We start from the raw sequence: 144179 nt of genomic DNA, 5'->3' as shown, positions 1-144179 counted from the left end.
CTGTGTGTGTGTGTGTGTGTGTGTGTGTGTGTGTGTGTGTGTGTGTGTGTGTGTGTGTGTGTGTGTGTGTGTGTGTGTGTGTGTGTGTGTGTGTGTGTGTGTGTGTGTGTGTGTGTGTGTGCGTGCATGTGTGCGTGCGTGCGTGCGTGCGTGTGTGCACGCGTATGGGTTTATGTGTGACCGACCAATATCTTTGATGAGGGGCCAGGAGCTGATCTACGCTGCCATGACCATCAATGGGGCTCTGGCAAAGACGTCACCTACCGCTTAACCTCTTGCCTGGTCACCAACGGTCATCGGTAGGGAGAACAGACTTAGGTAGATTTAGTCTGATTTGTTCAAGCTTCAACATAGTATATGTTTGTGTGTCAGATAATCCCTATTTTAACTGCCATTGGTAATAGAACAGTGACTATGTGTGGCAAACAGGCTTGATAGTGATGTCTCTGAATGGAGAGAGACCTGGCACTCAGCATTACAATTTTATTTCACACTTTTATTTTTTATTATTGAATTGAATGATATCATTCAATAGGATCACCAGGATCAGCGAACTCCTACTGTATATGGGACACCACCCAGGAAGGTATGACCACTCTGACATGTTTGCCAAGGTAGCCCCATTGCCACCAGACAAATTGTTGATTGGCACAGTATCTGAAAGGTGCATATTGTTATATTAGCAGAATACTTTTCTATGGTATTATGTAAAGGGTTGTTAATTCTACATGGACATTTTAATACATTTGAAAGTTATCAAAACACTTAGTTTAGAATAAATACAGCAATTGCATTCTTCTTGTATTTCTCTGCAGGCTATTGACCTATTCAACACTTCCTCTGGTATCGCACCATACCTCAATGACCTGTAGTCATTGAACTCAACCTGCAGGAGGTTTTGCTGTGGTTGAGTGAGGGGGAAACAGCTGTGGGCAAGGTTCTGAAAGATCGGTGTGTCTTAGGGGTGGCAAGGAATTACCCAAGAAACACCCACGTCAAACCACACCCCCCCAAGCCAACTCACATTTAGCTTCTGTCGTGGTCGCCAGCATTTCTTGACGAGCTAGCCAAAAAATGTGGCCAAATCAGAGGGTGCAGTTCTCATTTAGGTGTACCAGGATGGCAAAATTATTATGTTGTACGGATCAGTAAATTACGTGACTCAAGCTTGTGTATAGACCACAGTTACTCATATTGTCGTCTTGTGCAGTGCCTAACTATTTGACAATAGTCTCACATGCAATGAATCAAGTGGTGAATTATTTATTTTGTTCCATTTGAAAACCTTGGTTTGTCTTTTTCCTGAAATGTTAGGCCTTTCTTTCTGAGAATAAGGAGGAACTTCGCACTCTAGTTGTGTTCAGGCTCTCTCAATCTCAGCAGAAGTGAAACAATTGCCATGGCAACAGGCAGGCAAGTCTGAAGGAAAAATAACACAGGGACCTCAACAAAATGTCTGCTTCATTGTCCTGATATTTCTTATTATAAATATGATTATTTCTGTACCAATTTTCAGTGATGCCAGCATACAGTGCATTCGGAGGATATTCAGACCCTTTGAGTTTTTCCACATTTTGCTATATTAAAGTCTGATTCGAAAAGGATTATATATTTTTTCTCACCAATGTACACACAATACCACAAAGCAAAAACAGGGTATTACATTTTTTTTCAATTGAAATAAAAATAACAACATAAATACCTTATTTAAGTAATAATTCAGACCCTTTGCAATGAGTCTCAAAATTGAGCTCAGGTGCATCCTGTTTCCATTGATCATCCTTGAGATGGTTCTTCAAATAGATTGTAGTCCACCTGTGGTAAATGTAATTGATTGGACATGATCTGGAAAGGCACACACCTGTCTATATAAGGTCCCACAGTTGACAGTGCATGTCAGAGCAAAAACCAAGCCATGAGGTCGAGGGAATTTTCCATTGAGCTCCGAGACAGGATGGTGTCAAGGCACAGATTTGGGGAAGGGTACCAAAACATTCTTAAATGTGAACCCGATGGTCAGTCTGACAGAGCTCCAGAGTTCTTCTATGGAGATGGGAGAACCTTCCAGAAGGACAACCATCTCTACATCACTCCACCAATCAGGCCTTTTTGGTAGAGTGGCAGGACGGAAGCCACTCCTCAGTAAAAGGCACATGACAGCCCGCTTGGAGTTTGCCAAAAGGCACCTAAAGCACTCTCAGACCATGACAAAACAAGATTCTCTGGTCTGATGAAACCATAATTGAACTCTTTGGCCTGAATGCCAAGGATCACATATAGTGGAAACCTGACACCATCCTAACGGTGAAGCGTGTTTGTTGCAGCATCATGCTGTGGGGATGTTTTTCAGTGGCAGGGACTGGGAGACTAGTCAGGATTGAGGGAAAGATGAACGGAGCAAAGTACAGAGAGATCCTTGATGAAAACCTGCTCCAGAGCGCTCAAGTCCTCAGACTTGAGTGGCATCAGGACAATCCTCTGAATATCCTTGAATGTCCCAGCCAGAACCCGGACTTGAACCCGATCAAACATCTCTGCAGAGACCTGAAAATAGCTGTGCAGCGACGCTCCCTATCCAATTTGACAAATCTTGAGAGGATCTGCAGAGAAGAATGGGAGAAACTCCCCAAATACAGCTGTGCCAAGCTTGTAGCATCATATCCAAGAAGACTCGAGGCTGTAATCACTGCCAAAGGTGCTTCAACAAAGTACTGAGTAAAGGGTCTGAATACTTATGTAAATATAGTATTTCCGTTTTTTTTCTTTTAATAAAATAGCAGATTTCTAAAAACTAGTTTTTGCTTTGTTATTATGGGTTATTGTGTGTAGATTGATGAAAAAACAACAATTTAATACATTTTAGATTAAGGCTGTAACGTAACAAAATGTGGAAAAACGGGTCTGAATACTGTTCGAATACACTGTATTTTCAATCCTTTGTGCATTTATCCCTTCAACAAACCATGTAATTGATAAACCCATACTGTTCGAATACACTGTATTTTCAATCCTTTGTGCATTTATCCCTTCAACAAACCATGTAATTGATAAACCCAAACATGATTATACGACACTATATAAAAAAAATCATATATTTCAAACCTGTTTATTTTACTCTTAAAAGCAGGACATCAAGACAATAATGCCAAAGTAACCTCTCAGCACAACCCTGACCCCGCTCCAAAAACATTGTGTTCTTTAAAAACAACAGCATTTTGTTTTCCTCCTCACTGTGGTGATTAATCATTTGTCCAATTAGAGAAGCAACTGAGGCACTGTCCTTGTGCATCTCCTCCATCATGTTAGGCCATTGTTTACAAGCATAATTTCCACTGTTTTTATACCAGAGAAACAGGAAGAAGCAAGGCAAAACAGACAGAGAGGAACCAAGAGGGGAAGAGGATGATTTCTGGGCCTGTAGCGTGCCAGTGAGGTTTTAAAGTTGGATGCAGAAGTAAGTAATGCAATGGGCCCAGACTTCTTGGCTTTGTGGCATGAAGCATAGACAACACTTAGCCCTATGCGGTTTTGGTTGCAATAACAGGCTCTTCCCCTTGACAACAGAGCCGGTAGAACGTTCCCTTTTCTCATGTCTGCAGTCCCTCCTCAGAACAGTATATGGGAGAAGAGAGATGTTGTTTTCAATTAAGGTACATTTCCTTATCTTCACTCTTCAGAAATAGATCCTTTGCAGAGATGTGTTTCAATTGCCATGTTTGTGTTTGGAGGACATGCAGTGCTGTTCCGTACAGTACATAGCCTACCATCTGTCTGCCTTTCATGCCAGGGAACAGCTCTGCTCATTTTAACGTACATAACATAATTAGTTCATATGGAAGCTTCAATAGATACCAAACAGATGTACAGTGCTGCAGATGGTACTGGGCTTAAATAGGGTATGGTTAGTGAAACAGCATATTTGTTGGACATGAAAAGCAGACTTCAGTGCATTATGAGTAACATTGCTGTCCCGGGATACCACCCCCCTCTTGCGCAAGCGCCACATCTGTTTCTATGGGCACAAGCACTGTTCATGACACAAACTGTTCACACCCTGCTTATTTCCTGCAATTCTACAAATGTTGTCATTGGGTGCAGAGAAAATGTTGCAGTTTAAAAACACCTTTTCTCGAAATTCTCTACATTTTGCCTTGTGTAATGTGTGTTCGTGTGATATTTGAGTGACTTGAACGTTACGACAAATATACATTACTATATGGGCTAAAAAACCTAGCTAAGGAAAGTTAGATGACATGGGCTAGTTGATCTGGTTGTTTCTGACAAGTTATAAATAGCTCTGTGGTATGCAATGACTGACATGATGAGGAAAACTGAAGATGCAGTATCCAATTTCAAAAGGGCACCTTGTGCATTCTACAATTACAACTTTCAAGAGTAAATTGAAAGCCGGACAGAGGTTAAATTTTTTTAATAAATGGTCTCGCCACACAGTTTGAGAACCACTGGACTAGAGTAAGGGACATAAATAACATCCTGACCTGTGCCCTTGTCTGCGTGTTTATCTGTCTTCCCAGGAGACAGAGGGACAGACAATAGACATCATTCACCGCTGCTGTCAATGTCAATATCCTAATTTGCTATTATTTACGGATTACTACCAGCGAGATAGTGGTAAGCCACCATACTTAGCCAGAGACTGACCTGGAAAGCTCTCTCTCTCTCTTTACTCAGTCCCTCGCCATCTCTCCTTTCTCTCTCTCTCTTTACTATGTCCCACTCTCTTTTTTTAAATATTTTTATATTTATATTTTTATTTTACCTTTATTTATCCAGGAGAGTCAATTAAGAAAAAAATATTATTTACAACGATGGCCTGTTTCTCCCTCACCTCTCTCTTGCTCCCTCCCTCTTCCGCTCTCTGTATTTCTAATCTGTTCTCATGTCATCTCAATCCCCTCCCAATCCCTAATGTCAATCGTCTCATTGCTCACACACAGAGACACACACGACACCCCTCCTACGACCTTGACACCACATGAAGGCAGTGTCACTCTCTTTTAGAACATTTAATAGGTATTAACACCCCTTTGCCTTGAGTTTTAATGGCACAGTATCAATCAGACTGATGTCTATGGTTTAGTAATCATGATCAGACCCTCTCTGTGACATCTGAGACCTGACAGGTACATCCCCATCTTCAAACAATGACTGTTATTTTGTGATTAAATTACGATGCTTAGTGGGCACGGGTCCAGGGATTATTTAATAAAAGGTCATATATGTTGAGCTAAGCTTTTTGTCAAGAGGATCACAAGATTGTGTCCTGAAAGGCCCAAGTGTGGGGAGTCCTTTCGTATTCTTTCTTTCCCTTTCCTCAATGTCAAACCATGACCAAGGCCACGCTGAAGTTGAAGATGAAGATGTATATACAATTTCAATGACAGTGATTATAGTGTAGGAGGCTTATCTACTAGGAATTCTGTTTATTTCCATGCTCTGCGATGAAGCTCCTCTTAGGCCAAGTATTATGGGATTAAACCTTACATGCTCACTTAAAGCATTAGTCACCAAAACACACCAGGCTCCCTTTGAAGAACATCTGATATTCATGCATACAGTGTGTGTTTATATATGTGTGTTCTACATGCATGTCTCTACTTTTTTTTTTTACATTTCATTTTCAGACAAGTGTGAAATTTCAAATGTTCATTTTTCAGGTGTTTTTCTTTTTTTCACACATTAATTTTTCACCACTTCCAGGTATATCTGGTCTCCCGTCCAGGGACCACCAACCAGAACTGACCCTGCTTAGCTTCAGAGGCAAACCAGCAGTTGGATGCAGGGCGATACAGTATGTTGCTGGAATGAATGTGTCAAAACTTGCAACTGGAAAAAAGGCAGCAAAAAAAAAGGCCAGGGTAACAACCAAAGACAAGGAAAATTGCAGGAAAGAGGGAGGAGTTTTATGTCATTGTTTCTTTTTTTTTTATCCATTTACAATAATTTGCTCTCGCATTTAAAATGTATTTCTTTGCAATATTTTTGTTTTGCTATCAATACTTTTGGGTTTATGTTTTGCTTTCAATATCATTATTTTTGTTTGCAATACTAATAATTTTGTCCTCAGCTTCAGAAATGTTGCTTGATATTAATGGCACAAAAAATAACTAACTAAGTACCATACCACCACCATGCCTGGCCGTTGGTACAAGGTTCTTACTGTGGAATGCAGTGTTTGGTTTCACCAGGCATAATGGGACCCATGTGGTCCAAGACGTTATACTCTGACCATAGAACATTCTTCCAAAAGTCTTGATGATCATCCAGGTGCCTCCAGGTGCTTTTGGCAAACTTCAGTCAACTTTAAAAAATATCCAGGCATCCTCTACTGACGGGATGAGGTCAATATCCTTCCAGGATACCCCGGCCAGGTCGATTAGAAAGGCCTGCTCGCTGAAGTGTTTCAGGGAGCGTTTTACAGTGATGAGAGGAGGTCGTTTGACCGCTGACCCATTACGGATGCAGGCAATGAGGCAGTGATCGCTGAGATCTTGGTTGAAGACAGCAGAGGTGTATTTAGAGGGGAAGTTGGTTAGGATGATATCTATGAGGGTGCCCGTGTTTAAGGCTTTGGGGAGGTACCTGGTAGGTTAATTGATAATTTGTGTGAGATTGAGGGCATCAAGTTTAGATTGTAGGATGGCTGGGGTGTTAAGCATGTTCCAGTTTAGGTCGCCTAGCAGCACGAGCGCTGAAGATAGATGGGGGGCAATCAGTTCACATATGGTGTCCAGAGCACAGCTGGGGGCAGAGGGTGGTCTATAGCAGGCGGCAACGGTGAGAGACTTGTTTTTAGAGAGGTGAATTTTTAAAAGTAGAAGTTCAAATTGTTTGGGTACAGACCTGGATAGTAGGACAGAACTCTGCAGGCTATCTTTGCAGTAGATTGCAACACCGCCCCCTTTGGCAGTTCTATCTTGTCTGAAAATGTTGTAGTTTGGAATTAAAATGTCTGAATTTTTGGTGGTCTTCCTAAGCCAGGATTCAGACACAGCTAGAACATCCGGGTTGGCAGAGTGTGCTAAAGCAGTGAATAGAACAAACTTAGGGAGGAGGCTTCTAATGTTAACATGCATGAAACCAAGGCTATTACGGTTACAGAAGTCGTCAAAAGAGAGCGCCTGGGGAATAGGAGTGGAGCTAGGCACTGCAGGGCCTGGATTCACCTCTACATCGCCAGAGGAACATAGGAGGAGTAGAATAAGGGTGCGGCTAAAAGCAATAAGAATTGGTCGTCTAGAACGTCTGGAACAGAGAGTAAAAGGAGGTTTCTGGGGGCGATAAAATAGCATCAAGGTATAATGTACAGACAAAGGTAAGGTAGGATGTGAATACAGTGGAGGTAAACCTAGGTATTGAGTGATGAAGAGAGAGATATTGTCTCTAGAAACATCATTGAAACCAGGAGATGTCATTGCATGTGTGGGTGGTGGAACTAATAGGTTGGATAAGGTATAGTGAGCAGGACTAGAGGCTCTACAGTGAAATAAGCCAATAAACACTAACCAGAACAGCAATGGACAAGACATATTGACATTAAGGAGAGGCATGCTTAGTCGAGTGATCAAAAGGGTCCAGTGAGTGGAGAGGTTGGTTGAGGGTCACGGCGATTTAGACAGCTAGCCAGGCCATCGGTAGCAAGCTAGCATAGGATGGAGGTATGTTGTTAGCCACCTCTTGCGTTCGGTCAGTAGATTAGTGGGGTTCCGTGTGGTAGAGGGGATTAATCCAAATCACACAACAACAACAAAAATAAGAACAATAGATATAGATAGAGGCCCGAGAAGAAAACATAATAATAATAAAAATAAATAAATTGTCCGATTGTCTATTCAGATAGCAGCCGGTAAGACAGCTAACGGTTAGCGGGCCGCAGATGGGCGTTCAGGTAACGTCGCGACGGAGGAGCCAGCCGGATCTCCTTCAGGTAGATAACGTCAGCAGTCCAGTTGTGAAGGCCCGGTGGGGCTCCGCGTAGGCAGTAAAACGGGTCCGGATAGGTGACTGCAGCCCAGGAGTGAATGATGGAACTCAGGAGTGATTGACGGAGCTGGCTAGCACCGGAATAATTGATGTTTGCTCCGGAATCGACGAAAGCCGATTGTCACACGGAGAGCAGCTAGCTAGCTGTGAGATCCGGGTATGAATGTCCAGAGAGCAGTTGAAATCCAGGGACAGAAAAATTGGTCCGGTATGTTCCATTCCGAGCCGCGCTGCGCCGTACAAAACTGGCGATAGATTTTCGATAGATTTTCGAGCTAAAGGATAGCTGATGACCACAAACCGTGGTTAGCTGAATACTAACGATTTGCCAGTAAAGAAGCTAACTAGCTTCTGATTAGCTTCTGGATTAGCTTCTGGGCTAGCTCCTGGCTAGCGTCTGGCTAGTTTCCGGCTAGCTTCTTGGAGTTTCTGGCTAGCTTCTTGGAGGATTACAGATCTGAGGTAAATAATACTTTTTTATAAATATAAATTGGTGAGGCGGGTTGCAGGAGAGTGTTTTGAAGATGAGTTGATGGAAAATAAAAATAAAATGTATGTGAAAAAAGTTGTAAATATATATATATACAGGACACGACAAGACGAGGACAAAAGACGTCTGAACTGCTATGCGATCTTGGAGTTGTACAACAATTGAGATGTTGTGGCAGGACTTGAAACGAACAGCACATGCATGAAAACCCACAAATGTCGCTGAGTAAAAGCAGTTCGGCATGCAAGAGTGGGCCAAAATTCCTCTGCAGCGATGAGAGAGACTGATCAACAACTACAGAATGCATTTGGATGCAGTCATTGCAGCTCAAGGTGGCACAACCAGTTATTGAGTGTAAGGTGGCAATTACTTTTTCACACAGGGGAATTGGGTATTGCACAACTTTGTTAAATAAATAAATAAAATAATTATATATTTGCGTGTAAATTCAGGTTCCCTTTATCTAATAGTAGGTTTTGGTTGAAGATCTGATAACATTCAGTATCAAAAACATGCAAAAATACAGAAAATCAGAAATGGGGCAAATATGGGTCTCCATTTTATGTGTGTACTGTACGTGTTATTAATAATGTTTGTGTGTGCATTTGTAGCTGTGTGTGTTTATGTATTTGTGTGTACATGCTCTCTTTGAAGTGAGTCACAAGTTTGATAGTCGGGGAACAGGCTGGCCAGCTGTGAAGGGAAGATTCAGACAGCAAGCGTCTGCATGTGAGAGACAAAGAGGATTACATCGTCACCATGTGACTGCCCTCAGACAGACCTCTAACAATAGACAGACCTCTAGGACCAAGCTGGTAAACATAGGCAACAACCCATGCATGGAAAATCACTGGAGAACATCCCTCCCTACACTACCTCCATAGTCAGATAAGGGTTAAGTCACGACAAGAAGTGTTAAGTGGTGTTCATCTTTTTGTTATTCACCAATGTTTGCGGGTCTGATGAACCCACAACATTATCGGGTTTTTAAAACAATACAGCCATAACAATTTACGTAAAAAATACTCAATACTTAGATGTTGACTTATATCAATTACAAACAATTATAGACAGCATACATGGTTTTCATCACTATTAATGTTCATTGCTTTGAACTGAACAAATTGGAAAGACAACTTTGACATGGTATTTTATGGAAATGATAAATGAGCCACATTGAACACAAATTAAGGCCGGTCTGCACACCACACGAGGGACAGAGTTTTACTGTATACTGTAAATGTATTTCTTGCACTTGATGCATGTGTACGGTGTTTTCCTGTTCAGCTTGGGTCCACACACATTGCAGCACTTCTTCTTGTTGCTACTGGCTGCAATCTAGAACGATGAAAACATTTTGTTCAGAAATTTTACTAACATCTCACTCAAATATATACTGTAGTTATAGCTCCCGAGTGGCGCTGCAGTCTATGGCACTGCATCTCAGTGCTAGAGATGTCACTACAGACACCCTGGTTCAAATCCAGGCTTTATCACAACTGGCTGAGATTGGGAGTTACATAGAGAGGTGCCCAGTGTTGTCTGGTGTAGGCCATCATTGTGCCATCCTGATTCCAGGCACTCTCGGCGGCCAACGTGCGAAAGTTCACCGCGTAGTCTGCCACACTGCGGGAGTTTTGACGTGAGTCAAGCAGTTTGCTGGCCGCCTTTCTCCCAGATACAGGAGTCTCAAAAACTTTTCTCACCTCTGCCATGAATTCCTCCAAATGCCATTAAATTTCAGATTGTTGTTCCCAAACTGCTGCAGCCCAGAAGAGCGCCCTTCCTGACATTAGCGTAGTTATATAAGCTATCTTCGACCGGGCTATAGAAAACAAAGATGGCTGAAGCTCAAGAATAAGCGAGCACTGAAAAAGAAAGCCCCGGCAGGTACCAGGATTCCCCGAATATCGCTCTGGAGGAGGTAAGCGGGGTTCACGGGGAGTAGGAATAGGCTGTACAAGCTCTCCACAGGTAGGGAAACAATTACTGGGTGATTGGGGTTTTTCAGAGGTGGCAGACAGTCTCTGAGCTAACTCCCTAACTTGCTCCATAATAGCCTTTAACCCATGGTCGTGACGTTCCTTCAAGGAACTGAGCCCTTCCAAAAGGCCCTGTAGCAACTCCTGAAGTCTCACAATGGTGTCTCCCTGCTGGGAGAGCTGGTCCAAATCTGCTGGGTATGTCATGGCCAGTTCTGGCCAGTTCTATCATAGCACACTATCATGACACAAGGCAAGACCCAGATGCAGACACAGGAGGCAGATGGTTGGAGTCATGCAATAGGTCGGGAGACAGACAGGTTATTGGTGCTATGTTGAAACAGCAGGACCAGGGAGGAGGAAGACATAGTGAAGGCACACAGCAAAAAGTTTTGTTTCATTTTTTCTTGTTTTCAAGTGACGCAGTCCAGACGTATAATGGAGTTTTTGTTTGGTTAGAGCACAAGGCTGCAGTACAGAAATCTATGAAACAGTTCAAGATAAGATTCAGACAGGATGGACATTTGCATCTTGGGCTGCACCACTTCCTGTGCCCCTTTCCTCCCTCTGCTCTGTTTCTTTTCTTGTGTTCTTCATTTGAAATCAAATGCAGCTAAGAAGTCGTGGAATTGAAGAACTAATGGAATGGAAAATGGAGAAAAAAAAGCCTAAAATAAAATGTATTTGAAGCCTGCTGTCTGTCATTACTGAATTCACACTGCATGCACATCCCATATTCAAGAACCTGTCATATAAGCACCTTGTTACAGAACCTACAGCATGAAGCTTATTCATATAAACACCCTTGGCAGTTAAGTAAATAGTGGACTTGAACAATGTAGGCTATTACACAGCTACAGTATAAGGCTGATATGAAACAACACAAAGCAATCTTGTCAGGTGATCCAGATTCCAAATACAGCTTTAGGACTGTTCCCACCATTTTGTTTGTGTTTGTTCCCATTTCATATTCTGCAGCTACTTTAGATGCAAGTTCAGTTGCAGTCGCAGTCACAGTCACAAACATCGGTACCAAACACTGCAGATCCTCTTTCTCAGCCATTTCCCTTTTGCTGAAAGAAAACAGTGGGTCCTGCAGACAGAGTGTATTGTTCTCTTATGGGAAAAGGGCGCTGAAACTCGGGACTGGTCGGACCAGCCTGACAACAGTATTTCCTTTGCAAGAGGCTGTTGCATGCTGGCTAAAAGGCTATGCCAAGGTACCCAGAAGAGGCCACCATGACTGCTGCCCATCTAAGGAAACAATAAAGAAAGGCTCTTTTGATTCAATTCTGAAGATGAAGAAATGACATGTAGCCTTGAACCGGCTGCTCAATGTTATACAAGAAATGAGTCATTGTTATAGAGGGCCCAAAATCACATAATTTCCCGTGATATTGGCCATATGTAAAGAAAAAACTCTTTGCAACCATGGAATGCTTTCCAAGGCCACATTGTCACGACATTCTTTGTTTGCAGAATTGAATTTGCAAAGTGTAGGCCCTACACTGTCTCATTTGGTACACCACGCATCAAGGTAGCACTGTACCTCCAAACATAACTCTGCATGGAATATATACATTATGTCACAAACCACATAGCTACACAAAAGGTAAGTGATATGTCACTCCAAAACCAAAGTTTGTCAGATGATTGCAAAAGTGGTTTAATGCTGGGTAGTATTGTTGTGAAGATCCAGGTATATGTCTCAACCGGAAATGCATGGTATAGGCACAGTCTAAAAATTATAGTGTGCCTTTCTTTTCCATGAATTTGGGACTGAAGCATATAGCTTCACAACAGATGGCATGGGGTTTTTGAAGTAAACTATCACTTTGACATCTACCTTCTGTGGTTCACATATAGAAATGTAGAATGCATAGCATTTGGTGTGACTGGTTTACCCCCAGTGACTGCACCATCGCTACCTGAAAAGTGTGTCCCACAAAGCTCCACCATGCCAACACATAGCCTTGCCATCTGTTTGGGTTTGTTGTCTGTCGGCACTGGATAGCTTACTACATGCACTGAGCTGAACAAACACGCTAGCCAGGCTACTTCAATATTCTTAGTCTCATTTTGTCTGTCATAGTTGAAGTGTACCTATGATGAAAATTACAGGCCTCTCTCATCTTTTTAAGTGGGAGAACTTGCACAATTGGTGGCTGACTAAATACTTTTTTGCCCCACCGTATACCTGTATAACCCTAGCATTTCCATTCTCATTGTTTCCACAGATTGTAAATTAAAGATAAACATTTTTAATAAAAGTACACTGCTCAAAAAAATGAAGGGAACCTGAAGGGAATAACACATCCTAGATCTGAATGAATGAAATATTCTTATTAAATACTTTTTTCTTTACATAGTTGAATGTGCTGACAACAAAATCACACAAAAATGATCAATGGAAATCAAATGTATCAAATTTATCAACCCATGGAGGTCTGGATTTGGAGTCACATTCAATTAAAGTGGAAAACCACAGTACAGGCTGATCCAACTTTGATGTAATGTCCTTAAAACAAGTCAAAATGAGGCTCAGTAGTGTGTGTGGCCTCCACATGCCTGTATGACCTCCCTACAACACCTGGGCATGCTCCTGATGAGGTGGCGGATGGTCTGCTGAGGGATCTCTTCCCAGACCTGGACTAAAGCATCCGCCAACTCCTGGACAGTCTGTGGTGCAACGTGGCGTTGGTGGATGGAGCGAGACATGATGTCAAAGATGTGCTCAATAGGATTCAGGTCTGGGGAACGGGCGGGCCAGTCCATAGCATCAATGCCTTCCTCTTGCAGGAACTGCTGACACACTCCAGCCACATGAGGTCTAGCATTGTCTTGCATTAGGAGGAACCCAGGGCCAACCGCACCAGCATATGGTCTCACAAGGGGTCTGAGGATCTCATCTCGGTACCTAATGGCAGTCAGGCTACCTCTGGCGAGCACATGGAGGGCTCTGCCCCCCCCCCAAAGAAATAGCACCCCACACCATGACTGACCCACTGCCAAACCGGTCATGCTGGAGGATGTTGCAGGCAGCAAAACGTTCTCCACGGCGTCTCCAGACTCTGTCACGTCTGTCACATGTGCTCAGTATGAACCTGCTTTCATCTGTGAAAAGCACAGGGCGCCAGAGGGGAATTTGCCAATCTTGGTGTTCTCTGGCAAATGCCAAACGTCCTGCACGGTGTTGGGCTGTAAGCACAACCCCCACCTGTGGATGTCGGGCCCTCATACCACCCTCATGGAGTCTGTTTCTGACCGTTTGAGCAGACACATGCACATTTGTGGCTTGCTGGAGGTCATTTGCAGGGCTCTGGCTGTGCTCCTCCTGCTCCTCCTTGCACAAAGGCGGAGGTAGCGGTCCTGCTGCTGGGTTGTTGCCTTCCTACGGCCTCCTCCACGTCTCCTGATGTACTGGCCTGTCTCCTGGTAGCGCCTCCATGCTCTGGACACTACGAGAGCTCAGAGCCCAATCCAGCCAGAGAAATATCCGCCATGTTGGAGTCAACAGAAGTTAGAAATAACACTATAAATATTCACTTACCTTTGATGATTTTCATCAGAAGGCACTCCCAGGAATCCCAGTTCGACAATAAATGACTGATTTGTTCCACAAAGTTTCATAAAGTCCATAATTTATGTCCAAATAGCCACTTGTTGTTAGCATGTTCAGCCCAGTAATCCATCTTCATGAGGAGTGAGCACTTCGTCCAGATAAAAACTTGAAAAGTTCCATTACACGTCATAGAAACAAGTCAAACGATGCATGAAATCAATCTTTAGGATGTTTTTAACATAAAACATCAATAATGTTCCAACCAGAGAATTCCTATGTATGAAGAAAAGCAATGGAACGAGAGCTAACTCTGTCGGGAGCGTGCGTCACGAGCATGAGACACTCTGCCAGACCACTGACTCAAACAGGTCTCATGAGCCCCTCCTTTATAGTAGAATCCTCATTCAAGTTTCTAAAGACGGTTGACATCTAGTGGAAGCCGTAGGGAGTGCAACTTGACTCCGTAGGCACTGTGTATTTGGTAGGCCAAGCTTTGAAAAACTACAAACCTCAGATTTCCCACTTCCTGGTTGGATTTTTCTCAGGTTTTCGCCTGCCATATGAGTTTTGTTATACTTCTATCCAATACTAATAATGATATGCATATATTAGCATCTGGGACAGAGTAGGAGGCAGTTCACTCTGGGCACGCTATTCATCCAAAAGTGAAAATGTTGCCCCCTATCCCAAGACCAATTTTGGTCTTTAATGCAGGGCCTTACTTTTTCCCCCTTCCACTTGCCTTTTCCAATTTTGCGGTAACGCTGCAATTAGTTGGTTGAAATTTTGGGTAGAGCAGACATTTCCATATATTTGTGTTAGCTGCATCTGTTAGCTGCATAACTCCATCAGTCCTATTTATAATATAATTTACAAAGTTTATACCTTTTTTTTCAACGTTATTGAAAAAGAAAGTTTTTTTTATCAATCACTATATTTGAGTTTAACCACAATATATGTTGTATTATTTGTTCTGTCTTTCCTGGTTGGTTAACCTGAAATTGCAACCAACTTCTATGGCTTGTTTAAAAAAATAACTATATTTTGGAGATCAATTCATTTTCAAATAATCGAAAGTCAGCAGTTGTAATCTCAATAAAAGGAAAAAGGCCATTCTTGAACATGGGGTGAGACATTCCTACTAATTTGGTAGAGAACCAGTTCGGATTTAAGCATACCTTTTGTATGACTGATGCCTTTAGTGAGAGGTCTAATGCTTTTATATTTGAAATTTCTTCCCCCCCAAAATCATATTCATTATATAAATATGCCCTTTCAATTTTGTCTGGAATAAAATTGAATATTTTTTGCTCATATAATTTAAAAAACAGGTCAGTAGGTGTAGGCAGAACCATAAACACATATGTAATATTTGATATGACTACAGAGTTAATCGGGGCGCTATTTCCACAAATAAACAGGTATTTTCCTTTCCATGGTAGCAAGATGTATCTATTTTTGCAAATTTTCTATTAAAATGTATTGGAGAAAGATTATTTCTTTCTTTATGGATATGTATACCGAGTATGCCCACTTCCCCATCAGACCATTTTTTGGGGAAACTAAACTAACTAGTTTTTTTTTGTGATCTAATCCGTAATATTATCATAATTAGGTTTTTATCCAGAGAGGTTAGAAAAAGTATCTAGATCCTATTTGAGGCTGTGGAGGGATTATAATTATGGATTTAAAAGAAAACATGAATCATCAGCATACAATAACACCTTTGTTTTTATGCCCTGGATTTCAAATCCCTTAATATTATTGTTGGATCTGATTGTAACAGCTAACATTTCGATGGCAATAATAAATAAACTCAGCAACAAAAGAAGCATACTCTCACTGCCAACTGCGTTTATTTTCAGCAAAATTAACATGCGTAAATATTTGTATGAACATAACAAATTCAACAACTAACAAGTTCCACAGACGTGACTAACAGATGTGGGGTAAAATCTGTTGAGAGACCGTTTGTCCTAGACTTGGCACTCCGGTACCGCTTGCCATGCGGTAGTAGAGAGAACAGTCTATGACTGGGGTGGCTGGGGTCTTTGACAACTTTTAGGGCCTTCCTCTGAAACAACCTGGAGTAGAGGTCCTGGATGGCAGGCAGCTTAGCCCCAGTGATGTACTGGGCCGTACACACTACCCTCTGTAGTGCCATGCGTTTGGAGGCCGAGCAATTGCCGTACCAGGCAGTGATGTAACCGGTCAGGATGCTCTCGATGTTGCAGCTGTAGAACCTTTTGAGGATCTCAGGACCCATGCCAAATCTTTTTAGTTTCCTGAGGGGGAATAGGCTTTGTCGTGCCCTCTTCACGATTGTCTTGGTGTGTTTGGACCATTCCAGTTTGTTGGTGATGAGAACACCAAGGAACTTGAAGCTCTCAACCTGCTCCACTACAGCCCCGAGGATGAGAATGGGTGCATACTCGGTCCTCCTTTTCCTGTAGTCCACAATCATCTCTTTAGTCTTGGTTACTTTGAGGGATAGGTTGTTATTCTGACACCCCACAGCCAGGCCTCTGACCTCCTCCCTATAGGCTGTCTCGTTGTTGTCGGTGATCAGGCCTGCCACTGTTGTGTCATCAGCAAACTTAATGATGGTGTTGGAGTCTGGTTTGGCCACGCAGTGTTTTGTGAACAGGGAATACAGGAGGGGACTAAGTACACACCAATGAGGCGCCCCAGTGTTAAGGATCAGCGTGGCAGGTGTGTTGCTGCCTACCCTTACCGTCAGGAAGTCCAGGATCCAGGTGCAGAGGGAGGTGTTTAGTCCCAGAGTCCTTAGCTTAGTGATGAGCTTCGTGGGCACTATGGTGTTGAACGCTGAGCTGTAGTCAATGAACAGCATTTGCAAATAGGTGTTCCTTATGTCCAGGTGTGAAAGGAAAGTGTGGAGTGCAATAGAGATTTCAGCATCTGTGGATCTGTTGGGGTGGTATGCGAATTGGAGTGAATCTAGGGTGTCTGGGAGGATGCTGTGAGGCATGACCAGCCTTTCAAAGCACTTCATGGCTACCGACGTGAGTGCCACGGGGCTGTAATCATTTAGGTAGATTACCTTCACTTCCTTGAAACATGTTGGTATTACAGACTTGGTCAGGGAGAGGTTGAAAATGTCAGTGAAGACACTTGACAGTTGGTAAATGCATTTGTGTACACGTCCTGGTAATCTGTCTGGCCCAGCGTCTTCGTGAATGTTGACCTGTTTAAAGGTTTTGTTCACATTGGCTACCGAGAGCGTTATCACACAGTCATCCAGAACAGCTGGTGCTCTGGTGCATACTTTGTGTACACGTCCTGGTAATCCGTCTGGCCCAGCGTCTTCGTGAATGTTGACCTGTTTAAAGGTTTTGTTCACATTGGCTACAGAGAGTGTTATCACACATTCATCCAGAACAGCTGGTGCTCTAGTACATGCTTTAGTGTTGCTTGCCTGGAAGGCTGGTAGGCTTGTGGTAGGCTGGGCAGCTCACATCTGGGTTTCTAGTTTTCAAGAGTGTTGGAGCCGGTGTAATAGGATTCAATCTTAATCCTGTATTAATGCTTTGCTTGTTTGATGGTTCGTCTGAGGGCATAGCGGGATTTCATATAAGCGTCCGGATCAGTCTCCCGCTACTTGAAAGCGGCAGCTCTTTAGCTCGATGCAGATTTTGCCTGTAATTTTGCCTGTAATCCATGGCTTCTGGTTGGTAAAACTGATTTAAGTTTGCCTGCATTAAACTCCACGGCCTCTAGGAGTGCCACTTCTGGTTGAGCATTTGCTTCTTTGCTTAGGGCCTTATAGAGTTGGTTGAGAGTGCCAGCTTCGTTCTGTGTGGTAAATAGACGGCTACGAATAATATAGATGAGAACTCTCTTGGTAGATAGTGTGCTCTACAGCTGGTCATAAGGTACTCTACCTCAGGCGAGCAATACCTTGAGACTCCTTTAATATTAGACATCGCGCACCAGCTGTTATTGACAAATAGACACCCCCCCTCGTCTTACCAGAGGTAGCGTCTCTGTTCTGTCGGTGCATGGAAAATCCTGCTAGCGCTATATTGTCCATTTCGTCGTTTAGCCACGTCTCAGTGAAACATAGGATGTTGCAGTTTTTGATGTCCCATTGGTAGGATAATCTTAATCTTAGGTCATCAATTCTATTTTCCAATGGTTGCACGTTAGCAAGAAGAACGGATGGCAGTGGGAGTTTACTCGCTCGCCTATGCATTCTCAGAAGGCTGCTCGATTTGCGGCCCCTTTTCCTGCATCTTTTCTTCATGCAAAAGGTATGGATCTGGGCCCGTTCCAGTGAAAGCACGATATCCTTTGCGTCGGAATTGAAAAAGGAAAACGTTTCTTCCAGTCCGCAGTGAGTAATCGCTGTTCTCATGTCCAGAAGTTGTTTTCGGTCATAAGAGACGGTAGCAGCAACATTATGTACACAATAAGTTTTTAAAAAACAAGTTACACAAAACGCAAAAGAACTAACAAAATAGCACAATTGGTTGATAGAATGTAAATCGTCAGCCATGTTCTTCGGCGCCATATTCATTAGTTTGGACATGGACTCTACAAGGTGTATGCTGGCCTATGTCGACTTCAATGCTTCCCACAGTTGTGTGAGGTTGGTTAGATGTCCTTTGGGTGGTGGACCATTTTTGATACACACGGGAAACTGTTGAGCGTGAAAAACTCACACAGCATTGCAGTTCTTGACACACTCAAATATTTTGTCTTGCCCATTCACCCTCTGAATGGCATACATAAACAATCCACGTTTGAATTGTCTCAAGGCTTAAAAATACTTATTTAACCTGTCTCCTCCCCTTCATCTATGGTGATTGAATTTGATTTCACAAGTGACATCAATAAGGGATCATAGATTCACATGTTCAGTCCATGTCATGGAAAGAGCAGGTGTTCCTAATGTTTGTACAATCAGTGTACTGTACATATACCTCACATGTGACCAGTAATAAGACTATGCAATTAGCCTATTCAAATGTTTATCTGACTCCATAAAGATTATTTAGCAATATGCAAGGGACTAAAGTTGAGTTACAGTAATAGGAAATCAAGAAATGTCTGAGAAAGGAATTGTAAATACAAGTGTATTTAATTACATAGTAAAATATATTAAATAACATACAAGGCATGAAGCTTAAGTTACAAAGCATTAAACAGCATTACAAGGCATTATTCTAGGCATGATCAGAGAGGGAGAGAGAGACAAAGAAACCATAGCTTGAGCCATGGCCTATAGCTCATAGGAGAGGAAGAGAGAGTGCAGGTTTTATATTTTATTTTTATTTAACCTTTATTTAACTAGGCAAGTCACCAGTGCAGGTCAGATAGAGACAATGAATCTAAGACCATTTATAACATTTGATTTGAACCATACCCGGCTGGAACATAGAAATACAAAAACCTAGACATACAAACATAGAATGCCCACCCAAATCACACCCTGACCAAAGAAAAATAGAAACAGAATGCCCCCCCCCCCCCAAAAAAAGGTGCAGACTCCGGCCGCAAAACCTGAACCTATAGGGGAAGGTCTGGGTGGGCATTACTCCATGGTGGCGGCTCTGGTGAGGGACGCTCTGGCTCGACCCACTTCGGTAATGCATGTAGAGCAGGAACCCTCACCGCCGACCGCCACTGGACTGATGGTCGAGTCTGGAGTGAGTGGCGCCTCTGGATTGAAGGGCGACTCTGGCAGCTCCGGACAGGAGGGCGACTCTGGCAGCTCCGGACAGGAGGGCGACTCTGGCAGCTCCGGACAGGAGGGCGACTCTGGCAGCTCCGGACAGGAGGGCGACTATGGCAGCTCCGGACAGGAGGGCGACTATGGCAGCTCCGGACAGGAGGGCGACTATGGCAGCTCCGGACAGGAGGGAGACTCTGGCAGCTCCGGACAGGAGGGCGACTCTTGAGAGAGACGGAGACGGAGAGACAGCCTGGTGCGTGGGGCTGCCACAGGGCCCACCAGGCTGGGGGGACCTGACAGAGGCCTGGTGCGTGGAGGAGACACCGGATGAACCGGGCTGTGGGGGAGCACTGGAGCTCTGGTGCGCAGTCTTGGAACCATTCCTCCAGGCTGGATGACCACTTTAGCCCGGCCCCTCCAGAGTGCAGGCACAGGTCGAACCGGCTGTGGGGGAGCACTGGAGATCTGGTGCATACCAATCGCACCTCTCCCTTAGGCTCAATGCCCACATTCACCCGGCATGGGCGGAGCACAGGCATAGGGCGAACTGAACCCTCCCAACACCCCGGAGATACAGGACGCAGAGCCGGCGCAGGATACCCTGGACCGAAACGGCGCACCGGAGACCGAACGCACTGAGCTGGCAGATACCGCCCTGGCTGGATGCCCACTCTCGCATGGCACTTGCGGGGGGCTGGCATATAGCACTCCAGGCTATGAGCGCACACTGGAGACACCGTGCGCTTCATCGCATAACACGGTGCCTGACCAGTATCACGCTGCCTCCGGTAAGCACAGGGAGTTGGCTCAGGTCTCTTGCCTGGCTCCGCCAATCTCCCCGTGTGCACCCCCAAAAAAATGTTGGTGGCTACCTCTCGTGCCTGTTGCGTTGCCTTACCTCATATCGCCGCCACTCAGCTTTAGCTGCCTCCAGTTCTTCTTTGGGGGGACGATATTCCCTAGCCTGTCTCCAGGGTCCCTTGTCGTCCAATATCTCCTCCCATGTCCATAAATCCAACACTCTCTGTTCCCGATTACCCTGCTGCTTGGTCTGTTTGTGGTGGGTAGTTCTGTAATGGCTTTCATCGGAAGAAGAGGAATCGTCAGACCAAAATGCAGCGGGATACGTGTTCATCTTTAATATAAGGAACTGAAGACTGAATACAAAAATAACAAAAAGAAAATCCGAAACAGTCCTGCAAGGTGAAACAAACACTAAACAGAAATACAACTACCCAAAACTAAAAGTGGAAAAACAGGCTACCTAAGTATGATTCCCAATCAGAGACAACGATAGACAGCTGTCCCTGATTGCGAACCATACCCGGCCGAAACATAGAAATACAAAAACCTAGGCATACAAACATAGAATGCCCACCCAAATCACACCCTGACCAAACAAAAATAGAAACATACAAAGCAATCTACGGTCAGGGCGTGACAAATAAAAATATTCTAAAACATGCATCCTGTTTGCGACAAGGCACTGAAGTAATACTAGAACAAATCTGGCAAAGCAATCCACTTTCTTTCCTGAATTTCCTGAATGTTCCTGAATGTTTGGGGCAAATCCAATACAACACATCACTCAGGTGCCACTTTGCATCATGTTATTGGTATGTTACGGGTATGTTAAGGGTATGCTTGTAATCTTTAAAGATTGGGGAGTTTTTCAGGAATAAAAAGAAACGGAAAGGAGCTAAGCACAGGCAAAATCCTAGAGAAAAACCTAGTTCATTCTACATTCCACCAGACACTTTCAGCAGGACAATAACCTTTAACAAGGCCTGATCTACACTGGCGTTGCTTACCATAAGACAGTGAATGCTCCCCAGTGGCCAAGTTACAGTTTTGACTTTAATCTACTTGTAAATCTATGGCAAGACCTGAAAATGGTAGCCTAGAAATGAACAACAACCAATTTGACAGAGCTTGAAGAATTTTGGAAAGCTCTTAGGGACTTACCCAGAAAGACTAAGAGCTGTAATCACTGCCAGGTGCTTCTTCTAAAGGTGCTTCTACTAAATATTGACTCAGGGGTGTGAATACTTATGTAAATTAGACAATTCTTTATTTCATTTTTAATACATTTGCTAAAATGTCCAAAAACGTGTTTTCACTTTGTCATTATGGCATGTTGTGTGTAGATGGGTGCGAAAAACAATTAATTGAATCCATTTGGAATTCAGGCTGTAACACAACAACATGTGAAATAAGTCAAGTTGTATGAGTACTTTCTGAAGTCACTGTACTGCCTGAGCAATTCATGATGCTTTTTAAATCGTTTGATCTTTACACTCTCTGATTCTGTCTTTGATGCTTCTATCTCAGAGAGTCAACAGTCTGAGACCACAATGCAGTTTAATATTAACCTCTGACACTGGAGAAGAAAAAAAAATCCATTCTCAGATATGCGATGACGCCCCAACATTTCCTTTATCCTCGAGTGATATCAGATCAAGTTAGGGACCTACTGTTTCATATCTAAATTTGGCTTGACTTGACGCTGACTGACTATCAAAGTTCCCTTCCTACTCCTCTGTTGTCTGCCAATTTGTAATGGAACACAAGACAAATCTCAATGCAACTCAATCACAGAATGCCAGGCCTCCCGGGTGGCGCAGTGGTTAAGGGTGCTGTACTGCAGCGCCAGCTGTACCTGGTTGGGTTGCCATCAGAGTCCCTGGGTTCGCGCCCAGGCTCTGTCGTAACCGGCCGCGACCGGGAGGTCCGTGTGGCAACGCACAGTTGTCTGGGTTAGGGAGGGCTTGGTCGGTGGGGATGTCCTTGTCTCATTGTGCACTCCTGTGGCGTGCTGGGCACAGTGCGTGCTAACCAAGGTTGCCAGGTGCACGGTGTAGCCTCTGACACATTGGTGCAGCTGTCTTCTGGGTTGTATGCGCACTGTGTTAAGAAGCAGTGTGGCTGGTTGGGTTGTGTATTGGAGGCTTTGTCTCTCCCGAGTCTGTTGTAGCGGTGAGACAAGATAGTAGCTACTACAACAATTGGATACCATAAAATTGGGGGGAAAAAAACCTTTTTTTTTAAATCAGAGAATGTGATTTCTTTAACAAAGTTATTATATTTTTCAAAAAGTGGCAAATAGTCAGCAAATATCATGTGACGTGACTACTTCTGTGTGTGCAAAAGCCTGCCAATAGCCAAGCTCTGTCAAAAGTTTAAGACTGTATTTAATTGCCACTACCAGCTATTGTACATGTGACATCCTTGACGAGTATATTGTGTCTAAACAGAACCGGGTACAATACAGCACCTATCCCCCTATTAGGCAATGTTACAGTACACTGTACCTGGTTTAAGTTTCAGAGATAACTCTGCACAAGTTATGTCTGAATGGAGCAGAAGGCTTCCAAATACACCACAGACACACATAGACACTTCCCTGGTTATATCCTGATGCCGATTAACAACACTTTATTTATATTCACAAATAGTTCCCATAGAGATGTTTGGAAATCTTTGCTGTGATGTGAAATGACACATAGTCATAAGGGGTTATAATAGGAAGTGTCACACATTCCAATGCTGCTATGTGGGTGTGGGACAATAAGACAGTAACAAAATAAACTTAGCATGGTCAGCCAAGCCAGTCGTCAGTCCCTTCAGTCCCTGTCCACCCACCACCTCTCACCCACATAATGATTTAAGAGGGGTCCTTTCCCCTGTCCAGAAGCTGTCCCATGAGGCTTGATTTCCCTTCCATGCTGCTGCTCACGCCCTCACGCCCTACCACCTCCCTCCCTTGCCACCCTACCCAGTCATCTGTTTCAGTTACATGAATAAGAGGTGCCTGTAACACATGCAGGGCAAAGCATTCAGCCCCAGTCCCTCAGCCCCAGAGGAGTGTATGTGTGTGTGTGTGTGTGTGTGTGGGGGGGTGGGGGGTGGAAGTGGGAAGTGGAAATTTACAGTCCCGAGTCAGTATCTGGATAGTTGGTCCACGGCTATGAGGCAGTGCCCAATCTCCACATAGGATTTAATTGTCTTTATCTGAGGGGCGGGCCTCGCTGTCAACTCCACTTCTTGTGAGCTGTGTTGGCATAAAGGCATTCAGTACAGAGGAATGTAGACAGCTGAGAGAGAAGCACACTACACATAGCCACACTATGAAGGAAATGTAAGTCCTTGGAATTACTCAACTGGATTTAGAAAATAGCCGTATCTTAATATTTATGTCAAGTGATTATTAAGGTGTTTTGTTGGATGCTTTTTGTTTCAACTGAATAAGCAATTTCATGTAAGTACTTCAAAACCCTTCAATTAATATAATTGAAATGTCTTTGTTGATGTTTGTGAGTGTGAAAATAGGACTATGGATTGCAATTCTGTTCTTTATGTCTGTTTACCTTTTTACAGGATCTTTCTTTGTGTTTGACTGACTATCAGAGGCTAAGTTGGACATGTTTATAATGCTGTGTTTACAGATAATGACAGTGTAGTGTTTTTAGAAGGGCTTGAGAATATCTGGTCATGGGTTTCTGGGTGGGCCACTTGGCCATTCCAAGGACGGTTTGCCTTAAGTCTTACCCAACGGCAGACAGCATCCCAGCACCCAGCAGGTGAAAGCACAGAGAGAGAGAGAGAGAGAGAGAGAGAGAGAGAGAGAGAGAGAGAGAGAGAGAGAGAGAGAGAGAGAGAGAGAGAGAGAGAGAGAGAGAGAGAGAGGCAGGGATAGAGAGAGAGCCAGGGATAGAGACAGGGATAGAGAGAGGAAGATAAATAGAGTGGGGCGATAGCTGATCCAGTTATGTAATGAGGGTTGCGAGTGGACGGCGGTTCAAGTTGACTTGTCATGTATAACAGAGACAGAGAGAACCTAGAATATTACAGTGCAGAATGAGTCCTGAGCGATGCAGAGGAAAATAAGAGTAGATGGATTGAGTAATGAGGGGCTGTGTTGTTGTAGCTCGAGCATCCTTTTAATAATTGAACAAAATAATAAGCAGTTATTTTACACTGCAAGACAAGTTCCATTTTTTGTTAGACTCCAAAACAGAAGCACATAGTGGTCACTGGTCAATGTTTGCAGCTTTGCATTGCATTTTCATAATGTGGTATTTGTCTGTGAATAACTACAATGTGTGTAGAGTAGTTTTCCGTCTTAAAAGCATCTCTGTTCTGTTTCTCACTCTGCCTGTACAGTTGCTACATGATGTTCCTGTATGGAGTGTTAGTCATGTGACATGGTGAATGAAGATACCTTTTTGAAGATTTATAGCTGTCTTTCAACTGAGAGTAGTTTGGATAGATTGTTCTTTAAACTGGCAATATGTATTGTCCAACTATAAATCAACTTTGAATAATACTGTCACTTTCAGTGGCTAAAAGAGAAACATTTACTCATTGGAGAATAATTTGTTCTCCAGCTTTTCTTCTGTGAATCTATTGGAAACCCAGCACATTGTCAACCGACTCGTAGGCTTTTGTTAGCAACGCAATCCCCAATAACATATTTCCATTGGAGACAGCAAGAGTAAAAGGGAAGCCTTTGATGTTTCTGTTTCTGCCAACTGCATTTCAGTGTGGGACAGCCTCAAAAGGAGAGGAAACCTTACCCTGGTACACCGGTATATCAGCCTCACGATTAATCATAGCAGCTTTCTTCCTTCTTCCTGTTTATTCATTATATTCCAGCAGTAAGTTGTACTATATTCTAGCAATTTGTGTCTTTCTTACCTTCTGCCCTGCCATGGGTTGGGTGTTTTACAGCCCTTTGGCACAGGCAGGGAAACGGCATACCTAAGACGCTAATGACAAATCTTGTCTTTCTTGGAAAGGATGTTTACAATATAAACATTCAGGGAACTTAAGCTGTGGGATCTTCCTGGAACCAAGCCAAGCTTTTGGGAAAACACGGGGATATCTTCTTCTGTAAATGTGGACTACATTAGTCCAACTGCTCTAAACATTAAGCAAATTATTTGAATGTGATTCGGGATATATATCCATGTTGGATATCATGAGTTTGTCAGTGTTATTTAAGATGTTTTTTTTTATTTGTTATGCTCGGTCTGAAAGGCATACAGTATGTCTGTTATGGTGAGTGAATGAGGACCCAAAAGCGAACTAACTTAAACAGAGCTTCTTTAATAACCAAACATAGGTAGGCTCAGATAGACCGGCAGATTCCGACAGGACAGGACAAGGTTACAGCAAACATGACGATAGTCTGGCTCAGGCATGAAACACAAACAAACAAGAATCCGACAAGGACAGGAGCAGAAACAGAGAGAGATATAGGGACCTAATCAGAGGGAAAAAAGGGAACAGGTGGGGAACGGGGTGAATGGGTAGTTAGAGGAGACAAGGGACAGCTGGGGGAAAGCGGGGGAGAAAAGGTAACCTAACACGACCAGCAGAGGGAGACAGGGTGAAGGGAAAGGACAGAGACAAGACAACATGACAGTACCCCCCCACTCACCGAGCGCCTCCTGGCGCACTCGAGGAGGAAACCTGGCGGCCACGGAGGAAATCATCAATCAGCGCACGGTCCAGCACGTCCCGAGAGGGAACCCAACTCCTCTCCTCAGGACCGTACCCCTCCCAGTCAACTAGGTACTGATGACCACGGCCCCGAGGACGCATGTCCAAGATCTTACGGACCCTGTAGATAGGTGCGCCCTCGACAAGGATGGGGGGGGGGGGGGGGGAAGACGAGCGGGGGCGCGAAGAACGGGCTTAACACAGGAGACATGGAAGACCGGGTGGACGCGACGAAGATATCGCGGAAGAAGAAGTCGCACTGCGACAGGATTAATGACCTGAGAGATACGGAATGGACCAATGAACCGCGGGGTCAACTTGCGAGAAGCCGTCTTAAGGGGAAGGTTCTGAGTGGAGAGCCAAACTCTCTGACCGCGACAATACCTAGGGCTCTTAGTTCTACGCTTATTAGCAGCTCTCACAGTCTGCGCCCTATAACGGCAAAGTGCAGACCTGACCCTCTTCCAGGTGCGCTCGCAACGTTGGACAAAAGCCTGAGCGGAGGGGACGCTGGACTCGGCGAACTGAGATGAGAACAACGGAGGCTGGTACCCGAGGCTACTCTGAAAAGGAGATAGCCCGGTCGCAGACGAAGGAAGCGAGTTGTGGGCGTATTCTGCCCAGGGGAGCTGTTCTGACCAAGACGCAGGGTTGCGAAAAGAAAGACTGCGTAAGATGCGACCAATAGTCTGATTGGCCCGTTCTGCTTGACCGTTAGACTGGGGGTGAAAGCCGGAAGAGAGACTGACGGAAGCCCCAATCAAACGGCAAAACTCCCTCCAAAATTGAGACGTGAATTGCGGACCTCTGTCCGAAACGACGTCTGACGGAAGGCCATGAATTCTGAAAACATTCTCGATGATGATTTGTGCCGTCTCTTTAGCAGAAGGAAGCTTAGCAAGGGGAATGAAATGAGCCGCCTTAGAGAACCTATCGACAACCGTAAGAATAACAGTCTTCCCCGCTGACGAAGGCAGTCCGGTGACAAAATCTAAGGCGATGTGAGACCACGGTCGAGAGGGAATAGGAAGCGGCCTGAGACGGCCGGCAGGAGGAGAGTTACCGGACTTAGTCTGCGCGCAGACCGAACAAGCAGCCACGAAACGACGCGTGTCATGCTCCCGGGTGGGCCACCAGAAACGCTGGCGAATGGAAGCAAGCGTACCCCGAACGCCAGGGTGGCCGGCTAACTTGGCAGAGTGAGCCCACTGAAGAACGGCCAGACGAGTAGGAACGGGAACGAAAAGAAGGTTCCTAGGACAAGCGCGCGGCGACGGAGTTTGAGTGAGTGCTTGCTTTACCTGCCTCTCAATTCCCCAGACAGTCAACCCGACAACACGCCCCTCAGGGAGAATCCCCTCGGGGTCAGTGGAGGCTACTGAAGAACTGAAGAGACGAGACAAAGCATCAGGCTTGGTGTTCTTAGAGCCCGGACGATAAGAAATCACGAACTCGAAACGAGCGAAAAACAGCGCCCAACGCGCCTGACGCGCATTAAGTCGTTTGGCAGAACGGATGTACTCAAGGTTCCTATGGTCAGTCCAAACGACAAAAGGAACGGTCGCCCCCTCCAACCACTGTCGCCATTCGCCTAGGGCTAACCGGATGGCGAGCAGTTCGCGGTTACCCACATCATAGTTACGTTCCGACGGCGACAGGCGATGAGAAAAATACGCGCATGGGTGGACCTTGTCGTCAGAGAGGGAGCGCTGAGAAAGGATGGCTCCCACTCCCACCTCTGACGCGTCAACCTCGACAACGAACTGTCTAGAGACGTCAGGTGTAACAAGGATAGGAGCGGATGTAAAACGATTCTTGAGGAGATCAAAAGCTCCCTGGGCGGAAACGGACCACTTAAAGCACGTCTTGACAGAAGTAAGGGCTGTGAGAGGAGCTGCCACCTGACCGAAATTACGGATGAAACGACGATAGAAGTTCGCGAAGCCGAGAAAGCGCTGCAGCTCGACGCGTGACTTAGGGACGGGCCAATCAATGACAGCTTGGACCTTAGCGGGATCCATCTTAATGCCTTCAGCGGAAATAACAGAACCGAGAAATGTGACGGAGGAGGCATGAAAAGTGCACTTCTCAGCCTTCACAAAAAGACAATTCTCTAAAAGGCGCTGGAGGACACGTCGAACGTGCTGAACATGAATCTGGAGTGACGGTGAAAAAATCAGGATATCGTCAAGGTAAACGAAAACAAAGATGTTCAGCATGTCTCTCAGGACATCATTGACTAATGCCTGAAAGACAGCTGGAGCGTTAGCGAGGCCGAAAGGAAGAACCCGGTATTCAAAGTGCCCTAACGGAGTGTTAAACGCCGTCTTCCACTCGTCCCCCTCCCTGATGCGCACGAGATGGTAAGCGTTACGAAGGTCCAACTTAGTGAAAAACCTGGCTCCCTGCAGGATCTCGAAGGCTGAAGACATAAGAGGAAGCGGATAACGATTCTTCACTGTTATGTCATTCAGCCCTCGATAATCTATGCAGGGGCGCAGAGACCCGTCCTTCTTCTTGACAAAAAAAAACCCCGCTCCGGCGGGAGAGGAGGAGGGGACTATGGTACCGGCGTCAAGAGCTACAGACAAATAATCTTCGAGAGCCTTACGTTCGGGAGCCGACAGAGAGTATAGTCTACCCCGGGGGGGGGTGGTTCCCGGAAGGAGATCAATACTACAATCATACGACCGGTGTGGAGGAAGAGAGGTGGCCCTGGACCGACTGAACACCGTGCGCAGATCGTGATATTCCTCCGGCACCCCTGTCAAATCACCAGGCTCCTCCTGTGAAGAAGAGACAGAGGAAACAGGAGGGATAGCAGACATTAAACATTTCACATGACAAGAGACGTTCCAGGAGAGGATAGAATTACTAGACCAATTAATGGAAGGATTATGACAAACTAGCCAGGGATGGCCCAAAACAACAGGTGTAAAAGGTGAACGAAAAATTAAAAAAGAAATGGTTTCACTATGATTACCAGAAACAGTGAGGGTTAAAGGTAGCGTCTCACGCTGAATCCTGGGAAGAGGACTACCATCCAGGGCGAACAAGGCCGTGGGCTCCTTTAACTGTCTGAGAGGAATGTCATGTTCCCGAGCCCAGGTCTCGTCCATAAAACAGCCCTCCGCCCCAGAGTCTATTAAGGCACTGCAGGAAGCTGACGAACCGGTCCAGCGTAGATGGACCGACAAGGTAGTGCAGGATCTTGAAGGAGAGACAGGAGTAGTAGCGCTCACCAGTAGCCCTCCGCTTACTGACGAGCTCTGGCCTTTTACTGGACATGAAGTGACAAAATGACCAGCGGAACCGCAATAGAGACAGAGGCGGTTGGTGATTCTCCGTTCCCTCTCCTCAGTCGAGATGCGGATACCTCCCAGCTGCATGGGCTCAGCACCCGAGCCGGCAGAGGAAGATGGTAGTGATGCGGAGAGGGAGGCGACGGAGAGCGCGAGCTCCTTTCCACGAGCTCGGTGACGAAGATCAACCCGTCGCTCAATGCGAATAGCGAGTTCAATCAAGGAATCCACGCTGGAAGGAACCTCCCGGGAGAGAATCTCATCCTTTACCTCTGCGCGGAAACCCTCCAGAAGACGAGCGAGCAAGGCCGGCTCGTTCCAGCCACTGGAGACAGCAAGAGTGCGAAACTCAATAGAGTAGTCTGTTATGGATCGATTGCCTTGACATAGGGAAGACAGGGCCCTGGAAGCCTCCTCCCCAAAAACAGATCGATCAAAAACCCGTATCATCTCCTCTTTAAAGTCTTGATACTGGTTAGTACACTCAGCCCTTGCCTCCCAGATTGCCGTGCCCCACTCACGAGCCCGTCCAATAAGGAGAGATATGACGTAGGCGACACGAGCAGTGCTCCTGGAGTAAGTGTTGGGCTGGAGAGAAAACACAATATCACACTGGGTGAGGAACGAGCGGCATTCAGTGGGCTCCCCAGAGTAACACGGCGGGTTATTGATTCTGGGCTCCGGAGATTCGAAAGCCCTGGAAGTGGCCGGTGGATCGAGGCGGAGATGGTGAACCTGTTCTGTGAGGTTGGAGACTTGGGTGGCCAGGGTCTCAACGGCATGTCGAGCAGCAGACAATTCCTGCTTGTGTCTGCCTAGCATCGCTCCCTGGATCTCGACGGCTGAGTGGAGAGGATCCGAAGTCGCTGGGTCCATTCTTGGTCGGATTCTTCTGTTATGGTGAGTGAATGAGGACCCAAAAGCGAACTAACTTAAACAGAGCTTCTTTAATAACCAAACATAGGTAGGCTCAGATAGACCGGCAGATTCCGACAGGACAGGACAAGGTTACAGCAAACATGACGATAGTCTGGCTCAGGCATGAAACACAAACAAACAAGAATCCGACAAGGACAGGAGCAGAAACAGAGAGAGATATAGGGACCTAATCAGAGGGAAAAAAGGGAACAGGTGGGGAACGGGGTGAATGGGTAGTTAGAGGAGACAAGGGACAGCTGGGGGAAAGCGGGGGAGAAAAGGTAACCTAACACGACCAGCAGAGGGAGACAGGGTGAAGGGAAAGGACAGAGACAAGACAACATGACAATGTCATGTTCAAAACATTCCCTTAAAGTTTAAAAAATAATACATAATCAAGATGTTATTAAATATGTTATATTATGCGCATAGAAATTATAGTTGTACAGTATAACTGTGCGCAAGTGAGTAATGCCATCAAGAAAAATGATTTTACCATAAGTTATCTAGTCCAACCCAGAGGGATTTTCAATGCAAGATTGAGCACAAAATCCAAAGTGAAGTAATTTAAAGAGGACTGTGCTGAGGAAGTAGCCATACAGTAACTCCTGTTGCAGTTCTTATAGCTGAATAACTGTATCACACCATGGCTGGCTATACAGCACGTGAGACACCCTTATCATGCTAATGCTCCGTCCTATAGTGTTATCCGTCTCAAGTCTCTCTCTCTCTCTCTCTCTCTCTCCCCCTTCTTGCCCTATTCCTGTTCATCTCGCTCTCGCTTTCTCTTTCTCTTGGTAACTCTTTTGCAATTTTTTTTATCTTCCTCCTCTCTTTTTCCTTCTCCTTGTCCTCTCTGCTCTCTACCTCTATAGAATGGCACAGAAAGAGAAGCTACAAAGTCTGAAAGATTTCCACAAGGACACACTGAAGCCTTCGCCAGGGAAGAGCCCAGGCACTCGACCGGAGGATGAGGCAGAGGGCAAGCCCATCCAGAGGGAGAAGTGGGCCAGCAAGTTAGACTTTATCTTGTCCGTGGCCGGAGGCTTTGTCGGTTTAGGAAACGTGTGGCGCTTCCCGTACCTCTGCTATAAGAATGGTGGAGGTTGGCATTCAAATGAACATGGGCCCTTTCTCCATAGAAACAGGTCTTAAAATGTGGGGGGTCAATCAAGCTAGATAAAAAAAATTCAGTAACCTTCAAAGAACTCAACTCGGGGACTGCAATTACAGGATTTTGATTTGTGAAATGGCTGTGGGTAGGCACATACTGTAGACCCTGTAGATTAACTGTCTCGCTTTCTCTCCTCCACCCAGGTGCGTTTCTCATCCCCTACACCATCTTCCTGTTTGGTGGAGGCCTGCCGGTATTCTTCCTGGAGGTGGCTTTGGGCCAGTATACCTCTGAGGGAGGCATCACCTGCTGGGAAAAACTCTGCCCCATCTTCACTGGTGAGTCACCACACTTCCTATTGTCCCAATACCATTCTCCCATATTGCCCTTAGACCAGTCATCATCGGGGAAAGTAGGCAGGGAAAGGACGCGGTGTAAGCCTTCTTGGGCATGGTGTGATGTACTGTAGGTGGTAACGTCAGAGACGGAGTGAGGAATTAGTGAAGAGCCTAAACACTGCAGAGTTTCCATTAGCATTGCTTAGGCTGGGCCTGCTCTGTGCCAAGCCTACTCCGTGCCTGCTTAGTGATGTGTCCCATCGTAGAAAAAAATCTAAAATGAAAATGATGTTGCCAGCCCTTGATCTAGCCTTGAGGTTCTTCACACCCTGCTTTAAAAAAACTAAATCCAGTGACAATACCCAGCCTGTGGTTGGTATTGTTGTTCTGACTGCTCTTGCATAACTCACTAACAGCATCCAGCAGCACTGATTGTGTTGTCTGTCTATGGGTTGCTAGACTCAGTGTACAGACATTGTGTTCTACTGAGGTGTCCCTCGCTGGGTTCCAATAGGTAATTGGACCACACTTACTTCATTAATTAGCCGGCTCTGTGATGTGTAAAATACATTATTCAGAATAGCATGAGGAGTAGCCTAGTCTCAAATCTGGATGTCCCTCAGCCAATTTCTCTATGCTTTTGTCTTCTTGAGGATTTGACTGAAGCACATAAACCTACTGATCTGGGACCAGGCTAATTGAGGATTGCCTCATTTACATTAGAGACTGGACGTCGTCAAACACAAAACATTGAGACTTGCCTATTTTTGGCAGGTAAATACATACATACGTATTTTCAGCCTTGGGTGTGTAAAGGAATGCTGAGTTCTGTGTTACCATTGAGCGGAGAAGTGTGAGCGCTCCGTAAATGACCTATCGATGGGATCTGTGTAGTTCTGATGAACAGACGTTAGCATGATGTTGTTATTGCAGTCCTGGTGTCAAGTTATGGCCCTAAAACGTATCTCCTTATCAGTCAGGGTCCTGCCATAGATTTTCACTGTAATATACTATAGGAAGACCAGTTCTATCATGCAGACCAGTAAGTAGTGAGACAGCTGAACATAACAAAGCAGCAATAGACCCCCTTCAGATGTTTTAACACTCTAGTGAAGGCTCCCAGCCATGAGCTGCTATTCCATGAAGCTGGGAGCGACTGGTAGAAAGAGACAGCTGAAGACAAGGGCTGGGAGTGCAGCCGATCTTTAGCAGCTGTTTATGAGCTTGAATAATCAAGGAGTGCTGAGGCAGCTGCCTGTCTGACTGGCAGGGTGTGTGACTGGCACAAACATGCACGTGTGCGCACGCACATACACCCACAAGTCCGCACACGCTCACACACAGACTACAGAGAGACAGACGCCCACCGGTGGCCTATAGGTGGCTTCCACTCTCCCTCTTAGTAATTTTTTTACACTTTCAGAAGGCCTGCCTCACCCACCACACACACAACCATGGATTAATTTGTCTAACAGTTTGTCTGTGGAATGTGGGGGCTGAGAAGGGAGGAAAGGGGGAAGAGGCAGGAGAGAGGGGGTTACCGGAGGTGACACCAGTCTAATAATAGTTCAGAGGAGTGGAAGAGTACAGGGGATTTCTGTATCTAGGTGGGGACCAATGTCATATCTAAAAATAACATACAAACACTAAGGTCATTATAACTGTAGTTAGTACACTCAAGCCAGGGAAACATCCTCTCTTTGAAATAGGAGTGAGCTGAGTTGTGAACCATCTGTAGATTTGTTTCCATTGGTTATATATAAATCTCCTCAAAAGGCACTAGGTCAGTGTTCACTGAAGTGCTTCAGCTCCAATGTTGGCTTTACAATTTGTCGTTTACAAGGGGATTCAGTGTCACGTACTGTAGCCCCTATGACATTGTTTTGCTAGGGATTACATGTTTTCTCTTCTCTGTAGGTATTGGCTACGCCTCCATTGTGATCGTCTCTCTCCTGAACATCTACTATATAGTGATTCTAGCCTGGGGACTCTACTACCTATTCCAGTGCTTTCAGCCGGAGCTGCCATGGGCCAAATGCAATCAGCCATGGAACACAGCCCGGTGTGTGGAGGACACATTCCGCAAGAACAAGACCCTGATGCTTGCTGCCAACATCACCAACTTCACCTCCCCCGTCACTGAGTTCTGGGAGTGAGTACTCACTGTCCAACAGTTGGAATAACTCTGTTCTGACACACACACAGACAAACACACACAGAGAAAAGCAGAAAAGCCTACACACAAGCATACACAAATCAATACACACACATGCAACCACGTACACACGCACACACGCGCATAAACACACACACATTCTGTCCACATATACAAGGTCAAAAACAAACTCAAATAAAAAAGACAACATGAAAACTACAGATACTGTACCTCTTCCTTGTTTGCTGTAAACATATGTTTGGATTGGCTACATTTCCAGAGCAGAAAGCACACTGAACTTTAATAAACTCCCCGCTTAGTCATGAGGTTCATTCTATCTAAATTGGATCTTTCACTGCACTATATTTGGATCAATGGGTATTATCGTTTTCCTTTCCTTTTAAAAGTATGTGTCCTTTTGGGGAGACACAATCACTTAACTTCAAATCCCAGTTCACTGTAAAATAATGCTTACTTACATTTGGTCCACACAAAATCCAACAGCATAGATTGTATCTACTTTCTACCACATCCATGGGCCAGACACTGATGAGGTAGAATATCCCACCGAAATATAACACATAGAATGAAAATAACACACTGGCATCTCTTAATATTCTCTCAGGGCACAGCACATTCAGGCCCAGGAGGAGCTAGAGCAGAGGGGGGTTTGTGAAAACTTAACCTCACCAGATACATTATTTCTCCACAATCATATCGTCTGTCTATTTGCTTTTCACTGCTATGATGTTACCTCTGTTGGCATGAAACCTTGGTCAGGACCCACAGGAATTATGAGATGTCACACTTGCCCTACTTAAAAACTTATTGATGCACCCATCCCGTTAGCGGGATCATTTTCGTCAACATCCGCTGAATTGCAGAGCGCCAAATTCAAATTAAATTACTACAAATATTTAATTTTCATGAAATCACAAGTGCAATATAGCTAAACACAGCTTAGCTTGTTGTTAATCCACCTGGCATGTCAGATTTCAAAAAAGCTTTTCGGCGAAAGCATACTAAGCGTTTATGTAAGGACATCTCTCTCAGCAGAAAAAACATTACAAACAGCTAGCAGCCAAGTAGATTGGTCACTCAAGTCAGAAAAGCAATAAAATTAATCTTTGATGATCTTCGGATGTTTGCACTCACGAGACTCACAGATACACAATAAATGTTCCCTATGTTCCATAAATATTATTTCATATCCAAAACACCTCCATTTGGTTGGCGCGTTATGTTCAGAAATCCACAGGCTCGAGCGGTCATGGCCGGGCAGAAGAAAATTCCAAATAGTATCCGTAAAGTTTGTAGAAACATGTCAAACGTTTTTTATAATCAATCCTCAGGTTGTTTTTACAATATACAGTGGGGAAAAAAGTATTTAGTCAGCCACCAATTGTGCAAGTTCTCCCACTTAAAAAGATGAGAGAGGCCTGTACTTTTCATCATAGGTACACTTCAACAATGACAGACAAAATGAGGAAAAAAAATCCAGAAAATCACATTGTAGAATTTTTAATGAAGTTATTTGCAAATTATGGTGGAAAATAAGTATTTGGTCACCTACAAACAAGCAAGATTTCTGGCTCTTACAGACCTGTAACTTCTTCTTTAAGAGGCTCCTTTGTCCTCCACTCGTTACCTGTATTAATGGCACCTGTTTGAACTTGTTATCAGTATAAAAGACACCTGTCCACAACCTCAAACAATCACACTCCAAACTCCACTATGGCCAAGACCAAAGAGCTGTCAGAGGACACCAGAAACAAATTGTAGACCTGCACCAGGCTGGGAAGACTGAATCTGCAATAGGTAAGCAGCTTGGTTTGAAGAAATCAACTGTGGGAGCAATTATTAGGAAATGGAAGACATACAAGACCACTGATAATCTCCTTCGATCTGGGGCTCCACGCAAGATCTCAACCCGTGGGGTCAAAATGATCACAAGAACGGTGAGCAAAAATCCCAGAACCACACGGGTGGACCTAGTGAATGACCTGCAGAGAGCTGGGACCAAAGTAACAAAGCCTACCATCAGTAACACACTACGTGCCAGACGTGTCCCCCTGCTTAAGCCAGTACATGTCCAGGCCCATCTGAAGTGGCTTCGTAAGAAGCATTTCAAGGTCCTGGAGTGGCCTAGCCAGTCTCCAAATCTCAACCCCATAGAAAATCTTTGGAGGGAGTTGAAAGTCTGTGTTGCAACAGCCCCAAAACATCACTGCTCTAGAGGAGATCTGCATGGAGGAATGGGCCAAAATACCAGCAACAGTGTGTGAAAACATTGTGAAGACTTACAGAAAATGTTTGACCTCTGTCATTGCCAAAAGAGGGTATATAACAAAGTACTGAGATAAACTTTTGTTCTTGACCAAATACTTATTTTCCACCATCATTTGCAAATAAATTCATTAAAAATCCTACAATGTGATTTTCTGGATTTTTTTTCTCATTTTTTCTGTCATAGTTGAAGTGTACTATGATGAAAATTACAGGCCTCTCTCATCTTTTTAATTGGGAGAACTTGCACAATTGGTGGCTGACTAAATACTTTTTTGCCCCACTGTATAATCGATAATATTTCAACCGGACGATAGCTTCTTCAATAGGAGAGAGAGAGAAAATGTCTGCTCCACTCTGTTGTGCATTCAAAACGCTGCTGGCACCCAGCCATCCAATGACGCAATGTGATCTTTCTCGCTCATTTTTCAAAATAAAAGCATGAAACTATATCTAAAAACTGTTCACAACATGTGGAATCCATAGGAAAAGGAATCTGGTTGATATCCCTTTAAATGGAGCGAAGGCAGGCAATGGAACAGAGAACTTTCAGGAAAAACAGCACTTCCGAGTTAGATTTTCCTCAGGTTGTCGCCTGCAACATCAGTTCTGTTAAACTCACAGACAATATTTTGACAGTTTTGGAAACTTTAGAGTGTTTCCTATCCTAATCGGACAATTATATGCATATTCTAGATTCTGGGCCTGAGAAATAGGCAGTTTCATTTGGGTACTCAACAGGTTAAAAAAACAAACATTGTAGAGCGAGAAACTGTACTATACTGTACTGTACCATGAAGGGGTCTACATAGACTTCCAGTTCCATCAGAGCCTCTCCCCAAAGACCGTAATTGACCTGTATCCTGTCTGTTCCCTCCCTCCTAAGACGCAACGTGCTGAGCATCTCTTCTGGGATCGACGACATCGGCCCCTTAAAGTGGGACCTAGCCCTGTGTCTCCTGGCAGTATGGATTGTCTGTTTTTTCTGCATCTGGAAGGGAGTCAAGTCCACTGGGAAGGTTTGTTGAAGATTGCTGTGGTTGTTATCAGACTTGTTTGCAATCTCTAAAAAGGTACGGTAGAGTAATGTTTTCCATGATATCCAATTGGTAGTTACAATCTTGTCTCATCGCTGCAACTCCCCAGCGGACTCAGGAGAGGCAAAGGTCAAGAGCCATGCATCTTCCGAAACATGACCTGCCAAGCCACACTATAGACACACAGCCAGCTCCACCAATGTGTCCGAGGAAACATAGTCCAACTAACATCAGCTTGCAGGCGCCTGGCCCACCACAAGGAGTTGCTAGAGCACAATGAGCCAAGGAAATCCCCATGGCCAAACCCTTCCCTAACCCGGACGACATTTGGGCCAATTGTGCACCGCCCCATGGGGCTCCCGGTCACAGCCAGCTGTGACCCAGCTTGAGATCAAACCCAAGGCAGTAGTGGCACCTCTGTGCTGCGATGCAGTGACTTAGACCACTGCGCCACTTGGGAGGCCCAGGTGCTGGCTGTTTTCTGCTGTAGCCAACTTGTCGATGTCACTTTGTTGATGATATCAGAAACATTCTGATACCCAGGCATGCTAGTCTGCTTTATTACCACTGTGATTTGTTGGGAGATCTATTTGGCAAATTCTTACAGAAATACCCCTTTGTGGTTTCAGCTCCTTACTTAAACAAAACAGAATTAGCCCCTTTCATTATGTTAAACCGCTGCATATCCAGCATACACTACTGTACAGTGTATTTCCATGCACTCACTTCAGCCGCCCACCCCAACTGAAAATATCCTCACACAATGCAAACTACAGTCAACTTTCTTTGTGGAGTTGTGTTCTTCTGTATATTCCATGCTCCCCTTTCCTATGTGTTTATCAAAAAAACTATTCAAAGCAAGAAACATTCCATTCTGTAAAATGGCCGACTACGCCACCTATTAAAATTCCATGATGAAACCTTGGCTTCAGCTGATGGGCCATCTCTGGAGCCCCCACAGCGGCCATACGCAATAGGCATCCGGACCCAGAATAGTAGAATGCACAAGCTGCAATTTAGACATTTGGATGTGCGTCAGCAGTTTCCCTTGTATTATGTCAGTCATTGCAGACCTCAGAGAGCTATATATGACAGTTCATCAACTGCCCATGTCAACTAAAGTTTTGTTTTAGCCCATTGATTCTGTTAAGAATGGCAAAATGTGTAGAATTGCAGGAAATGAGTTTCAGAACTGCCAAATTGTCTTTCCAACCCAAGGCAAAGTGTGTGTGTGTGTGTGTGTGTGTGTGTTTGTGTCAATGACAGTGCTTGTGCCCATAGAAATACATGTGGCACAGGGGATGTTGCATGGGTTGCAAGGTGGGGTTTGTTACTACACTCATAATTACAATATCAATCCGGATTTTTGCCACCTAGGACATTTGTGTGACCAGACCTTCTCAAATAGTATTTGAGTACCCCTCCATAATTAATTTTTAAAAAACACATCAAATTTGCATTTTGACATTTCACATATCAGAAAACACCTCGCGAGAAACTCACTTTATAATGTTATTTCCTCACTTGTGAAAAGATTGAAAAGATGTTTCATCAGTAATGTTTCCACCGGTGGAATTAGGGTGACCACATCTACAAAGCCCAAATGCGGGACAAGGGAACGATTTTGCAGGACTTTTGCGGAGTAGTGGACAGGATAATTTTTGAGTGGACAGGTTAATGGATTACGTTCAAATGGCGACATAGTTCTGCTGAATGAAGGTTACTGCCCCCCAATAAGTCCCACCGCGAAGCTGGCGCAATTTGGACTAACCCCTTTCAAACATTGTGTTTTGACATACAGACACCTGGGTTGTACCATTGGATTAGTCTATTTCTTCTGAATCAGTGTGATTAACAGGGGCTGAGATAGAGTGGTGTTTGTGAAACAAGTGTGGAACCTGAAAGGACCCGGGGGCCAGGTCTTATTACAAACATTTCTGTAGTATCCAAATGGTTTGAGCTACAAATTATTAAAAGCTATCTATGAAAATCTGAGACTGTCACAAACCACAAATACAAACACTGTATAGCCTAAAAACATGGTTAAAACTATCATTTTCATATCATGGATGGTCAGTCCTTGCATATATAGCATAGTTTATGGATTTTGTATTTCTCCAGCCCCATCCCTCAGCTTTTCACTGAAACTGTGGCGGGGGAAACACATTGTTAATGTTTCAATTAAGAATTTGGTGGAGTTCTCTAAGTGAGCGAACTTCTGAAGTGAAGAACAAAATTATTAGTATTGAAATCAAAAATGATTTTGAAAGCAAAACATAAACCCAAAAGTATTGACAGCAAAACAAAATATTGCAAATAAATAATTTGCAAAGAAATTAATTGTAAATGGATGCAACAAAAATAATGTCTTCAGTGATTTAAAAATATATATAACATAATTAAATAAAACACATCACTCTTTTCTGTTACCTTGGCCTTTGCTTTGGCTGCCTTTTTTCCAGTTGCAACTTTTTGGCCCATTCCAGCAACATAGTACCCTGTATCCCACTGCTGGTTTGCTTTTGAAGCTAAGCAGGGTCAATACTGGTTGGTCCCTGGATGGGAGACCAGACATAGCTGGGAGTGGTGAAAAGAAACACACGGGAAAAATAAATGTCACAAAAAAATGTAATGAGGGGAAACTGTGTGAAAAATGTACATTAGCAACTTCACACATGTCTGAAAACCATGTCTGACTGTGGAAATCCTATAAACCACATGTGTATTTTTGTTGTTGTAAAGGCTGCCCTATGAAGTGGGTAGAAGTTACCCCTAAACTAACCACAGACTGAGGATCAGATATCACCTTTCATCACCTGATTGATGGGGGATAGTAGATCTGTAGTTGGGGGCAACGTCTACCTAAAGCATCCTCTCCAAGATCCATTCCATTACGGAACCTTTACATCAGCGGATGGAACTATCTTTGTCCCATTGCATCATGGAACCTTGACATCAGCTAATATGTCTCTACCTGTCTTTATCTGTTTTTTCCAGGTGGTGTATATCACAGCAACTTTCCCTTTCGTCATGCTCATCGTGCTGCTGGTGCGTGGAGTGACTCTGCCAGGGGCATCCGAAGGGATCAAATTCTATCTCTACCCCAACATGACCCGCCTACAGGACCCAGAGGTAGAAGCCAGAACCCAGAATCCTAATCCCCACCCCTCTACCCATCTTTACTGTCTCCGTACAGTCCCCTCCGCCCACCCCTAATGACCTTATCCCACATCAATGCATATCTGTTTACATACACGTCCATCAAGGGCCTCTTACTGATATCTCTACATCGCAAAGTCATCTAGACTGCGGAAAAGGAACCAGTCCACAGCCTTTGTTAGGTCTTAGGTCTGGTTGAGTTATTAGTGGTGCTATAATTGAGAGAACATGTGTTCACAATGCAAGACCCGCTAGAACTCGCCAATCATCCAGGTTTATGACATAATTCAATTAGCTCCCTCCTCTGGATTGACGTGACTAACTGTGCCTGGCGGACCTGAAAAGTTCAATGGCAATCATTTTGCAACATCATGTGCTTTTGGGATGTTTTTTATTACATTCTCGGCGCCAAAAGCTAAGAGTTACTTTTGTTGGATAAATTAGATTTACAGCATGGCATCCCACGTGTTCTTTTTGATTTCCGATGTTATAACAATAGGCTGTTCAGTTTTGATGGGAATGTTCCTTTTTATTCCCCAAAATTGTATTTGCGATCGCAACATGTTTAATCAAGTAGCTATTTGTCTTAGACTCAGAAGCTTAGTTAGTTTTGCATTCAATTAAACAGAGATAGAAAAAGTAATAATAAAATGCTTTATCACATTAAATGTCAAATCTCATCACATTAGGTTAATCTAACCCAATTATGTCCCAGCAAAGATGAAAAAGGTTGCCAACCAAGTGACCAGAAGTGTATGATGAATGGTGAACTGAACAGACTGGCGTCATGTTTTTGCTGTTGCCGCCTCAGGTGTGGATCGACGCGGGAACCCAGATATTCTTCTCTTACGCCATCTGTCTGGGGGCTATGACGTCACTGGGGAGCTACAACAAGTACAAATACAACTGCTACAGGTGAGTTTCGTTGTCATGGGGATGGGGGACGGCTGTAGTAGTAGTGAGATCAACTCGTGCCAAAGGCGGTTGGTTAAGAAAAAAAATGGGAACTTCGGTTCCGTCTGTGTAAATTAACATCCTCCATGACATATGTGTGACATAGGGACTGTTTGCTGCTGGGAGGCCTGAACAGCGGTACCAGTTTTGTGTCTGGCTTCGCAATATTTTCCGTCCTGGGATTCATGGCACAAGAGCAAGGGGTGGACATTGCCGATGTGGCAGAGTCAGGTACGAGGGTCAAAGGTCAACAGTGAACATAGCAGTGATGGTGGGCACTGCTGAAACGGCAATGAACGACAATGCTGAAATGTAGAGGTATCGGCAACTGCATACTCCTTGAATAAAGGCCTGAAAGAAAGAGACGTGTTGCTTTTTATATGATGTGTTTTCCACAGTGAATTTGGCCCTGGTTGAGTGTTGTGCCATGTGTCTGAGCTACTGATGAACCATGTAAAGCTGGGTTAAATAAAGAGCCACTCTAATCAACCATACTTATAATCACAGCTGTACTCTACCATCCACAGCCACCTGGGCTCAAAGGCACCAGGTGGGCCAATGTTCCACTCTAGGGTTTAAAATCTATTTATAGTATTAGTGTTAAAAAAAAAAATTAAATCATGCCATTCTATATAATTACATTTTATAAGATGTAATGATATAGAATGGCACGATAAAAAAAAAAGAAAGATCAATATTATCAATAGATTAAGTGTGGCAAGTGTGGATTTATTGAATTAGACATTGTCTAGAGGAGTTGCTGTAATGTGCAGTAAGCCAAAATAAGACAATCTTGGGCATTCTTTTCCAATAAAATTGGTAATTGTTATAATTTGTGTTATAACGACCAGTGCTCACCACCAGTGAAATAGTTGTTGAAAACAAATGTGCTAAGTATTGTAACGTAACTGTATGTTAAGTACTTTACTGTAATGAGCTGTGGATCCCTGGACTCTAGCTAGCCCAGCATGATATTATATTCCACGTGGATTTCGAAGGAGATGCATCATCTTTAAGCATGACCGCTCTGTTCAGTTCAGTGTTGCTAAACAACAACCTGGTTTAGAGAGAACCTGTTTCCATGTACTGCTCCTTTAATTATTACGGATAGAGAATTCTATTGTACTGTGGCTGTTATAGCTATGTTTATGTCAATTGGAATGAAAGAAAATAAATGGTAGATCAATGTGTTTTTAAATGCTACAATTCATGCATATTTATTGGAAAATGATTGAAAAAGAACTTAGAAAATAGGTCATATTTGCAAAAAGGTTACACTAAATGTAAATTGTTGTTGATAACAGTAAATAATAATTTTACGAATCTGTGCAAAAGTTCATAGTGTTATTCTGCCTGGATGGACTTGGCAAGATTTAATGATAGTTTATTGAGTTGAGTTTTCTGTCATTTTGTATATGTTCAAGTGCCCTTGAAATCCTGTTGAATTAGCTTTTGAGCAAACCTCTACCTGCTTTGACAATATTTGTTTAGCTTGTAAACTAATGCAGGATGCTAGAGTCACACACAGCATATGATCAGTAGCAGATACCTAATGGATAGTTCCTCCACCTACCAATCCAGTCCTTACATAAGACAAACATAAAGCATACAGAAAGGTTTATCACTTAGTCTCTTCCAGTACTGTAAATGTAACATTACCATTTGAATGTGTTTAGTTTAACGTTTTTACCCTCCTCATACCGTCCAAGCTCAAATTAGATGGGTTGGTTCATTCTCTTCTCTGTCTCTCCCCCCTGCCCTCTCTTCACACCTCTAGGTCCTGGCCTGGCCTTCATTGCTTACCCTAAGGCTGTGTCCATGATGCCCATGCCCACGTTCTGGGCCATCCTATTCTTCATCATGCTTCTGCTACTAGGCCTCGACAGTCAGGTCAGTGCTAAAAGCAATAACTAGTATACATTTCTATTGGTAACAGTACTTGGTACATGTCTCTAGTTTCAATGACCCTGTAACAATATATATCCACACTGTACTTACACTATGTAGTTAGTGTATCTACACTATGCCTATGTAGTTACAATGTAAATATGTAGGTAGTAGGGACACATACACATGAACAAAAATATAAAGGCAACAAGCAACAATTTCAAAGATTTTACTGAGTTACAGTTCATAAAGGGAAAACAGTTGAGAACTCTGGACATTACAGTGAACTTATAATAAGATACAAAATCCAGACAAGAAAAGCAACCCAGGGTGGAAAACAGTTCAACCATGTCAAAACAGTTGTTACATCTTGAAGGCTTGAACGTAAATAGTCAATTGTTTTTGTAGAAGTTTGTGAACCAGTAATAAATTAATTTCTGGGAATAATTGAATTGATAGAACCAAACAGTTTAGTGTCATAGCTTTCTCTTGGGGTGTCCATTTCAGCCCAGACTCCCGAGATGTTGACTAAGACGAACGGAGGCGAGGCCAGGGAGGCATCAGTGGGGTTCTCTCACTATCACATTTCCTGCTTTCAAGTGTAATTTTACTTTCTGCTAACTCGGTCCTCCTCGTGGCCAATGACATCTCAGCCAAACACCAAATACTTATGCTTCAAGTATGGTTATTTCCATTGGCAAGCAGATCAGTGGGAGAGTGAGTGGGCATAATTCTTGACCACACATTTTACGCAGATTAGTGGTGCTGAATACAGTATTGTTTCATGGCTCTTATGTGCATGCCATAGTTATGAGGAGAGGGCTTGTTAAAGGATGTGGAGAGAAAAATGCTGGAGAAAAAAATGCTTAACTAAATAACAAGGTTTACTCCAGATACATTTCCACGACAACAACAGCACTGCCCATCAATTATTCAGCCAATGGCATTATAACTGGATAAGCCCGAAATGGAAAGGGTTTCCGTGAAGAATAGATAGATAGAGAGAGAGCCTGTTGTTTTGCATGAAATAGCCAATTGGCTGGCCCAGCCAGTGTTCCCAAGAGGAGCCTTGCATAAAATGTCTCATTATTGCACAACAGAGACAGCAGTGATTCTTGAGTGGAATCAGTGATTTGAGGAAAAAGAAGTCCATGTATGGAGGCAAACTTAGCCTTTTTGTTCAACTTTCAACAGACCACTGAGAAGTGAAATTGGTCCCACATTTCAGGCATTCTTCCATATCTGGAACTTGTGTACATGCTCATACAGTATGTGCTCGATTGACAGTTTATTAGGTACACCCATCTAGTACCGGGTTGGACTCCACTTTGCCTACAGAACAGAGAACAGCCTGAATTCTTCAGGGCATGGAAACGTTACTCAATTGGTGTCAAGGGACCAAACCTGTGCCAGGAAAACATTCCCCACACCATTACACCACCAGCCTGTACCATTGACACCAGGCAGGATGGGGCCATGGACTCTGGACTCCTCTGCCATCAGCATGATGCAACCAGGATTTGTTGAACCAGGCAATGTTTTTCCACTCCTCAATTGTCCACTGTAGTTGCAGCTTCTTTTTCTAGCTGATGGGAGTGGAACCCGGTGTGGTCGTCTGCTGCAATAGCCCATCCGTGACAAGGACTGATGAGTTGTGCGTTCTTTAAAAATATATATTTTTTTACCTTTATTTAACTAGGCAAGTCAGTTAAGAACAAATACTTATTTACAATGATGGCCTAGGAACAGTGGGTTAAGTGCCTGTTCAGGGGCAGAACAACAGATTTGTACCTTGTCAGGTCGGGGATTTGAACTTGCAACCTTTCAGTTACTAGTCCAACACGCTAACCACTAGGCTACCCTTCCGCAGAGTTGATGTTCTGCACACCACTGTTGTACTGCGCTATTATTTGCCTGTTTTTGTCCCACTTGCACAATTCTAGCAATTCTCATTTGACCTCTCATCAACAAGCTGTTTTCGCCCACAGGACTGCCGCTGACTGGATGTTTTTTGTTTGACGCACCATTGTCAGTAAACCCTAGACACTGTCGTGCGTGAAAAGCCCAGGAGACCGGCCATTTCTGAGATACTGGAACCAGCGTGCCAGGCATCGATGATGATACCATGCTTAAAGTTGCCCATTCTAATGTTCAATCGAACAGTAACTGAATGCCTGTCTGCCTGCTTTATATAGAAAGCCCCAGTCCTGTGACTCACTGTCTGTAGAAGTGATCAATTTTCGTGAACGGGGTGGTGTACCTAATAAACTGGCCAACTGAGTGTAGGCTGTTACTTTATAATGTATTTAGCATTCATGTTTGTGCAATAAGGCCTTAAAGCAATATCAATTATAATGGTAATGGCCATCAGCGTTCTGGTAGGACACTATGGTTAATGGCTTTCTTTATGTCTCCCCAGTTTGTGGAAGTGGAAGGACAGATCACCTCCCTGGTGGATCTGTATCCATCCGTCCTAAGGATTGGTTACCGCCGTGAGATCTTTATAGCTGTGATGTGTTGCATAAGCTATCTTCTGGGACTCACCATGGTAACGAAAGTAAGTACACTAACAGCACTCCAGTGTAACTTTATGCACTACATGTTGTTCTTACCTTACAATTATTGTATTACAACTTTACATACTATAATTTCTGGGACCATTGTAATGAAAGTAAGTTCACCTACAGCAACAGGTCCATAATTATTGTCACCCTTGATAAAGATGAACAAAAACTACTGTATAAAATAAATAATTCAAATACTGAGTTATATTGTATGCTAAAAAAAATGGGCAAATAATATTATTATACACTAATACAATTGCTCAGAGAAAGAGATTTTGTTTACGTAATAAAGCAATTATATTAGTGTCGTTTTCCTAGCAGCTGCTAGATTATTGAAAACAAGGGTGCCAATTATTTTGAACCCTATCTTTTTTTGATTTTTTTGACTTACCTGTTGAACAAAATCTCTTTCTCTGAGCAATTGTATTAGTATAAATTCCTATTATTTTCCAATTTTATTGAGCATACTGTACAATTTAGCTCAATATTTGTATTATTTATTACCATATTTTTTGCTCGTCTTTATCAAGGGTGACAATAATAATGAACCTGACAGTATATAAAAGACCTTGAGATTCTATCATTGTAATTCAGGTTAGCGTACAAAATAGATAACACAGGACTTTTTCCCACATGCTTTGCCGTTGTCACACTTTTGCAACCAACCTGTGTGTTTCGCATCATAAATGGAACAATTTGGAATGTAATTTCCCAGTTAGCAGTTAACTTTACTTCAATGACATCTCATCACCTGTTGAACTCTCCTTTCATTGGCCCAGTGCCCGCATTCTTATGTATCAACCCCTTTTTCCTATCCACGTCCAACCCCATCTCTCTCTGTCTTTCAGGAAACTAACTTTTGCTATCTGCTTTCTTTTCAGGGTGGCATGTATGTGTTTCAGCTCTTTGATTACTATGCAGCCAGTGGTGTGTGCCTTTTGTGGGTTGCATTCTTTGAATGTATTGCCATAGCCTGGATTTATGGTAAGTTTGTACCTTTTTTTGCCAAATAAAGTGTTTAGCCTACATTTAGGAACGAACATTAGGAGTCTGTTTTTAAAGGGGAAAACAGCAACAACGCATGAGTTATGACCTCGCTTGGAGTACACAATATCCTTGCTGTTCCTTTTCACGCTTATCGTAAAACACTTGAATTGGCTTCCACATATGTCCCAGTGTTAAGGTTTTTTTCCGTCGTAAGAGAGGAGGACCAAATGCAGCGTGGTTATCTTGATACATCTTTAATAAAGATAATAACGAACAATACAAAAACACTAAACACACCACATAAATACCCATGTCACACCCTGGCCTGACCAAAATAATAAAGAAAACACAAAATACTAAGGCCAGGGCGTGACAGTTTGGCGTCTGTACCGGTGGCGGGTCTGGCGCGGGACGTGGACCTCACTCCAACACAGTCTTAGTCCGCTTACTCCGCGACCTTAGATTGGAGACCCTTGCCGCCGACCTTGGCCTAGTAACCCAAACAAAGGACCCCACTGGACTGAGGGGCAGCTCCGGACTGAAGGACAGCTCGGGACTGAGGGACAGCTCGGGACTGAGGGGTAGCTCGGGACTGAGGGGTAGCTCGGGACTGAGAGGAAGCTCGGGACTGAGAGGAAGCTCGGGACTGAGAGGAAGCTCAGGCAGGTTGATGGCTCTGGCAGATCCTGGCTGACTGGTGGTTCTGGCAGATTCTGGCTGACTGACGGCTTTGGCAGATCCTGGCTGACTGGCGGATCCTGGCTGAATGGAGGATCCTGGCTGAATGGCGGCTCTGGCGGATCCTGGCAGACTGGCGGCTCTGGCGGATCCTGGCTGACTGGCGGATCCTGGCAGACTGATGGATCTGGCGGATCCTGGCTGACTGACGGCTCTGGCAGATCCTGGTTGACTGGCGGATCCTGGCTGAATGGCGGATCCTGGCTGAATGGCGGTTCTGGCGGATCCTGGCAGACTGGCGGCTCTGGCAGACTGGCGGCTCTGGCGGATCCTGGCTGACTGGCGGATACTGGCAGAATGGCGGATCCTGGCAGACTGGCGGATCCTGGCAGACTGGGGTCTCTGGCGGATCCTGGCAGACTGGCGGCTCTGGCGGATCCTGGCAGACTGGCGGCTCTGGCGGATCCTGACAGCCTTGCGAATCCTGGCAGACTGGCGGATCCTGGCAGACTGGCGGATCCTGGCAGACTGGCGGATCCTGGCAGACTGGCGGATCCTGGCTGACTGGCTGCTCTGGATGCTCCATGCTGACTGGCGGCTCTGGCTGCTCCATGCAGACTGGCGGCTCTGGCGGCTCCATGCAGACTGGCGGCTCTGGCGGACTGGCGGATCCTGGCAGACTGGCGGATCCTGGCTGACTGGCTGCTCTGGATGCTCCATGCTGACTGGCGGCTCTGGCTGCTCCATGCAGACTGGCGGCTCTGGCGGCTCCATGCAGACTGGCGGCTCTGGCGGCTCCATGCAGACTGGCGGCTCTGGCGGCCCCATACAGACTGGCGGCTCTGGCGGCTCCATGCAGACTGGCAGCTCTGGCGGTTCCATGCAGACTGGCAGCTCTGGCGGCTCCATGCAGACTGGCAGCTCTGGCGGCTCCTTGCAGACTGGCAGTTCTGGCGGCTCCTTGCAGACTGGCAGCTCTGGCGGCTCCTTGCAGACTGGCAGCTTATGCGGCTTCTTGCAGACTGGCAGCTCTGGCGGCTCCTTGCAGACTCGCAGCTCTGGCGGCTCCTTGCAGACTGGCAGCTCTGGTGGCTCCTTGCAGACTGGCAGCTCTGGCGGCTCCTTGCAGACTGGCAGCTCCTTGCAGACTGACAGCTCTGGCAGCGCTGAACAGGCGGGAGACTCCGGCAGCGCTGGAGAGGAGGAAGGCTCTGGCAGCGCTGGAGAGGCGGGAGACTCCGGCAGCGCTGGAGAAGAGGAAGGCTCTGGCAGCGCTGGACAGGCGAGGCGCACTGTAGGCGTGGTTCGTGATGCTGGCACTGGTGGTACTGGGTCTAGGACACGCACAGGAAGCCTGGTGCGGGGAGCTGCCACCGGAGGGCTGGTGCGTGGAGGTGGTACTCGATAGACCAGACCGTGCAGGCGCACTGGAGCTCTTGAGCACCGAGCCTGCCCAACCTTACCTGGTTGAATGCTCCCGGTCGCCCTGCCAGTGCCCGCACTGGGCTATGCAGGCGAACCGGGGACACCGTGCGCAAGGTTGGTGCCATGTAAGCTGGCCCAAGGAGACGCACTGGAGACCAGATGCGTAGAGCCAGCTTCATGACACTTGGCTCGATGCCCACTCTAGCCCAGCCGATACGAGGAGCTGGTATGTACCACACCGGGCTATGCACCCGCACTGGAGACACCGTGCACTCCACAGCATAACACGGTGCCTGCCCGGTCTCTCTAGCCCCCCGGTAAGCACAGGAAGTTGGCGCAGGTCTCCTACCTGGCTTTGCCATACTCCCTGTGTGCCACCCCCCCCACCCCCCCAACACATTTTTGGGGCTGACTCTCGGGCTTCCTTGCCAACCGTGTTCCCTCGTATCGCCGGCTCCTCTCTCTGGCTGCCTCTGCTCTCCTAAGTGCCTCCACCTGTTCCCATGGGAGGCGATCTTTTCCAGCCAGGATCTCCTCCCAAGTGTAACAACCCTTGCCGTCCAAAACGTCCTCCCATTTCCATTCCTCCTTGCGCTGCTCCTGCTGCCGCTGCCTGTCACCACGCCGCTTGGTCCTGTTGTAGTTGGGTGATTCTGTTAAGGTTTTCTTCCGTCGTAAGGGAGGAGGACCAAAATGCAGCGTGGTTATCTTGATACATCTTTAATAACGTGAAAAACCGAAACAGCCCTATCTGGTGCAAATAAACACAGAGACAGGAACAATCACCCACGAAACACTCAAAGAATATGGCTGCCTAAGTATGGTTCCCAATCAGAGACAACGATAAACACCTGCCTCTGATTGAGAACCACTCCAGGCAACCATAGACTTTCCTAGACTACTATACTACACCACAATCCCATAACCTAAAAAAAAAACCTAGATAAAACACACCACATAAATACCCATGTCACACCCTGGCCTGACCAAAATAATAAAGAAAACACAAAATACTAAGGCCAGGGCGTGACACCCATTGGTTTCTATGGACTTCTATTGAAGACAAATTAAGAACTATGCCACCTTTATAATGAAGAGGTGAACAGGAACACAGCAACCCACATGCCTTTTCTAGAGGTGTTGTTAGTAGCGATGTCATGGACGTTGCTGTTATTAAGAGAGCAAGCATGCTGGTTTTGTAAATAATTGTTTTGTAACGGTTAACAGTAAACTAAAGAGAGATTGTTCATGCCATATGATTTCATGGAACAACTAATAGGTAGATGAGGGTGTTTATAGAGGTTATGATGGCGTCACACCCGTAGCTCTTCTCATGGTCTAGAGATGGATACTGATTCTGTATATAGTTGATAGTGAGATGTCACCCTGTTTTACCTTGAGAAAATGCACAGGTCTTGTATGATGGTTAACTTTACTGTATAGGAGACTAGGAGTGTGTCTCTAACAACAAGTATGTTCTTCTGTATTGTTGACAGGTGCTGATAATTTCTATGATGCAATTGAAGACATGATTGGCTACCGACCTAACCCGTGGATGAAATGGAGCTGGACATTTATCACTCCCGTCCTCTGTGCGGTGAGTATTCAACAGCCCAACACTGTTACTGTGTGTTCAACAGCCTTCCACTGTTACAAAGTGTTAAACAGCCCAACACTGTTGTGCTGTGGTTTTGAAAACATGAGAAACCTCTTGGATCAGAGTGAAGATGTACTGTGAAATAAGTGATCATGTCCTAAACCATTTTTTTTTTGTTCCCAGGGTTGCTTTATCTTCTCTTTGGTGAAGTACAAGCCCCTGACCTATAACAAGGTGTATGAGTACCCAGACTGGTCTATTGGCCTGGGCTGGTCTCTGGCCCTCGCCTCCATGATCTGCATCCCCATGGTAATGGTCATCAAGATCCTCCAGTCCGACGGACCACTTATAGAGGTACGCAGACACAAAAAAATTATGCTAGATAGCTCCTAGTTGTATGAATACAAAAACTGCCTGAAAGGGAGTGCAGCATTGTGGTAATGGCATGCAGTATGCAATTGCATAACTTGTATTATATTGCACACATGATATAAGCCGTCTACATGATGCAGTATACCATGTAATGTGATTTTATGGCATGGTACAAGGACTTCTACAAAGTGGCTTTTTATCGTTGCATTATTTTCATGTCATGTGGGTCATTTGACATTCTCCTCTACACCCCACAGAGGATTAAGGCAGTGGCGGCCCCAGTAAAGGGAGGTGCGAGTTCTCGCCCCAAAGAGTACAGCATGAAGGGCAGCGAGCTTACCCAGGCTCTGAACCCCAATGGGGACAACATCCTGATCAAGCCCACCCACACCATTGTAGAAACAATGATGTGAGCACTCTCTGTGAGAGGAAATACTGATTGGCGTGCTGTCTACGTTATTATCATTTATTTGCTAACTTTGATAGTGGTAGAACCAGGTTTACATTGTTCTATATATCTGCACTAGGAATATTCTGGTTTGGTTTCTATGATGATGATTAAGAGAGTTTTATATATATATATATATATATATATATATATATATATATATACACACACACTGTATATATTGCTGTTGGGTTGTTTTTTATCTTGGTAATTTTTTATCATATTGTTGTTGTTACCGTTTTTGTTGGCGATGTCAGTTTGGGCAGCATTTTGACATAGAACAACATGTTCTATGTTAACTACCTTTCTGTTGATTGTGGAACATTTTCACTCAACAAAAATACAGTAAACTGAATGTGTAACTAATTGTGTAACATGTTAGGTAGCAAACTATTAAGATAATATCCTTACGTTATTGTGGCAGTATCCTTGTCTGAGGTCATTTGCAATCTGCTATCGACGCCATTTGTTGTGAGATGCAACTGAATGAACCTTCTTTGCGCAAGCGGCGGACGCCAGCCACTCACACCTGCTGGTAGAGTAGCCATCTGTACCACCTAGGCTGAACAAGCGTTGGGCCATTAACCAAAAGGTCGTTGGCTCGAATCCCTGAGCTGACTAAGTGAAAAATCTCTCGGCGTGCCCTTAAGCAAGGCACTTAACTCTAATTGCTCCAGTAAGGCGCTCTGGATAAGACCTAAATGACTCAAATATAAATGTAACATGCTGTGTAGATAAAGTAGTTCATAGGTAAGTCCTTATGGCCAAATACTGCACAAAATGTTCCCGGAAGGATAATGTGTTCCTAGGAGGGAGGTGAGGAAGTGAAGGAGAAAAGAGAAGAAGCATTTTAAGAGTATTTGTACATTGCCTAAGACCGTCACAGTCAGTTACGGTGCATTTATTGAAACCTCTTTTTGCTCTTCATACGTTGAGTTTCACCGATATTTTAGTGATCTGTTACGAAAATTGTCACAAGAACCTGCAGTTTCATTTGCAACATTCATTTCAAAAGAAACACGATATAGCTTCACACCTTTGTGATGTTGTTCATATCTATCCGTTCAAACATGAGCATTATACTCTCACTCACTTGCTATAAATATAAAATATAAAATAAAGGTGGAACATTGCCATGCAACATTCTGTCTCTCTATGACTAAACCTGCGATAGTTGTGAGAACCATAATTTAATTAGAGCCCAAAAAATGTACATTGACAAAATGATTTAAAGAATGTTTTGAAATAATAGTTATTTCTCCAGTGATCTCATTTTAATAGCAGTAACAGTCAGTAAATAACTGTATCAAACAACATTTCCATCAGACTCAATTGTATTTTAGTATTTTACTTGTTTGTGAATCACGTATGCCTTTTTGTATTAACCATTTTATACTGTACAGCATATGAACACTGTCACTGATGACCTATTTCTTCTGAATACAGTCAACAATTCACATTTAATGTTATGACCCTGAATGAAATTTGTAGTGTGCAATTTTCATCAAATAAAATGGCCTTTCCCACTCAAATTATTTCAGTTTTAAAACATATGTAAAAACACTAAACATGATATGAGACCAACATACATTTGAACGTCTAAAGTGAAAGTGAGATTCCTTAACCCAAAGCACGTACATGAACATCCACAGTACGTACAGTGCTTGGTCAACCAAATTCCTTGTCCAGAAAAAAATGTAATACCTGTTGGAAAACCAAGTGTATTTTTTTGTCTAACATCCATCCTCCTTTGAGATGCACCTTGCACCATCTCTTCCTGGATTGAAAATAAACATTTTTTCTTTACATGTCTTGGAGTGAATTATTAATTTGTTCTGTGAGAGCATTTAAGGGCCTACTGCCCTGCTTCTTCCTCATAAAGACAGCTACAGTCAGTATACCCCCCCCCCCCCCCCCCCAAAAAAAAAAATACTATAGTATATTATGGTATACCATAGTATTCACTGTAGTGTTTTTGCGGACTTTACTATAGACTAATGTTTGCAAAAACACTACAGTGAATACTGTAGTATTCACTGTAGAAGTTATAGTTAACTATAGTATAAATATTGTAGTAAAATAAAACTAAAATATACTATTGTAATTAATGTGGTGTTTTTGCAGATTGTAGTACACTGTAATATATACTGTAGTGTCTTTGCTGAATACAGTATACTGTAGTATTTACTGTAGTGTTTTTGCAGAATGCAGTATATTGTGGTATTTACTGTAGTGTTTTTGCTAACATTAATGCAGTATTTACTATTGCTTTTTGTTTTTATTACCTTTGACATAGAAGCGGAGGCTTTCTCCTTGAGGAAACTAAAATAGCACATTTTCCATAACCTGTAGGTAGGTAGGACTGGGAAGAATATCGATAGTTAAAGAGCTTCTGCTCTTTTGAATAACATGTACGGGTCTATACTTACCATGCATACCCACTTATGGGTGGCCAAATTTGGATATGGGCGAGGGGAATGGGCAGGGTTAATGAAATACTGTAGTATTTACAATAGTTAAAAATTGTAGTGTTTTTGGACATTACTGCAGTATTTACTATAGTATTCTACAGTATACTACAAAATTATACAGTAAGTACTACACATGATCGAGGGATAGTGCGTAGTATAGTATTCTACAGTGTACCACAATTTGATAGTAATGTAGTATTATATGGTAAACTGTAATATATTTTCATGTGACTACACACATTCACTTCCAACATGATACAAGGTATTTTCTACATTCATCCTTATTCATAATATACCCAATATTTACATATCGACTGTGACTTAAAACAAGTGCATTAAAATAAGGAGGCTTAAATAACCACACAATAAAAGTGTAGCTTGTGTAATTATCTAAATAATGTTGGTGTGAATAGTAGACTAATACTTAATTTTAGCAATCACAGAGTGAATAAAATACTATTGCCCATAATGCTGACACCCAAATGTGAAAAAACTGTATTCACATACCCAATCAAAATGACAACTCACAGACCACTTACGCCAGGCCACAACAGTAAAATGGACTCATGGGCTATAGGATGTGGCAACTCTGACCATACATTTCTCTCCGAGTTAGTTAAAGCTGCAATATGTAACTTTTGGGGCGACCCAACCAAATTCACATAGAAATGTGTTATAGATATCATTCTCATTGAAAGCAAGTCTAAGAAGCGATAGATCTGTTCTATGTCCACTATTTCTATGCTTCCCGTCCTTAAGTATGGGTTTTCCATCTTTTACTTTTAACAGCTTCAAACAATATTTTTGGTTATGGAAAATATATTTCACAGTGGTTTAGATGGTACAATGACTCAACACTATGCTTGCTTGTTTTGTCACAAACTGAAATTTTACTTCCAACAGATTAGAAACAGAGATGCTGTGCCTCCATTAGATTAATCCATGGAGTGTTAGCCAAAGTGGACATTAAGCGTCACCTTAAAAAGGTATAAGGTGACACCTTGGTATGGCAGACAGAGACATTGAACAGTTGAGAAGCCCCTCTGGTGTTGGGGAAAACTCAGACCCTGTCACCATCGCAGGAACATGTGCGTTTAGTGGAATTTGTTCAGTGCACTATGCACATGTGATGAGTTACCTTGAGTAATCTAATACCTGATTAATAGGAAGGAATATAGTATCACTGCTCATCTTCCCGTCACCTATATTATCAATACTGTTTTGTTGAGCAAGTGCTGCCTCAATGAATCACAATACAACTTGCACTCCACCCCTCAAAATAGCCAATTATAATTATTTGAGCTTGAATCTTCCTTTGCCCCCTTGCTTCGGCCTTACATTGACACAGGGGTGTCAAAGATAGTCTTTTCAATCCGTCCCACAGGTAGTTAGTTAAAAAAAACATACCTAGTAGAAGTGATAACAGACCTATTGTATAGTCTCTTTACTCTATCCAGCTTGCTAAAAGTCATCAAAATGAAATCAAGAATGTCAGGGCGCATCAAAAATGTTGAAATCGATGGATAGAAGACTAACTTTTAACAGCGAGGAAATATAATATAATACATTAGTTTGACAAACCTGCATTGACATTTCTGGTAAATGATCTTAGGTGTCCCTTCTAGGCAGGTGAAAACCATGTTGAGACCTCACCCACAAAGACGTGATGGTCACATCTACAGAGAAGTGAGGGTGGCGGGACTGAGACCATTGTAGATTTATGGCCAGCTTGTTATCTGGGATCAAGAGTGTTAGGGGAGGCTGGCCAAATCTGTCTGGAGCAAGGTCTTTCTTGGTAGAAATATGCATGAAATCATGATTTAACCAAATGTTTCAGGACATGTTCTTTCTGCAAACCTTCCTTTGCTTAATGTCCAAAGGTAGACTGGGCAAAGATAAATGGCTATCATAGAAGAATTCAAGAAAGAAAAAAAAACACTCCATTCCTCAGATCCTTATTTTTCATAACAAGCAGGAAATACATCTCACTAAAGAATCCAATAACATCTTACAAACCAATTTCCTTCAGCCCCCCCCACTACTTAAATAGCTATGCTTGGATGCAGCTGGGGGACAATGTAAACAGAAGAACTGTACAGAAAACAGTGCACTAAGTCACATCTTACATACAAAACCACACATGCAGAATGTCAGTTCAAATAAAAACAATAGAACCAAAAACAGGTATCTGTATCAAATGTATGACAGTTTGAGAGCAACATAAAAACATTCTTAAAACATGGTTCCTCTCGGAGGATTAAAAAGCCGTGAGTTAAGTCCTGAACGGGACAGCATGACTCGCATCTCTTCCCCAGACATTACATGACATGAAACAAATCGTATTTCCACTGAGGCAACTTGGTAAGCAGGCCAGGGCGAGACGTGTTGCGTAAGAGCTTTATAAAAACATCATGTTATGATAAAATAGGAACAGCTCTGGAGAAGGTTCTGTCTGACTGAGCAGGACAGAGACGGCAATTGTTCAGCAGAGAAAAGCTTTACAATTCCCCCTTGTGAACAATGCAAGCTTTCTATGGGTGGGACATTAAATCCTATAGCTACATGTTTATGCTTACTATTATGGGAGGGAGAGACAGCCATAGAAGCTGGGGAAAATACTCTCTAATCAAAGTCCATACCCTATGGAGTGTTGAGGGCTAAAACTCAACAGATACATTAAAATGGGTTCAAATGAAATCATTCATCATCTCAACTGAAAGGTATTTCGTTCCACATTTGTCAGGGGATGTGATTCACTTATGAGGGTTTTTGTAGAGAAACCACTGTACACCTGAGAGTTGATACTGTACACCTGAGAGTTGATACTGTATTGTAAGTACCTCTGGTGTAATGCCTTCTGAAACATGTTTGCATAGGACTAGGGCCACAAGGTTTTTCTAGTCAGGAAAATATATGCTCACAAGATATGCTGATATTGAGGGTAGAATGTTAAAGAGGTGTAGGAGAAAAGTGAGCTCCCGGAACATAATCAGAATACTATGTTCTAATGACAAGGAACACTCCTTTAGAGTGTGAAACACAGCTTTTCAAAACAAAGAATGTGGCATTATCACCATTAGTTGTACAATATATTTAAACATTGAGTGATAAAGCCCGTCAATTCCAGTACATGGATCTGATTTAGGTGACCGACTAGTGCATACAAGCAAAAACGGTGAGTGGTTTGGTTTCAGAAATAGTGAACTTGATTAGGTAAAACCATTGACAAGAACCTTGAAACAAAAACGCTGATGCCAAAAAGTAATGAATGACAAATGCCTGCTCAGTCTACCCAGTAGCTAATAACATGGTGTGAGAAATGTAACAAGAGAAAGAAACCTTCGGCAACAATGAAAGTGTGATAAAAAAAGGCCTTGGTAAGGATTTGTCCTCACGTGACTACCATCAAAATTGGACCCAAATCAATTTTCACAAACACTTTAGACTTTAGGACAGAGTGTGGGGTATCTAAAATAGAAATGTCTGCAATACTTGGCAAGTAACAGTGAACGCCAGCTTAGCATTCTACCTATTTCTGTGGCGCTAACAGTGAGGGGAGCTGGCTGGCCAGGTCGGGCCAGGCTGAAGGGAAGGAAAGGGCAGCCAGCCAAGACATGGCTAAAATAATAGTCCAGCACAGCATGCCTGGACTCCTCCAACACCCACATGTGCGCACGTTCGTGTGTCAAATGTGTGTGTACGTGCAACTCCACCATTCCCCTGCAAGAGGTCACAGAGGGTCACAATTGCACACATTTCACTTTTCTTTTTGTTGAACAAAAACAAAAAACACTGTGGTGGTGCTGTATCCCGAACACACCTTCTCTGAGAGGGAAGTGTGTGTTTGTTTCTCTGGGATTTCTGTAGAGTTGAGCAGGCTGAGTCAGAAGCTGTTACGTAACTACATGTGGTTCTGCCTGAACAGCCCCAGAAGCCTGACTGAGCCTTCTCTGCTCTAGATCACATGAATACACTGACTAACATTGGTCACGGCAAATGTATGTGTGTGGGAGTGTGAATTAGTGACTGAATGTGTGTTTATTCACATACACATGTATTCTCACATCTGAATGTGATTCTGTGTGTATGTACAAGAGATATAACAAAACAAAACCAGTGTGTGAGACGTGCAGTGCCTACATGTCACATGGTATAATGTGTAACACCATTTGAACGTGCTATTATCCATTACCTCCCCCTTGGACCTTTGTCACAGGGCGATACTATTGGTCCTATAATGTAGGAAGCTTAACAGGGAGTCAGAAGGGTCCTCGCAGTCCTGAGGTGGCCCCTTATCTGCCTGTGCCAGGGAGTTTCTGCTGATGACCAGGTCCAAGCTGTCTCCTGCTTCAGTGATGAGAGAAACAGTCAGGAAGCAGTCAAAGTCTCTGGTCCTCGCTCTGTTCACCTGGGACAGGAGCATTCAGTTCAACATAACAAAAACACAAGGTATTAATAGCAAATTAATTCAAAATGTTAGTTGAACAAATATGTGTACCTGCAGAATGCGGTCATAGGGTTTCAACCCGGCCTGGTTGGCAGGACCATCTGGTCGGATCATGTTGACGTAGATGCCTTTCTCTAGGAAGCCATCTGATACACTGAAGCCAAAGTCTCCACAGTCTGGGTCCTTCCTCAGGGTCACCTATAGAACAGACAGTAAGGCACATTCACTTGATCCGTGTAAGTTGCCAAGCTCTCCGTTGGGTCCGGGAACAGTGCGGGGTGTAAATTGACTTAAACTCTGAGCGTAATGGCGCTGACCCCAAAGGCCTAGCTCTCTGTAACCCTCTTAGTGAGCACAACGCCTCCTCCATTGGAAAATAATGGCTTGCTCGGCGCAATGCCATTCTTGCGGAGGTCATGGGAATTGGGCTTTACAGGTCACATATTGCCACAGGCTAAGTGAGTTATGATATGGTTTAGCAATGTAAATTATGCAGATTAGGTATGGAACTGCATCCAATCAAGTTGGCTGTCAGAGGAAATTATACCAATATCAAAAATCATTCAATTACAGGAACTTGGTAGCATCTTAATTGGGGAGGACGGGCTTGGGGTAATGGCTGGAGCGGAATTGATGGACTGGCATCAAATACAGCAAACACATAGTGTCCTTGTGTCTGATGCCATTCCATTCCAGCAATTATCATGAGCCGTCCTCCCCTCAGCAGCCTCCAGTGTTTTCAATCTGCAATTCATGTTTGTTTTTAAGGGCGTGGTTAGATTCAGTTACTAAGTGCTTGTGCCCGTATTCAACCCCACTTCCTAAACCAACAGTACACTGCAGCACAATAGAACAGACTGTACTGTACATGCAGTAGGGTCATGGCAGGTGGCGAGGGGACAATACATTTCACAACACCAGGAGCTAGTGCACTACATTATAATGAGCAGGTTCAGTGTTATGTTGGTTATCTATTATCCCACACACTGCAAGTCCTGACTGGCCTGGCATTCACTGAGTCCAGTTACACTCCAGTGATGGGCAGGGTAGCCTGCAGTTCAGTTAGTGAAGGGTGGCTTCAGTTGGCTTCAGTTCAGTTCAGGGTGGCTTCAGTTCAGTTAGGCTCAGGGTAAGATATTAATTGAACCCAACAGGCATGTTCTCCCTGTGCCATATTATACAACGGGTGGTTCTAATCCTGAAGGCTGATTGGTTAAAACCGCATTCCAGCCGGTGTCTATTCCACAAGTTACCACTAGCTAAATCTATGATGTTAAAATGCCTATTTACTCTGTTCCATCTGACTGCGCAATCCACCGTCTCATCAGCTCAGCCAGGTAATTTATATCTCCACTATAAAAAGCATCTAGACGTTATCTCGCATTTCTTTTAGACTAACATTTCGTTTTCAGCAGCAGAGATTTGTATAAACCTTGCTGTCTGTCTCTCCGACATCTGCAGCGTTGTTTGAATATTCAAATTTGATCTCCAGCTGTCCCATAGTAATGAAAGTGTCGGGAGTCGGGATGAGACAGGCTGCGTTTCTCAGCCAGTTGAAATCATGAATCAGCTGGCATCATATTTATGGATATAAACAAAGAAATATCAATTGAAAAATGAAGTGCAGCTACTTTTCAGTCTTTCCAGCTTCTGTTTAAAGTTAATGTGTTAGCTGTATTGTTGGCTAGCTCCTCTGAACAACTGTGTCCTGACGAGAGAGCACATTTTCTAAGCCAGGCGAAATCGCGCCTCATTACCTCATTGTTATGGACGTATCGAAATAAATGTCACTAGAAAACAGATTAAACAAATGCAGCTACTGTTATAATTCTGGCTGCACTATTTGACGTGATTAAGTTAGCCGTAGTTGGCTAGCTAGAAAGAAAGTGATAAGAATGTTGCCAGCCAGTATGGCAATGGAACATTTAGAACGAACGACTGGGTCGTGTCCATAGATACAGAACAAAAAGCCTGAACGACTGAGTCGCGTCTCTAGCAACCGAACTGATAGAAAGAACAACCAGCCGTCTTGGGGAGCAATCCTAGATGTGTGTCGGGACTATATATGGTGGAAGGATGAAAAAGTATGAATAAATTCATCAAAATAACGTTTATGAAAGTATGTCAATCATTATGTGAATTTGTTGGTAACCAGTATTAGGACAGAGAGTGATAATGCCCTCGAAGCCGGTGTTTGGAGGATATATGTGCACGGTTTTGACTTTGTTTCAGGCTTAACAACACCTGTTACAAACACCAGCTTCAAGGGCATTATCACTTACAGTGCCTTGCGAAAGTATTCGGCCCCCTTGAACTTTGCGACCTTTTGCCACATTTCAGGCTTCAAACATAAAGATATAAAACTGTATTTTTTTGTGAAGAATCAACAACAAGTGGGACACAATCATGAAGTGGAACGACATTTATTGGATATTTCAAACTTTTTTAACAAATCAAAAACTGAAAAATTGGGCGTGCAAAATTATTCAGCCCCCTTAAGTTAATACTTTGTAGCGCCACCTTTTGCTGCGATTACAGCTGTAAGTCGCTTGGGGTATGTCTCTATCAGTTTTGCACATCGAGAGACTGACATTTTTTCCCATTCCTCCTTGCAAAACAGCTCGAGCTCAGTGAGGTTGGATGGAGAGCATTTGTGAACAGCAGTTTTCAGTTCTTTCCACAGATTCTCGATTGGATTCAGGTCTGGACTTTGACTTGGCCATTCTAACACCTGGATATGTTTATTTTTGAACCATTCCATTGTAGATTTTGCTTTATGTTTTGGATCATTGTCTTGTTGGAAGACAAATCTCCATCCCAGTCTCAGGTCTTTTGCAGACTCGATCAGGTTTTCTTCCAGAATGGTCCTTTATTTGGCTCCATCCATCTTCCCATCAATTTTAACCATCTTCCCTGTCCCTGCTGAAGAAAAGCAGGCCCAAACCATGATGCTGCCACCACCATGTTTGACAGTGGGGATGGTGTGTTCAGCTGTGTTGCTTTTAACGCCAAACATAACGTTTTGCATTGTTGCCAAAAAGTTCAATTTTGGTTTCATCTGACCAGAGCACCTTCTTCCACATGTTTGGTGTGTCTCCCAGGTGGCTTGTGGCAAACTTTAAACGACACTTTTTATGGATATCTTTAAGAAATGTCTTTCTTCTTGCCACTCTTCCATAAAGGCCAGATTTGTGCAATATACGACTGATTGTTGTCCTATGGACAGAGTCTCCCACCTCAGCTGTAGATCTCTGCAGTTCATCCAGAGTGATCATGGGCCTCTTGGCTGCATCTCTGATCAGTCTTCTCCTTATCTGAGCTGAAAGTTTAGAGGGACGGCCAGGTCTTGGTAGATTTTCAGTGGTCTGATACTCCTTCCATTTCAATATTATCGCTTGCACAGTGCTCCTTGGGATGTTTAAAGCTTGGGAAATCTTTTTGTATCCAAATCCGGCTTTAAACTTCTTCACAACAGTAACTCGGACCTGCCTGGTGTGTTCCTTGTTCTTCATGATGCTCTCTGCGCTTTTAACGGACCTCTGAGACTATCACAGTGCAGGTGCATTTATACGGAGACTTGATTACACACAGGTGGATTGTAATTTATCATCATTAGTCATTTAGGTCAACATTGGATCATTCAGAGATCCTCACTGAACTTCTGGAGAGAGTTTGCTGCACTGAAAGTAAAGGGGCTGAATAATTTTGCACGCCCAATTTTTCAGTTTTTGATTTGTTAAAAAAGTTTGAAATATCCAATAAATGTCGTTCCACTTCATGATTGTGTCCCACTTGTTGTTGATTCTTCACAAAAAAAAATACAGTTTTATATCTTTATGTTTGAAGCCTGAAATCTGGCAAAAGGTCGCAAAGTTCAAGGGGGCCGAATACTTTCGCAAGGCACTGTAAGTGTAGAGCAGGGTCAGGCTACAGTTCACTGATCAATAGCTTTACAGGGTTGTCTGCATACTCAGTCGATTATATGTTAGCTATTCATGCTATAAGCATGGATTGGATTGGAAATCAACCACATCATTCCCCACGGACCAGGATTGATATCAGTTCGCATTTCAAGTCAGTAAATTCATGAAGTGGACTGAAAATCCAATAATTTGTCAGACCATGAATAGGAACTGAATTGAGATGCCCCCTACCACCCTGCTATGCACCTTCAGCAGTTCCAGGGCTGTAGGGGAAGTGGTCTCCTGGGTCTCTCCTCTCCCTCTGGGGGGTGTGTCCCTGGTCCTGTTGGACCTCTGCAGGTTGCCTTTGGTTTTAGGCTCGTCATGGATGGGACCCCTCTTCACAGGACTGATTCTGCTCTTTAGCACTTCCTGGGACGCCAGATACAGGCTAAGAGTGCTGCCTGTCATGGACGCCTGGGAGAAAACAAAATGATGGGCATGTGAAGGAAATAACTTAATATATTGCACGCACGTACCTATGCCCACACAGCTTGACTGAATAGAAAAAGTGGCAGCAGGTGTCTGGACTGTCTAGACAATCAGACTTTTGTATTGCTTCATTTAGTAGCAGATTGAAACAGATGGGAGGGAGATGTAGCCTACCTCCAGCTCCCTGAGTATCTCTGATTGGCCGCAGGTCTCTAGGTCCTGCAGGGCCTGGGACCAGAAGGTGTCCTCCTGGTTCAGGGTGCCATGGCAACAAGGGGGACTGGCGTATCTATGACAACGCAGTAACCAGAACATGAGAGGAGCCTTGCTGTTCTGGGACTGGGGATGCCTGCTTCTGGTTTGAAACGGGTGTGGCCTGCAAAGCAGTGGGGGTAATGCAGGCATTGCACTGCATAGCGGAGAGGTCCTTTAAAAACCTTTCAGGCCTCAGGGAGGGCAAGCGTTAACTCTCTCACTATCACAGTAGAAGGCGCAAAACAGTGTATTCCATTAGAACAGACAGAGCCTTCATGCAGATGGTTAATAGTTTAAAAGTTAGGCCACACAAAAATTCTTCAAGAGTTGACAATTTGTGGCAGTGAAGGTCACAAGTTGAGAAAAAAATCTAGTGAAGAGTCAAGAGTGAGGCAACAGACAATGAACAGGTGTGTGTCTGTTTGGGCCTTTGGGTGCTTTAGAGGGACAGGTTTGGTGAAGACAGAAGCAACACAGAAAAAAAATGTGTTTATGTGAAACACCAGGAACCTCACGGGCAGTTAGTAAAGCAGATTAGAGAGAGAATACCTGAGAAAGAGAGAAAAAGCACAGATAGATGAAGCACGACAACATGGATGAATGAAACAACTGTGGAGATTTCGAGAAAAATTGCATATTTCTTGGATTCACTTTACAAATTGATAGCTGATAGATAGTTGATAGATACATATTGACTTTTAGACTAAACCAAACTTGTTTATGTTGCTCATTGCTTACATTCATCAATGGAGGCATACAGAAGGCATACTTGAAGATGAAAAGGAAAAAATAACAGCATTGAAAGCCACAAAATGAAACAATGTTTGATGTAAAAATGTGATACGTATTACACTTACTTAACACATAGTTTTCTTAAAATGTCTTAAAGCATTGTTGGTTAAGGGCTTGTAAGTAAGCATTTCACTGTAATGTGAATTGTATTCGGCACATGTGACATAACATTTTAAATGATAAAATCCATGTGCCATGTCCAGATCTGCATGTGCTAAAACCTCTTGAAACTAGGGGGCACTATTTTCATTTTTGGAAAAATAACGTTCCCAAAGTAAATGGGCTATTTTGTCAGGACAAGATGCTAGAATATGCATATAATTGACAGCTTAGGATAGAAACACTAAAGTTTCCAAAACTGTAAATATTGTCTGTGAGTATAACAGAACTGATATTGCAGGGAAAAGCCTGAGGAAAATCCAATCTGGAAGGGACTCTTATTTAGAAAGCTCTGCGTTCCTATGCATCCCTATGCGTCCCTATTGAGCAGTGAATGAGATATCAACAAGATTCCTTTTTCTATGGCTTCCCTAATGTGTCTAGTGTCATAATACATAGTTTGAGGCTTTTATTTTGAAAAATGAGCCTGAACGAGAACATTGCGTCAGTGGTCAGCTGGAGGCTCTCAGAGTGTTTTGTGCATAAAAGAAAAATGCGGCCATTGTTTCTCTCTTTCCTACTAAGAAGCCATCTGTCCCGGTTGATATACACTGCTCAAAAAAATAAAGGGAACACTTAAACAACACAATGTAACTCCAAGTCAATCACACTTCTGTGAAATCAAACTGTCCACTTAGGAAGCAACACTGATTGACAACACATTTCACATGCTGTTGTGCAAATGGAATAGACAACAGGTGGAAATTATAGGCAATTAGCAAGACACCCCCAATAAAGGAGTGGTTCTGCAGGTGATAACCACAGACCACTTCTCAGTTCCTATGCTTCCTGGCTGATGTTTTGGTCACTTTTGAATGCTGGCGGTGCTTTCACTCTAGTGGTAGCATGAGACGGAGTCTACAACCCACACAAGTGGCTCAGGTAGTGCAGCTCATCCAGGATGGCACATCAATGCGAGCTGTGGCAAGAAGGTTTGCTGTGTCTGTCAGCGTAGTGTCCAGAGCATGGAGGCGCTACCAGGAGACAGGCCAGTACATCAGGAGACGTGGAGGAGGCCGTAGGAGGGCAACAACCCAGCAGCAGGACCGCTACCTCCGCCTTTGTGCAAGGAGGAGCACTGCCAGAGCCCTGCAAAATGACCTCCAGCAGGCCACAAATGTGCATGTGTCTGCTCAAACGGTCAGAAACAGACTCCATGAGGGTGGTATGAGGGCCCGATGTCCACAGGTGGGGGTTGTGTTTACAGCCCAACACCGTGCAGGACGTTTGGCATTTGCCAGAGAACACCAAGATTGGCAAATTCGCCACTGGCGCCCTGTGCTCTTCACAGATGAAAGCAGGTTCACACTGAGCACGCGACAGAGTCTGGAGACGCTGTGTAGAACGTTCTGCTGCCTGCAACATCCTCCAGCATGACCGGTTTGGCGGTGGGTCAGTCATGGTGTGAGGTGTTATTTCTTTGCTCGCCAGAGGTAGCCTGACTGCCATTAGGTACCGAGATGAGATCCTCAGACCCCTTGTGAGACCATATGCTGGTGCGGTTGGCCCTGGGTTCCTCCTAATGCAAGACAATGCTAGACCTCATGTGGCTGGAGTGTGTCAGCAGTTCCTGCAAGAGGAAGGCATTGATGCTATGGACTGGCCCGCCCGTTCCCCAGACCTGAATCCAATTGAGCACATCTGGGACATCATGTCTCGCTCCATCCACCAACGCCACATTGCACCACAGACTGTCCAGGAGTTGACGGATGCTTTAGTCCAGCTCTGGGAAGAGATCCCTCAGGAGACCATCCGCCACCTCATCAGGAGCATGCCCAGGCGTTGTAGGGAGGTCATACAGGCACATGGAGGCCACACACACTACTGAGCCTCATTTTGACTTGTTTTAAGGACATTACATCAAAGTTGCATCAGCCTGTAGTGTGGTTTTCCACTTTAATTTTGAGTGTGACTCCAAATCCAGACCTCCATGGGTTGCTAAATTTGATTTCCATTGATAATTTTTGTGTGATTTTGTTGTCAGCACATGCAACTATGTAAAGAAAAAAGTATTTAATAAGAATATTTCATTCATTCAGATCTAGGTGTTATTTTAGTGTTCACTTTATTTTTTTGAGCAGTGTATTATCGAATAGATATTTGAAAAACACCTTGAGGATTGATTATAAAAAACGTCATGTTTCTGTCGATATTATGGATCTAATTTGGAATATTTTTCGGCGTTGTCGTGACCGCAGTTTCCGGTGGATTTCTCAACCAAATGTGAAGTTCAAACGGAGGTGTTTCGGCTATAAAAAAAATTTACTTTATGGGACAAAATGAACATTTGCTGTCTAACTGGGAGTCTCGTGAGTGAAAACATCCGAAGCTCATCAAAGGTAAACGATTTCATTTGATTGCTTTTCTGATTTTCGTGACCAAGCTGCCTGCTGCTAGCTAGGCATAATGCTATGCTAGGCTATCGGTAAACTTACACAAATGCTTGTTTTGCTTTGGCTGTAAAGCATAATTTCAAAATCTGAGATGACAGGGTGATTAACAAAAGGCTACACTGTGTTTCAATATATTTCACTTGTGATTTCATGAATATGAATATTTTCTAGTAATATTTTTTGTCCGTTGCGTTATGCTAATTAGTGTCAGTTGAAGACAATTCTCCCGGATCCGGGAGAGGGAGTTCCAAGATTAAGAGCAGGATAAAGCACAAACAGACTAGAAACCTGCTAATCCTTTGTTCTCGCCTGAAGTAGGCGCTCACCCAGCAGCCTTATCCCAGTCATCCTCATCGTATCTCCCATCGTAGAGTTGGGAGTGGTGGGTAAGGGCGGTAAGGCCAGTGGAGGTGAGGTGAGTCCTGGTCGGTTTGGTGCGTCTCCACTCGTTAGGCTGGAAGGTCAAATCTGCACCTCTGTGGAGATACGTTCCTGAACACAAAGGACAAAAGCAACCATAAATAAACATGTCAACATTCTACCCACTCCTAACAACTGATTTCAGGACAGTCATGTGAGAATAGCAATCATCTAAAGTGGCCTAAGCTGGTTGTCTAAACTGGTAATGACTGTGCGGCTGTGTTCTGTCCTCACCTTGGCTGCCGTAGCCAGTGTCGATGCCGGAACCGTCCCAGGAGCTCATGGCAGAGTACACGCTGGGCCCGGTGGCAGAGTACACCCCTGAGTGTTTACTGGTCTTCTGGTAGTCAATCAGCTCATCCTCTGTGTCGCTCGGGAATCCTGCCTGCTCCGACATCTGCTGCCCATCCGATTCTACATGGAACAGAGAGAGAATGGAGAGTCAAGAGAGAATCATAACTCAACGTAATGTAATGTATTTATGTCAATGAAACTCTTCTAACAAATACAAGGCTCAGCATGCCCTTCCATGCATACTTTTTTTTAAGCATCTTGATTAACAAACTTAACAACAGTAGTACATACCGTCTTGGCGTTTCTTGATCTTAAGGGTGACAGTCTCTCCGGCCATTTGGAGTAGATGGATGGCCTCACTCAGGGGTTTCCCCTTCAGACTCACACAGTTGATGGCCAGGACACGGTCCCCTATATGGATGGCACCAGTCCTATAGAAGACAAAATGAAGACAAAAGACAAAATTAATACAAAATGACAGACTACAAATTTCCTTCAAAGGAAGACGGGTATCATGAGACAACAGATATACATATCAATCATATTACAAACATTAGATAAGATAAGTGAACAAGAAGGTAATTGGTTGTTCAAACGACCTAAAATAGAGGACGGGAATATCAGCTCAAATGACATGCTGTAACACCCTTAAACAAGTGTATGAACTTGTATGAACTTTCCCCCCCACTAAGGGTGGGGGAAAAACGCTGCAGCTAAGCAGTCACTACTTCACAGCTCTGTTCTCTTAACTGAAGCACATAACTTACAGGTTTGGAACCAGGCTTGGTCTGTGAGAGGTTTTGCTGAGAAAGCGACTTCCTGCTATCCTGTGGAAACCTTAGCTGTGACGTGAATTGAGTATATAGAATGCTTATTCATAGTATGGATATAGTTAGTATGCCAGAAGTTCCCGGATGTCGTACTAAATTTGCCAAAATATGAAGTTTACACACAAAGGACACTATATTCGTACTTTAGGGCCCATAATGCAATTCTTCTGGAAATGGCTTCACATTGTTTTCAGATTTGAAGAAAATGGCGGAAAATATGCGCCGCCGAAGTACAACGAGAGCGGATACAAATTCATTGCTTTGGCTAATTACAACAAATGTTAAGAAAATGTTGAGCAATGTAATAAATTACTTTTCAAATAAATTACCTTACACGTTATGTTGGCTGACAAATTGTTAGCTACGCTGTCCTTAAGAACCACATAGCATATCAATACAGCAGTATGTACCGATATGTTAGCTAGCTACCTAACGTTAGTTGGCTACTTACACGTCAAACTTGCCAGTATATTAACTACAGGTTAACTACCCAACGTTTATTGACTTGATCATTCCCGTCATTCTTAGCTTAGCTAAAGGGTATAGTCATTGTGCGTTCTCAATGGACATTCGGGTGCTTTCAAAAATTCACTTTCAGAGCACTTTCGTCTGAGTGTACCAGAGCACAGAATAATGAGCTCAACACCCGTTGAATATGGCAGACATAATTCAATTGTTGCCAACAGCACAGTTACAGTCGCCAACGCTATGGATGACATGAAAACTGCCTAACCAGCTCTGCTAGGGAACGTAAAATGGTCAGAGTGTTCTCTCATGTGTCTGGAAGTAGCTAGCAAGCTAGCCAACGTTAGCTTGGGTGCTTGACTGCCGTTGTAAGGTCAGAATGCTCAAATCAACCCTACTCCCGAGCGTCCAGTATGCGCTCCGAGAGCAAAACGCTCTGAATTTACTCTGGCACTCCAGATTGAATTTAAGAACACATCCGAAGTCGTAAAATGTCTAACTAGTCATTTGTCATGCTAACTAGCTCGCAAGAGGTTGCATAGCAACAACATCAACTTCCCGTAGACAGGAGAAGAGCTAGTACGCTCAACCAAAAACATACTGTTTGTTTATAGTATACTAAAATGAACTAAGAGTATTTAGTATATACTCATTAAGTACGTAGTATACAATATGTTTGTATAGGTATTAAAACACAGCTTTAGTGTTTGAACCTCCTAACCGTAACAATACAGTAGATTATTATTATTATTTTTTTTTACATAGTTTCCTTTTTCATCCTGTTTATCGAATATAATCAGCTGATAATATTGGTGAAACGATATATGGTTGGGCTCTAATAAGAAGGCGATAAAGGACATCAGAGTGTGGTTCCTTCTCTGTTTCAGAGGCTTTTCTGTATGGTCGCGACAATGAAACAGCCCGACTGTCCAGTTTGGCAAGAGAGTAACAAAGAGCTGATTAAGCAAACATCAGACCAGACAGCTATTGTTTATTGACATATTTTACACTGTGTGGCTTTGAGGGTGTGGCAAAAATCACAATTCGTAGCATCCTTATTTCAATCATAAATCACAACCATAATAGTAGAGTCGAGGTGCATCTCAATAGTCCAACCTTCGACTATCTATACTGACATTAAAGAATTGTACAGAAAATCCAGACAGAAAACAGATCCCGGGCAGGCCTCCTCCATATTGCTTTCACCTACAGCCTGTCTATACATACAGTACAGATGAAGCAGAGGAGACAAGGAAAGGCTTTTGACACCTATGGAGCCAGTCTATGGGAGAATCTCAATTATATACTCCTCGTGTCCTCTCTCCTCGGCTCCTTCTCAAAACCCATTAGAGGAGGTCAGAGGGGAGAGGACGCGAGGAGTATGCAATTGAGATCTTCCCTATAGTCTCATCACCTCTAACCACTCTTATAATAGGAGCGCCAACCTCATGCCCCTGACACCTGAACCCCAACCCTCTCACCTTTCAGCCAGGCCCTTCTTTGTGAGGCCTGAGATGACGATAGGGTCAAAAGGCTCCTCTGTGCCTGAGATGGTAATACCCAGCGGGCCGTTGAAACGCTTCAGCTCCACTGTGTAGATAATGGAACCAGACATCTCCAGCTCATCTGACAGGGACAGAGAGAGCATGCATAACCACACATGCTCAGAACATGTAGAAATATGACAGTTATTACATAAGGGATCAATTAGACCAAAAATAAATGGCACACTAGCTAGCACACATCAGACATGAGTCACAAATGAAACATGTAAAAACAAGCCACTTGACAAATCAAAGCACCATGACACTCTGCTATACTTCATTTTACAGTTATTTTTCAGATGGTATTTTACATAAAAATGTGCGAAAACAGTGGGAACTTACAGCACAATCACACATCACATATTAACTTTCTTATGACACACGGTATGTAATGACGTGTGTTTATACTAGGTAAATAGACAGCAATGTTTTGATACAGTCTGGAGATGTGCCCATTAGGGAATTCAAGATCATTGGACAGAAATCTGTACTTTAAACCAACCTCTCCACGCAATACTGCATCTTTATTGTTGAAGCATGACTCTGTGTTCATCTTACCAGCGTTATCCTCGTCCTTCTGGATCCGGAGCTTGACCATGTCCTCTGCCTGCTGCAGCACATGCATGGCGTCCTCCATGGTGCAGTTCTCCAGACGCACGTTGTCGATAGCCAGCAGCCTGTCCCCTGGCTCCAACGTGCCTGTCCTATTAGCAGGCAGGGTAGAGGAGGGCAGCAAATTAAACCAGATAAAACATCAAGTGATACTTGTGTTTGTACCTGACATTTGCTTTGCATCTTAAAGATAGCATTACTAGGGCCCTGTTTTTCCTGGTAAGGTCACATGGTGAGGAAAAACTCCTGCTCATGACTAGTATCACTGCATTTCAGACTTAACTAAACCCAGAACAGAGGCAGTAAAGCAAGTAATTTGTTGGAGTAACCTAAAAACTGGACGTTTCTTTGCTGACCTTATCAGCATGGCTCCCCATGTGATTGGGATGTGGGACACACCTGTGAGCTATGCTTCCTTTTCTGATGTCAGAGATGATGAGAGCTTTTTCGGGTCTCTTGCTTGCTGTTCAGACAGAGACACCATTACATTAAATGTTAATAATATCCACAATGATAATAGCAGGGAATAGAAATCACATTTATCAGTAGTTACCTGTAGCCCAGATTATTTTAATTTGCTCTGGATACATGCATGTTCCACTTTAATGCACACACCCACAACAGTCCCACATCATTGCATATATAACAAGTTCACTGTTGGCTTGCCCTACTACTACCTTCAGTATATGTGGTATCACTTCCCTAAAATCCTCTGTGCTACAGATAATTGCTGTCCTTTGTTTTTCCAGGGTTGTTAAAGTGTGAAAGAGTTGATGATAAATGCTTGTATTAGACTGCTATTATTCAGACATAATTAGGCAGTAGCTTCCATGACAGTCTAAGAGACCAGTCATGGATCACAGAGCATTGATCCACAGAGAGAGAGACAAAACTCCAAAAGCCAACCAAATCATAAGAAAACAAAACGATTATTATTTCCAATGTGTCAAGTAATTAACAAAAAAACTGAGCAAACTAGAATGCTATTTGGCCCTAAGCAGAGAGTACACAGCAGCAGAATACCTGACCACTGTGACTTACCCAAACTTAAGGAAAGCTTTGACTATGTACAGACTCAGTGAGCATAGCCTTGCTTTTGAGAAAGGCCGCCGTAGGCAGACCTGGCTCTCAAGAGAAGACAGGCTATGTTCACACTGCGCCACAAAATGAGGTGGAAACTGAGCTGCACCTCCTAACCAATGTATGACCATATTAGAGACACATATTTCCCTCAGATTACAGAGATCCACAAAGAATTTGAAAACAAACCCGATTTTGATAAACTCCCATATCTACTGGGTGAAATACCACATTGTGCCATCACAGCAGCAAGATTGGTGACCTGTTGCCACAAGAAAAGGTCAACCAGTAAAGAACAAACACCATTGTAAATACAACCCATATTTATGCTTATTTATTTCCCATTTTGTACTTTAACCATTTGTACATTGTTACAACACTGTACATATATACATAATGACATTTGTAATGTCTTTATTCTTTTGGAACTTTGAGTATAATGTTTACTGTTCATTTTTATTGTTTATTTCACTTTGGTATATTATCTACTTCACTTGCTTTGGCAACGTTAACATATGTTTCCCATGCCAATAAAGCACCTTGAATTGAACTGAGATTTAATTGACTTTATATTAAGGCCAAGGATTCTAATGTTGGGCTACGTCACCCCCTGCTGTTCGCATTTGGCATTCTCACCACTGATTGTGATGCCAAGATCTACTCCCCTCCTCTTGGGCAGCTTCACATGGAACATGCCACTACTTGGAACCACTGATTCTAATTGGGGACAAAAACATGAAATTAACAGATTGATTAAAGCATAAATAACAAATGCAGACTGTCCTTTTAACTCATATTAAGGAAATATGTACTAACTATGACACAGTATGTGGTTGTCTCACCTTGCTATCTTAAGATGAATGCACTAACTAGTCGCTCTGGTTAAAATATGAATGGATAAAAGAGATGCCATTTCCAACTTTGATAAACAAACATTAAAGAAAATAAAAAGGCTTTACCTGCTACATCAAACTCGACCTCCAGAGTGACCTTATTGGCCAGAGCGGCATTTCGCAGTAGTTGTTTGGCTTCCTCCAGTGTTCCATCCTCTGTAGGGATTCTGTTGATTAACAGGAGTCTGTCCCCCACCTGCAGAAGTCCACATCTGACAACACAAAGCACAGTTAGAAGATAAAAATAAGGAAAAAGGGTAATTGTGTGTGGCATTCAGCACATTTTAGATGAAAATATAAAACTCATTTTCATAGTGAATGTGGCCTTTATACAGTTAGACTAGACAGACATTTATCCAAATGACCAGGTGTTACGAACTGTTTTCCCCAATACTTCTCTCATTTACGGCCCATTTCCCAGACCCAGATTAAGCCAACTCTGAAATCAAAAAGCATTTTCAGCAGAGACCATGAGACTCCTGCTGTAAAGCGATAAGAAACCTTATCCATGTTGACTAATACCATGCATCTGTTATATGGAGCATATACACATTTACAGATCCATCTTGTTTTCTTTACTCTCATGACTGCTGTAGATTTCAGATATAAGTATCAGTCAATTTAAATAAATTCATTAGGCCCTAATCTATGGATTTCACATGGCTGGGAATAAACACCTTAAATCTAAAAAAAAAAAAAAAAAGGTAGGGGCGTGGATCAGAAAACTAGTTAGAATCTGGTGTGACCACCATTTGCCTCATGCAGCGTGACATCTCCTTCGCATAGAGTTGATCAGGCTGTTGATTGTGACATGTGGAATGTTGTCACACTCTTCCAGCGAAGTTGCTGGATATTGGCGGTAACTGGAGCACGCAGCCATCCAGAGCATGCCAAACATGCTCAATGGGTGACATGTCTGGTGAGTATGCAAGCTATGGAAGAAATGGGACACTTTCAGCTTCCAGGAATTGTATACAGATGCGACATGGAGCTGTGCATTATCATGCTGAAACATGAGGTGATGGCAGCGGATGAATGGTACGACAATGGGCCTCAATCTCATCACGGTATCTCTGTCCATTCAAATTCCCATCAATAAAATGCATTGTGTTTGTTGACAGCAGCTTATCCCTGCCCATAACTTAACCCCACCATGGGGCACCAACGTGCCAGTGGGATTTGATGATGAGTATTTGCCCACTGAAGTCGGTTACGACGCCAAACTGCAGTAAGGTCAAGTCCTTGGATGACGAGCATGGAGACAAGCTTCCCTGAGACGGTTTCTGACAGTTTGTGCAGAAATTCTGCAAACCTACAGTTTCATCAGCTGTCTGGGTGGCTGGTCTCATACGATCCCGCAGAAAAATAAGCCAGATGTGGAGGTCCTGGGCTGGTGTGGTTACAAGTGGTCTGCGGTTTTGAGGCCAGTTGGAAGTACTGCCAAATTCTCTAAAACTACATCGGAGGTGGCTTATGGTAGAGAAATTAACATTAAATTATCTGACAACAGCACAGGTGGACATTCCTGCAGTCAGCATGCCAATTTCACGCTCCCTCAAAACATGAGACATCTGTGGCATTGTGTTCTGTGACAAAACTGCACATTTTAGTGTGGCCTTTTATTGTCCCCAGCACAAGGTGTACCTGTGCAATGGTCATGCTGTTTTATCAGCTTCTTGATATTGCACACATGTCAGGTGGATGGATTAACTTGGCAAAGGAGAAATGCTCACTAAAAGGGATGTAAACTAATTTGTGCACAAAATTTGAGAGAACTAAGGTTTTTGTGCATATGAACCATTTTTATTTTAGCTCATGAAACATGGGACCAACACTTTACATGTTGCGTTTATATTTTTGTTTCGTATATTTCAACTCCACTTTGTCCTTTTGATCTCCTCTCACTGACAACAATCCACTGAGTCAGGACCCTGAAGGGCACAATCAATTCATGTTGTTACATTTTTCATTTGTTTTGACTGGTCCCTCCTGTCTTCTTCTGAGCAATGGGAAACTTTTAAGTAAACTTATTTTCACAGAAAAATGACTAATATTGAATCAATATGTCACCTAAGTTGAACAAATCTCAATCATCTTTCTGATAAATAAATTACTCTTCACCTTGCTTGACCTTGAATAAGGGCACAGACACTTCACCAAACCACTTCCATTACACAAACACACATGCACCCACAAACCCACACTCCTACTGTACAATCAGACACATACGTACTTCCATGATCACATAATGATCAGGACAAACACATAGGAGCACTGTGAACTAGGATTCATTCACTAACCACTGCGATTAATTTACCTTTGTGTCAGGACTGAGACGAACATACACAATACGATGTTCTGCTTGAGTCATTCCCTCCCAACGGCGGGAGCCTTTTAATGGTATTACACCACCCAGGGGACAAGGCCTTCTCTTGTTCATACAGACATTATCATTAATCTTACAAGACAAGGAGAGAGACCACACACTGGCCTGATCGGTGTTCGCTGTTAATTGGCCTGTATCGTTTTACCTTATTCAATAAACAGATATTAAATGCAAGGATCAAAATTAAGAGTGTTGAAGTGTGGTGTGACAAATAAACTACCGGGAAAGTAGACTAGAATGCTTCTCACAAACACAGGTTCTAATACCACTGCAGTTATTTCAATTACATCAAAGCAAAGTGGCTAATGGAATTGATAGGACATAGTGTATCGAACACTGACGTCTTTGGATAGTTAGGAGACCCAGATGAATACTCCTCAGAGAAAGCAGTGACTCGCCCCATCACTCCTGATGATGCCCCACCATCCTCTTGAGTGACTAACACACTGTGTGTCTCTGGGTGGAAGGCCGTGTGCGCACATGCATCTCTGTGTGTGGGTGGGTCACCTTTCGGCAGGGCTGTCGGGCTCGATGAAGCGGATGACTGGGGGGGCAGACAGGGTCTCTGTGGCAAAAACACCCCCCTGCAGTTGAACCCCAAACCCTAGGAGTGGATCCCCCCTCAGGACGACCTCGCTGGTCTCCACGTGAACAACCTGACCCCCAGGGCCCACTGAGCTGGATGCTAGGGACACTGGTAGGGGGGTTGGATGGATAGGAGGAAGAGAGAAGGAATAAATGGTCAGAGTGAAAAGAGCGTTAGAGAGAGAAAGGGAAAGTGAGTGTTCGAGAGTGAAAAGAAGAGAGGGAGTCAGCTATCAGTCTTTCCATCAGTCATCTTAGTCGACGTCAGTGATCAGTCATCAGAGTGGTCACCACTTTGACGAGGGGAGGCAGGGTAAATTCTCAAACTATTATAAAACAATGTTATGAATTCACATGGAAAAAAACAATCCACATACGTGAGCTCTTGTGCTCCTTACTCCGCTGGCATCTCTTGTGTGTCGTGCTGTGGGGGCTTGGGGGGGCGACGGGGGGGATGGGGCAGGGCAGGGTGCTGCTGTACCCTGAGGTGGCTGTGGAGGAAGGGGAGAAGCCACCACACACCAGAGCTGAAAGGACACATGCTCACAACATCAAACCAATGCAAAGAGAAGTCCCCCTCAAGGTAGAATAATGCAACTCGCCACTTGACCTGTAACTCCACAGGGGCTACATATGATGCTAATGCAAAGTCAATGATATCATATCATTGGGATCATATCTAGGATCATTAACCCCAAAAAATGACCGATGATCAACAGCAACTCAAAATACATACGTACAACAAGGAAAAAGGTTATATACTGTACTATACCCAGTAGCATATTCACACATTCCAACTTACATTTGCAGTGGTCCTGCTGGTTGAGCTGGTGGCTGGGACTGCTCCATGTCTTGCAGTGCTGGGTGTGGCTGTAGTTGGCAGTGGGCTCCCAGTGTTGAAGGTTGCTTTTCTGTACTTTCACTACGGCCACAAATAAACAAAACGATAAACAAAATAATTGTTTATTTGGAAAAGATTAGGAAAAGCTGGGGCAGCAGGTAGCCTAGTGGTTAGAGCGTTGGACTAGTAACAGAAAGGTTGCAAGATCGAATCCCTGAGCTGACAAGGTAAAAATCTGTCGTTCTGCCCCTGAACAAGGCAGTTTTTATTTTACCTTTATTTAACCAGGTAGGCAAGTTGAGAACAAGTTCTCAGTTACAATTGCGACCTGGCCAAGATAAAGCAAAGCAGTTCGACAGATACAACGACACAAAGTTACACATGGAGTAAAACAAACATACAGTCAATAATACAGTATAAACAAGTCTATATACAATGTGAGCAAATGAGGTGAGAAGGGAGGTAAAGGCAAAAAAGGCCATGGTGGCAAGGTAAATACAATATAGCAAATAAAACACTGGAATGGTAGTTTTGCAATGGAAGAATGTGCAAAGTAGAAATAAAAATAATGGGGTGCAAAGGAGCAAAATAAATAAATAAATTAAATACAGTTGGGAAAGAGGTAGTTGTTTGGGCTAAATTATAGGTGGGCTATGTACAGGTGCAGTAATCTGTGAGCTGCTCTGACAGTTGGTGCTTAAAGCTAGTGAGGGAGATAAGTGTTTCCAGTTTCAGAGATTTTTGTAGTTCGTTCCAGTCATTGGCAGCAGAGAACTGGAAAGAGAGGCGGCCAAAGAAAGAATTGGTTTTGGGGGTGACTAGAGAGATATACCTGCTGGAGCGTGTGCTACAGGTGGGAGATGCTATGGTGACCAGCGAGCTGAGATAAGGGGGGACTTTACCTAGCAGGGTAAATGACATGGAGCCAGTGGGTTTGGCGACGAGTATGAAGCGAGGGCCAGTCAACGAGAGCGTACAGTTCGCAATGGTGGGTAGTATATGGGGCTTTGGTGATAAAACGGATTGCACTGTGATAGACTGCATCCAATTTGTTGAGTAGGGTAGGGTATTAATTAGTTAACCCACTGTTCCTAGTCCGTCATAGAAAATAATATTTTTTTCTTAACTGACTTACCTAGTTAAAAAAAGGTAAAATAAACAAATTACAAAAACAAAAAAAATCGCTCTCTCAATCTGCTAAATTCTACCCATGAAATCCTGTTTTCCTTTCCATGTCTAAATTTACTCCACACAGAGCCTGCAGGATAACACCATGCAGAGTAATTGATATTTAATGTTTTCTTCATGGTACGCTAGATAATCCTGTGGCATAATGTATTTTTGTCAACACAAGAAAATCTGTGAAACACATTTAATTGAATTAATTGAATGGAGCAAAGAACGGCTGGCTGATCTTCCTTTTTTAAGTTCATTAACAAGCTTCAACAAAGCTGCATGCAGATTGGAGAGCATTTAAACGTTTCACTTTGGAAGAAAGAAAAATAATTTGTTTAAAAAACACTGTCAGGTCAGTCAGAACTGACTCTCACTGAGCTAATACTGCCTTGAGTGAAGAGAGGACATGCCATGAGAATCTACCTTGAAAATAGCTGAAACCCGAAAAGCTGATTGCAGATAATGTCTCTGTCATGATGATAAGGCATTTCTCCCCTCTCTCCTGATTGGCAGGCCAATACTGACCAATTGAGCGTGAGCTGTCAGTGTCTAACCTGAGGATAAAGAGTCTGCATACAAAGGTTCGGCTTTCTCCCAGCAGAACTCGGCTAGGTAAAGCAATAGTCTGTGCTCGCATATTCCGTAAAGACCTTCGCTTGAAAAAGAAGAAAATATAATAATATATACTGTTGTTTGTCCCTGCTAATAGAACGAAGCAACAACATTTTAATGATTTTTGAAAATTTTACCAGGCAAGTCAGTTAAGAGCAAATTCTTATTTACAATGACAGCCTACCCCGGCCAAACTCGGACGATGCTGGGCCAATTGTGCGCCGCCCTATGGGACTCCCAATCATGACCGGATGTGATAGAGCCTGGTTTCAAACCAGGGACTGTAGTGACGCCTTAGACCACTGCGCCACTCGGGAGCCCTAGCCAGAAACACTTCCTGAAATTAGTCAGAATTAAGAAATCTGTCATAACATTTTTACATCTCACTAAGATGTTTGGTGCAGTATTTCTCAAGTGAAAATCTTTGCATTGAAACTAGTCTCTCGTTAAATGACAACACTTCATGTTTCTGTAACGGATGTGAAACGGCTAGCTTAGTTAGCGGTGGTGCGCGCTAAATAGCGTTTAAATTGGTGACGTCACTTGCTCTGAGACCTTGAAGTAGTGGTTCCCCTTGCTCTGCAAGTGCCACGGCTTTTGTGGAGCGATGGGTAACGATGCTTCGTGGGTGTCAGTTGTTGTGGGTGCAGAGGGTCCCTGGTTCGCGACCGAGGATGGGCGAGGGGACGGTTTAAAGTTATACTGTTACATTTCCACTCCTACTAGAAGTAGTACTGTTGATCAAGTAGTAATTTTCAACAACAACACAAATTGTGAGCACCTACAGCCCCCCCAAAAAACGCCTAACATGCTGACCAGACCGGACACGCCGCGTGCGCCAGCGTCACAAAATACATTTAGAAATCCATGTTATTCAATTATTGCGCCAACGAGCGTCTGCGATGCCAAGGGATAAAATAGAACTCCTTTGTATTTCTGATGCAGATCGCGCTGAAAGTCCTGCCTCTCCCATCTTCTCATTGGTTTATAGAAGCAGGTACCCACTTGCCATTTCCTCATTGGTTATACTCACTTGAGTGATTGAAAGACGAAATGTTTTGCCGGTTGTCGTGGTAAAAGTGTAGATGCCAATCACCATACAAATTCAAAGATGAAAAAGCCTGGAAGGCTAGAAACGATTCGGTTGGCCATTTTATGTGTGGATTAATTGTCGGAGTAGAAGACCTTGTGCATTTCAGGTAAAATAACAACTCAATGTTTATATCCCAGGACAAATTAGCTAGCAAGTGCAAGCTAACTAGCTAAATTGCCATACATGTTTAATGCTTTTCGACCTGTCCCCAAATTAATGTAATTGGTTGAGTTTGTTTTGATATTTTAACCTGCATGTCGCGTTTGGTGTAGGGGGACAAAATACATTTATGCACGATAGCGCCCGATGGCACTCGCGCGCAGCCGGTTTGGGTTCCGTGTAAGACCAAAACATCACAAAATGTAAAATATGCAAAAACTGTTTTGACTGGTAAGCTTTATTCGATTGGGTGAAAAGTTAATGTGATTGGAGACAGATGCCACACAATTAAGCAATAAGCCCCAAGAAGGTGTGGTATATGGCCAATATACCACGGCTAAGGGATGTTCTTAAGTATGACACGACGCAGAGTGCCTGGACACAGCCCTTAGCCGTGGTATATTGCCATATATCAAACCCCCAGGTGCCTTGTTGCTATTATAAACTGGTTACCAATGTAATTAGAGCAGTAAAAATAAATGTTTTGTCAAACCCATGGTATGCGTTCTGATATACCATGGCTGTCAGCCAATCAGCACTCAGGGCTCGAACCACCCAGTTTATAACAGAGAATAATGACTGTTCTGAAATGTTCCACTTTTTTGATTGCATTTACAGTGTCGATAGACTTGACTCCTTTTACAAATTATTTGTATTCTTAAATGCTATAAAGCACAGGTTATAGCCTAAAGATAAAGTATTGGCTGTTATTTTCAATGTATTAAAAACAAATTGTTTATGAAACAGTCAAAGGAAAAATGTGGAGTTATGCTCCACACTTGAACGCACCCAAACCTTGCAGCTATATTTAACAAGGAGAATTACACACGACAGTAATCCTCAGTGCTCCGTTTGTACAGTCTTAATCTGTGACAGCCTCCCCCCTCACATAGAAGGATTTGCAGGAAACATGTTAATACACTACATGACCAAAAGTATGTGGACACCCACTCGTCGAACATCTCATTCCAAATCATGGGCATTAATATGGAGTTGGTCCCCCAGCTATAACAGCCTCCACTCCTCAAGGAAGGCTTTCCACTAGATGTTTGAACATTGCTGCGCGTACTTGCTTCCATTCAGCCACAAGAGCATTAGTGAGGTCGGGCACTGATGTTGGGCAATTAGGCCTGGCTAGCAGTCAGCGTTCCAATTCACCCCAAAGGTGTACGATTGGGTTGAGGTCAGGGCTCTGTGCAGGACAGTCAAGTTCTTCCACACCGACCTCGTCAAACCATTTCTGTATGGACCACTCTTTGTGCAATGGGTCATTGTCATACTGAAACAGGAAATTGTCTTCCCCAAACTGATGCCTCAAAGTTGGTAGCACAGGATTGTCTAGAATGTCATTGTATGCTGTAGCGTTAAGATTTCCTTTCACTTGAACTAAGTGGACTAGCCCAAACCATGAAAAACATCCCCAGATTATTATTCCTCCCCCATCAAACTTTGCAGTTGGCACTATGCATTGGAGCAGGTAGCGTTCTCCTGGCATCATCCAAACCCAGATTCAACCGTCGGACTGCCAGATGGTGAAGCGCGATTCATCATTCCATTGAACGCGTTTCCACTGTTCCAGTGTCCACGAGCTTTACACCATTTCAGCAGACGCTTGGCATTGCACATGGTGATCTTAGGCTTGTGTGTGGCTGTTTAGCCATGGAAACTCATTTAATGAAGCTCCCGGCTAATAGTTATTGTGATGACGTTGCTTCCAGAGGCAGTTTGGAACTCGGTAGTGAGCGGCTGAGCCGTTGTTGCTCCTAGACGTTTCCATTTCACAATAACAGCACTTACAGTTGACCGGGGAAGCTCTAGTAGGGCAGAAACTTGACGAAGTGACTTGTTAAAAAGGTGGCATCCTATGACAGTGCCATGTTTGAAAGTCACTGAGCTCTTCAGTAAGGCCATTCTACTGCCAATGTTTGTCTATGGATATTGCATGGCTGTGTGCACGATTCTATAAATCTGTCAGCAATGGGTGTGGCTGAAATAGCCGAATCCACTCATTTCAAGGGTGTGCACATACATTTGTATCTATAGTGTATGAACCCATGGATGTCTCACAGATTCAGGACACCTGGTTAAGTCCAAGACGTCATAGTATGTCTTCTGAATGCATGTAGGTAAACACCAAACTCTTTTCAAACGTCCACATTGGTCTCAGGTAGAAGCTGTCATTATAGAACCCTTTCCTATCCCCTATGCCTAATCAAAAGAAGTGACAAGATGTCTGACCCTGGCTCATTAGTTAGGGGCAACTTCCATCTCACTCTGTGGTCCTGTAAACCTTTGGCTCCTGCAGCTTAGAGATAAAACTCACCTAGAGAAGCGCTTTAAGAACTCTATTTCCTATCTTTACTGCGGAAGAGAAGCCGCTAATATTTTTGTTGCTATGTCAGTCTTACTAAATCCCCCCGCGAGGATTAGACAAATTGCATTTTATGATCACGTATAATACCCAAATCGTATTTATCATTAAAATATAATGTTGTCGTTGTGGCATTTCATTTCAATAATGAATCTACATCTAGTCCAAGTTTGAAGGACATAAAAAATTACATTTAATAAGCATAAATAAAAAGTCAGTCAAACACTTCCTGATTTGTTTTCATTATCTTGAGTACATGCATTGGTTAGTGATACAGTCCAACTCCATTAGCTAATGGGGATCTCGCTAATGACTCAACAATATTTATTTTTCAAAACAACCATAAGAACCGTACACTAAAGCTAAGACGCCCACCACAGATAAGACAGCTACTGAAGATAAGAGTAAGCCACAGCATAGTTGTTCTATGCTCCTGAATCCTGCTTACAAGCAAAAATTAAAGCAGGACGCATCAGTGACTAGATCAATAAAAAAAGTGATCAGATGAAGCAGATGCTAAACTACGGGACTGTTTTGCTAGCACAGACTGGAATATATTCCGGGATTCCTCCGATGGCTTCATCAATAAGTGCATTGATGATGTCATCCACACAGTGACCGTGCGTACCCCAACCAGAAGCCATGGATTACAGGCAACATTTACACTGAGTTAAAGGCTAGAGCTGCCGCTTTCAAGGAGCGGGACTAACCCGGAAGCTTATAAGAAATCTATCCGCTATGCCCTCAGACGATCCATTAAACAGGCAAAGCATCAACATAGGACTAAGATTGAATCGTACTTCACCGGCTCTGACGCTTGTCGGATGTGGCAGGGCTTGCAAGCCATTACAGACTACAAAGGGAAGCATCTGCAGACGAGCTAAACTACTTCAATGCTCGTTTTGAGGCAAATAACACTGAAACATGCATGGGAGCACCAGCTCTTCGGGAAGACTGTGTGGTCATGGTCTCCGCAACCGATGTGAGTAAGACCTTTAAACAAGTCAACATTCTCAAGGCCGCAGGGCCAGATGGACTACCAGGATGTGTACTGCGAGCATGCACTGACCAGCTGACAAGAGTCTTCACTGACATTTTTAACCTCTCCCTATCTGAGTCTGTAATACCAACATGCTTTAAGCAGACCACCATAGTGCCTGTGCCCAAGAACACTAAGGTAATCTGCCTGAATGACTACTGACCCGTAGCACTTACGTCTGTAGCCATGAAGTGCTTTGAAAGGCTGGTCATGGCTCACATCAACACAATTATCCCAGAAACCCTAGACCCACTCCAATTTGCTTACCGCCCCAACATATCCACAGATGATGCTATCTCTATTGCACTCCACACTGCCCTTTCCCACCTGGACAAAAGGAACACCTATGCGAGAATAATATTAATTGACTTCAGCTCAGCGTTCAACACCATAGTGCCCTCAAATATCATCAATAAGCTAAGGATCCTGGGACTAAACCCCTCCCTCTGCAACTGGATCCTGGACTTCCTGACGGACTGCCCTCAGGTGGCAAGGTTAGGTAACAACACATCTGCCATGCTGATCCTCAACACAGGGGCCCCTTAGGGGTTTGTGCTCCGTCCCATCCTGTACTCCCTGTTCACTCATGACTGCAATGCCAGGCACGACTCCAACACCATCATTAAGTTTGCCGATGACACAACAGTGGTAGTAGGCCCGATCACCAACAACGACGAGACAGCCTATAGGGAGGACGTCAGAGACCTGGCCGTGTGGTGCGAGGACAACCTATCCCTCAATGTGATCAAGACAAAGGAGATGATTGTGGACTACAGGAAAAAGGAGGGCCGAGCACGCCCCCATTCTGATCGACGGGGCTGCAGTGGAGCAGGTTGAGAGCTTCAAGTTCCTTGGTGTCCACATCACCAACAAACAAACATGGTCCAAGCACACCAAGACAGTCGTGAAGAGAGCACAACAAAACCTATTCCCCCTCAAGAGACTGAAATGATTTGGCAAGGGTCCTCAGATCCTCAAAAGAACTGCACCACATGGTTGCATCACTGCCTGGAATGGCAACTTGGCATTCTCCCTCTGTAGTGCCTCCGAACGCAAGGCACTACAGAGGGTACTGCGTATGGCCCAGTACATCACTGGGGCCAAGCTTCCTGCCATTCAGGACCTCTATACCAGGCGGTGTCAGAGGGAGGCCCTAAAAATTGTCAAAGACTCCAGCCACCCTAGTCACAGACTGTTCTCTCTGCTACCGCACGGCAAGCGGTACTGGAGCGCCAAGTCTAGGTCCAAGAGGCTTCTAAACAGCTTCTACCCCAAGCCATAAGACTCCTGAACATTTAATCAAATGGCTACCCAGACTATTTGCATTTCCCCACCTTTTAAACTGCTGGTACTCTCTGTTGTTATCATCTATGCATAGTCACTTTAATAACTCTACCTACATGTACATATTACCTCAACTAACCGGTGCCCCTGCACATTGACTCTGTACCGGTACCCCCCTGTATATAGTCTTGCTATTGTCATTTTACTGCTGATCTTTAATTACTTGTTACTTTTATTTCTTATCCAATGCAACAACTGCATTGTTGGTTAGGGGCTCGTAAGTAAGCATTTCACATTAAGGCCTACAACTATTGTATTCGACACGTGTGAATAAAACATTTGATTTGATTTGATAGTTCTACCACACATCAGTTTCAGTGATCCCTTCCAGCTTCACATGCTACGAAACCACCTCAAACCGTTGGGCCAGATAAAAACCTGGAAAAAAACACGGCATGAACCATCCCAGAGAGGTGTGTGTTTGTGGGTGCGTAGCTTGCCACTATGAATAAGAGGCCGACGGTCTACCCCAGGGCACAAGGCTTGCCTCCCAGCACTTTCCACACTCAGCGTGATTCACAGAATGTGGGAGGAGGCAGCAAACCCTCTGCAGTCCCTTTAAAGCAGCAGCAGTTAACAAAGGTGACCATGTAGGTTTGTGTTTATGCTGAAAATGCAGTTTATCTGGATTGTGTCTGCAGGGTAACAGACAGTGCCTTCAGAAAGTATGCACACGCCTAGACTTTTTCCACATTTTGAACTTGTAATTAGTTCAATTGAGATATTGTGTCACTGGCCTACACACAATACCCTATCATGTTAATGTAGAATCATGTTTTCAGAATTTTTTTTTACAAATGATTTAAAATAATAAGTTGCAGGGACTCACTCTGTGTGCAATAATAGTGTTTAATATTATTTGTGAATGACTACCTCATCTCTGTACCCCAAACATACAATTATCTGTAAAGCACCTCAGTCGAGCAGTGAATTTCAAACGAAGATACAACCCCAAAGACCAGGGAGGTTTTCCAATGTCTCGATAAAGAAGGTCACCTATCGGTAGATATTATTTTTTAACAGCAGACGAATATCTCAATTACACTTTGGATGATGTATCTATATACCCAGTCACTACAAAGATACAGGTGTCCTCCCTAACTCAGTTGCTGGTGAGGAAGGGATCAGCTCAGGGATTTCACCATGAGGCCAATGGTGACTTTAAAAACAGGTACAGAGTATAATGGCTGTGATAGGAGAAAACTGAGGATGGCTCAACAACATTGTACAGTGCTCAAAAAAATAAAGGGAACACTAAAATAACACATCCTAGATCTGAAAGAATGAATTATTTTTATTAAATACTTTTTTCTTTTCATAGTTGAATGTGCTGACAACAAAATCACACAAAAATTATCAATGGAATTCAAATTTATCAACCCATGGAGGTCTGGATTTGGAGTGGCACTCAAAATGAAAGTGGAAAACCATACTACAGGCTGATCCAACTTTGATGTAATGTCCTTAAAACAAGAGGCTCAGTAGTGTGTGTGGCCTCCACGTGCCTGTATGACCTCCCTACAACGCCTGGGCATGCTCCTGATGAGGTGGCGGATGGTCTCCTGAGGGATCTCCTCCCAGACCTGGACTAAAGCATCTGCCAACTCCTGGACAGTCTGTGGTGCAACGTGGCGTTGGTGGATGGAGTGAGACATGATGTCCCAGATGTGCTCAATTGGATTCAGGTCTGGGGAATGGGCGGGCCAGTCCATAGCATCAATGCCTTCCTTTTGCAGGAACTGCTGACACACTCCAGCCACATAAGGTCTAGCATTATCTTGCATTAGGAGGAACCCAGGGCCAACCGCACCAGCATATGGTCTCACAAGGGGTCTGAGGATCTCATCTCGGTACCTTATATCCAAGATGGCGTAGCAGTCGGACGTCTTGTCGTGTCGTGTCCCTTGTATATATCGTTTTTTTACATATTTTTCTTCGCATATCTTTTAAAACATTTTGCTAAACCTCAACTTCGAAATACTCTCCTGCAACCCGCCTCACCCAACGTAGCGCGGATCTGCTTTTTTTTTCTAAAGTATTTATATTTACTTCGGATCCGGAACCCCTCAACTGAAGCTAGCCAGCTAACTACCAGCATACCACTGCTAAGCGGTCATCAGCTAACCTTTAGCTCAGAAAGCTATCGCCAGTTCGAACAACGCGACTCTAACCAGAGCATAACGGACCTATTATTATTTTTATTTTTTCATGCCCGGATTCCTACCGCAAATGGAACATTTTTAGCTGGATCTTCACAACTAGCTAACTAGCTAACCGCAACCCCGGATGATTACTAGCATTTCCATCCACTTAGCTTGAAGCTAGCCCGGCCAGAGCTCCTGTGCTACCACCGAAGCATACTCCTGGGTTACAATATCCGGACCCACGACCGGTCTATCGATGTCACCGCATGAAGAGGCATAAACAGACTCACCCCATCGCGACGTCCCCCAAAGACTAACTTTCTAGCCCTTGCTATCTGCTTGCTTGCTAATTCAGCCTGCTAACTGCTAGCTTGTTTAGCCCCGGTCCGCTAACTGCTACCTTGCTCAGACCCGGCCTACTAACTGTTAGCTTGTTAGCACAGGCCTGCTAACTGTCTGAATCGCCGTGTCCCAACCACTCACTGGACCCATATTTACTTTCAATCTCTTTTTGATTTTTAATTCGATTATACCTTCCGGTAACCTGCCTCACCCAATGTGATACGGAATCGCTATTATTTTTAATTTTTAGAACACATTCAAGAACCTCCAGAAGCTAACCAGCTAACTAGCTACAAGCTATTTAGTCATTGTTAGCCACTGCTAGCGGCTTTACCTTCTGCACAGCCAGCCATTTTTTTTTTACCTGGATAATACTTGCCAGTCTAGCTTCCCTGCCCCATCCACCGCTGCCCCCTGGACACTGATCACTTGGCTACATAGCTGATGCATGCTGGACTGTCCATTAATCACGGTACTCCATTCTGCTTGTTTATGTTTTATCTGTCGGCCCCAGCCGCACTCAGGCTCTGTGTGTAGTTAATCCGACCCTCCCTGCCTAGTCAACGCCATTTTACCTGCTGTTGTTGTCCTAGCTGATTAGCTGTTGTTGTCTCACCTACTGTTTAGCAAGCTCTCCCAATTCAACACCTGTGATTACTGTATGCCTCGCTGTATGTCTCTCTGAAATGTCAATATGCCTTGTATACTGTTGTTCAGGTTAGTTATCATTGTTTTAGTTTACAATGGAGCCCCTAGTTCCACTCTTCATACCCCCTTTGTCCCACCTCCCACACATGCGGTGACCTCACCCATTACAACCAGCATGTCCAGAGATACAACCTCTCTCATCATCACCCAGTGCCTGGGCTTACCTCCGCTGTACCCGCACCCCACCATACCCCTGTCTGCGCATTATGCCCTGAATATATTCTACCATGCCCAGAAATCTGCTCCTTTTACTCTCTGTCCCCAACGCTCTAGGCGACCAGTTTTGATAGCCTTTAGCCGCACCCTCATACTACTCCTCCTCTGTTCCGCGGGTGATGTGGAGGTAAACCCAGGCCCTGCATGTCCCCAGGCATCCTCATTTGTTGACTTCTGTGATCGAAAAAGCCTTGGTTTCATGCATGTCAACATCAGAAGCCTACTCCCTAAGTTTGTTTTACTCACTGCATTAGCACACTCTGCTAACCCTGATGTCCTTGCCGTGTCTGAATCCTGGCTCAGGAAGGCCACCAAAAATTCTGAGATTTCCATACCCAACTATAACATTTTCTGTCAAGATAGAACCGCCAAAGGGGGAGGAGTTGCAGTCTACTGCAGAGATAGCCTGCAAAGTAATGTCATACTTTCCAGGTCCATACCCAAACAGTTCGAACTACTAATTTTAAAAATTACTCTCTCCAGAAATAAATCTCTCACTGTTGCCGCCTGCTACCGACCCCCCTCAGCTCCCAGCTGTGCCCTGGACACCATTTGTAAATTGATCGCCCCCCATCTAGATTCAGAGTTTGTTCTGTTAGGTGACCTAAACTGGGATATGCTTAACACCACGGCAGTCCTACAATCTAAGCTAGATGCCCTCAATCTCACACAAATCATCAAGGAACCCACCAGGTACAACCCTAAATCTGTAAACAAGGGCACCCTCATAGATGTCATCCTGACCAACTGGCCCTCCAAATACACCTCCGCTGTCTTCAACCAGGATCTCAGCGATCACTGCCTCATTGCCTGTATCCGCTACGGAGCCGCAGTCAAACGACCACCCCTCATCACTGTCAAACGCTCCCTAAAACACTTCTGTGAGCACGCCTTTCTAATCGACCTGGCCCGGGTATCCTGGAAGGACATTGACCTCATCCCGTCAGTTGAGGATGCCTGGTCATTCTTTAAAAGTAACTTCCTCACCATTTTAGAGAAGCATGCTCCGTTCAAAAAATGCAGAACTAAGAACAGATATAGCCCTTGGTTCACTCCAGACCTGACTGCCCTCGACCAGCACAAAAACATCCTGTGGCGGACTGCAATAGCATCGAATAGTCCCCGCGATATGCAACTGTTCAGGGAAGTCAGGAACCAATACACGCAGTCAGTCAGGAAAGCTAAGGCCAGCTTCTTCAGGCAGAAATTTGCATCTTGTAGCTCCAACTTCAAAAAGTTCTGGGACACTGTGAAGTCCATGGAGAACAAGAGCACCTCCTCCCAGCTGCCCACTGCACTGAGGCTAGGTAACACGGTCACCACCGATAAATCCATGATTATCGAAAACTTCAACAAGCATTTCTCAACGGCTGGCCATGCCTTCCGCCTGGCTACTCCAACCTCGGCCAACAGCCCCCCCCCCCCCCCCCCCCCCCCCCCCCCCGCATCTACTCACCCAAGCCTCTCCAGGTTCTCATTTACCCAAATCCAGATAGCAGATGTTCTGAAAGAGCTGCAAAACCTGGATCCGTACAAATCAGCTGGGCTTGACAATCTGGACCCTCTATTTCTGAAACTATCCGCCGCCATTGTCGCAACCCCTATTACCAGCCTGTTCAACCTCTCTTTCATATCGTCTGAGATCCCCAAGGATTGGAAAGCTGCCGCAGTCATCCCCCTCTTCAAAGGGGGAGACACCCTGGACCCAAACTGTTACAGACCTATATCCATCCTGCCCTGCCTATCTAAGGTCTTCGAAAGCCAAGTCAACAAACAGGTCACTGACCATCTCGAATCCCACCGTACCTTCTCCGCTGTGCAATCTGGTTTCGGAGCCGGTCACGGGTGCACCTCAGCCACGCTCAAGGTACTAAACGATATCATAACCGCCATCGATAAAAGACAGTACTGTGCAGCCGTCTTCATCGACCTTGCCAAGGCTTTCGACTCTGTCAATCACCATATTCTTATCGACAGACTCAGTAGCCTCGGTTTTTCTGATGACTGCCTTGCCTGGTTCACCAACTACTTTGCAGACAGAGTTCAGTGTGTCAAATCGGAGGGCATGCTGTCCAGTCCTCTGGCAGTCTCTATGGGGGTGCCACAGGGTTCAATTCTCGGGCCGACTCTTTTCTCTGTATATATCAATGATGTTGCTCTTGCTGCGGGCGATTCCCTGATCCACCTCTACGCAGACGACACCATTCTATATACTTCCGGCCCGTCCTTGGACACTGTGCTATCTAACCTCCAAACGAGCTTCAATGCCATACAACACTCCTTCCGTGGCCTCCAACTGCTCTTAAACGCTAGTAAAACCAAATGCATGCTTTTCAACCGTTCGCTGCCTGCACCCGCACGCCTGACTAGCATCACCACCCTGGATGGTTCCGACCTTGAATATGTGGACATCTATAAGTACCTAGGTGTCTGGCTAGACTGTAAACTCTCCTTCCAGACTCATATCAAACATCTCCAAGTCGGCTTTCTATTCCGCAACAAAGCCTCCTTCACTCACGCCGCCAAACTTACCCTAGTAAAACTGACTATCCTACCGATCCTCGACTTTGGCGATGTCATCTACAAAATTGCTTCCCCCACCTGTGGACGTCGGGTTTCTGACTGTTTGAGCAGACACATGCACATTTGTGGCCTGCTGGAGGTCATTTTGCAGGGCTCTGGCAGTGCTCCTCCTGCTCCTCCTTGCACAAAGGCGGAGGTAGCGGTCCTGCTGCTGGGTTGTTGCCCTCCTACGGCCTCCTCCACGTCTCCTGATCTACTGGCCTGTCTCCTGGTAGCGCCTCCATGCTCTGGACACTACGCTGACAGACACAGCAAACCTTCTTGCCACAGCTCGCATTGATGTGCCATCCTGGATGAGCTGCACTACCTGAGCCACTTGTGTGGGTTGTAGACTCCGTCTCATGCTACCACTAGAGTGAAAGCACCGCCCGCATTCAAAAGTGACCAAAACATCAGCCAGGAGGCATAGGAACTGAGAAGTGGGCTGTGGTTATCACCTGCAGAACCACTCCTTTATTGGGGGTGTCTTGCTAATTGCCTATAATTTCCACCTGTTGTCTATTCCATTTGCACAACAGCAAGTGAAATTTATTGTCACTCAGTGATGCTTCCTAAGTGGACAGTTTGATTTCACAGAAGTGTGATTGACTTGGAGTTACATTATGTTGTTTATTTTTTTGAGCAGTGTAGTTACTCCATCTAGTGGAAAACCTTCTTAGACAAGTGAAGGCTGTAATAGAAGCAAAGGGGGACCAACTCCCTATTATGATTTTGGAATAAGATGTTTGACGAGTAAGTGCCCATATACCATGTAGTTTATTTTCAAGAATGGTGGGGTCTGCATCATTAGTATGCTGGTCATCGGCAAGGAATAGGGAATTTGTTTAGATAAAAATAAACAGAATAAAGCTAAGCACAGGCAAAATCCTACAGGAAAACAGGGTTCAGTCTGCTTTCCAACAGACACTGGGAGACAAATTCACCTTGCAGCAGGACAATAACCTAAAACACAAGGCCAAATATACACTGATTTACTTACCAAGATGACATTGAATCTTCCCGAGTGGTCTAGTTACAGTTTTGACTTAAATTGGCTTAAACATCTATGGCAAAAACTTGAAAATGGCTGACTAGCAATGATCAACAACCAACTTGACAGAGATTGAAGAATGAAAAAAATGATCAATGTGCAAATACTGTAAAATCCAGGTGTGCAAGTCTTTTAAGAGACTTACCCAGAAAGACTCGCTTCCAAATGTGATTCTTACATGTATTGACTCAGGGGGGTGAATACTAACAGTACCAGTCAAAAGTTTGGACACTACTCCTCATTCGTTTTTCTTTATTTTTTACTATTTTCTACATTGTAGAATAATAGTGAAGACATCAAAACTATGAAATAACACATATGGAATCATGTTGTAACTAAAAAAGTGTTAAACAAATCCAAATATATTTGAGCTTCTTAAAAGTCGCCACCCTTTGGCTTGATGACAGCTTTGCACACACTTGGCATTATCTCAACCAGCTTCATGAGGTTGAATGAGGTTCAATGCTTTTACAACAGTCTTGAAGGAGTACCCACATATGCTGAGCACTTGCTGCTTTTCCTTCACTCTGCGGTCCAACATATCCCAAATATTCTCAATTGGGTTGAGGTTGGGTGATTGTGGAGGGCAGGTCATCTGATGCAACACTCAATCACTCTCCTTTGAAAAACAGCCCTTACAGAGCCGGAAGGTGTGTTTTGGGTTATTGTTCTGTTGAAAAACAAATGATAGTCCCACTAAGAACAAACCAGACTACGTATCGGGACTACGTATCGCTGCAGAATGCTGTGGTAGCCATACTGGTTAAGTATGCGTTGAATTCTAAATGAATCACTGACAGTGTCACCAGCAAAGCACACCACAGCATCACACCTCCATGCTTCACAGTGGGAATCACACATGCGGAGATCATTCGACATGGCGGTTGGAACCAAACATCTCAAATTTGAACAGATTTCCACCGGTCTAATGTTCATTGCTTATGTTTCTTGGCCCAAGCAAGTCTCTTCTTCTTATTGGTGTCCTTTAGTAGTGGTTTCTTGGCAGAAATTTGAACATGAAGGCCTGATTCACGCAGTCTCCCCTGAACAGTTGATGTTGAGATGTCTGTTACTTGAACTCTGGGAAGCATTTATTTGGGCTGCAATTTGAGGTGCAGTTAATTGCAGATTTCTGAGGCTGGTAACTAATGAACTTATCCTCTGCAGCAGAGGGAACTCTGGGTCTTCCTTTCCTGTGGCGATCCTCATGAGAGCCATTTTCATCATGATGCTGGATGGTTTTTGCAACTGTACTTGAAGAAACTTTCAAAGTTCTTGACATTTTCCGTATTGACTGACCTTCATGTCTTAAAGTAATGAGGAACTGTCATTTCTCTTTGCTTATTTGAGCTGTTCTTACCATAATATGGACTTGGTATTTTACCAAGTAGGGCTATCTTCTGTATACCAACCCTACCTTGTCACAACACAACTGATTGGCTCAAACACATTAAGAAGGAAAGAAACTCCATAAATGAACTTTTAACAAGGTACACCTGTTAATTGAAATGCATTCCAGGTGATACCTCATGAAGCTGGTTGAGAAAATGCCAAGAGTGTGCAAAGCTCTCATCAAGGCAAAGGGTGGCTAATTTGAAGAATCTCAAATATAAAATATATTTGGATTTAACACTTTTTTGGTTACAAAATTATTCAATATGTGTTATTTCATAGTTTTTATGTCCTCACTATTATTCTACAATGTAGAAAATAGCAAACAATAAAGAAAAACCGTTGGAGGAGATGTGTCCAAACGTTTGACTGGTACTGTATGTGACTTAGATATTTCTGTATCTAATTTTCAATACATTTGTAAAAATATCTAAAATCATGTTTTCACTTTGTCATTATGGGGTAAAAAAAAAAAAAAAAAATCTACTCCATTTTGAAGTCATTCTATAACAACAAAATATGGAATAGGTTAAGGGGTACTTTCTGAAGCCATTGTACATAGAAAACTACCTAAACATTACATAAACAAAGTCCTGTGAGGAGCGGAGGAGCGGACGCCTTGAAGTGTGTTGGGATATGGCTCAAGTCCTCTGATAGACTGACCTGTGTCTTGGTGTCTCATGGGAAGTCTGCTCTGATTGGCTGGAAGGATCTCCAATTTGACAATGTCAGAGGTTTGGGCCAATAGCTGCGTGGCCTCCATCAGGGAAAGGTGCTCAGTGCTGGTCCCGTCTATAGACAGAATGAGATCACCTATATGCAATGCCCCACACCTGAGAGAAAGAGGGGGTAAGAAAGGGACAGACAGAGAGGGATTTGAAAGGAGAAAAGCTTATCACATTTATTCTAAAGCTTCTCAATTGTCGTGCAAAATACAGTATGGTCTCTTTGGTACTCAAGTAAAAAGTGAGACATTGTTTGTGACAGGTGGCTTGCCTCACCTTTCCACCACACTGGCTTGTTTGATCTTGTCGATGACGATGACCTGTTTGTTCCTGTACACAGCAGTAGCTAGGCTAACACCCAGGCTGGCTGCAGGACACTTCACTATCTCCACCAGTAGGGGGCCAGAGGCCTGCTGCACTGACTCTGAGAGACACAGACATACACAACATTAGGGGGAACATCCATAGTACTGTAACGAATTGACGAGGTCGCTTGGTGTTGGGTTAAGGTTGCGACAGTATAAAGTGATGAAATCCGTGTCTGAGTACTTAGGACATATTGGAAATGTGAGCAAGACAATGGAGCTGATCATGGTTTACAGGAAAAGGAGGGCCGAACAGGCCCTCATTAACATGCACGGGCTGTAGTAGAGTGGGCCGAGAGTTTCAAGTTCCTTAGTGTTCACATCACCAACAAATTATCATGGTCCAAACATACCAAGACAGTCGTGAAGAGGGTACGACAAAACCTTTTCCCCCTCAGGAGACTGAAAAGATTTGGCATGGGTCCCCAGATCTTCAAAATGTTCTACAGCTGCACCATCAAGAGCATCCTGACCGGTTGCATCACTGCCTGGTATGGCAACTGCTCGGCATCGATAAAGCACTAAAGAGGGTAGTGAGAAATGCCAGTACATCACTGGGGCCAAGCTTCCTGCCATCCAGGACCTACACAATAGACGGTGTGAGAGGAAAGCCCTGAAAATTGTCAGAGTCTCCACTCACCCAAGTTATAGACTGTTCTCTCTGCTACCGCACGGCAAATGGTACCGGAGCTCCAAGTCTAGGACCAAAAGGATCCTCAACAGAAAGAAAGGAGGACTCTTCATATAATTGATTAAAATGCCTTTATTAGTATGGCATGTTCAATAGGCTCCTTAACAGCTTCTACCCCCAAGTCATAAGACTGCTGAACATTTAATAAAATCGCCACCGGCCAATTTACATTGACACACACCCCTCCCCTCCTTTTTTTTTACACTGCTGCTACCTGCTGTTTATTATCTATGCACCCCCACCAACATGTACAAATTACCTCAACTAACCTGTACCCCTGCACAATGACTCTCTACCGGTGCCCCTTGTATAGAGCCTCGTTATTGTTATTCTTATTGTGTTACCTTTTATTATACATTTTATTTTAGTCTACTTGGTAAATATTTTCTTAACTCTTCTTGAACTGCACTGTTGGTTAAGGGCTTGTAAGTAAGCATTTCATGGCAAAGTCTACACATGTTGTGTTCGGCACATGTGACAAATAAAGTTTGATTTGATACACATTTACTTTCTCTTATGGTGGAAAAATGCAAGATGATGTTTTAATAGTTTTATTGCATCAAATGGTTGTTTTGCGCAAATGAATAGAGGATTCTTATAACTATTGTGCGTGTGTTCTACTGAGGATGGGCCTCTGGGAAATAACACTGACAGGAGATTTACAATGTCTTTTGGGTGATAAAACCTAAAGAACATTCCAGAGCATGAGTTAATGTTTCCGTTCTATATCGTACCAGGGAGACATGGCTCCAGTATGGAGTTGGGGGCCCAGACACTGGTCTCTACTGTACACAATGAAAACTGTTGATACAGCAGATACTGTCTGCTATGAATTATAGGTGCCTTTCATACTAATCTTAACCTTGTGACCCATTCTATACATCTGTTGTTTGTCATGTAGACTGAAAAGGGTGTGTCTTTGCTATAAAATACCTTTGTATCTTTGTTTCTCGGCGCTCTCAATGAATCATCTGAGGGTGATTCGTCGACCAGCCATCATTAACGTAGAGCAGTCAATCGATTCACTTTATATGTGTGTGTTGTTTTGACCTGCTCCCTTATTAATTTGCGAATAAAGATTTAGTTTAAGCATAACTCTGACTTGTGTGATAAGTTTGTCTCTCCTCATTTGATAGTAAAGAAATGAACCACCACACTCTTCATTATCTCCTCTCTCTAAACTGAAGAACCGATTATTTATTTCTGAGGGCATTTGGTTTGATAATGATGCTCTCCAAATATATTTGAAACAAGGATATTCCCTTTCACCTCAACCCACCTCACTTAACACTCAACTAGGGCAGTACAGAGGTCAATCTGTCTCAGCTGATGGCATATGAGACAACCTATCCAGTGATACAGAGAATCGACAGAGCTAGGGGCTTGCAGGGCAACGGAAACGTCCGCTTGTCTGAGACCTTGTATGGGACTTGCGTACAACCTTGTCCTGCCTGGGGAGTGTCATCATGCCTGGGAAGTGTCATCGTACCAGAGGAGTGTCCCAGACCCGGGCTGACTAACCCAGGCACGACTGTCACTGACTTATAGCTGTACTGAGGGGCATGTGCTGCTTGCCAGATGAAAGTAGTAAAATCATTTTCATATTGGAGGAGAACAGACTGAAGGGCTATTTGACCTTTGACCTCACCAAACGGATGCAATCTCTGTCCTCAACATTCTGTTTCTTCCGAGGGGCTCGCTCTAAAGCAAGAAAGTCTGTCTGTCTGTCTCCGAAAGCACTAGTGTTAATTAGGACTAATTCAGGTATATGAAAGCCCAGATCTCCATTTGCTTTTTAACTTAATTAAGAAGAATAAAATAATTAGACGCAACCCGCAAAATGTATATACAGTGCCTTGCGAAAGTATTCGGCCCCCTTGAACTTTGCGACCTTTTGCCACATTTCAGGCTTCAAACATAAAGATATAAAACTGTATTTTTTTTGAAGAATCAACAACAAGTGGGACACAATCATGAAGTGGAACAACATTTATTGGATATTTCAAACTTTTTTAACAAATCAAAAACTGAAAAATTGGGCGTGCAAAATTATTTCAGCGCCCTTAAGTTAATACTTTGTAGCGCCACCTTTTGCTGCGATTACAGCTGTAAGTCGCTTGGGGTATGTCTCTATCAGTTTTGCACATCGAGAGACTGAATTTTTTTCCCATTCCTCTTTGCAAAACAGCTCGAGCTCAGTGAGGTTGGATGGAGAGCATTTGTATCTCGGACCTGCCTGGTGTGTTCCTTGTTCTTCATGATGCTCTCTGCGCTTTTAACGGACCTCTGAGACTATCACAGTGCAGGTGCATTTATACGGAGACTTGATTACAAACAGGTGGATTGTATTTATCATCATTAGTCATTTAGGTCAACATTGGATCATTCAGAGATCCTCACTGAACTTCTGGAGAGAGTTTGCTGCACTGAAAGTAAAGGGGCTGAATAATTTTGCACGCCCAATTTTTCAGTTTTTGATTTGTTAAAAAAGTTTGAAATATCCAATAAATGTCGTTCCACTTCATGATTGTGTCCCACTTGTTGTTGATTCTTCACAAAAAAATACAGTTTTATATCTTTATGTTTGAAGCCTGAAATGTGGCAAAAGGTCGCAAAGTTCAAGGGGGCCGAATACTTTCGCAAGGCACTGTATGAACCTGCTGTACCATTCATACTCCGTGTTTTTGGAGCTGTGTGAATCCTGGGGTTGCGTCTTGCGCAGACAACACTCTAATACATTCTTGTGGAACTGACACGTTATTTACCCTCAGAGCGATGTTGCCCGGCCTGGGCTGCCGTATTCTCACATATCCCCCCTCTGCCAGGCGTGTGTGTGCTCACCCATGAGGGAGACATCATACTCAATCAGGAACAGGGCTTCCTGGCTACACTGCATCAGCATAGTCAGAGCGTCAGCATGCTTCTCTCGGTGTAAGGGCTTCCCGCCTATGCTCAGCACACGGTCACCAGCCTTCAGTGTGCCCTCTCTGGTAAAGAGATGGGAGGGGGCATTGAAAAAAGAGAGAAAGGAGAGAGAGGAGAGAGAAAGTGTAAATGTAAAGGAGGGCAGTGAATATAGGCACTCAGTCCACACAGGCACATCAGATGGCCATCTTTCTGTTTGCTGTCTCTGGGAAAAAATTACAATTTCAAAAGGAAATAAAGGGGAAGAAGGGGGTGTTTTGTACTCTCTCTGGTAAAAGAGAGATTCTATCTCTGACCTTTCAGGAAATGAACAAACATAATTAATATCAATATATTCTCTCATGGTGTACACTATACTCACCATGTCACTGCTTGCTATACAAAAGTCATGTTGCCCTCAATATTCTGAGAAATCTTGGAACAGTGCAGTACAGCATTCAGTTAGCTAGTCCCTAGCCTTAGGATGAAGCTTGCCCTTTATACTGTGAATGTGGATTTAACATTAATGCATGACTGCATTTCCATAGGTCTTTGAGGCAACATGCATCCCTACATCTTTTCAATAGCATTTGCATTGAAACAAATGGCAAAGGAGCAAGGGTCAGGGTCAGCAAGCTATTAAGATTGCATACAGATCCATACACTGACTGAAATCAAGGCACTCCAGAGCATCTTAAATCACTTACTCAGTGTTATTTCTAGGCATAAGTAAGTCAGTCAGGGTCTCAACTCACTGTTAGTTCGGATAGTAGAATATACAATGTGCAATTTCGAAATTTGGTAATAAATCAGCAGTTTTCCTATTGGTATGTCAGTCACTGACAGGCAGTCAATTAGCCCATGTCAGCTAACATTTTATAGATTGCATGACCGAATTACTGACTGGAAGGCAAGGCACTGGCACAGGGGCCCCATTGATTTTGTTCGTCACGCTCATGGCAAAATGTGTAGAATTGCAGGAAATTTGCTTTAAAACAAACATTTCCTCTCAATCCCATGGCAAAATGTTTAGAACTGCAGGAACATTTGCAATTTCTTCTCTCAACTCCAAATTAAAAGATGGTGCTGCAGTGGATAACGGCCGTTTCATGAGCTCCTGACCAATTCTGCTATTTTGTGTTAATTTATGCTTATCTTAGTTTTTTTACATAATGTCTCCGCCATCTTTTCCTATGATCGAAAAAAGCTTTTGGACATCAGAACAGCGATCACTAATCTTGATTTGGATGAAGAGCTCTACTTCAACAAGTCACAGCTTTCCTGCTTACGACGGACCAGACCCGAATTAATGGGACTTGAAAGAGGAAGTGGCACCGAAAAAGAGGCAGGCTGCCTCCTAACGAGTTTATGTCTGCGCACAAATAGACCGCCATTGCCCTCTGTTCTGCTGGGGAATGTGCAGTTACTGGAGAACAAACTGGATGAACTCCGTTCGAGACTATCCTATCAACAGGACCTGAAGAACTGTAATATTCTTTGCTTCTCAGAGTCTTGGCTGAACAAGGACATGGATAATGTATATCTTGCGTGTTTCTATATGCATCGTCTAGACCGGGCGGCAACCTCGGGTAAAAACTCAAACAGGAGGAACCAGTGTGGTTCAGTATGGAAATGGACCGATAAAGCAGATGCTAAGTTACAGGACAGTTTCACTAGCACAGACTGGAATATGTTCCGTGAGTCACCGGCTTCATACAGTAACTGCATCGACAACGTCGTCCCCACAGTGACCATACGTACATAACCCAACCACAAGCCTTGGATTACAGGCAACATCTGCACTGAGCTAAAGGCTAGAGCTGCCTCTTTCAAAGAGCGGGACACTAATCTGGACGCTTATAAGAAATCGCACTACGACGAGCCATCAAAACAGGCAAAGATTAAATCCTACTACGCCGGCTCTGATTCTCGTCGGATGTGGCATGGCTTGCAAACTACCACAGATTACAAAGGGAAACCCAGCTGCGAGCCTACCAGACAAGCTAAATACCAATGCTCACTTCGAGGCAAACACTGAATCATGCATGAGATCACCAGCTGTTCCGACGACTGTGTGATCTCGCTCTTCGTAGCCGATATGAGTAAGACCTTTAAATAGGTTAACATTCACAAGGCCGCAGGGCCAGACGGATTACCAGGATGCATACTCAGAGCATGCGCTGATCAAGGACATCAATCACCCGAGCCACTGCCTGTTCACCCCGCTATTATCCAGAAGGCGAGGTCAGTACAGGTGCATCAAAGCTGGGACCGAGAGATTGAAAAACAGCTTCTATCTCAAGGCCATCAGACTGCTAAATAGCCATCTCCAGCACATCAGAGGCTGCTGCCTGTAGACATAGATTAGGAATCAATGGACACTTTATAGAAATGAAACACGAGCCACTTTAATAATGTCTCTGTATCTAGCATTACTCATCTCATATGTATAAACTGTACTCTATACTATTCTACTGTATCTTAGTCACTTTAATTGTTTGTAAATATTGCATGCCCCATTCTCATATGTATATACTGTACTCTATACTATGCCACTGTATCTTAGTCCAATGCCGCTCTGACATACATGTATATACATATATTCTTAATCCATTCCTTAATTAGATTTACGTTTATTTTGGGTAGAAGTTGTAAAACTGTTAGATATTACTTGATAGATATTACTGCACTGTCGGAGCAAGAAGCACAAGCATTTCACTACACCCGCAGTAGCATCTGCTAAACACGTGTATGTGACCAATAACATTTCATTTGATCATCTTCTTCACTGACATTTTCCATCTCTCCCTGATCCCAGTCTGTAATACCTACAGTACATGTTTGAACATAATAAAATAATAAATATAAATAAAATAAGAATAATAAAATACCAAACGTTTCAAGCAGACTACCATAGTCGCTGTGCCCAAGAAGGTAAGGTAACCTGTCTAAATGACTATCGCCCGTAGCACTCACATATGTAGCCATGAAATGCTTTTAAAGGCTGGTCATGGCTCACATCAACACCATCATTAAGTAAGATCAGAGACCTGGCAGTGTGGTGCCAGGACAACAACCTTTCCCTCAACTTCAGCAAGACAAAGTAGCTGATAGTGGACTACAGGAAACGGCGGGCTGAGCACGCCCCCATCCAGATCGGTGGGTTTGTTGTGGAGCGGGTCGAGAGCTTCAAGTTCCTCATGTCCACATGACTAAGGATTTTTATTTTATTTTCTTATAAAACAAATTATTATTATTATTGTATTGAATATCCGAAACATACAATGTTGTTGCAGTGAAGACGCTCAACAACTACACCAAACCAGTCATCCAACAGACTCCCATTCAGAGTGACACACAGAAGCATCCAGGGTCAATGCCCTGCTCAAGGACACGTTGACAGATCTCCCACCAGGCCAAAAAACATGAACCAGAACCCTCCAAGATCCCCCACAGTTCCCTAATAGCTGCCTCTCAACCATTTGAAACCCCTCCCGCAGTCCACCACCCCCCAAGAAGAAAAATTCTCCACCCCAAGAACCCCACAAAGCACCAACAACCAAGAGAATGAATTAAAGGGAAAAAAGAAAAAGACAGAAGAAAACAGCAAACAACAAAAGCAAAAAAAATTGTTAAAAATAAAAAATAAAATAAAAATAAGGACATCAAGGACGACTAAAATCAGAACAGCAAAGCCAAATGTACAATATATGTTTGTGTGCATGTCTGGCACTATTACATGTATGTGTGTGTGTTCTTGTACAGTGCCTTGCGAAAGTATTCGGCCCCCTTGAACTTTGCGACGTTTTGCCACATTTCAGGCTTCAAACATAAAGATATAAAACTGTATTTTTTTGTGAAGAATCAACAACAAGTGGGACACAATCATGAAGTGGAACGACATTTATTGGATATTTCAAACTTTTTTAACAAATCAAAAACTGAAAAATTGGGCGTGCAAAATTATTCAGCCCCCTTAAGTTAATACTTTGTAGCGCCACCTTTTGCTGCGATTACAGCTGTAAGTCGCTTGGGGTATGTCTCTATCGGTTTTGCACATCGAGAGACTGACATTTTTTCCCATTCCTCCTTGCAAAACAGCTCGAGCTCAGTGAGGTTGGATGGAGAGCATTTGTGAACAGCAGTTTTCAGTTCTTTCCACAGATTCTCGATTGGATTCAGGTCTGGACTTTGACTTGGCCATTCTAAAACCTGGATATGTTTATTTTTGAACCATTCCATTGTAGATTTTGCTTTATGTTTTGGATCATTGTCTTGTTGGAAGACAAATCTCCGTCCCAGTCTCAGGTCTTTTGCAGACTCCATCAGGTTTTCTTCCAGAATGGTCCTGTATTTGGCTCCATCCATCTTCCCATCAATTTTAACCATCTTCCCTGTCCCTGCTGAAGAAAGGCAGGCCCAAACCATGATGCTGCCACCACCATGTTTGACAGTGGGGATGGGTGTGTTCAGGGTGATGAGCTGTGTTGCTTTTACGCCAAACATAACGTTTTGCATTGTTGCCAAAAAGTTCAATTTTGGTTTCATCTGACCAGAGCACCTTCTTCCACATGTTTGGTGTGTCTTCCAGGTGGCTTGTGGCAAACTTTAAACAACACTTTTTATGGATATCTTTAAGAAATGGCTTTCTTCTTGCCACTCTTCCATAAAGGCCAGATTTGTGCAATATACGACTGATTGTTGTCCTATGGACAGAGTCTCCCACCTCAGCTGTAGAACTCTGCAGTTCATCCAGAGTGATCATGGGCCTCTTGGCTGCATATCTGATCAGTCTTCTCCTTGTATGAGCTGAAAGTTTAGAGGGACGGCCAGGTCTTGGTAGATTTGCAGTGGTCTGATACTCCTTCCATTTCATTATTATCGCTTGCACAGTGCTCCTTGGGATGTTTAAAGCTTGGGAAATATTTTTGTATCCAAATCCGGCTTTAAACTTCTTCACAACAGTATCTCGGACCTGCCTGGTGTGTTCCTTGTTCTTCATGATGCTCTCTGCGCTTTTAATGGACCTCTGAGACTATCACAGTGCAGGTGCATTTATAGACTTAGACTTGATTACACACAGGTGGATTGTATTTATCATCATTAGTCATTTAGGTCAACATTGGATCATTCAGAGATCCTCACTGAACTTCTGGAGAGAGTTTGCTGCACTGAAAGTAAAGGGGCTGAATAATTTTGCACGCCCAATTTTTCAGTTTTTGATTTGTTAAAAAAGTTTGAAATATCCAATAAATTTCGTTCCACTTCATGATTGTGTCCACTTGTTGTTGATTCTTCACAAAAAAATACAGTTTTATATCTTTATGTTTGAAGCCTGAAATGTGGCAAAAGGTCGCAAAGTTCAAGGGGGCCGAATACTTTTGCAAGACACTGTATTTACCTCACCATGGTTGCAGGATCATGTCTATTTTTACAAGTTTTCTATTGAAATTTATTGTGGAGAGCTTATTTATATATTTTGTGATATGAATACCAAGTATGTCTACTTCACCATCAGCCCATTTTATAGGTAAACTGCAAAGTAATGTTAGTTGTATTTTTTAAAGATCCAATACGTAATATTGTACACTTATCATAATTAGGTTTTAGTCCAGAGAGCACAGAAAAGTTATCTAGATCTTCAATGAGACATTGCAGGAATCTAGCTTGTGGACTTAATATAAAACTTGAGTCATCGGCACCTTTGTTTTAAGCCTTGGATTTCTAATCCTCTAATGTTGTTGTTGGATCTGATTTTATTTGCTAGCATTTCGATGGCCATAACGAATAGATATGGTGACAGTGGACACCCTTGTTTAACTCTTGACAATTCAAAACTCTGAGAAGTAGCCGTTATTTACTATTTTACACCTGGGGCTGCTATACATTATTTTTTACCCATTTTATAAGAGAATCACCAACATTTTTAAAAATCATACTTTATCAAATGCCTTTTCAAAATCCGTCATAAATACCAGGCCTGGCTTCTTAGATGTTTCATGATGTTCTATTATTTCTAGTAGTCGTATATTATGTCCAATGTATCGTCCATGTAAAAAACCTGTCTGATCAGGATGAACAATACCTGGTGAAACCCTTTTAATTCTAGGTGCTATGCATTTTGCATCACAACTTTGAAGTGTAAGGGGCCTCCAAATGTTTTTTTTTGTTACAGACTGGGTCTTTATATTTGCCATCTGGGTCTTGTTTTAATAATAGAGAAATCAGACCTTCCTGCGGAGTACCTGACAAACCATTTCTATAGGAGTAGTTAAAACAACCTAGCAATGGCGCTTTTAATATACAATACTTATTTTCCACCATAATTTACAAATAAATTCATAAAAAATCCTACAATGTGATTTTCTGGATTTTTTTTCTCATTTTGTCTGTCATAGTTGAAGTGTACCTATGATGAAAATTACAGGCCTATCTCATCTTTTTAAGTAGGAGAACTTGCACAATTGGTGTCTGACTAAATACTTTTTTGCCCCACTGTATAAACTTATAGACAAATAAATAAAAAAGATAGACAAACAATAAACATATTAAATTATAAAACTGTTCGACAAGAGAGTGTGACACAGCACAGGCAATGACAAAGATCATTAGCACCATTAGTACCAGCATTAGAAGTCACTACAATAATATACAGCTCTGGGAAAAATTAAGAGACCAGTCCAAATTAAGAGACCAGTCCAAATTAAGAGACCATTCTTAATGTTTTCCAGAGCTGTATTAATGTAGCCTACTGATACACTAATGATAGTGAGTATGATAATATAGTATTTTCTTTACAAAGGAAGCAGCAGCAGCACTAGAAAGGTGGAGAAGGAAGCAGCAGCAGCACTAGAAAGGTGGAGAAGGAAGCAGCAGCAGCACTAGAAAGGTGGAGAAGGAAGTAGCAGCAGCACTAGAGAGGTGGAGAAGGAAGCAGCAGCAGCACTAGAAAGGTGGAGAAGGAAGCAGCAGCAGCACTAGAAAGGTGGAGAAGGAAGCAGCAGCAGCACTAGAGAGGTGGAGAAGGAAGCAGCAGCAGCACTAGAGAGGTGGAGAAGGAAGCAGCAGCAGCACTAGAGAGGTGGAGAAGGAAGCAGCACTAGAGCTTCAGGTGCTCCTGCTGAACTGGAGACGGTGGTCAGTTCAGAGTCAGACTCAGAGCAGGAACCTTCAGGTACAACTTCAGAGCACAAACCTAAACATGCAGGCTATGATTTTAGATCAGTATGTGCTTTATTTATGAGATTATCAGTAGGACTGTAATCGGGGGACATACAATCGATGACTGCACAAGTAATACAAGTTTAAATTGAGGTTATCTACAATGTTAATCTCATTCTGCAGAGCAACCAGATGTGCAGAGAGAGAGAGGTTCAGAGCCCAGTACAGGGAAAATAGAAAGGGACAGCGAAAGCACTGAAAATACATTTGATTATTTTTCCCGTCCTCAGTCCAAGGACTTTGACTTATTTGTTCAGTACCACCCAAAACAAACCCCTCAAAAGAGTTATTCCCAATGTATTCCACTCCAAAGACGTCACAAACAGACTGACATATAATGAAGTAACTCACACCTTGTTCTGCTCAGTATGTCTTGCATTTGCAAAACCTTCAACCAGTGATAGGGCATTTGTCAAAGGAGGCATGCAGGCCTGAAAACATGCCCATCAGAGAGTACAGGAACATGAGAGAAGCAAGACCCATAGAGAAAGTTCAGAAGCCTTTTTCCTCAGAGCCAGCAAAGCAGACATCCGTACCCTTCTGAGTGATAAGCAAATGTCAGTTCAACGAGACCAGGCCAGAAAGAGGAAACAAGTTATGGAACGTGTGATTGATGTATTTAAAGTTCTTGGTAAATGTGGGTTTAGCTACAGAGAACACAGACACAAAGCTGCATATAACTTGGAAAACATGGCCATCAATCATGGCAAATTTCTTGAGCTTATATTGTTGCTAAGCAAATATGACGTCTGCCTACAAGAGCATGTTAGTGATTGCATTGAGAAGAGCAAGAAGCAGATGGGAAGTAAAGGAAGAGGGTCCTTGGTAACTATGACGTCCAAAACAACAGCAAATAAAGTAATTGAAGTCATCAGAATGTTGATTCAGCAGACAATTGCTGTTGAATTGAGAAAGGCAGGGATGTTCTCAATACAAATTAACATAACACAGGATTTAACATCCAAAGACCAGTGTGCAGTAGGTCTGTGATATGTCACTGATGTTGTCCATGTGAGACTCATTGCGGTCATTGTGAGTCATCGACTGGACAGTACTTTGTGGACCTTGTGAAACAGACCCTTGAAGATGGACATAGATATCAAACAGTGTGTTGGTAATGCAACAGACGGAGCAGCTAATATGCAGGGACTGTACAGGGGCTTCTCTGCGTCTCTCACAGGAGAGTCTCCTAACCAAGTACACATAAGGTGTTACTCACATGTCCTCAACCTTGTGCTAACCTACACCACTGGGGTTGTTATGGCAAGTGAATCCCTTTCCTCACTACTGAATGACATTACAGTGTTCGTTCGAGATTCCTACAAGCACAGGAAGCTATGGGAGGAAACCAGTGAGGACAGGAGACACAGACGGCTTGATGTAATTGGTGAAACACGCTGGTGGGCCAAAGACGAGGCCTTGAGGAATGTATATTGAAGCTTTGCAAAGCCTGACCGTGCACTTTACGCGGATGTGGTCATCACTATGGAAAGAATTGAACAGGATGTGACCATAAAACCTGCCATCCGAAGCAAGGCCCAAGGGTACAAGGATGCTCTCCTAAAGTATGAAACCATACTTACAGCTGAGGTTTTTCTCAGCATTTTTGAGCAGACGTCCCCTCTCTCTAAATACTTGCAAACAAGTGGCATGGATATTGTAACAGCACCGCACTTGGTGACGGGAACGGAGGATAACCTGAGAGTGTGGGTGTGAAGAGGGCAGCAGACGACTTTGTTGAGTGGGCCAATGGCATTCTGGAAGAGCAGCAGGACTGTGATGCCGAAGCTCAGACTGCTCTCCCAGAGAAGAGAACAACAACAGGAAAAAGAAGAGAAAACCAGGTGAGTTGGAAGAAGACGAGCCCATTGCTAATGCAGACATGGATTACAAAATCAAGATCCACAATGTGGTACTGGACACTGTTGTTGAAAGTATTCACCGCCGTTATGCAGCAAATGTAGCGCTGTGTGCAGATGTCTCCTGCATGAATCCAAAGCATTTTCCTGAGATCAGAGAAAAGGCCCTTCCAAAGACAGCCATGAAGGAGCTCAGCAAATGCTTCCTGGAAATTGATGAACGTGCCACTGTTGAGGCATTCAGCCTTGCACAACAGTGGGAAAGACTGAAACAGTCAGCATTGGAGGAGTACAACACCAGGTCTGCCACCGCCAGTGATGAAGGCTTTGAGGATCCGGATGAAAGTTTGGAGTTGGTGAGCAGAAGTTGTTCCACATGTAAAAACTGCCCGATATGCTGCTACCTTCTCCTGTCTCAGTACAATCTGCTCACAGATGCTTATCACATGATTGATTTGGGCCACAAGCTCCACCTTACCCTATCCATTACTCAGATGGCTTGTGAGAGGACCTTCTCCACCCTGAAATTCATGAAGAACCGCCTAAGAATCTCCCTCACTCAAGAGAACCTTGAAGCGTTCCTTTTGATGGCAACAGAGAAGGAGATTCTTATGGGACTTGACAAAGATGACATCATTGACAAGATGGCAGAGAGCAGTGAGTTAGCACGCCGCCTACTGGTTTACTAGTGGTAATTACTTCCTGGTTACTCTGAAGTTGCTATGCTATGACTCTTCCTTGACAGGCTGACAAGGGTGAAAGAACATTTGCTGTGAGTTAAAGCTTTTGTACAGAGGCATGTTTTTTGGACTTTCATATTATACTTGCAGTTATGAAGCCAATGTTCAATTTCATTGACTCGGTGTATAGAAGTGTTTATTTTTGTGCTGTTTGCTTTATGGACACAAGTGAGTGAACACTGTAATCTAAACATTTTTGTAGAGGAGTGCTTTTTCGACTTTTGTATTATACTTACATTGTTGTAGCTTATGTTCAAGTTCAGTGGATGTGTGTGTGTGAAGTTGTTTGATACTTTTGATATGCTTGAACATAAAGATAATAATTTGAACATTTGAGCTAACTCTGTATATCTCATTCTCTTTTTAAAAGGTGTAGGCTAATTGTTTTGTGTGTCTAGCCTTGTACATTTGTATGTGCTATGATTGGTTTATTCTTAGTGAGTTTTTGAGGGTGCATCCATAGCCATAGCATACCTTGAGAACTCAGTGTTCAGATAGGCTACTTGTTGGTCAGTTCCAAATGTTTGTATTTTGTAATGTGGATAACTTTCATCCCAGATGAACAAAGTGGCCAAATGTAAAACTAGTTTGGTACCTGTTACACAACAAACAGGGTTAGCCTACAAAATTAGCTGTCTGGAGGTTTGCGTGAACAGGGTGGCCTGGGAAGGAGTCAAATTCTCGGCCTGAATTATTGTTTCAGTCCATCCCTGACCTCCTCACACAACTTTTCCAGTGTTGCATGGATTCCAGCCAGAACACTAGCCTCAACTTTAATGGTAAGTCAATCGTCCGTGTCTGTAGATTAATCTGTTTTTCTTAATTTTGTCGGGTTAAAGGTAGTCGAATCTTTCCATGATGGAGTATGTTGCTCCTCCATAGTGTAAAGCTGTTGATACTAGTCAATTTCCCTCAGGATCTCCTTAGTATCCAGGTTGGCTCGTTATTGCAACCAGTTGTTTTACGAAAACGATAACAATGAGTCTTTCCCACGATGAAAACAGGTGTCTCTAGTACAGCCAGCTAGCACTTGCATAATCCACACAAAAAAATGGAACACAAACTTGCAGTCCCAGCCGTAAAGGCTAACCGCGGCGTGGAATCCTTAGCAACAAAACTCTCGTTCTGATTAAAATCGATTTAATAAAATAATTTTATATCAACTACAAACCGAGTGTAGACAGTACAATGTTCTTTTGTGCTCTGACAACGTATCTGATGACGTAAACCTGTGACTAATGTCATGACGTGGCCCTCTTTGGGTATAGCGCCTTCCCTCTCTCTCTCTCGCCTACACTCAGGCTGCTGTTATCTCAGGTCGTAAATTCCTGGAGGAGACTCTCTTCCTCATGGCCAGACAGTATATAGAGAGAAAAGGTTTCACAGGAGAACAAAGGAATTTCTTCCACATCACAGAACTTGAGAACTGAACAATATTCATGTTCTGGAGAATGTATAAACAGTCGGTGAAGTAGCCAGCTACAAACTGGTCCATTTTGATACATTTTGTGAAACTCATGATAGACGATACAGCCACATTACCATAACCCTGTTTATACAAGAGTCTCAGTTATGAGTCTTACATCTAATTGTTGTATAAAATGAATGAGTAAAGATGAAACTATTTGTGAATTTATGTAATGTGATTTTAAACTGTTTAATGAAAGGGAACCCTTTAAAGTTAACTAAGTCATTGGCCCGCCCCATGAGCACAGACATTGATCTGGCGTCATGGGACAGCCTTTTTCTGCTATTCCAAATATAACCCCCACCTTGGGAATTTATCTTCAGACCATGCTTCTCTCAATTACGAGAGGGCTAAGGTTTGAGTAGAGACCAGCTTACCTCGATAACCACGAGAGGGCTAAGGTTTCAGACCAGTACGTCATCACAGAGGGAGTTAAGGTTTGAGTAGATTGCTGAATCTCTTAACCATATCACGTGGTTAAACTCTGACTATCGACACAGACAGATTTTTTTTTTATTTCATACTAATTACTAGTCTGCAGCTAGGAATTTGGTACGATTGAACGCAAAGACCGACAACCGCCGAAACATCTATTCTATAACAACATTGCTGAATGTTACTCTGAACTATCCATTCTAACCATGGCAGAGAGAAAGAGACAAATGAGTGAGCGTTCATGTGCAAAGCATTTCAATTGTTATAATTATCAACTTTGTAGTGTCTTATCTCAGTCGACCCCCACTTCCCTTTTGTCCACCAAGCCGCGATACCGGTTTATCCCACTAGGGAAACTCCGTTATCATTTCCTTTATTTGTTTGTGCATTTCTGTGTTTATTTAGTTAGTTAATAAATAAATAAATGATTGAGAATTGATGTATGGATGACTCATAGTGAAGACTGCGTTCGTGCAGTCTGAATATTTTCCCTGGTGCCCCGACTTCCTAGTTAATTACATCTACTTGATTAGTTAATCACATAATAATAATAATTACAGAGAATTGATTTGATAAACTAAACAGTCTTCAGTTTAATGATGCCAAAGACATGACACTAAGGAATTAACATGGTCCACACACACCAACTGTGAAAAAGGCACGACAACGCCTATTCCCCCTCAGGAGGGTGAAAATATTTGTTATGGACTTTCATATCCTCAAAAAGTTAAACAGCTGCACCATTGAGAGCATCTTAACTGGATAGCCACCCCTTGGTATGGCAACTGCTTGGCATCCGATCACAAGGCACTACAGAGGGTAGTGCGTATGGCCCAGTACATCACTGGGGTCAAGCTCCCTGCCATCAATGACCTCTATATCAGGCAGTATCAGAGAAAGACCCCAAAGAATGCACCAAGTCTGGAACCAACAGGATCATGAACAGCTTCTACCCCCAAGCCATGAGACAAAATAGTTAACCAAATAGCTACTCAGACTATTTGAATTGATGCTCCCCTTTGCACTAATTATTTTGACTCATCACATACGCTGCTCCTACTGCTTATTATCTATCCTGTTGCCTATTCACTTTACCCCTACCTATATATACACACATATCTACCTCAATTACCTCGTACCCCTGGACATCGACTCGGTACTGGTACACAGTGTACAGTTGAAGTCAGAAGTTTACATACACCTTAGCCAAATACATTTAAACTCAGTTTTGAACAATTCCTGACATTTAATCCTTATAAAAAAAAAAAGTCCCTGTTTTAGGTCAGTTAGGATCACCACTTTATTTTAAGAATGTGAAAGGTCAGAATAGTAGGACTCGTTTTACTGTAGATATAGATACTTTTGTAGCTGTTTCCTCCATCATCTTCACAAGGTCCTTTGCTGTTGTTCGGGGATTGATTTTCACTTTTCGCACCAAGGTACGTTCAACTCTAGGAGACAGAATGCGTCTCTTTCCTGAGCGGTGTGACGGCTGCATGGTCCCATGGTGTTATTACTTGCGTACTATTGTTTGTTCAGGCGTTTGGAAATTGCTCCCAAGGATGACTTGTGGAGGTCTACAATTTTTGAGCTGATTTCTTTTGATTTTCCCATGATGTCAAGCAAAGGAGCACTGAGTTTGAAGGTAGGCCTTGAAATACATCAACAGGTACACCTCATTTGAATCAAATGATGTCAATTAGCCTATCAGAAGCTTCTAAAGACATGACATTGTTTTCTGGAATTTTCCAAGCTGTTTAAAGGCACAGTCAACTTAGTGTATGTAAACTTCTGACCCACTGGAATTGTGATACAGTGAATTATAAGCGAAATAAACAATTGTTGGAAAAATGACTTGTGTCATGCACAAAGTAGATGTCCTAACCGACTTGCCAAAACTATAGTTTGTTGACAAGAAATGTGTGGAGTGGTTGAAAAACGAGTGTTAATGACTCTCACAACTCACTTGCAAACAATTTAGGGGTTCCCCTCTTGGTGGCGCAGAGAAAAAGGTGAAGCTTTACAGGGCATTTTCTGCAATTCTACACATTTAGCCATTTTAGCAGTTTTAAAACACATTTCATGTGATTCACATTTCAAATAAATAAAATATTATTTCTCAAATGCTTGGTAAACAACAGGTGTAAACTCACAGTGAAATGTTTACTTACGAGCTATATACAGTTGAAGTCAGAAGTTTACATACACTTCTGACTTAAACTGTATATAGCCAAGTTATTGTTACTCGTGCATTAATTCCTTGTGTTATTGTTTGTATAATGCTTTTCTCTGCACTGTTGGGAAGGGCTCGTAAGTAAACATTTCACTGTGAGTTTACACCTGTTGTTTACCAAGCATTTGAGAAATAATATTTTATTTATTTGAAATGTGAATCACATGAAATGTGTTTTAAAACTGCTAAAATGGCTAAATGTGTAGAATTGCAGAAAATGCCCTGTAAAGCTTCACCTTTTTCTCTGCGCCACCAAGAGGGGAACCCCTAAATTGTTTGCCAGTGAGTTGTGAGAGGCCCCCAACAAAATCTTGCTTAGAGCCCCCAAAATGATAGAAACATCCTTGCGCTTACTAATGTGAAATACTCATGAGGGTATAAGCATGTGTGCACGCACACAGTCTTATCTCTTCTGCATGTCTTTACCGATCAGCTGGACCCCCATGCCGTACGTAGGTCACTACCAGAGGACGAGACCTGTGCCAGTCTTCATGGAACCCTCCTAGAACAACAGAACACAAACCAGCTCTAGCGCAATCTTTCATCCTTTCCCACCCTTTAATACACATTCTAACAGACTTGATGATGCCCACCTCTCATGACGAATCCAAAGCTGTTGCCCTCCTTGTATAGGCACACCTCTATAGTCTTAGCTATAACACTTGTGGGAGTGTTCTGGACTGAAAACAGAGAGGGAAAGAAGTTCAGAGTTTAGACACAATAACAGAATCAGACCAACACCATCTTAGGACACAAACCCAATCACCATTGCAAAAACACAGTGGCATGAAGGTTTTATCCACCTTTAAAATAATGGAACATTGTAAGATAGTGTTAACTGCAACCCACTCACTGCCAGAGGTACAACCTATTGCTGGGTAGCTGTTTTGGAGGTTGAATCCTTATAAGTCACCACTGGATCATCCGGTGGAGGTTGGTGAAGGGAGGACGGCTCATGGCTAGAATAAATTGAAATTTATCGAAGACATAAAACCCATCCCACGTTCCATTTTGGCCATTATAATGAGCACGTCCTCCAATTGAAAATGAAACCAGCCTCCAATGGGATAATCAATTATTTATTATTACTATTATTTTTGGGTCACAGTCCAGAAATAGATGAGCTAGTACTGTACTGGAATAACGTCCGATGGTAAGAATACAACAACAGAGAGAACTGGAGGCTTTTCAGCCAAGAACAAAATCAAGATATGTTGACCTGATCTGCAATATCGTATATGTAATTTTAAATGCAAAGACATGGACATAACATAACTACTAACAGCAGCCCAGAGGCAGGCCTACACACTAGAAGTGCTCGTACCAAAAGGAGGTAGTTCGTAATCCACTTCCAGAACCACACGCTCTCCTATGTTCTTCAGCAGGCTGATGATCTCATCGTGGCGGAGCTTGGACAGGTTGATGCCGTTCACTGACTTGATGTAGTCTCCCACATTCAGCTGGTCACTCCTGTGCAGACAGGAGGATGGATTAACAATTGAAAATGTTGGTTGATGAGTAGGGCCAGGAGTTTTCCTGACCATGTCACTTATAGCCAGGAATAACTCTGGGTTGGGTCACATGCTTTGGAAAAACTCCTGGCCCTACTCATAACGATACTCTCAAAACAACATCTCACATCTCGTATTTTCATCTTTGCCCTGTCATGAACACTGTTTGGCACCTTTGTAACATATTTGTAACACAAGCTATATTCATGTAAATCGTTGCTATTGCGATGGACAAGAAGAACGGGTGCTAAGAAGTAGTGCTAAACATTCTCCAGTCAGACAGAGAAAAGGAGAGAGATGTTGCACATGGTGTCTCTCATGTGACATTGTGTGTCAACATGAAGCTCATTTAGATGCTATTTAAATAGATGTACTGCTCTGCTACACCTCTGGGCTACTGACAATTGCTACAGTGATGCAGGACACACACATCCGCATCAGTTAACCAAACACGGTCATACGTTCTCATCTCAACATAGATATACGCTGAGTGTAAAAAAACATTAGGAAGACCTTCCTAATATTTAGTTGGACCCTCTTTTGCCATCAGAACAGCGTCAATTCGTCGGGGCATGGACTCTACAAGGTGTCAAAAGCGTTCCACAGGGATGCTAGGCCATGTTGACTCCAATGCTTCTCACAGTTGTGTAAGGTAGGCTGGATGTGCTTTGGGTGGTGGACCATTCTTGATATATCCGGGAAACTGATGAGCGTGAAAAACCCAGCAGTGTTGTAGTTCTTGATACACTCAAACCGGTGTGCCTGGCACCTACTACCATACCCTGTTCAAAGGACACTTACAGTGCATTCGGAAAGTATTCAGACCCCTGGATTTTTTACACATTTTGTGTAAAGCCTTATTCTAAAATGGATAACAAACAAAAAAATCCCCAATCTACACACATTACCCCATAATGACAAAGCAAAAATGGATTTTCACAAAATGAAATTAAAAACTGATATTACATTTACATAAGTATTCAGACCCTTCAATCAGTACATTGCTAAAGCGCCTTTGGGAGTGATTAAAGCCTTGAGTCTTCTTGAGTACAAGCTTGGCACACCTGTATTTCGGGTAGTTTCTCCCATTCTTCTTTGCAGATCCTCTCAAGCTCTGTCAGACTGGATGGAGAGCGTCGCTGCGCAGCTATTTTCAGTTCTCTCCAGAGATGTTAGATCGGGTTCAAGTCCGGGCCACTCGAGGACATTGAGACTTGTCCCGAAGCCACTCCTGCATTGTCTTGGCTGTGTGCTTAGGGTCGTTGTCATGTTGGAAGGTGAACCTTCGCCCCAGTCTGAATTCCTGAGTGCTCTGTAGAAGGTTTTCATCAAGGATCTCTCTGTACTTTGCTTCGTTAATCTTTCCCTCGGTCCTGACTATTCTCCAAGTCCCTGCTGCTGAAAAACATCCCCACAGCAGAGATGCCGCCACCACCATGCTTCACCGTAGGGTTTCCTCCAGACGTGACTCTTGGCATTCAGGCCAAAGAGTTCAATCTTTGTTTCATCAGACCAGAGAATCTTGTTTCACATAGTCTGATTGTCCTTTAGGTGCCTTTTGGCATACTCCAAGCGGGCTGTCATGTGTCTTTTGCTAAGGACTGGCTTCTGTCTGGCCACTCTACCATAAAGGCCTGATTGGTGGAGTGCTGCAGAGATGGTTGTCCTTCTGGAAGGTTCTCCCATCTCCACAGAGGAACTCTGGAGCGCTGTCAGAGTGACCATCGGGTTCTTGGTAACCTCCATGACCAAGGCCTTTGTCCCCGATTGCTCAGTTTGGCCGGGCGGCCAGCTCTAGGTACATACTTGGTGGTTCCAAACTTCTTCCATTTAAGAATGATGGCCACTGTGTTCTTGGGGACCTTCAATGCTGCAGACATGTTTTGTTACCCTTCCCAAGATCTTTGCCTCGACACAATCCTGTCTCTGACCTCAACGGACAATTTCTTTGACCTCATGGTTTTTGCTCTGAGATGCACTGTCAACTGTGGTACCTTTATACAGACTGGTGTGTGCCTTTCCAAATCATGACCAATCAATAGAATTGACCACAGGTGCAGTCCAACCAAGATGTAAAAACATCTCAAGGATGATCAATGGAATCAGGATGCACCTGAGTTCAATTACGAGTCTCAGAGCAAAGCGTCTGAATACTTATGTAAATAAGTTATTTCTGTTTTTATTTTTAAGAAATTAGCAAAAATGTCTAAAAACCTGTTTTTGTCATTACGGGGTATTGTGTGTAGATTGATGAGCAAAAACAATTTGTATCAATTTTAGAAAAAGTCTAACATAGCAATATATGTCTGAATACTCCCGAATAAACTGTAAATATTATTTCTTGCCCGTTCACTTTTATGAATGGCGCACATACACAAACCATGTCTCTATTAAAAATCCTCCTCCAACCCTTCATCTACACTGATTGAAGTGGATTTAAGTGACAACAATAAGGGAACATAGATTTCAAGCTGATTCACCTGGTCAGCCTTTGTCATGGAAAGAGCAGGTGTTCCTAATGTATTGTACACTCAGGGTTTACTGTATACGAGACCTACACACCAGCAAAGAGGCCAATGTTGTAAAGGTTATAATGGTGAGAAGCTGTTCATCAATATTATGATTGTCATGTCTAGTCCTCCGATCACATTCTACACTGAGACACCTCGGTGGTGGCAGAAAGAATATTATATTCCAAGTATTTAATGTGTGTGTGTCAGTAGAGGCTAGCAGTCACATGATGCTTAGTCACTGAAGCGTGAGTGCTTTCCACTGGGTTTTGCTCTCGTGGCTGACATGGGAACAAATTAAATGAGCTGAATGTTAATTAGACTATCTGTACTAAAATAACATCGCTCCACTGTTACGGCTGTTGAAAGGAGCGGACCAAGGTGCAGCGTGGTGAGCGTACATGTTCTTTAATAAAGAAAAAGACGCCGGACAAAACAATACACACTACAAAACAAAACCGTGAAGCTTAAGGTTAAGTGCCATAAAGAATGTCAACTTCCCACCAAGACAGGTGGGAACAAAGGCACCTAAGTATGGTTCCCAATCAGAGACAAAGATAGAGAGCTGTCCCTGATTGAGAACCATACCCGGCCAAAACATAGAGATAGAAAATCATAGAAACACAACACATAGAAATGCCCACCCCAACTCACGCCCTGACCAAACCAAAATAGAGACATAAAAAGGATCTCCAAGGTCAGGGTGTGACATCCACACTCCAAAATAGAAACATTACATCAAATCAAAATGTATTTGTCACGTGCGCCAAATACAACAGGTGTAGTAGACCTTACAGTGAAATGCTTACCAACAGTGCAAAAAAGGTATTGTGTGAACAATAGGTAAGTTAAGAAATAAAACAACACTAAAAAGACAATGAAAATTAACAGTAGAGGCTGTATACAGTGGCGAGGCTGCATACAGACACCGGTTAGTCAGGCTGATTCAGGTAGTATGTACACGTAGATACGGTTACTATGCATATATGATGAACAGAGAGTTGCAGTAGCGTAAAAGAGGGGGTGGTGGGTGGCAGGACACAATGCAGGTAGCCTGGTTAGCCAATGTGCGGGAGCACTGATGGTTGGTCGGGCCAATTGAGGTAGTATGTACATGAATGTATAGTTAAAGTGACTATGCATATATGATAAACAGAGAGTAGAAGCAGCGTAAAAGATGATGAATGCCAAGCGAATAGAGGCAATTAAATAAAGCAGGTAGTTGCTGAAAATGTTCTCTACATAAACTTAATACAAAATAATTCACTGTAGTAAAAGGTCATTTCATTTAGTTTGTGTGATTGGTGAGTAGGTGGGAACATATTTATCTTGTTAATTAACAGAGGAGACTCTCTCATAGACTGTGTCCTGGTGTAATATCAGTTCCAGGCTAAACATCACCCAGTAAAAAGCTGATCTACTGCAGTGTCTATAATCCCTAGGTTAGGACGACATGTGTGGGTGGCGGGTAACACACACAGACACCTCACTGCGGTTGCCTGGTTACAGATGTGTCATCCTAGCCAAGATCTCACCTGGCAGCTAGCCCACCTGGCCGCAGGTTTGACACTCTGGGCTTGCCGTCCTTATCGGACCCCCCGGAGATGGTGAGGCCCAGGCTGCTGCCTTCCCTTTTAATCAGGTCCAACGTGGTCATGCCCCAGTAGTCCTCTATAGACACACAGAAACAGACAGGAGGAACAGTGTCACGGAGTCAGCATCCTTCTGGTACACTGAGACGGTTTGTCTGAGCTGCTACAAACATGGATTGATTATCTCTGCCTCTATCATTCTGCTTCTATCATTCTGCCTCTTTCTCGCTCATTCTGACTAACTCTTTCGCTGCCTTTTCTATCTCTCCATCTCTGTCTCTTTCCCTCCCTCTCCTCTTTGGTAATGATGACATGGATGGGGTTAGCTCCATATTAACGCAGTGCATTCAACATAATTGGGTGGAATTCAGTGGATGAATTAAAAATGTAAATCTTGACACAAAAGGGCAATTTTCTAGATTCCTAAATTATAATTTATTCATTTCCTGAACAGAATTGAGTTCAAATTGGGGTTGACCCTAACTGATGGCTAGCTAGCCGTAGTACGTTTAGACGTTGTAGCTTACACTACATGAAAAAAGGTATGTGGACACCCGCTCGTCGAGCATCTCATTCCAAAAGCATGGACATTAATATGGAGTTGTTCCCCTTTGCCAGCCTCTTCTGGGAAGGCTTTCCACTAGATGTTGGAACATTGCTGCGGGGACTTGCTTCCATTCAGCCACAAGAGCATTAGTGAAGTTAGGCACTAATGTTTGGCGATTAGGCCTGGCTCACAGTCGGTGTTCCAATTCATCCCAAAGGTGTTCGATGGGGTTGAGGTCAGGGCTCTGTGCAGGCCAGTCAAGTTTTCCCACACTGATCTCAACATACAATTTCTGTATGGACCACACTTTGTGCACAGGGGATTTTCATGCTGAAACAGGAAAGGGCCTTCCCCAAACTGTTGCCACAAAGTTGGAAGCACAGAATTGTCTAAAATGTAATTGTATGATGTATCGTTAAGATTTCCCGAACCATGAAAAACAGCCCCAGACCATTACTCCTCCTCCACCAAACTTTAAAGTTGGCACTATGCATTGTGACAGGTAGCGTTCTCAGATGGTGAAGCGTTATTCATCACTCCAGAGAATACGTTTCCACTGCTCCACTGAGTCCAATGGAGGCAAGCTTTCACCACTCCAGCTGACACTTGGCATTGCATGTAGATCTAAGGCTTGTGTGCGGCTGCTCGGCCACGGAAACCCATTTCATGAAGCTCCCGATGAACAGCTCTAGTGTTGATGTTGTTTCCAGAAGCAGATTGGAACTCGGTAGTGAGTGTTCCAACCGAGGACAGACAATTTACCACGGTACGCGCCTCAGCACTCAGTGGTCCCATTCTGTGAGCTTGTGTGTCCTACCACTTCGCGGCTGAGCCGTGGTTGCTCATAGATGTTTCCACTTCACGATAACAGCACTTATAGTTGAACGGGGCAGCTTTAGCAGGGGAGAAATTTGACAAACTGACTTGTTGGAAAGGTGGCATCCTATGACGGTGCCACGTTGAAAATCACTGAGCTCTTCAGTAAGGCCTTTCCACAGCCAATGTTTGTGTGCGGAGAATGCATGGCTGTGTGCTCGATTTTATACACCTGTTAGCAATGGGTGTGGCTGAAATGGCTGAATCCACTAATTTGAAGGGGTGTCAACATACTTTTGTATATATAGTGTATGTGCTTGGTTCCATTCTGTCTGGCTGCAGACAGAATGGATTCCTTTAGTCTCCAGCGATAGGCTACATATGGATTTTCTCAACATTATCTAAGCACTGCAGTACCACATCTATCAGCCAATGTAGCGCAGACGTGATGGAACATGTGCAATCAAACAATCCCAGTGAAAAGCACGACTCCTGTGGATAGCTTTCCATCATGGAGAAAGGCTGAAGATAGTGGACATGGTACCACAGAAGATACTGTAGAATGTGGAACGAAGTTACAGTAAGGTGTAATCACACTGTACCTTTAATACTGCGTCTCCTGGAGGTAAGGGCATGGTCGGTCCCTCCAGAGTCCTTGCTGCCCTTAGAGTATGGCCCATCATCTAGAATAATGAAAGGGACATTTGGTGAATAATCTGGATGTTTGGAAAATTACTAAAGTATGTGAGGAATGTGTGCATGCTGTTCCTTAGAGGAGAGGGGAATCTGACACCATCACATCCCCTGTCCACACACTGACAGCTGCCTGAGGGAGTGTGAACATTAGAAAGAGGCACAACAGGAAGGAACTCCTATATCAGGCACTTAGCCTACTAACTCAAAGAACACTGGCGGGTCAATCTCAGAGACCCGGAAGGTCTTCCTGCCGTTTCCATGGTAACAGTGGGATAGGTAAAGAGATCAAGAAAGCTAGTTTTAGTGCGAGTAGTATGAACTTGTCCCAATAGACACTTATCTAAAGATAATGTTGCCTTGTTCACCCTAATGGTTAAGATTTAGACTTGGAGGAGCTGATTGTTTGATGTGTCCACAGGCATCTTCTACCCGCGGTGAAACATGATGTCTGCACCAAGATGATGCATACAGTATACATTAGAGCTGGGAAATGCTCTTGAGGGAACATGCTGTGGTTAAAGGACTGTTCAGGCATGTGAAGAATACAAACATTTTCAGTCAACAACAACAGCTGCTACAGAGGAAACCAGGAAATGTTCTCTGTTCCTCTGGGATCCTCTTTTTTTACAGTGGAAGCCATTTCTGACAGAGCACTGGCCCCAGATTTGCAGTGACCCTGCCCTGCCATTTGAATCTGGATACAGCATGGGCATGTCAGCATTTCTGTCCACCGAGGACAAACTTTTCAACCAAATGACTTAAACATCATATTACACACTTAAGGAAAAGCTAAGCCAAAGTTGTTTAAAAAAAACATTTGCGGAAAGCTAGGGCCTATGAGAGGTCCATCTAATTCAGCTGCTGCACTGACAGGTCGACTTCATACACCGTATGCTCCAAATATTCTGACGTAAGCACTATTCTTACTATTGATTGAACGCAGCTCAGCCTTTCCACTCCCTTGCTGAGATACACTGTACAATGTTACATGTAACACTCTTGGTAACGAAAAACAAAATGCAAATTTAACCTAGTGATGTCCTGTTCATCAGCTTTAGGCAGGATTGTCATGATGACGTGTGTAGGTGATATTTCTGTCCTGTGTTGTCTACACTCAATTAACCATTCATCCACTTTTGTATTGCAACTAATCATCCCTCGTGCATAATATCACATGACCCTTAACTAAATTCACATCATCAATATTCAAATGGGCCCAGCCTTTGGTCAAAAAGGGAAAAATTCTCAATTTTCATTCTTGTCATGCACAGGACTAGTTGGCCCAAAGACAAAATAACATGGAGTGTATCTCAATAGCCTAAAATAGCTTAGTCACCTTTCTTTCATTTGCACAGATGTAAAAGAACGTGTGAAAACAGTTAGCTGGTACTGGTCGTTCACCTTTCCTACATTTTCAGATCAGTGCATTTGAAGGAAAGAGACGAGGAGAAGGAATGTCTCCATATCATAGAATCATGGAGGTTGATAAGCCACGTCTTAACAGGGGAAAATACGCAGACATAATATAAAAATGAAACATAATGAGAGTGTACAAAAATAAAACTCAAGGGCTTGCAGGAATATGCATACAACGATAATGTACACTTCCTTGCACAAATATCCTGTTCAACAACCTTAGGGCATTAGTGCACGGCGGGCACGCACATACACACACACACAGTGTGAATCACCAAAGACACACTGTGACAGGCAGCAGCGTGCGTGGTCCCATAGCCTCATGAGGGGCCTGACAGTCCAAGCAGCCATCATTGTAGTCAAAAGGCAACGTTTGCTCTGGGTTACAAAGACCCCATACGCCCCACGTGACTGAACGCAACTATACCATACATACAGCTGTACCAGTTAAGAAAAACATCATTAGTGACCCTGACGGGCCAATCATGGGCCAAATACATTACTTCTTGAATTGGCTTAATCAATTCAGCAGCCAAAACAAAAAGCACCCTTGAACTGAACAATGTCATAACTGGGTACGGCAGGGCACGAACCTCCTAGTAGGAGCATGTTGTTTTGGCAGAGGGAATACTCATCTACTGTGGTAGCTAAAGAATCAGGTACGGAACTGCAAAAACGATACACTTAAGATCTGCAAACAGGACAGTACCTACAACATTACTTAGAGTGGTGTGCAAAGTAATGTGCCAGAAAAATAGTCACCCCTATTAATTTCTGGCGTGTCAATTAAATGAATCTAATTCAGGGCACCGTATGCTATCCCCTTTAGAACCAATCAGAATGTAGGTTAAATGTGGGGGCCTCTGACAATAGCTATGAAATCAGTGCTATTTTCAGAGGTAAAACAGTATTTATAAACTGGGCTTCACTGGACCCAGTTTGCATTGCCATATCTGCTCCAATTTCAGACGGCAGCCTTGTATTCAGTACTGTCTGGCCCTAATTCAATGGCATTTGGTCTACTGTCTGTGCCTTAATAGCAAATTAATTGATATACTGCGAGTAAAATGGTGCTTGACAAAGCTGTCATTCAACAAATCTCAATTAATCTGAATGTGTACAAATATAGGGAAAAAGTGTAACATTTCCAGCTGACTAAATAACCTCTAATGACAGAAAGTCTAGCTATGTGACCAGCTACCTCACTGGGCATAGATGCCAATTCAACATCTATTCCAGGTTGGTTCAACGTCATTTCATTGAATGTTGATTCAACCAGTGTGCCCAGTGGGATGTGTGTTACCACCATGCTGAAGACATTAAATCACAGGTATAAATACTTCACTTTTCACATTCAGAACTAAATACTGTTACAGGTGCTATTGATAGTCCTAAGCCCCTTACTATTGCAATACTAGGGTGTAGCACTACAAACCATATGACATACAGTGCACACTAGATAGCCTATGACGGCTGTGATATTCATTCATTCATCATCACAATCAGTGAGTGTCAGGCAGATTTACCGATGCTGCTGTTCTTCGCCTCTCTCCTCAGACCACAAAGCATGGCTGCAGTCCTGTCAAAACATCCGACCTGAGAGAAAAGTCGCTATTCTGTTGTAGTGGCCAGCAGACCCAGCGAGGTGCCCCTGGGAATACGGTGTCCTCTGTGACCCAGTCTCACTCGCTAACAAGCAGGACAAAAAGCAATGTTCTTCTCTTCATATCTCTGTTCTACTTGAAGCATATCTTGACTTCACTTATTGCATGAAAAATCCTATTCCATAGATGTCTATTTCTATGTCCTTCAACTGTTTAAACTTGGTAAAAAAAATATATATATATATTGCTAAAATAAGTAATTCCCACAACAAACTGAAAGCAGGGAAACAAAATGATCAAAGCATCAAAGGAATAGTCATCTCTCCTTTTCTTCCCACCATTCTGAGGTTCCTTTTGAGGTATTCATGGTTGCTCTTCCTATTCCATAGGAATAATCATACCCCTCGTTCACGCTCACATACCAGCTCACACACACAGCAACCATTACACACAGCCTCAGTGAGTGTGTCGGAGAAGGTTGCTCTCCCTCCCTCTCTATACCAGAGGGGTGTGATGAAGCAGTCAAACACTCTCCCCACACATGACACGGTCACACCCCCTGCATCACACACACTTTCTCTCACACACGCGCACACTCAGTGCAGTCAAGCATACAATTAACGTTACCCACACATCCATTGTCACTGAGCTCATACAAGAGCAGCCATAAGCAGTTACACATTTTCCACACTAGTCGACACAGAAGCAGTGCCCATCTTACTGTGCCCACCATAGTCATCCTACCCACACACATACACTGGCTAACTAATGCTCGCAGCTTTTCCCCTCGCGTGCCTTAAATTCCACCTCTCATTCCATAGGCTCATCACAATGATTATTATCTGCTTATACAAGAGCATCCCCAGTGGTGGAAAAGGTACTCAATTGTCATACTTGATTCAAAGTAAACATGTCTTAATGGAAAATGACTCAAGTAAAAGTGAAAATCACCCAGTAAAATACTACTTGAGTAAAAGTCTAAAGGTATCTGGTTTTAAATGTACTTAAAGTACAGTAGTGGAAAAAAAGTACTCAATTGTCATACTTGAGTAAAAGTAAATAGTGTACATCAAAAGTCCTTATATTAAGAAACCAGATGGCACAATTTCCTTTTTTGTTCATTGTTTTTTTTTCTCAGACAATTTACAAACGCAGTATGTGTGCTTTGTGAGTCCGCAAGATCAGAGGCAGTAGGGATGACAACACGCTACATTGATAGGTGCATGAATTTGACCATAATTCTGTCATGCCTGAGTATTCTAAATGTAACGTTTACTTTTTGGTGTCAGCGGAAATGTATGGGAGTAAAAAGTCAATATTTTCTTTAGGAAGGTAGAGGTAAAAGATGTCAAAGTACAGATAACCTAAAAAATGCCTTAAGTAGTACTTTAAATTATTTTTACTTCAGTACTTTACACCACTGAGCACCCCTACCAATAACTGTACATGCATGTCGCTACAAAGCCAAAAGAGACTTATTCACTCAACTTCTGACCAGAGAATCCTGTCCTTTATATGAGACAATGGCTGCAATGGATATAAATCAAAACAACAATATGGTTTCTCGCTTTCAATCTGTGGTGAACATCTCATGTTCCCTTCTCTGGGTGAGAGGGCTCTTTCCCCCACTGCCACTGCACTGTCTGTCTTCTGCCCAGACACACACTTACAGAAGAGTTAAAACGACCGCTCGCTGACTGAGAGCCCCACCTGTCTGTCCATTTGTCACCCTCACATGCTCGCCACTTCCTGACTCACCCTCCCTCCATTCTTTCCCCCTATAAGGCCTGACAATCCCACCCAAAGGAACTTCTGTCATAGTCAGGTCTGAGAGTAGGGAAATGACATCAAAGGATACACTAAAGCTCTAAACAGACACAAATATGAACTAGATAGACCCACACAATAGCTTCAAAGTCCACACAGATGTGAGGATGAGCTCAAGTACAAATAAAAGCTAGTAAACTGTGTACAAATACATCCTTGATCCCAATGCATAGATTTATTGAGTCTATGTAGCATTTCCCTGACCAGAGACACCTCAAACAACTACAAACAAAGCGTTCTCTCCACTGTAGAAGTATTTCTCGCCAATGTAGCATGTCTCCTAATTAGTAGTCTCTTTCCAGTGGACCCAATACTCTTTGGTATAGACAATTTCCTCAGAGTTTCGTCCTTAATACCCCATTTACTCAGGTGTTTCAGAGCGAAACAAATTAATTTCTTACAGAATAAAGAGGAACAGAAGACACGGAGCTGTTTGTTGGTCTTATAAAAACCCAGGGAAACAGAACATACTAGGCCACACAATTAGGGTAATTATTTATATATTTTACCTCAGTTAAGAACAAATTCTTATTTTCAATGACAGCCTAGGAACAGTATGTAACTGCCTTGTTCAGGGGCAGAACGACTGATTTGTACCTTGTCAGCTCAGGGATTCGATCTTGCAACCTTTCGGTTACTAGTCCAACGCTCTAACCACTAGGCTACCTACCACCCAATTATGTAGAGTAGTAGAAGCACACCCACTCAGTGTAGTTCTGTGAAGTAGAATAAATGCTGCGTTTAGACTAGAGAATCAATTACACACATTCTGCTGGAAAGCAATATGCAATCGATTCTAGATTCAACAGATTGTTTTATATACATTTAAACAGTGCTATTGTCTTACACTTCCAATTAGTGATCGCTCTAAAAGACCATTGTAATATATGTTAAATAAGACCATTGTAATATATGTTAAATAAGACCATTGTAATATATGTTAAATAAGACCATTGTAATATATGTTAAATAAGACATGACATGTTCACTTACCTCTAAAAGAATAAGCTCTCACATATAGTGCCTTGCGAAAGTATTCGGCCCCCTTGAACTTTGCGACCTTTTGCCACATTTCAGGCTTCAAACATAAAGATATAAAACTGTATTTTTTTGTGAAGAATCAACAACAAGTGGGACACAATCATGAAGTGGAACAACATTTATTGGATATTTCAAACGTTTTTAACAAATCAAAAACTGAAAAATTGGGCGTGCAAAATTATTCAGCCCCCTTAAGTTAATACTTTGTAGCGCCACCTTTTGCTGCGATTACAGCTGTAAGTCGCTTGGGGTATGTCTCTATCAGTTTTGCACATCGAGAGACTGATATTGTTTCCCATTCCTCCTTGCAAAACAGCTCGAGCTCAGTGAGGTTGGATGGAGAGCATTTGCGAACAGCAGTTTTCAGTTCTTTCCACAGATTCTCGATTGGATTCAGGTCTGGACTTTGACTTGGCCATTCTAACACCTGGATATGTTTATTTTTGAACCATTCCATTGTAGATTTTGCTTTATGTTTTGGATCATTGTCTTGTTGGAAGACAAATCTCCGTCCCAGTCTCAGGTCTTTTGCAGACTCCATCAGGTTTTCTTCCAGAATGGTCCTGTATTTGGCTCCATCCATCTTCCCATCAATTTTAACCATCTTCCCTGTCCCTGCTGAAGAAAAGCAGACCCAAACCATGATGCTGCCACCACCATGTTTGACAGTGGGGATGGTGTGTTCAGCTGTGTTGCTTTTACGCCAAACATAACGTTTTGCATTGTTGCCAAAAAGTTCAATTTTGGTTTCATCTGACCAGAGCACCTTCTTCCACATGTTTGGTGTGTCTCCCAGGTGGCTTGTGGCAAACGTTAACCGACACTTTTTATGGATATCTTTAAGAAATGGCTTTCTTCTTGCCACTCTTCCATAAAGGCCACATTTGTGCAATATACGACTGATTGTTGTCCTATGGACAGAGTCTCCCACCTCAGCTGTAGATCTCTGCAGTTCATCCAGAGTGATCATGGGCCTCTTGGCTGCATCTCTGATCAGTCTTCTCCTTGTATGAGCTGAAAGTTTAGAGGGACGGCCAGGTCTTGGTAGATTTGCAGTGGTCTGATACTCCTTCCACTTCAATATTATCGCTTGCACAGTGCTCCTTGGGATGTTTAAAGCTTGGGAAATCTTTTTGTATCCAAATCCGGCTTTTAACTTATTCACAACAGTATCTCGGACCTGCCTGGTGTGTTCCTTGTTCTTCATGATGCTCTCTGCGCTTTTAACGGACCTCTGAGACTATCACAGTGCAGGTGCATTTATACGGAGACTTGATTACACACAGGTGGATTGTATTTATCATCATTAGTCATTTAGGTCAACATTGGATCATTCAGAGATCCTCACTGAACTTCTGGAGAGAGTTTGCTGCACTGAAAGTAAAGGGGCTGAATAATTTTGCACGCCCAATTTTTCAGTTTTTGATTTGTTAAAAAAGTTTGAAATATCCAATAAATGTCGTTCCACTTCATGATTGTGTCCCACTTGTTGTTGATTCTTCACAAAAAAATACAGTTTTATATCTTTATGTTTGAAGCCTGAAATGTGGCAAAAGGTCGCAAAGTTCAAGGGGGCCGAATACTTTCGCAAGGCACTGTATGTTGAAAGTACAGTAAAAGCTATGAGCTATTCTCCAACCAAAAGGTAGCTGGGCACACTTTCTAACATGCAGCTGATCATACTGCCAATGTATGGCTATCAGCTCTAGTTGCGAATACATTTACGAAATGAATGCAGCAGGGATGACAGAAACTTGAGTCAGCACACCGATCACAAAATGACTTAGGCTACAAGACAGGCTCAGAGGTGGTGAACATGACACAGTCATAATTCATAATCATAGTACGATGTTCACCTGCAAGGTAGCTCAGACGTAAACTAAAGGTAAAATATGACTCCATTAAATGACTCATCCCACGTTTAAGCTAAGTTATCGTATTGATTTTGACAAAACAAAATAGACAAGATAAATTCTAGGTATAGTTTCTTATTTTAAACGGTCTCAACTAAGAAATAAGGCACTTCAGCTCCCACACAACTCAGGCTGGAGCCTGCAACAGTATATACAATACAGTAGCAGTGTAAAAACCCAATCAACTCGTCCGTTTGGCTTTAATGAACAAAAATAAATCATGTGGGCTCTGCCATCATAAGTATTCATAAACATTGTTGCGTAAGCAGTACCTTTGGTCCTCCCTCTGATGATGCCGAGCCGACAACGGAGTGAAAAGGAGAACATCCTCCTCTTTCCTCCTCCTTTCCTCATGGACTCGGTCTGAGAGAAGGCCAGGGTGATGTGCTTTGGGTTGCCCATGCGTCCCTTTCCACATATTATTCTGTCTGCCACATTCACTCTCTAGTCACCGAAAGTAAAAACATTCTCGCTTTCTCCTTTCGATCACTTTCCTCCAAACGCTTTCCTCTAGCTCCGTCCTGCGGTCTCTTCACAACCCTAACTGGAGGAGTCCCAACATCCTCAGGTGTGTCTGAATAAGCCTACAAATGAGATGGAGAATAGAAAAAAAAACTAAAAAACTAAACCTACGAAAAATCAGATATACATATTCGTAAATCTATGCATATTTATAAACCCATCAGTGTCTGCTTCTCTCACACACACACCCACAAAATGTGAAATTAAAATGGCATGCAAACAAAAACATGAAGATGCTGTCCACTGTTATTCATTTCAGGTAAGGTTATGTAAATGTAATGCATGTTATATTGTTTGTGATTTTCATCACTGACACAGTATTTTACATGAACAGATGGATAGGAGCTAAATGCTGCAGAGATGGCACTGCCTGCCAGAACGCAATGGAAACTTTCACCCCAGGTGGCTGGCGGTAGACACTGGCTATTTATTCATGCCAAAATATAGCATTTCAGAATTGCAGCATGAATGTGCATGATTGAAAAGGACATGTTCATTTCTGTAATTCCAACAAAATATATATGCGGTTGTCTACATTAAATTACTTTAATTTATGGAGGCCCAACTGTCATAAGCAGAGAAGAAATGAAAGTCATGTGTGGAAGAAAGCAAACCGCTTTGGTTTCATCAATATTTTTGAATAATCCACAAAACTAAGTAGTGTTAAATTACAACATATTTGCAAATTAAATCAAGATATATCTTGATTTGAAAGCATCTGGTTATCAGTCTCGTATTGTACTCATGATAATCGTGTAGTCGTCGGATTAATGTCCCAGACATATCTTATTATTTTTATGAAGTTCCTTCAAGATCTTCAAAGATCCCAAAGGGGATTCAACTACTTCGAGCCTCATAAATCCCTGTTGAGAGCATATGAATAGGAAGTTGAAAACATCTTTCATACAAGTTTCCATTGCTTTACTAAATCCTAAATTGTCAGTATGGGGCTAAGGATCACTACAGGGTGTTGGCAAGGATGACTGCACATCCGGCTGAAGTGCCACAAGGCTGTTAGCACAACAAACACTGATGCACTTGGGAATAGTAGTCAGTGCTATCCCATATTTTCAGTCGAGACACGTCACACAGGTCTAAAACTTCCCTTGTGTTGCACACAGATCACATGTCTCCAGTAACCAGGTTTCCATCTAATCTTAATGCGCATAAAATACATGACGGATAAAAATAGTCAGGACAGGCCTGATTGAAAAAGCTAATTTGTCATGAACTTGCCAAATGTCAATAAACTATGGGAGACATGGCAGTGGAAATACTGATATAATAACTGTCACATTGTACCAAACTTGACATGTGGTCCCCCCCACAATGACTTGGGAAAGCATGTATTTTATTAGGCTACAGATGAAATATATCAGGAACTTCATCGGTTTGGTGAAAGTGCAAGGTGATGAACTTAAATGCTCCTTCCCAATAATGCGTGGCTACTGTTTTGTCCATAATGTCATCTCGTAGGCAGGCTATATCTGCACCGTATCTGCGAGCACATGTGGCAAGATCAGAGAAGAAACATGCGCTATATAACGCAACATTTCTGACAAAACCATCAGAGTTGAAAACACATCATTTTTATGTGCACTATGGCATCACGCAGACTTTCATCCTCAACAAGTCAATTTGATGGAAACACAATCAGCATATTGAATTTACGGTGATTGTAGAATATTCACATGAAAATCTGTCACAAATGAGATAGAAGCCTAGCTTGTGGTATTGAAATATTCTAAATCTTTTTTTCTCTCTTCCAGCTACAACCCTCTCCGCTCTATAGGACTGTCTAACAGGTAGGAGTATATACAGGATTTGGTCTGAAAAGAAGTTAACTTGATGTATTTCATAACCCTTCTCACAAAGGCGCACTCAGAACTTGACACTTTCAATGGTTCTCAAAGAAATCTCAGAACCATCTAGACCAGTCATATGCTGAACCAGACCAATTCTCAACCCTTCGCCCACGTGTTTACTCTCCACTTTAAAGGGAGGATTGGTGTCAGGAATATAGGGAAACGGGTAGAGAATTTGAACAGTCTAGCTATAGCAAAGTGTTAGACCAGAAAAAATAATTTGCCAGGAGAACATACACATTTAAACATGTGTTTTATTGGGAAATAATGGCTGGATCACTCGTTCTCCTCGCTGCGGAGTCTGGCATTGGGGTTGGTGATCTTGATGGCCAGCTGGGCTGCTCTCTCCACAATCAGCTTCCTGTTCTTGGAAGACACGTTGTGGGCAATCTCTGCAGCATGGGTCCTACGGAGAAGGTAAGAGCAGGATAAATTATTTGTCAAACGCCTATTCTTCAGTGGCAATTAACCAGACTATCACTGACCAAATAGGCAAATTATTTTTCATTTCAGTTGACTAAAACAATACGAAATGCTCTCTGTGGCCAAAATCTGACTACTAAATGGAGTAAACATGAGTTTTTGGAAAGATTAAGAGCGATAAGCACAAATAATATTAGCAGCACAGATGCGCAGTTCTGTTCAGCAGTGGGAAAGACGCGCCACACTTGGCACACAGCCTACATGAGCTATGAGCAGTGGGAAAGACGTGCCACACCTGGCACACAGCCTACATGAGCTATGAGCAGTGGGAAAGACGCGCCACACCTGGCACACAGCCTACATGAGCTGTTGCGCAGTGGGAAAGACGAGCCACACCTGGCACACAGCCTACATGAGCTGTTGAGCAGTGGGAAAGACGCACCACACCTGGCACACAGCCTACATGAGCTGTTGAGCTGTGGGAAAGACGCGCCACACCTGGCACACAGCCTACATGAGCTGTTGAGCAGTGGGAAAGACGCGCCACACCTGGCACACAGCCTACATGAGCTGTTGAGCAGTGGGAAAGACGCGCCACACCTGGCACACAGCCTACATGAGCTGTTGAGCAGTGGGAAAGACGCGCCACACCTGGCACACAGCCTACATGAGCTGTTGAGCACTGGGAAAGACGCGCCACACCTGGCACACAGCCTACATGAGCTGTTGAGCAGTGGGAAAGACGCACCCCACCTGGCACACAGCCTACATGAGCTGTTGAGCAGTGGGAAAGACGCGCCACACCTGGCACACAGCCTACATGAGCTGTTGAGCAGTGGGAAAGACGCGCCACACCTGGCACACAGCCTACATGAGCTGTTGAGCTGTGGTGGAGCAAGTGATGACTGTGGGCACAGGCAGACCAGCTCTGCTGATTATACACATCTCGCAGGCCACTCTCTTGCTTTCCCTGTAACTAACCAATCACCACCAGCCATCTAGTTAGCTACCATTTGCCTGGTTAAGTAACACAAGCTGCTTTACGAAATTTAAAATAGCAGCATTGCTATTAATAGTAAAACAGTGTAGGTATGTTTCTCTCCTTCGAGTATAGAACAGTCTTTAAATTGTAGTCTTTAAATTTCATATGCAATTTATTTTTTTAAATACCAAGCTTGCTAGCTTAGTTTTTCTCTGCATTATTTCAGACATTTGTCAAGCCGTCTCCAATCAATGTCTGGTTGTGTGTGAATGCGTGGTGGGGAGACAGGCGTAACGGTTAAGGTGTTGGCTTGACAGTTGCTGGACCAGGGTTCGACTGCCGGTTGGGGGAACACTCAGAGTTCGATACAGCACACTTCCATGATTGGATTTATTGACGCTCCCCTTAAACTGCCCCTAATTGACCCATTTTCCGACCTTCCAACCTTGACATTTTCTGGGGAGTATCACTTCAGTGCGGAGGCAGTGCCCCTGACCCATGCAGGTCTCTACGCTGACAATATTTTACATGGAGCATGTGTGCCCCCAAGTTGAAAGATGAAGGCGCACAGAAAGAAATTGAGCACAATGAACATTTTATAAAGCTAGAATCCTTTAAGTTGCAATATCTATTTTTGGGCGACCGGATAAAATTTACATGGACAGATCTTAAACTCACATTTCTTTCTCATTGAAAGCAAGCCTAAGAAGCAGTTCTATGTGCGCTATATTTATGCTTCCCGCGAGTAAGTTTCGTTTTTGCGGCTTTTACTTTTGCACACCAGCTCCAAACAGCACTTTAGATGGTTAAATGATTCTCTACACTATACTTGCATGTTTTGTCACAAACTGAAATTAGGCGAACTATTAGAATTTTAGTAACCAGGAAATGGCGGAGCGATTATTGCATAGCGGATCTTTCATCTTTCTAGGCACACTGGTGCTCCTAAATGAAAATTCCAGGCCGCACAGCAAAGTCTTTAACCGCATACACAAGTAGAATGGTCGCACTGTAAAGCCCTGAAGTGGACCCAACGATGTGCGCGTGCGACACCCACATTGCTCATATCATACGCAAATTGACCTTTTATAGCCTATTACATAAATTGGCAGAAGACTGCCTCAGTAGGAATGGTAGGCTATAGATTGTTCATGGGTATATGGTAATTGGCTGCTCTTCAGTAGCTAACTAGAAAAAAGTTTAAAATTTACCAAATTAGGGCACGCCCTAGGATTTTCGAACAATTTGTTGCTGATCAAGGCCTAAAGTTGGGGAGGGGGAGGTCCGGAGAGTGTCAGTCAACTTCCCCCTCAGGAAGTTGGAGAAATGTTGCCCTAGCACTGCACAGCGGATTCAAATAACCAACTAATAATCAAGCTTTGGTTATTTGAATCAGCTTTGTAGTGCTAGGGCAAAAAATGCTCCAACTTCCTGAGGGGGAAGTTGACTTGACACCTCCTGGCCTACCCCCTACCCAACCTGGGGGGCTCCAGTAGTTGGGGAAACCCTGGTCTACCTTACTGTAGGCTATTTGGAATATGAAACAACTGAACTAGGCCTTTATGAGCTTTTTCAGATCTCCATCCACAACCTAATCTATCAGGTTAGTCTTGTCTACTGGGCTACCATTGATTGTTATTGGTAAACTGACACATACTTAGAAGCCTACTGTTGGCATAGATCTATTTCAAGAGGAAAGATGAAGACATTTTTAACATAGCCTTACTAATCTTTAACGGTCTACCGGAACTTTCTGTGAAGGACAGTATCATCGGGACATCGAGTCTGTTTCCATCCTACGTTTCATTGCTTGTCAATGCATGCGCGCATACTACTGTTGAGATAAACGCATGTGCAGACAAGTGTTCACTTAGTTGACTAAACGCTGTAGCAAACTACCATCGTTGTAATGAAGCCTTAGTTGACTACAAAATAGTGATTGTTCACTTGACAAACATACAATTTTGTAAAATATATTTGCCAAACAGTTCGTTCTCGACTTTTCCCTACCCTTTTTCCTCACATCAGTGGCATCAACTGACAAAGTGGAGCTGCCATCCAGCTCAAGGGAGGAGAAAATTGTACCAGAGACAGAAAAGGAAGCAAGACAACCCACTAGCTGTTTTTTCTAGTACAATTAAAGTAATTTAACTAAGTAGACCAGACCCAGCTGCTATCGCATTGGTGTCTATGGGAGAGCAAACCCCTTAAGACAGGTACTGACAACGTTTTTCCAATAGTCAACAGCCAGACAACTCTTCATTTATCAACCATCTTTGGTAGTACGACTACAGGGACAGAGCTAGAAATGTGGTCCTCCTCGACCAAGTCCTCTGACTGCCTCAGCTACCACGTAATATGGTTGAGTCAAAAAACACAATGTGCCAACTAGAAGCCTATTTTGTTTTGCATTTTTAGGGTAGTTTTTCATACTAGGGTACTCAAGCATGGTACGCAAAATACGTGCAGGTTGACAGGTCCGCATTTTTAGATACAACTTCTGAGTCCACTGGATATCTACAAATAGTATTTCCTGTCAAATAGGCTTTGCGCTATTAAGATTCGTAGAGCTACGCCTCCCCTGGCTTAGGTGACCCCCCCCCCCCCCCCCCCCCCCAAAACACACACACAACTACAGATTGATTGGAGACAGCTTGTGTCAAAACATTTTCTAGGATGTTTAAAAACTTTAAACAACTTGTCCTACACATTTTGTATTTAGTACCTTTAGAAAGAACGCCAGGATAACTGTATTAAAGCATATATTATTGCATATCTAATGATACTTGTTTGAGTAAACAAGCCAAATGGACCCACGGGGAAGAATACAGTGCACCCAACAAAACGTACTTGTTGCTCATCATGAGGACCTCCAGCTCCTTGATGTTGTGCACCAGGAACTTCCTGAAGCCAGAGGGCAGCATGTGCTTAGTCTTCTTGTTGCTACCATAACCGATGTTGGGCATCAGCATCTGGCCCTTAAACCGCCTGCGGACTCTGTTGTCAATACCCCTGGGCTTACGCCAGCTTTTCTGGAGGGGGCATAGAAAAATATGTTACTTACTAAAGCAGTTATAATCAATGTTCCTTCCAACTACTTTGCTCGAGGGAGATCAATGTCCTTTGCCTCTCTGCATGTGTAATGTCTGAAAAGCATTGCTCGCTCCACAAATTACAGAACTGTACATTCCTAAAGGAAGATCTATCATCTTTAAAGTTATGCGTGTAGCAAATGCTCTTACCGTGACCTTGACATATCTGTCAGACTGATGGCGAATGAACTTCTTAACCCTCTTCTTGACGATCTTCGGCTTGGTAAGAGGTCGGAGGGCTGCCATGGTGACCTGTAATGGGGTAAAATGTTATTTGTTAACTTAATTTTGGGCAGTGTTTCACAACTGCCAAAAAACAATCATTGCATATCTAATCACCCAGAATCAGTGGTTGTGAAACGTTAGTCACAGTTACATGACTAGTAACTAAAAGCCAACAACTCTCATTAGAAAACAAGCCAGCTAACACGGTGCATGTCATTAAGATTATCCCTTTATCGCAATAGCAAACTACAGGTAGCTGACGGTTAACTTTAGTCAACAGACACCTCGACTCTACCTTTACAAATGGGAACAGTCAATCGCATTTAAGTAGCAAGTGTGTTCTAGCTACAGCAACCAACATTGTTTGAGGGCTGGCTGCGTTGTTAGTCTGGTAATTGTCAAAGTAGTTAACAGGCATATGATATCCAGGGTGATCCTAAAACCCATGCTAAATTAAAGCGTGGTTTATAGAAAGAACACGTCTCGGCCACACTGTAGAGACATCGCTAGTCACTAGCCAGTTCTAATATTAGGAAGGCTAGCTAGCCACATGGAATGCAGGCCGATCGAAACCATGAAAAAATTTAAAACCATTTAAAAATGTGCAGTGTTTTATACTATTCGATGGCTTCTGAATGTTGAATTTGCGCCGGTGATTATTTATGTCAACATTATTTATTTTGTCTACTAAACCAGTAGATGGACATAGATTTTGATAAACTCACCCGCCTGTGTAATTTTAGGAAGGGAGTCAGCAACGGCCGAAAGGAAAGGACTTCCGTTAAGGACCGCAAGGTGATATGGGTAATGTATTAAATGAGAGAACTGGAAGTAGTAGCTCGTCTTGGCACTACTTATACCAAATCTCACTCAAAATGACTCATTGTGAGCTCATGGCAACAAAAGTTTTTTGTGCGATCACGAGATAAACTCTATAAATAGGAGTGGACGTATTGATGATATATTGACAGCTTCGAACACACCGACAGTGTTTTTGCGCAAAATAGTAAGCATCATCATCATCTGGATATGTATGCAACAAAAGTTCAATGCGTACAGTTTGACACATACATATGATAAATCCAACGTATGCACCACACCGAACGCAATGCAACTGCCTGCAAGGCAAACGCAGCTTTCATTGGAAATGAATGATGGGCTGGAGAAGATGGCTGACGCTTGACGTGCTTCTTCTTCTATGAGGTTTAACTGTGGTTGGCATCCAATTTGTTGCATTACCGCCACCTACTAGACTGGAGTACAACTCCCTTACACTTAGCTTGAAAAACAAACAAACATGCACTAAATAAATACCCTACCATCTAACACTACTCTCACTAATTTCAAAATGATATACATTAAAATGAACCCCTCCCTATTCCACTAATTAAATGTATTTATTCCTACCTCATGCCATCATCCTTAAAGAATGAGACATCACCACTTAACACACCCTGTAACTCTTCGGATGTCAAGTCTCGCACACCCAAATACCTCTCTGCTGCTGCCACCACAACCTCAATTTTCTGAGACTTCTGATCCATCCCTGCAGTACAATTGATAACCATTGCTATAAATGCTAGAAATCCAATCTTACTGAATCTTATTTTACTTTTTGGCCTATCCCTCTGTACTGGTATATCTCTACTACTCTCAACACTCCTCCCCCTTAACCCATCTTCCTCTACTTTCTTCACTGCCTCAGCATATGACAACTTCTCCACTACTCTAACCCTGGAAACCTTAACCTGCCTCTCTCGCACGGGACATTTCTGATCCCCAGCTCTATGGGCACCCCTACAATTAACACATTCCACTAATTTCCCCAATACCACACATTCCTTTGCCTCATGCCCTTCTGCACATTTCTCACACCTTGGACCCTCCCTCCTACACACTGCTGCCACATGCCCATAAGCTGGACACCTATAACATCGTAATGTATTTGACACATAAGCTCGTACAGGATAACTTATATAACCTAACTTCACTTTGTCAGGCAAAGACTCGACTTCAAAACTCAAAAGAACAGACAACGGCTCTTCTGTTTCCCCGCTCTCGCCACCCTATCTGCATCGCATCAAATGACGAGCATCACATACACCGGGAAACTTTGCCCTCAGCTGGTCAACTTTTATATCTACTGCTACCCCAGTTATCATTGGTGCCTTTTTCTTGAGAACGAAACAACTCAATTTTCTTGACCCCATTTGTTTTACTTTGAGAGCATTCTTCCTCTGCCCAACAGAAACACAAACAATCATCACAAGACCACTTCTGGTTACCCTCACCGATTCCACATGACCCAACTCTTTTTTTCACCCACCGTGAAACCACAAATGGATCAGCCAAAATGCAAAAGTCCACTTTTCCCATAAACTAAACGTTTTACGTGCTCCAAACCCATTGTGTTTTTATGTAGTCGCTTTTGGGCATTGTTTGTAACTTATTTTGTGCATAAGGTTGCTGCTACTGTCTCTTATGACCGAAAATAACTTCTGGACATCAGAACAGCGATTACACACCACAAACTGGCAGAAGCTTTTTTTTCCTTTAACGAGAATGACGTGAAAGTCATACTGCTTTCCCGGGAACAGACCCAAATCCCAGTCATTTGTGTGAAGAGACGACGGAGAAAAAGAGGACGGAGGTTGGGCTGGTTTCTGAGAATTCGTAGGTGATCGAATAACCCCTCCCCCCTGACTTCCGTTCTTCTAGCTAATTTGCAATCATTGGCAAATAAAATCAAACGACCTACAAGGAAGATTAAACTACCAACGGGACATTAAAAAGTCGTGGCTGAACGACGACATAATCAATATACAGCAGGCGGGTTATACGCTGTATCGGCAGGATAGAACAGCGGCGTCTGGTAAGACAAGGGGTGGCGGACTATGCATATATGTAAGTGATGTCTAAGTAAGTCTCAAGGTTTTGCTCGCCTGAGGTAGAGTATCTCATGATAAGCTGTAGACCACCCTATCTACCTAGAGAGTTTTCATCTGTATTTTTCATAGCTGTCTACATACCACCACAGACTGATGCTGGCATTAAGACTGCACTCAATGAGCTGTATTCCGTCATAAGCAAACAGGAAAACGCACATCCATAGGTGACGCTCCTAGTGGCCAGGGACTTTAATGCAGGGAAACTTAAATCTGTTTTACCAAATTTCCACCAGCATGTTAAATGTGCAACCAGAGAGAAAAACTCTAGACCACCTTTACATCACACACAGCGATGGGTACAAAGCTATCCCTCGCCCGCCATTTGGCAAATCTGACCATAATTATATCCCCCTGATTCCTGCTTACAAGCAAAAATTAAAGCAGTAAGCACCAGTGACTTGGTCAATAAAATAGTGGTCAGATGAACAGATGCTAAGTTACAGGACTGTTTTGCTCGCACAGACTGGAATATGACCCAGGATTCTTCCTATAGCATTGAGGAGTAAATCACATTAGTCATTGGATTCATCAATAAGTGCATCGATGACATCATCCACACAGTGACCATACGTACCCCAAGCAGAAGCCAAGGACACCAGGCAACATCCACACTGAGCTAAAGGCTAGAGCTGCCGCTTTCAAGGAGCCGGACTCTAACCCGGAGGATTATAAGAAATCCCGCTATGCCCTCAGACGAACCATCAAACAGCAAAAGTGTCAATACTGGACTAAGATCGAATCGTACTACACCATTTCCGACACTCGTCGGATGTGGCAGGGTTTGCAAACCATTAAACTACAAAGGGAAGCACAGCTGAGAGCTGCCCAGTGACACGAGCCTACTAGACGAGCTAAACTACTTCTATGCTCGCTTCGAGGCAAATAACATTGAAACACGTTTGAGAGCATCAGCTGTTGCTGACTGTGTGATCACGCTCTTCGCAGCCGATGTGAGTAAGACCTTTAAACAGGTCAACATTCACAAGGCCGCAGAGTCAGACGGAATACCAGAACATGTACTGCGAGCATACACTGACCAATTGGCAACTGTCTTCATTGACATTTTCAACCTCTCCCTGTCCAAGTCTGTAATACCAACATGTTTTAAGCAGACCACCATAGTGCCTGTGCCCAAGAACACTAAGGTAACCTGCCTAAATGACTACCGACCTGTAGCACTCACATCTGTAGCCATGAAGTGCTTTGAACGGCTTTTCATGGCTCACATCAATACCAGTATCCCAGAAACCCTAGAACCACCCCAATTTGCATACCGCCCTAACAGATCCACAGATGATGCAATCTCTATTGCACTCCACACTGCCCTTTCCCACCTCGACAAAAGAAATACCTATGTGAGAATGCTAATCATTGACTACAGCTCAGCATTCAACACCATAGTGCCCTAAAAGCTCATCAATAAGCTAAGGACCCTGGTACTAAACACCTCCCTCTGCAACTGGATCCTGGACTTCCTGACGGCCCACTCCCAGGTGGTAAGGGTAGGTAACAACACATCCACCACACTGATCCTCAACACAGGGCTGCGTGCTCAGTCCCCTCCTGTACTCCCTGTTGACTCATGACTGCACAGCTAGGCATGACTCCAACACCATCATTAAGTTTGCCAATGACATAACAGTGGTAGGCCTGATCACCGACCATAACGAGACAGCCTATAGGGAGGAGGTCAGAGACCTGGCCGTGTGGAGCCAGGACAACAACCTCTCCCTCAATGTGATCAAGACAAAAGAGATGATTGTGGACTAGAGGAAAAAGAGGACCGAGCATGCAACCGAGCATAAGGGGGTTATCATCAACGGGGCTGTAGTGGAGCAGGTTGAGCTTCAAGTTCCTTGGTGTCCACATCACCAACAAACTAACATGGTCCAAGCACAGCAAGACAGTCGTGAAGAGGGCACAACAAAACCTATTTCCCCTCAGGAGACTGAAAATATTTGCCATGGGTCCCCAGATTCTCAAAAGGTTCTACAGCTGCACCATCGAGAGCATCCTGACTGGTTGCATCACTGCCTGGTATGGCAACTGCTCGGCCTCCGACCGCAAAGCACTACAGAGGGTACTGCGTACTGGAGCCAAGCTTCCTGCCATCCAGGACCTCTATACCAGGCGGTGTCAGAAGAAGGCCCAAAAATGTTTCAAAGACTCCAGCCACTCTAGTCCTAGACTGTTCTCTCTGCTACCGTACGGCAAGCGATGCTGGAGCGCCAATTCTAGGTCCAAGAGGCTTCTAAACAGCTTCTAACCCCAAGCCATAAGACTCCTGAACATCTAATCAAATGGCCACCCAGACTATTTGCATTGCCACCCCCTCTTTTATGCTGCTACTCTCTGTTATTATCTATGCATAGTCCTTTTTATAACTCTACCTACATGTACATATTACCTCAATTACCTCGACTAACCGGTGTCCCGCACATTGACTCTGTACCTGTACCCCCTGCATATAGTCTCACTATTGTTATTTTACTGCTGCTCCTTAACCACTCGTTACTTTTATTTCTTACTTGAATTTTTTTAACTGCATTGTTGCTTAGGGGCTTGTAAGTAAGTATTTCATTGTAAGGTCCACACTTGTTGTATTCGGCGCATGTGACTAATAAAATTTGATTTGAAATGAATGTAATTCTGGTGTACCAGAATGCAATGATGCGGTTGTGTTCGAAGCGCAAAGCGGCAGAGCCTATGTTGGATCGGCGCATTCGTTTTTATTTTGATAAGGGATTAACCCAGGCAGAAATTGCATTATGTATGTCAGTTACGCTTCGAACACACTGACAGCATCATTGCATTTTCGTACACCAGAATTTAATTAATTTCCAATGAAGCGCTGCATTTGTCTTGCAGCATTGAGTTTTTTTCATTTTGTTACATACATATCCAGATGATGCTGCGAACTACAGTATTTTGTGAAATGATACTGTCGGTGTGTTCAAAGCGTAACCAACAGCGTTATTGAGTAAAATAGTATTCAGCATCATCTGGATGTGTACGCAAAAAAATGTCAACATTCACTTTCTGCTACCATTTCTGTCAAGCCAGTTTGACGCATACATTCGATAAATCCAATGTATGCACCACACCGAATGCACTGCAACTGCCTCTGCAACGCAATACGCAACATTTCATTGGAAATTAATGTAATTCTGGTGTACCAAAATGCAATGAGGCTGTCGGTGTGTTCGAAGATATATAAACTCAGCAAAAAAACAAACGTCCCTTTTTCAGGACCCTGTCTTTCAAAGATAATTCGTAAAAATCCAAATAACTTCACAGATCTTCATTGTAAAAGGTTTAAACACGGTTTCCCATGCTTGTTCAATGAACCATAAACAATTAATGAACATACACCTGTGGAACGGTCGTTAAGAAACTAACATCTTACAGAGGGTAGGCAATTAAGATCACATAAACAACAACTTAGGACACTAAAGAGGCCATTCTACTGACTCCAAAAAACACCAAAAGAAAAATGCCTGCTCATCTGCGTGAACGTGCCTTAGGCATGCTGCAATGAGGCATGAGGACTGCAGATGTGGCAAGGGCAATAAATTGCAATGTCCATACTGTGAGACGTCTAAGACAGTGCTACAGTGAGACAAGACGGACAGCTGATCGTCCTCGCAGTGGCAGACCACCTGCACAGGATCGGTACATCCGAACATCACACCTGAGGAACAGGTACAGGATGGCAACAACAACTGCCCGAGTTACACCAGGAAAGCACAATCCCTCCATCAGTGATCAGACTGTCGGCAATAGGCTGAGATAGGCTGGACTGAGGGCTTGTAGGCCTGTTGTAAAGGCAGGTCCTCACCAGACATCACCGGCAACAACGTCGCCTATGGGCACAAACCCACCGTCGATGGACCAGACAGGACTGGCAAAAAGTGCTTTTCACTGACGAGTCGCGGTTTTGTCAAACCAGGGGTGATGGTCGAGGGAATGAGCGTTACACAGAGACCTGTACTCTGGAGCGGGATGGATTTGGAGGTGGAGGGTCCGTCATGGTTTGGAGCAGTGTGTCACAGCATCATCGGACTGAGCTTGTTGTCATTGCAGGCAATCTCAACGCTCTGCGTTACAGGGAAGAAATCATCCTCCCTCATGTGGTACTCTTCCTGCAGGCTCATCCTGACATGACCCTCCAGCAAGAACTGGCAAATCTGGTGCAGTCCATGAGGAAGAGATGCACTGCACTTAATGCAGCTGGTGGCCACACCAGATACTGACTGTTACTTTTGATTTTGACACATTATTCAATTTATTCATATGTCTGTGTGTCAGGATTTGGCCAGGATTGTTCCGGTTTTGGCCCTTTTGTTTTCCCTTGGTTCCAGTTATTATTTGCACCTGTGTCTCCTTTCCTTTGAATGTATTTAAACCTGTAGTTTTCCTCAGTTCTTTGCTCTGTGTTAGAATGTTAGCACCCAGCCCCAGCAATGCTGTGAACATTTGCTACTCCAGTTGTACTCTCTTGTGGTACTCTGTTTTTGTTCTCGTTTATTTATTTTTGATTATCTTTTGAGGCTTTTTCCTGCTGTACCTACCACCTTGTGGATTTACCTTTTGACTTGGAGGATTACCTTTTTCTCTTGGAATTACTTTTGACGTTGTGGATTTATATTTTTGCCTGAAGAACTTTCCTTTTTACTTTATTAAAACACAGTCTCAAGTACTGCTGTGTCTGCCTCATCTTCTGGGTTCTGCCGACTATTAGTGGCTCAGTTTGCTAAGTGACTGTTTCTCACACCGGAGACCCGAGTTCATAACCGGGTCTTGACACTGTGGAACTTGTTCAGTTTATGTCTCAGTTGTTGAATCTTGTTATGTTCATACAAATATTTACACATGTTAAGTTTGCTTAAAATAAACGCAGCTGACAGTGAGAGGACGTTTATTTTTTTGCTGAGTTTAGATGGCTTTGAGTTTTGGCTCCAATACAATAAATTTTTTAATTCATGTACAAGTGTGGTTGCACATTTTAAATGGATTGAATGTGAAATGTTCAGGACAAGAAAAGTTAACATTGAGGTCTGTGGTTGCAGACTACCAATAAAGGTTTTATTTTTTAAATCTCTTTAATAGTATTAACAGGGAGGTTGGCCTGTCAAGTAGAATAGAAACATGTTATGTTGAGGTTTCTAAATACTGCAACATTTCATGAAGGCTACAGCCTATTTGTCATTTCAGCCACAAATGGTGGGCAAAATGTTGTGGTGCTGAAGGACAGCTCCGCCATTTATCAAAACCATCTCACTGACTAGACCAAAGTTTCCCAAACTTGGTCCTCTGGACCCCAAGGGGTGCCAGTTTTGTGTTTTGCCATACCACTTCACAACAGTACCCCTTGGGGTCCCGAGGACCGAGTTTGGGAAACGCGGGACTAGAAACATACTGTAATATGTGCATAATGTTTGTAATTTGTAATTACTCAGTTTGCCATTGCTTGCCTTTTATTGCTGGAGCTTTGATGAGAAGGCCCAGGCCTATACACTAGCACATGGCTACTTGGCTACAACACATGGCTACAACAGATGTGCTCTTACAGCGTTTGGTCTACTATGACACTGCTGTCAATCTATCAACAATACGACTATTCCTAAGGGACCTCCCGAGTGGCGCAGTGGTCTAAGGCGTCTCCACAGACCCGGGTTTGATCTGGAATCATGTGTGTGCACATTGTACAATCAATTTGTCAGAGAGAGCCTGAAATATCAAATTAATTTCGTGACCTCGGGACTACAGAACAAGGTTTTATCTGACATTTGTCAAAAATGTGTTATTCACATAGTTTCTCGTTAGGTGGTCCTTTACAACAATCTGAAATATCTCACATATAATGGCTGGAATGGAATGCTATCAAACACATCAAACATATGGAAACCACGTTTAATTCTGTTCCATTATTGCCATTACAAGCCCGTACTCCTATAGCTCATCCCACCAGCCTCCTCTGCTGCAAACCAATCACACAACGCTGGGTTGTCAATAAAAAATATATATTGTATGTAAGGTGATATACTTATCGACAGTGGTGGAAAAAGTACCCAATTGTCATACTTGTCTAAAAGTAAAGATACCTTAATGGAAAATGACTCAAGTAAAAGTCATCCAGTAAAATACTACTAGAGTAAAAGTCTAAAAACATAATTTTATATATACTTAAGTACTAAAAGTAAAAGTATAAATCATTTCAAATTCCTTATGTTAAGCAAACCAGACGGCACCATTTTCTTTTCTTTTTTAAAATTTACGGATAGCCAGGTGCTCACTCAAATACTCAGTAAGATATCATTTACAAACAATGCATTTGTGTTTAGTGGGTCTGCCAGATCAGAGGCAGTAGGGATGACCAAGGATGTTCTCTTGATAAGTGCATGAATTGGACCATTTTCCTGTCTTGCTTAGCATACAAAAATGTAATGAGTACTTTTGTCTGACAGGGAAAATTTGTGGAGTAAAAAGTACATTATATTCCTTAGGAATGTTGTGAAGTCAAAGGTAAAATATATATATATATAAACAGCAAAGTACAGATCCTCAAAAAAAAACTACTTAAGTAGTACTTTGAAGTATTTTTACTTCAGTACTTTACACCACTGCTTATTTAGTCATAAAAGAGGAAGGCATCACAAAACAATTGTGAGATTGAGTTTGAGTTTATTTTATTTTTACAGGGACAGTGCACATTAATCAATGTTTCAGTAAAAGTGCCGGTTTTAGCCAGCCGGCTAATTTTCAACCGCAGTCCCTGGGCAGGTTATTAAAAACAATTACAATATAGACAATCATTGAGCAGTGAGCACACACAGAGCAACATAGGACAAGCAAGACATAGCATACAGACAGAGCAACATAGAACAAAAAGCAGCAAGACAAAATTCATAAAAGCAACAAAGTGTTTCCACACCTCACAAGCTACAGACAATAGACAACATGGAAAGCGGCAATACACAGCTAGGGATTATGATCACAAATCTGATTGATTTAAGATTGACTAGATTAGATTTTTGATTGAACTTTAGCCATGTGTTCATACATTTTGTGAAAGTGTGATAGGTGGTGCAGTTATGTGTGTCTGATGGCACTGTATTTTAGACATGGGAAGCTCTCACATAGAAAGCAAATTTACTAAAGGTGCTTTTCCTTAGGGGAACTATACAGTCACCTCTCATGGCAGACCTTGTGGATCTGCTGCCATATGTTTGGGTTTTCTGTTTAACAAAAATACTGATTGGAGGGGGAGCCAGGCCATTTAGTATCTTGAATAGAAGACATGCGTCAGTGTATTGCACAAGATCTTTCCAACTCAGGAGCTCATGCTTTCTGAGAATGTAACAGTGATGATGGCTATTGGGCTTCCTATCAAGCACTTTGAGAGCCTGTTTGTAGACAGACTGAATAGGTTTTAATCTTGTACAGCAAGCTTGGGCCCAACTAGTCAAGCAGTATG

At 43.3% G+C, this 144179-nt stretch overlaps 3 protein-coding genes across 6 annotated transcripts; 1 reads left to right on the top strand and 2 right to left on the bottom strand.

Annotated features, from left to right (window-relative positions):
* Positions 1-23662: 23662 nt before the first annotated feature.
* Positions 23663-53269, top strand: LOC110531953 (sodium- and chloride-dependent taurine transporter). 2 transcript variants are annotated; one of them, XM_021615500.2, is made up of 14 exons: positions 23663-23874; positions 31336-31565; positions 31778-31912; positions 33830-34064; positions 37240-37372; positions 40388-40522; positions 41361-41464; positions 41610-41734; positions 43281-43393; positions 45810-45947; positions 46836-46938; positions 50541-50641; positions 50825-50995; positions 51271-53269. In XM_021615500.2, exons 1-14 carry the CDS (start codon positions 23864-23866, stop codon positions 51424-51426), a joined length of 1890 nt encoding a protein of 629 aa, XP_021471175.1. In that variant the 5' UTR covers positions 23663-23863; the 3' UTR covers positions 51427-53269. The 2 variants fall into 2 exon arrangements, with proteins under 2 accessions (XP_021471175.1, XP_036843737.1); XM_036987842.1 differs by having other exon boundaries at positions 23679-23994.
* A 4698-nt stretch (positions 53270-57967) lies between these two features.
* Positions 57968-128770, bottom strand: LOC110531951 (glutamate receptor-interacting protein 2). 2 transcript variants are annotated; one of them, XM_021615495.2, is made up of 24 exons: positions 126918-128770; positions 118751-118831; positions 116729-116864; positions 112497-112642; positions 111766-111852; positions 111599-111674; positions 97154-97299; positions 93533-93680; positions 93195-93364; positions 76284-76403; positions 75859-76008; positions 75404-75590; positions 72577-72722; positions 72254-72334; positions 70937-71000; positions 70484-70629; positions 69863-70007; positions 67378-67517; positions 67027-67206; positions 66699-66864; positions 62948-63062; positions 62549-62758; positions 58431-58577; positions 57968-58340 (listed from the first exon to the last, which is right to left on the bottom strand). In XM_021615495.2, the coding sequence occupies exons 1-24, from the start codon at positions 127045-127047 to the stop codon at positions 58143-58145; spliced, it is 3315 nt and encodes a 1104-aa protein (XP_021471170.1). In that variant the 5' UTR covers positions 127048-128770; the 3' UTR covers positions 57968-58142. The 2 variants fall into 2 exon arrangements, with proteins under 2 accessions (XP_021471170.1, XP_021471172.1); XM_021615497.2 differs by lacking the exon at positions 126918-128770 and adding an exon at positions 121787-122457.
* Positions 128771-129268: 498 nt separating this feature from the next.
* On the bottom strand, positions 129269-134543 carry rl32 (60S ribosomal protein L32). 2 transcript variants are annotated; one of them, XM_021614371.2, is made up of 4 exons: positions 134484-134543; positions 133680-133781; positions 133288-133469; positions 129269-129438 (listed from the first exon to the last, which is right to left on the bottom strand). In XM_021614371.2, exons 2-4 carry the CDS (start codon positions 133773-133775, stop codon positions 129309-129311), a joined length of 408 nt encoding a protein of 135 aa, XP_021470046.1. In that variant the 5' UTR covers positions 133776-133781; positions 134484-134543; the 3' UTR covers positions 129269-129308. The 2 variants fall into 2 exon arrangements, with proteins under 2 accessions (XP_021470046.1, NP_001154108.1); NM_001160636.2 differs by having other exon boundaries at positions 134480-134528.
* Positions 134544-144179: the final 9636 nt, after the last annotated feature.

This window comes from Oncorhynchus mykiss, chromosome 9, assembly GCF_013265735.2.
Source record: "Oncorhynchus mykiss isolate Arlee chromosome 9, USDA_OmykA_1.1, whole genome shotgun sequence".
NCBI lineage: Eukaryota > Metazoa > Chordata > Actinopteri > Salmoniformes > Salmonidae > Oncorhynchus > Oncorhynchus mykiss.
Note: the sequence above shows the minus strand (reverse complement) of the source record. Positions and strands in the feature narration are given on the sequence as shown.

What these genes read in the sequence shown, in the direction of transcription:
- LOC110531953 (XM_021615500.2), top strand. An exon ending in GACTCACCATGGTAACGAAA is followed by an intron (nt 45,948 to 46,835) that starts GTAAGTACACTA and finishes CTTTCTTTTCAG; the next exon opens with GGTGGCATGTATGTGTTTCA. An exon ending in TGCCATAGCCTGGATTTATG is followed by an intron (nt 46,939 to 50,540) that starts GTAAGTTTGTAC and finishes TATTGTTGACAG; the next exon opens with GTGCTGATAATTTCTATGAT.
- LOC110531951 (XM_021615495.2), bottom strand. Translation starts at nt 127,047, where the DNA reads ATGGGCAACCCAAAGCACATCACCCTGGCCTTCTCTCAGACCGAGTCC. An exon ending in GGTCGAGTTTGATGTAGCAG is followed by an intron (nt 72,335 to 72,576) that starts GTAAAGCCTTTT and finishes GTCCCCAATTAG; the next exon opens with AATCAGTGGTTCCAAGTAGT. An exon ending in CACTGGCTACGGCAGCCAAG is followed by an intron (nt 66,865 to 67,026) that starts GTGAGGACAGAA and finishes CTTTGTGTTCAG; the next exon opens with GAACGTATCTCCACAGAGGT.
- rl32 (XM_021614371.2), bottom strand. Translation starts at nt 133,775, where the DNA reads ATGGCAGCCCTCCGACCTCTTACCAAGCCGAAGATCGTCAAGAAGAGG. An exon ending in ACAGATATGTCAAGGTCACG is followed by an intron (nt 133,470 to 133,679) that starts GTAAGAGCATTT and finishes TGCCCCCTCCAG; the next exon opens with AAAAGCTGGCGTAAGCCCAG. An exon ending in GTCCTCATGATGAGCAACAA is followed by an intron (nt 129,439 to 133,287) that starts GTACGTTTTGTT and finishes CCTTCTCCGTAG; the next exon opens with GACCCATGCTGCAGAGATTG.